At 45.9% G+C, this 144,179-nt stretch overlaps 2 protein-coding genes and 1 non-coding gene across 4 annotated transcripts; 1 reads left to right on the top strand and 2 right to left on the bottom strand.

Annotated features, from left to right (window-relative positions):
- Positions 1-63,520: 63,520 nt before the first annotated feature.
- LOC138246997 (importin subunit alpha-1-like) lies at positions 63,521-84,908 on the bottom strand. Its single transcript, XM_069201745.1, has 9 exons — positions 84,867-84,908; positions 69,822-69,910; positions 67,758-68,026; positions 67,394-67,488; positions 66,391-66,654; positions 65,568-65,801; positions 64,919-65,101; positions 64,575-64,724; positions 63,521-63,797 (listed from the first exon to the last, which is right to left on the bottom strand). The coding sequence occupies exons 1-9, from the start codon at positions 84,906-84,908 to the stop codon at positions 63,705-63,707; spliced, it is 1,419 nt and encodes a 472-aa protein (XP_069057846.1). The 3' UTR covers positions 63,521-63,704.
- Positions 84,909-94,684: 9,776 nt separating this feature from the next.
- On the bottom strand, positions 94,685-124,611 carry LOC138245898 (importin subunit alpha-1-like). Of its 2 annotated transcripts, none has more exons than XM_069199919.1 (11): positions 124,512-124,611; positions 107,501-107,591; positions 107,230-107,370; positions 100,983-101,071; positions 98,919-99,187; positions 98,555-98,649; positions 97,551-97,814; positions 96,732-96,965; positions 96,083-96,265; positions 95,739-95,888; positions 94,685-94,961 (listed from the first exon to the last, which is right to left on the bottom strand). In XM_069199919.1, exons 2-11 carry the CDS (start codon positions 107,567-107,569, stop codon positions 94,869-94,871), a joined length of 1,587 nt encoding a protein of 528 aa, XP_069056020.1. In that variant the 5' UTR covers positions 107,570-107,591; positions 124,512-124,611; the 3' UTR covers positions 94,685-94,868. The 2 variants fall into 2 exon arrangements, with proteins under 2 accessions (XP_069056020.1, XP_069056019.1); XM_069199918.1 differs by lacking the exon at positions 124,512-124,611 and adding an exon at positions 108,517-108,604.
- Positions 124,612-125,442: 831 nt separating this feature from the next.
- Positions 125,443-125,515, top strand: TRNAR-CCG (transfer RNA arginine (anticodon CCG)). Its single transcript has one exon. It is a non-coding gene; the product is annotated as a tRNA-Arg (tRNA).
- Positions 125,516-144,179: the final 18,664 nt, after the last annotated feature.

Genomic DNA, 144,179 nt, shown 5'->3' with positions numbered 1-144,179 from the left:
CACACTACCACAAAATAGAGCATTAGTATTATCTATTTTTACCACTATTTTACCTCTAAGGGGAACCCTTGGACTCTGTGCATGCTATTCCTTACTTTGAAATAGCACATACAGAGCCAACTTCCTACATTGGTGGATCAGCGGTGGGGTACAAGACTTTGCATTTGCTGGACTACTCAGCCAATACCTGATCACACGACAAATTCCAAAATTGTCATTAGAAATTGATTTTTGCAATTTGAAAAGTTTTCTAAATTCTTAAAAGACCTGCTAGGGCCTTGTGTTAGATCCTGTTTAGCATTTCTTTTAGAGTTTAAAAGTTTGTAAAAGTTTGAATTAGATTCTAGAACCAGTTTTAGATTCTTAAAAAGTATTCCAACTTTTAGAAGCAAAATGTCTAGCACAGATGTGACTGTGGTGGAACTCGACACCACACCTTACCTCCATCTTAAGATGAGGGAGCTAAGGTCACTCTGTAAAATAAAGAAAATAACAATGGGCCCCAAACCTACCAAACTACAGCTCCAGGAGCTTTTGGCAGAGTTTGAAAAGGCCAACCCCTCTGAGGGTGGCAACTCAGAGGAAGAGGATAGTGACTTGGAGGACAATTCCCCCCTACCAGTCCTATCTAGGGAGAACAGGGTCCCTCAAACCCTGACTCCAAAAATAATAGTCAGAGATGCTGGTTCCCTCACAGGAGAGACCAACATCTCTGAAATCACTGAGGATAACCCCAGTGAAGAGGACATCCAGTTAGCCAGGATGGCCAAAAGATTGGCTTTGGAAAGACAGATCCTAGCCATAGAGAGGGAAAGACAAGAGATGGGCCTAGGACCCATCAATGGTGGCAGCAACATAAATAGGGTCAGAGATTCTCCTGACATGTTGAAAATCCCTAAAGGGATTGTAACTAAATATGAAGATGGTGATGACATCACCAAATGGTTCACAGCTTTTGAGAGGGCTTGTGTAACCAGAAAAGTGAACAGATCTCACTGGGGTGCCCTCCTTTGGGAAATGTTCACAGGAAAGTGTAGGGATAGACTCCTCACACTCTCTGGACAAGATGCAGAATCTTATGACCTCATGAAGGGTACCCTGATTGAGGGCTTTGGATTCTCCACTGAGGAGTATAGGATTAGATTCAGGGGGGCTCAAAAATCCTCGAGCCAGACCTGGGTTGACTTTGTAGACTACTCAGTGAAAACACTAGATGGTTGGATTCAAGGCAGTGGTGTAAGTAATTATGATGGGCTGTACAATTTATTTGTGAAAGAACACCTGTTAAGTAATTGTTTCAATGATAAACTGCATCAGCATCTGGTAGACCTAGGACCAATTTCTCCCCAAGAATTGGGAAAGAAGGCGGACCATTGGGTCAAGACAAGGGTGTCCAAGACTTCAACAGGGGGTGACCAAAAGAAAGGGGTCACAAAGACTCCCCAGGGGAAGGGTGATGAGACAACCAAAACTAAAAATAGTAAAGAGTCTTCTACAGGCCCCCAAAAACCTGCACAGGAGGGTGGGCCCAGAGCCTCTTCACAAAACAATGGGTACAAGGGTAAAAACTTTGATCCCAAAAAGGCCTGGTGTCATAGCTGTAAACAGCATGGACACCAAACTGGAGACAAGGCCTGTCCCAAGAAAGGTTCCACTCCAAACTCCCATCCAGGTAACACTGGTATGGCTAGTCTCCAAGTGGGATCAACAGTGTGCCCAGAGCAAATCAGGGTCCACACTGAAGCTACTCTAGTTTCTGAGGGTGGGGTGGATTTAGCCACACTAGCTGTCTGGCCGCCTAACATGCAAAAATACAGACAGCAACTCTTAATTAATGGGACTAGAATAGAGGGCCTGAGGGATACAGGTGCCAGTGTCACCATGGTGACAGAGAAACTGGTTTCCCCTGGCCAATACCTGACTGGAAAAACTTACACAGTCACCAACGCTGACAATCAGAGAAAAGTACATCCCATGGCAATGGTTACTTTAGAATGGGGAGGGGTCAATGGCCTGAAACAGGTGGTGGTCTCCTCAAATATCCCAGTGGACTGTCTGCTTGGAAATGACCTGGAGTCCTCAGCATGGGCTGAGGTAGAACTAAAAACCCATGCAGCAATGCTGGGTATCCCTGAACTGGTGTGTGTGAAAACAAGAGCACAATGCAAGGCACAGGGTGAAAAAGTAGAGCTGGAGTCTGGAAAAATGGCCCAGCCTACCAAGAGAACAGGAAAGTCAGTTGGGAAACCAACTGCAACACAGCAAAAGAAAGGGAACCTCTCTTCTCAGGAAGAAGTTCTGCCCTCTGAGGGAACTGAGCCTTTGGAGCTTGAACCTTATCAGGTTGAGCTCTTAGGCCCAGGGGGACCCTCAAGGGAGGAGCTGTGTAAGGGACAAGAAACCTGTCCCTCTCTTGAAGGCCTTAGACAGCAAGCTGCTGAAGAGTCCAAAGGCAAGAAAAATGGAACGCATAGGGTCTATTGGGAAGATGGACTCCTGTACACTGAGGCCAGAGACCCCAAACCTGGTGCCACTAGGAGAGTGGTAGTGCCTCAGCTGTTCAGGAAGTTCATCCTAACATTGGCCCATGACATTCCCCTTGCTGGACATTTGGGACAAACCAAGATGTGGGAGAGGTTAGTCAACCACTTCTACTGGCCCAATATGTCCAACATGGTTAAGGAGTTTTGCCTCTCCTGCCCCACCTGTCAAGCCAGTGGTAAGACAGGTGGGCATCCAAAGGCCCCCCTCATTCCACTTCCAGTGGTGGGGGTTCCCTTTGAAAGAGTGGGTGTGGACATAGTTGGTCCACTGGAACCTCCCACAGCCTCAGGAAATATGTATATCCTGGTAGTAGTGGATCATGCTACCAGGTATCCTGAAGCTATTCCCCTTAGGTCGACTACTGCCCCTGCAGTAGCCAAGGCCCTCATTGGTATCTTTACCAGAGTGGGTTTCCCTAAGGAGGTGGTGTCTGACAGAGGTACCAACTTCATGTCAGCATACCTAAAGCACATGTGGAATGAGTGTGGAGTGACTTATAAATTCACTACACCATACCATCCACAAACTAATGGCTTGGTTGAGAGATTCAACAAGACATTAAAAGGCATGATCATGGGGCTCCCAGAAAAGCTCAAAAGGAGATGGGATGTCCTCTTGCCATGTCTGCTTTTCGCTTACAGAGAGGTGCCACAGAAGGGAGTAGGATTCTCACCCTTTGAACTTCTGTTTGGTCATCCTGTAAGGGGACCACTTGCCCTTGTTAAAGAAGGCTGGGAGAGACCTCTCCATGAGCCTAAACAGGACATAGTGGACTATGTACTTGGCCTTCGCTCTAGAATGGCAGAGTACATGGAAAAGGCAACCAAAAACCTTGAGGCCAGCCAACAGCTCCAGAAGTTTTGGTATGACCAAAAGGCTGCACTGGTTGAGTTCCAACCAGGGCAGAAAGTCTGGGTTCTGGAGCCTGTGGCTCCCAGGGCACTCCAGGACAAATGGAGTGGCCCTTACCCAGTACTAGAAAGGAAGAGTCAGGTCACCTACCTGGTGGACCTGGGCACAAGCAGGAGCCCCAAGAGGGTGATCCATGTGAACCGCCTTAAGCTCTTCCATGACAGGGCTGATGTGAATCTGTTGATGGTAACAGATGAGGATCAGGAGGCAGAGAGTGAACCTCTCCCTGATCTTCTGTCATCAGACCCAAAAGATGGCACAGTAGATGGAGTGATCTACTCAGACACCCTCTCTGGCCAACAGCAAGCTGATTGTAGGAGAGTCCTACAACAGTTTCCTGAACTCTTCTCCTTAACCCCTGGTCAGACACACCTGTGTACCCATGATGTGGACACAGGAGACAGCATGCCTGTCAAAAACAAAATCTTTAGACAGTCTGACCATGTTAAGGAAAGCATCAAGGTGGAAGTCCACAAGATGCTGGAATTGGGAGTAATTGAGCGCTCTGACAGCCCCTGGGCTAGCCCAGTGGTCTTAGTCCCCAAACCTCACACCAAAGATGGAAAGAAAGAGATGAGGTTTTGTGTGGACTACAGAGGGCTCAATTCTGTCACCAAGACAGATGCTCATCCAATTCCAAGAGCTGATGAGCTCATAGACAAATTAGGTGCTGCCAAATTCTTAAGTACCTTTGACTTGACAGCAGGGTACTGGCAAATAAAAATGGCACCTGGAGCAAAAGAGAAAACAGCATTCTCCACACCTGATGGGCATTATCAGTTTACTGTTATGCCCTTTGGTTTAAAGAATGCCCCTGCCACCTTCCAAAGGTTGGTGAATCAAGTCCTTGCTGGCTTGGAGTCCTTTAGCACAGCTTATCTTGATGATATTGCTGTCTTTAGCTCCACCTGGCAGGATCACCTGGTCCACCTGAAGAAGGTTTTGAAGGCTCTGCAATCTGCAGGCCTCTCTATCAAGGCATCCAAATGCCAGATAGGGCAGGGAACTGTGGTTTACTTGGGCCACCTTGTAGGTGGAGGCCAAGTTCAGCCACTCCAACCCAAGATCCAGACTATTCTGGACTGGGTAGCTCCAAAAACCCAGACTCAAGTCAGGGCATTCCTTGGCTTGACTGGGTATTACAGGAGGTTTGTGAAGGGATATGGATCCATTGTGACAGCCCTCACTGAACTCACCTCCAAGAAAATGCCCAAGAAAGTGAACTGGACTGTGGAATGCCAACAGGCCTTTGACACCCTGAAACAAGCAATGTGCTCAGCACCAGTTCTAAAAGCTCCAGATTATTCTAAGCAGTTCATTGTGCAGACTGATGCCTCTGAACATGGGATAGGGGCAGTTTTGTCCCAAACAAATGATGATGGCCTTGACCAGCCTGTTGCTTTCATTAGCAGGAGGTTACTCCCCAGGGAACAGCGTTGGAGTGCCATTGAGAGGGAGGCCTTTGCTGTGGTTTGGTCCCTGAAGAAGCTGAGACCATACCTCTTTGGGACTCACTTCCTAGTTCAAACCGACCACAGACCTCTCAAATGGCTGATGCAAATGAAAGGTGAAAATCCTAAACTGTTGAGGTGGTCCATCTCCCTACAGGGAATGGACTTTATAGTGGAACACAGACCTGGGACTGCCCATGCCAATGCAGATGGCCTTTCCAGGTTCTTCCACTTAGAAAATGAAGACTCTCTTGGGAAAGGTTAGTCTCATCCTCTTTCGTTTGGGGGGGGGTTGTGTAAGGAAATGCCTCCTTGGCATGGTTGCCCCCTGACTTTTTGCCTTTGCTGATGCTATGTTTACAATTGAAAGTGTGCTGAGGCCTGCTAACCAGGCCCCAGCACCAGTGTTCTTTCCCTAACCTGTACTTTTGTATCCACAATTGGCAGACCCTGGCATCCAGATAAGTCCCTTGTAACTGGTACTTCTAGTACCAAGGGCCCTGATGCCAAGGAAGGTCTCTAAGGGCTGCAGCATGTCTTATGCCACCCTGGAGACCTCTCACTCAGCACAGACACACTGCTTGCCAGCTTGTGTGTGCTAGTGAGGACAAAACTAGTAAGTCGACATGGCACTCCCCTCAGGGTGCCATGCCAGCCTCTCACTGCCTATGCAGTATAGGTAAGCCACCCCTCTAGCAGGCCTTACAGCCCTAAGGCAGGGTGCACTATACCATAGGTGAGGGTACCAGTGCATGAGCATGGTACCCCTACAGTGTCTAAACAAAACCTTAGACATTGTAAGTGCAGGGTAGCCATAAGAGTATATGGTCTGGGAGTCTGTCAAACACGAACTCCACAGCACCATAATGGCTACACTGAAAACTGGGAAGTTTGGTATCAAACTTCTCAGCACAATAAATGCACACTGATGCCAGTGTACATTTTATTGTAAAATACACCCCAGAGGGCACCTTAGAGGTGCCCCCTGAAACTTAACCGACTATCTGTGTAGGCTGACTAGTTTTAGCAGCCTGCCACAAACCGAGACATGTTGCTGGCCCCATGGGGAGAGTGCCTTTGTCACTCTGAGGCCAGTAACAAAGCCTGCACTGGGTGGAGATGCTAACACCTCCCCCAGGCAGGAATTGTCACACCTGGCGGTGAGCCTCAAAGGCTCACCTCCTTTGTGCCAACCCAGCAGGACACTCCAGCTAGTGGAGTTGCCCGCCCCCTCCGGCCAGGCCCCACTTTTGGCGGCAAGGCCGGAGAAAATAATGAGAAAAACAAGGAGGAGTCACTGGCCAGTCAGGACAGCCCCTAAGGTGTCCTGAGCTGAAGTGACTCTAACTTTTAGAAATCCTCCATCTTGCAGATGGAGGATTCCCCCAATAGGGTTAGGATTGTGACCCCCTCCCCTTGGGAGGAGGCACAAAGAGGGTGTACCCACCCTCAGGGCTAGTAGCCATTGGCTACTAACCCCCCAGACCTAAACACGCCCTTAAATTTAGTATTTAAGGGCTACCCTGAACCCTAGAAAATTAGATTCCTGCAACTACAAGAAGAAGGACTGCCTAGCTGAAAACCCCTGCAGAGGAAGACCAGAAGACGACAACTGCCTTGGCTCCAGAAACTCACCGGCCTGTCTCCTGCCTTCCAAAGATCCTGCTCCAGCGACGCCTTCCAAAGGGACCAGCGACCTCGACATCCTCTGAGGACTGCCCCTGCTTCGAAAAGACAAGAAACTCCCGAGGACAGCGGACCTGCTCCAAGAAAAGCTGCAACTTTGTTTCCAGCAGCTTTTAAAGAACCCTGCAAGCTCCCCGCAAGAAGCGTGAGACTTGCAACACTGCACCCGGCGACCCCGACTCGGCTGGTGGCGATCCAACACCTCAGGAGGGACCCCAGGACTACTCTGATACTGTGAGTACCAAAACCTGTCCCCCCTGAGCCCACACAGCGCCGCCTGCAGAGGGAATCCCGAGGCTTCCCCTGACCGCGACTCTTTGAATCCCAAGTCCCGACACCTGGGAGAGACCCTGCACCCGCAGCCCCCAGGACCTGAAGGACCGGACTTTCACTGGAGAAGTGACCCCCAGGAGTCCCTCTCCCTTGCCCAAGTGGAGGTTTCCCCGAGGAACCCCCCCCTTGCCTGCCTGCAGCGCTGAAGAGATCCCTAGATCTCCCATTGACTTCCATTACAAACCCGACGCTTGTTTCTACACTGCACCCGGCCGCCCCCGCGCTGCTGAGGGTGAAATTTCTGTGTGGGCTTGTGTCCCCCCCGGTGCCCTACAAAACCCCCCTGGTCTGCCCTCCGAAGACGCGGGTACTTACCTGCAAGCAGACCGGAACCGGGGCACCCCCTTCTCTCCATTCTAGCCTATGTGTTTTGGGCACCACTTTGAACTCTGCACCTGACCGGCCCTGAGCTGCTGGTGTGGTGACTTTGGGGTTGCTCTGAACCCCCAACGGTGGGCTACCTTGGACCAAGAACTAAACCCTGTAAGTGTCTTACTTACCTGGTTAACCTAACAAATACTTACCTCCCCTAGGAACTGTGAAAATTGCACTGTGTCCACTTTTAAAACAGCTATTTGTGAATAACTTGAAAAGTATACATGCAATTTTGATGATTTGAAGTTCCTAAAGTACTTACCTGCAATACCTTTCGAATGAGATATTACATGTAAAATTTGAACCTGTGGTTCTTAAAATAAACTAAGAAAATATATTTTTCTATATAAAAACCTATTGGCTGGATTTGTCTCTGAGTGTGTGTACCTCATTTATTGTCTATGTGTATGTACAACAAATGCTTAACACTACTCCTTGGATAAGCCTATTGCTCGACCACACTACCACAAAATAGAGCATTAGTATTATCTATTTTTACCACTATTTTACCTCTAAGGGGAACCCTTGGACTCTGTGCATGCTATTCCTTACTTTGAAATAGCACATACAGAGCCAACTTCCTACATTGGTGGATCAGCGGTGGGGTACAAGACTTTGCATTTGCTGGACTACTCAGCCAATACCTGATCACACGACAAATTCCAAAATTGTCATTAGAAATAGATTTTTGCAATTTGAAAAGTTTTCTAAATTCTTAAAAGACCTGCTAGGGCCTTGTGTTAGATCCTGTTTAGCATTTCTTTTAGAGTTTAAAAGTTTGTAAAAGTTTGAATTAGATTCTAGAACCAGTTTTAGATTCTTAAAAAGTATTCCAACTTTTAGAAGCAAAATGTCTAGCACAGATGTGACTGTGGTGGAACTCGACACCACACCTTACCTCCATCTTAAGATGAGGGAGCTAAGGTCACTCTGTAAAATAAAGAAAATAACAATGGGCCCCAAACCTACCAAAATACAGCTCCAGGAGCTTTTGGCAGAGTTTGAAAAGGCCAACCCCTCTGAGGGTGGCAACTCAGAGGAAGAGGATAGTGACTTGGAGGACAATTCCCCCCTACCAGTCCTATCTAGGGAGAACAGGGTCCCTCAAACCCTGACTCCAAAAATAATAGTCAGAGATGCTGGTTCCCTCACAGGAGAGACCAACATCTCTGAAATCACTGAGGATAACCCCAGTGAAGAGGACATCCAGTTAGCCAGGATGGCCAAAAGATTGGCTTTGGAAAGACAGATCCTAGCCATAGAGAGGGAAAGACAAGAGATGGGCCTAGGACCCATCAATGGTGGCAGCAACATAAATAGGGTCAGAGATTCTCCTGACATGTTGAAAATCCCTAAAGGGATTGTAACTAAATATGAAGATGGTGATGACATCACCAAATGGTTCACAGCTTTTGAGAGGGCTTGTGTAACCAGAAAAGTGAACAGATCTCACTGGGGTGCCCTCCTTTGGGAAATGTTCACAGGAAAGTGTAGGGATAGACTCCTCACACTCTCTGGACAAGATGCAGAATCTTATGACCTCATGAAGGGTACCCTGATTGAGGGCTTTGGATTCTCCACTGAGGAGTATAGGATTAGATTCAGGGGGGCTCAAAAATCCTCGAGCCAGACCTGGGTTGACTTTGTAGACTACTCAGTGAAAACACTAGATGGTTGGATTCAAGGCAGTGGTGTAAGTAATTATGATGGGCTGTACAATTTATTTGTGAAAGAACACCTGTTAAGTAATTGTTTCAATGATAAACTGCATCAGCATCTGGTAGACCTAGGACCAATTTCTCCCCAAGAATTGGGAAAGAAGGCGGACCATTGGGTCAAGACAAGGGTGTCCAAGACTTCAACAGGGGGTGACCAAAAGAAAGGGGTCACAAAGACTCCCCAGGGGAAGGGTGATGAGACAACCAAAACTAAAAATAGTAAAGAGTCTTCTACAGGCCCCCAAAAACCTGCACAGGAGGGTGGGCCCAGAGCCTCTTCACAAAACAATGGGTACAAGGGTAAAAACTTTGATCCCAAAAAGGCCTGGTGTCATAGCTGTAAACAGCATGGACACCAAACTGGAGACAAGGCCTGTCCCAAGAAAGGTTCCACTCCAAACTCCCATCCAGGTAACACTGGTATGGCTAGTCTCCAAGTGGGATCAACAGTGTGCCCAGAGCAAATCAGGGTCCACACTGAAGCTACTCTAGTTTCTGAGGGTGGGGTGGATTTAGCCACACTAGCTGTCTGGCCGCCTAACATGCAAAAATACAGACAGCAACTCTTAATTAATGGGACTAGAATAGAGGGCCTGAGGGATACAGGTGCCAGTGTCACCATGGTGACAGAGAAACTGGTTTCCCCTGGCCAATACCTGACTGGAAAAACTTACACAGTCACCAACGCTGACAATCAGAGAAAAGTACATCCCATGGCAATTGTTACTTTAGAATGGGGAGGGGTCAATGGCCTGAAACAGGTGGTGGTCTCCTCAAATATCCCAGTGGACTGTCTGCTTGGAAATGACCTGGAGTCCTCAGCATGGGCTGAGGTAGAACTAAAAACCCATGCAGCAATGCTGGGTATCCCTGAACTGGTGTGTGTGAAAACAAGAGCACAATGCAAGGCACAGGGTGAAAAAGTAGAGCTGGAGTCTGGAAAAATGGCCCAGCCTACCAAGAGAACAGGAAAGTCAGTTGGGAAACCAACTGCAACACAGCAAAAGAAAGGGAACCTCTCTTCTCAGGAAGAAGTTCTGCCCTCTGAGGGAACTGAGCCTTTGGAGCTTGAACCTTATCAGGTTGAGCTCTTAGGCCCAGGGGGACCCTCAAGGGAGGAGCTGTGTCAGGGACAAGAAACCTGTCCCTCTCTTGAAGGCCTTAGACAGCAAGCTGCTGAAGAGTCCAAAGGCAAGAAAAATGGAACGCATAGGGTCTATTGGGAAGATGGACTCCTGTACACTGAGGCCAGAGACCCCAAACCTGGTGCCACTAGGAGAGTGGTAGTGCCTCAGCTGTTCAGGAAGTTCATCCTAACATTGGCCCATGACATTCCCCTTGCTGGACATTTGGGACAAACCAAGACGTGGGAGAGGTTAGTCAACCACTTCTACTGGCCCAATATGTCCAACATGGTTAAGGAGTTTTGCCTCTCCTGCCCCACCTGTCAAGCCAGTGGTAAGACAGGTGGGCATCCAAAGGCCCCCCTCATTCCACTTCCAGTGGTGGGGGTTCCCTTTGAAAGAGTGGGTGTGGACATAGTTGGTCCACTGGAACCTCCCACAGCCTCAGGAAATATGTATATCCTGGTAGTAGTGGATCATGCTACCAGGTATCCTGAAGCTATTCCCCTTAGGTCGACTACTGCCCCTGCAGTAGCCAAGGCCCTCATTGGTATCTTTACCAGAGTGGGTTTCCCTAAGGAGGTGGTGTCTGACAGAGGTACCAACTTCATGTCAGCATACCTAAAGCACATGTGGAATGAGTGTGGAGTGACTTATAAATTCACTACACCATACCATCCACAAACTAATGGCTTGGTTGAGAGATTCAACAAGACATTAAAAGGCATGATCATGGGGCTCCCAGAAAAGCTCAAAAGGAGATGGGATGTCCTCTTGCCATGTCTGCTTTTCGCTTACAGAGAGGTGCCACAGAAGGGAGTAGGATTCTCACCCTTTGAACTTCTGTTTGGTCATCCTGTAAGGGGACCACTTGCCCTTGTTAAAGAAGGCTGGGAGAGACCTCTCCATGAGCCTAAACAGGACATAGTGGACTATGTACTTGGCCTTCGCTCTAGAATGGCAGAGTACATGGAAAAGGCAACCAAAAACCTTGAGGCCAGCCAACAGCTCCAGAAGTTTTGGTATGACCAAAAGGCTGCACTGGTTGAGTTCCAACCAGGGCAGAAAGTCTGGGTTCTGGAGCCTGTGGCTCCCAGGGCACTCCAGGACAAATGGAGTGGCCCTTACCCAGTACTAGAAAGGAAGAGTCAGGTCACCTACCTGGTGGACCTGGGCACAAGCAGGAGCCCCAAGAGGGTGATCCATGTGAACCGCCTTAAGCTCTTCCATGACAGGGCTGATGTGAATCTGTTGATGGTAACAGATGAGGATCAGGAGGCAGAGAGTGAACCTCTCCCTGATCTTCTGTCATCAGACCCAAAAGATGGCACAGTAGATGGAGTGATCTACTCAGACACCCTCTCTGGCCAACAGCAAGCTGATTGTAGGAGAGTCCTACAACAGTTTCCTGAACTCTTCTCCTTAACCCCTGGTCAGACACACCTGTGTACCCATGATGTGGACACAGGAGACAGCATGCCTGTCAAAAACAAAATCTTTAGACAGTCTGACCATGTTAAGGAAAGCATCAAGGTGGAAGTCCACAAGATGCTGGAATTGGGAGTAATTGAGCGCTCTGACAGGCCCTGGGCTAGCCCAGTGGTCTTAGTCCCCAAACCTCACACCAAAGATGGAAAGAAAGAGATGAGGTTTTGTGTGGACTACAGAGGGCTCAATTCTGTCACCAAGACAGATGCTCATCCAATTCCAAGAGCTGATGAGCTCATAGACAAATTAGGTGCTGCCAAATTCTTAAGTACCTTTGACTTGACAGCAGGGTACTGGCAAATAAAAATGGCACCTGGAGCAAAAGAGAAAACAGCATTCTCCACACCTGATGGGCATTATCAGTTTACTGTTATGCCCTTTGGTTTAAAGAATGCCCCTGCCACCTTCCAAAGGTTGGTGAATCAAGTCCTTGCTGGCTTGGAGTCCTTTAGCACAGCTTATCTTGATGATATTGCTGTCTTTAGCTCCACCTGGCAGGATCACCTGGTCCACCTGAAGAAGGTTTTGAAGGCTCTGCAATCTGCAGGCCTCTCTATCAAGGCATCCAAATGCCAGATAGGGCAGGGAACTGTGGTTTACTTGGGCCACCTTGTAGGTGGAGGCCAAGTTCAGCCACTCCAACCCAAGATCCAGACTATTCTGGACTGGGTAGCTCCAAAAACCCAGACTCAAGTCAGGGCATTCCTTGGCTTGACTGGGTATTACAGGAGGTTTGTGAAGGGATATGGATCCATTGTGACAGCCCTCACTGAACTCACCTCCAAGAAAATGCCCAAGAAAGTGAACTGGACTGTGGAATGCCAACAGGCCTTTGACACCCTGAAACAAGCAATGTGCTCAGCACCAGTTCTAAAAGCTCCAGATTATTCTAAGCAGTTCATTGTGCAGACTGATGCCTCTGAACATGGGATAGGGGCAGTTTTGTCCCAAACAAATGATGATGGCCTTGACCAGCCTGTTGCTTTCATTAGCAGGAGGTTACTCCCCAGGGAACAGCGTTGGAGTGCCATTGAGAGGGAGGCCTTTGCTGTGGTTTGGTCCCTGAAGAAGCTGAGACCATACCTCTTTGGGACTCACTTCCTAGTTCAAACCGACCACAGACCTCTCAAATGGCTGATGCAAATGAAAGGTGAAAATCCTAAACTGTTGAGGTGGTCCATCTCCCTACAGGGAATGGACTTTATAGTGGAACACAGACCTGGGACTGCCCATGCCAATGCAGATGGCCTTTCCAGGTTCTTCCACTTAGAAAATGAAGACTCTCTTGGGAAAGGTTAGTCTCATCCTCTTTCGTTTGGGGGGGGGTTGTGTAAGGAAATGCCTCCTTGGCATGGTTGCCCCCTGACTTTTTGCCTTTGCTGATGCTATGTTTACAATTGAAAGTGTGCTGAGGCCTGCTAACCAGGCCCCAGCACCAGTGTTCTTTCCCTAACCTGTACTTTTGTATCCACAATTGGCAGACCCTGGCATCCAGATAAGTCCCTTGTAACTGGTACTTCTAGTACCAAGGGCCCTGATGCCAAGGAAGGTCTCTAAGGGCTGCAGCATGTCTTATGCCACCCTGGAGACCTCTCACTCAGCACAGACACACTGCTTGCCAGCTTGTGTGTGCTAGTGAGGACAAAACTAGTAAGTCGACATGGCACTCCCCTCAGGGTGCCATGCCAGCCTCTCACTGCCTATGCAGTATAGGTAAGCCACCCCTCTAGCAGGCCTTACAGCCCTAAGGCAGGGTGCACTATACCATAGGTGAGGGTACCAGTGCATGAGCATGGTACCCCTACAGTGTCTAAACAAAACCTTAGACATTGTAAGTGCAGGGTAGCCATAAGAGTATATGGTCTGGGAGTCTGTCAAACACGAACTCCACAGCACCATAATGGCTACACTGAAAACTGGGAAGTTTGGTATCAAACTTCTCAGCACAATAAATGCACACTGATGCCAGTGTACATTTTATTGTAAAATACACCCCAGAGGGCACCTTAGAGGTGCCCCCTGAAACTTAACCGACTATCTGTGTAGGCTGACTAGTTTTAGCAGCCTGCCACAAACCGAGACATGTTGCTGGCCCCATGGGGAGAGTGCCTTTGTCACTCTGAGGCCAGTAACAAAGCCTGCACTGGGTGGAGATGCTAACACCTCCCCCAGGCAGGAATTGTCACACCTGGCGGTGAGCCTCAAAGGCTCACCTCCTTTGTGCCAACCCAGCAGGACACTCCAGCTAGTGGAGTTGCCCGCCCCCTCCGGCCAGGCCCCACTTTTGGCGGCAAGGCCGGAGAAAATAATGAGAAAAACAAGGAGGAGTCACTGGCCAGTCAGGACAGCCCCTAAGGTGTCCTGAGCTGAAGTGACTCTAACTTTTAGAAATCCTCCATCTTGCAGATGGAGGATTCCCCCAATAGGGTTAGGATTGTGACCCCCTCCCCTTGGGAGGAGGCACAAAGAGGGTGTACCCACCCTCAGGGCTAGTAGCCATTGGCTACTAACCCCCCAGACCTAAACACGCCCTTAAATTTAGTATTTAAGGGCTACCCTGAACCCTAGAAAATTAGATTCCTGCAACTACAAGAAGAAGGACTGCCTAGCTGAAAACCCCTGCAGAGGAAGACCAGAAGACGACAACTGCCTTGGCTCCAGAAACTCACCGGCCTGTCTCCTGCCTTCCAAAGATCCTGCTCCAGCGACGCCTTCCAAAGGGACCAGCGACCTCGACATCCTCTGAGGACTGCCCCTGCTTCGAAAAGACAAGAAACTCCCGAGGACAGCGGACCTGCTCCAAGAAAAGCTGCAACTTTGTTTCCAGCAGCTTTTAAAGAACCCTGCAAGCTCCCCGCAAGAAGCGTGAGACTTGCAACACTGCACCCGGCGACCCCGACTCGGCTGGTGGCGATCCAACACCTCAGGAGGGACCCCAGGACTACTCTGATACTGTGAGTACCAAAACCTGTCCCCCCTGAGCCCACACAGCGCCGCCTGCAGAGGGAATCCCGAGGCTTCCCCTGACCGCGACTCTTTGAATCCCAAGTCCCGACACCTGGGAGAGACCCTGCACCCGCAGCCCCCAGGACCTGAAGGACCGGACTTTCACTGGAGAAGTGACCCCCAGGAGTCCCTCTCCCTTGCCCAAGTGGAGGTTTCCCCGAGGAACCCCCCCCTTGCCTGCCTGCAGCGCTGAAGAGATCCCTAGATCTCCCATTGACTTCCATTACAAACCCGACGCTTGTTTCTACACTGCACCCGGCCGCCCCCGCGCTGCTGAGGGTGAAATTTCTGTGTGGGCTTGTGTCCCCCCCGGTGCCCTACAAAACCCCCCTGGTCTGCCCTCCGAAGACGCGGGTACTTACCTGCAAGCAGACCGGAACCGGGGCACCCCCTTCTCTCCATTCTAGCCTATGTGTTTTGGGCACCACTTTGAACTCTGCACCTGACCGGCCCTGAGCTGCTGGTGTGGTGACTTTGGGGTTGCTCTGAACCCCCAACGGTGGGCTACCTTGGACCAAGAACTAAACCCTGTAAGTGTCTTACTTACCTGGTTAACCTAACAAATACTTACCTCCCCTAGGAACTGTGAAAATTGCACTGTGTCCACTTTTAAAACAGCTATTTGTGAATAACTTGAAAAGTATACATGCAATTTTGATGATTTGAAGTTCCTAAAGTACTTACCTGCAATACCTTTCGAATGAGATATTACATGTAAAATTTGAACCTGTGGTTCTTAAAATAAACTAAGAAAATATATTTTTCTATATAAAAACCTATTGGCTGGATTTGTCTCTGAGTGTGTGTACCTCATTTATTGTCTATGTGTATGTACAACAAATGCTTAACACTACTCCTTGGATAAGCCTATTGCTCGACCACACTACCACAAAATAGAGCATTAGTATTATCTATTTTTACCACTATTTTACCTCTAAGGGGAACCCTTGGACTCTGTGCATGCTATTCCTTACTTTGAAATAGCACATACAGAGCCAACTTCCTACATTGGTGGATCAGCGGTGGGGTACAAGACTTTGCATTTGCTGGACTACTCAGCCAATACCTGATCACACGACAAATTCCAAAATTGTCATTAGAAATTGATTTTTGCAATTTGAAAAGTTTTCTAAATTCTTAAAAGACCTGCTAGGGCCTTGTGTTAGATCCTGTTTAGCATTTCTTTTAGAGTTTAAAAGTTTGTAAAAGTTTGAATTAGATTCTAGAACCAGTTTTAGATTCTTAAAAAGTATTCCAACTTTTAGAAGCAAAATGTCTAGCACAGATGTGACTGTGGTGGAACTCGACACCACACCTTACCTCCATCTTAAGATGAGGGAGCTAAGGTCACTCTGTAAAATAAAGAAAATAACAATGGGCCGCAAACCTACCAAAATACAGCTCCAGGAGCTTTTGGCAGAGTTTGAAAAGGCCAACCCCTCTGAGGGTGGCAACTCAGAGGAAGAGGATAGTGACTTGGAGGACAATTCCCCCCTACCAGTCCTATCTAGGGAGAACAGGGTCCCTCAAACCCTGACTCCAAAAATAATAGTCAGAGATGCTGGTTCCCTCACAGGAGAGACCAACATCTCTGAAATCACTGAGGATAACCCCAGTGAAGAGGACATCCAGTTAGCCAGGATGGCCAAAAGATTGGCTTTGGAAAGACAGATCCTAGCCATAGAGAGGGAAAGACAAGAGATGGGCCTAGGACCCATCAATGGTGGCAGCAACATAAATAGGGTCAGAGATTCTCCTGACATGTTGAAAATCCCTAAAGGGATTGTAACTAAATATGAAGATGGTGATGACATCACCAAATGGTTCACAGCTTTTGAGAGGGCTTGTGTAACCAGAAAAGTGAACAGATCTCACTGGGGTGCCCTCCTTTGGGAAATGTTCACAGGAAAGTGTAGGGATAGACTCCTCACACTCTCTGGACAAGATGCAGAATCTTATGACCTCATGAAGGGTACCCTGATTGAGGGCTTTGGATTCTCCACTGAGGAGTATAGGATTAGATTCAGGGGGGCTCAAAAATCCTCGAGCCAGACCTGGGTTGACTTTGTAGACTACTCAGTGAAAACACTAGATGGTTGGATTCAAGGCAGTGGTGTAAGTAATTATGATGGGCTGTACAATTTATTTGTGAAAGAACACCTGTTAAGTAATTGTTTCAATGATAAACTGCATCAGCATCTGGTAGACCTAGGACCAATTTCTCCCCAAGAATTGGGAAAGAAGGCGGACCATTGGGTCAAGACAAGGGTGTCCAAGACTTCAACAGGGGGTGACCAAAAGAAAGGGGTCACAAAGACTCCCCAGGGGAAGGGTGATGAGACAACCAAAACTAAAAATAGTAAAGAGTCTTCTACAGGCCCCCAAAAACCTGCACAGGAGGGTGGGCCCAGAGCCTCTTCACAAAACAATGGGTACAAGGGTAAAAACTTTGATCCCAAAAAGGCCTGGTGTCATAGCTGTAAACAGCATGGACACCAAACTGGAGACAAGGCCTGTCCCAAGAAAGGTTCCACTCCAAACTCCCATCCAGGTAACACTGGTATGGCTAGTCTCCAAGTGGGATCAACAGTGTGCCCAGAGCAAATCAGGGTCCACACTGAAGCTACTCTAGTTTCTGAGGGTGGGGTGGATTTAGCCACACTAGCTGTCTGGCCGCCTAACATGCAAAAATACAGACAGCAACTCTTAATTAATGGGACTAGAATAGAGGGCCTGAGGGATACAGGTGCCAGTGTCACCATGGTGACAGAGAAACTGGTTTCCCCTGGCCAATACCTGACTGGAAAAACTTACACAGTCACCAACGCTGACAATCAGAGAAAAGTACATCCCATGGCAATGGTTACTTTAGAATGGGGAGGGGTCAATGGCCTGAAACAGGTGGTGGTCTCCTCAAATATCCCAGTGGACTGTCTGCTTGGAAATGACCTGGAGTCCTCAGCATGGGCTGAGGTAGAACTAAAAACCCATGCAGCAATGCTGGGTATCCCTGAACTGGTGTGTGTGAAAACAAGAGCACAATGCAAGGCACAGGGTGAAAAAGTAGAGCTGGAGTCTGGAAAAATGGCCCAGCCTACCAAGAGAACAGGAAAGTCAGTTGGGAAACCAACTGCAACACAGCAAAAGAAAGGGAACCTCTCTTCTCAGGAAGAAGTTCTGCCCTCTGAGGGAACTGAGCCTTTGGAGCTTGAACCTTATCAGGTTGAGCTCTTAGGCCCAGGGGGACCCTCAAGGGAGGAGCTGTGTAAGGGACAAGAAACCTGTCCCTCTCTTGAAGGCCTTAGACAGCAAGCTGCTGAAGAGTCCAAAGGCAAGAAAAATGGAACGCATAGGGTCTATTGGGAAGATGGACTCCTGTACACTGAGGCCAGAGACCCCAAACCTGGTGCCACTAGGAGAGTGGTAGTGCCTCAGCTGTTCAGGAAGTTCATCCTAACATTGGCCCATGACATTCCCCTTGCTGGACATTTGGGACAAACCAAGACGTGGGAGAGGTTAGTCAACCACTTCTACTGGCCCAATATGTCCAACATGGTTAAGGAGTTTTGCCTCTCCTGCCCCACCTGTCAAGCCAGTGGTAAGACAGGTGGGCATCCAAAGGCCCCCCTCATTCCACTTCCAGTGGTGGGGGTTCCCTTTGAAAGAGTGGGTGTGGACATAGTTGGTCCACTGGAACCTCCCACAGCCTCAGGAAATATGTATATCCTGGTAGTAGTGGATCATGCTACCAGGTATCCTGAAGCTATTCCCCTTAGGTCGACTACTGCCCCTGCAGTAGCCAAGGCCCTCATTGGTATCTTTACCAGAGTGGGTTTCCCTAAGGAGGTGGTGTCTGACAGAGGTACCAACTTCATGTCAGCATACCTAAAGCACATGTGGAATGAGTGTGGAGTGACTTATAAATTCACTACACCATACCATCCACAAACTAATGGCTTGGTTGAGAGATTCAACAAGACATTAAAAGGCATGATCATGGGGCTCCCAGAAAAGCTCAAAAGGAGATGGGATGTCCTCTTGCCATGTCTGCTTTTCGCTTACAGAGAGGTGCCACAGAAGGGAGTAGGATTCTCACCCTTTGAACTTCTGTTTGGTCATCCTGTAAGGGGACCACTTGCCCTTGTTAAAGAAGGCTGGGAGAGACCTCTCCATGAGCCTAAACAGGACATAGTGGACTATGTACTTGGCCTTCGCTCTAGAATGGCAGAGTACATGGAAAAGGCAACCAAAAACCTTGAGGCCAGCCAACAGCTCCAGAAGTTTTGGTATGACCAAAAGGCTGCACTGGTTGAGTTCCAACCAGGGCAGAAAGTCTGGGTTCTGGAGCCTGTGGCTCCCAGGGCACTCCAGGACAAATGGAGTGGCCCTTACCCAGTACTAGAAAGGAAGAGTCAGGTCACCTACCTGGTGGACCTGGGCACAAGCAGGAGCCCCAAGAGGGTGATCCATGTGAACCGCCTTAAGCTCTTCCATGACAGGGCTGATGTGAATCTGTTGATGGTAACAGATGAGGATCAGGAGGCAGAGAGTGAACCTCTCCCTGATCTTCTGTCATCAGACCCAAAAGATGGCACAGTAGATGGAGTGATCTACTCAGACACCCTCTCTGGCCAACAGCAAGCTGATTGTAGGAGAGTCCTACAACAGTTTCCTGAACTCTTCTCCTTAACCCCTGGTCAGACACACCTGTGTACCCATGATGTGGACACAGGAGACAGCATGCCTGTCAAAAACAAAATCTTTAGACAGTCTGACCATGTTAAGGAAAGCATCAAGGTGGAAGTCCACAAGATGCTGGAATTGGGAGTAATTGAGCGCTCTGACAGCCCCTGGGCTAGCCCAGTGGTCTTAGTCCCCAAACCTCACACCAAAGATGGAAAGAAAGAGATGAGGTTTTGTGTGGACTACAGAGGGCTCAATTCTGTCACCAAGACAGATGCTCATCCAATTCCAAGAGCTGATGAGCTCATAGACAAATTAGGTGCTGCCAAATTCTTAAGTACCTTTGACTTGACAGCAGGGTACTGGCAAATAAAAATGGCACCTGGAGCAAAAGAGAAAACAGCATTCTCCACACCTGATGGGCATTATCAGTTTACTGTTATGCCCTTTGGTTTAAAGAATGCCCCTGCCACCTTCCAAAGGTTGGTGAATCAAGTCCTTGCTGGCTTGGAGTCCTTTAGCACAGCTTATCTTGATGATATTGCTGTCTTTAGCTCCACCTGGCAGGATCACCTGGTCCACCTGAAGAAGGTTTTGAAGGCTCTGCAATCTGCAGGCCTCTCTATCAAGGCATCCAAATGCCAGATAGGGCAGGGAACTGTGGTTTACTTGGGCCACCTTGTAGGTGGAGGCCAAGTTCAGCCACTCCAACCCAAGATCCAGACTATTCTGGACTGGGTAGCTCCAAAAACCCAGACTCAAGTCAGGGCATTCCTTGGCTTGACTGGGTATTACAGGAGGTTTGTGAAGGGATATGGATCCATTGTGACAGCCCTCACTGAACTCACCTCCAAGAAAATGCCCAAGAAAGTGAACTGGACTGTGGAATGCCAACAGGCCTTTGACACCCTGAAACAAGCAATGTGCTCAGCACCAGTTCTAAAAGCTCCAGATTATTCTAAGCAGTTCATTGTGCAGACTGATGCCTCTGAACATGGGATAGGGGCAGTTTTGTCCCAAACAAATGATGATGGCCTTGACCAGCCTGTTGCTTTCATTAGCAGGAGGTTACTCCCCAGGGAACAGCGTTGGAGTGCCATTGAGAGGGAGGCCTTTGCTGTGGTTTGGTCCCTGAAGAAGCTGAGACCATACCTCTTTGGGACTCACTTCCTAGTTCAAACCGACCACAGACCTCTCAAATGGCTGATGCAAATGAAAGGTGAAAATCCTAAACTGTTGAGGTGGTCCATCTCCCTACAGGGAATGGACTTTATAGTGGAACACAGACCTGGGACTGCCCATGCCAATGCAGATGGCCTTTCCAGGTTCTTCCACTTAGAAAATGAAGACTCTCTTGGGAAAGGTTAGTCTCATCCTCTTTCGTTTGGGGGGGGGTTGTGTAAGGAAATGCCTCCTTGGCATGGTTGCCCCCTGACTTTTTGCCTTTGCTGATGCTATGTTTACAATTGAAAGTGTGCTGAGGCCTGCTAACCAGGCCCCAGCACCAGTGTTCTTTCCCTAACCTGTACTTTTGTATCCACAATTGGCAGACCCTGGCATCCAGATAAGTCCCTTGTAACTGGTACTTCTAGTACCAAGGGCCCTGATGCCAAGGAAGGTCTCTAAGGGCTGCAGCATGTCTTATGCCACCCTGGAGACCTCTCACTCAGCACAGACACACTGCTTGCCAGCTTGTGTGTGCTAGTGAGGACAAAACTAGTAAGTCGACATGGCACTCCCCTCAGGGTGCCATGCCAGCCTCTCACTGCCTATGCAGTATAGGTAAGCCACCCCTCTAGCAGGCCTTACAGCCCTAAGGCAGGGTGCACTATACCATAGGTGAGGGTACCAGTGCATGAGCATGGTACCCCTACAGTGTCTAAACAAAACCTTAGACATTGTAAGTGCAGGGTAGCCATAAGAGTATATGGTCTGGGAGTCTGTCAAACACGAACTCCACAGCACCATAATGGCTACACTGAAAACTGGGAAGTTTGGTATCAAACTTCTCAGCACAATAAATGCACACTGATGCCAGTGTACATTTTATTGTAAAATACACCCCAGAGGGCACCTTAGAGGTGCCCCCTGAAACTTAACCGACTATCTGTGTAGGCTGACTAGTTTTAGCAGCCTGCCACAAACCGAGACATGTTGCTGGCCCCATGGGGAGAGTGCCTTTGTCACTCTGAGGCCAGTAACAAAGCCTGCACTGGGTGGAGATGCTAACACCTCCCCCAGGCAGGAATTGTCACACCTGGCGGTGAGCCTCAAAGGCTCACCTCCTTTGTGCCAACCCAGCAGGACACTCCAGCTAGTGGAGTTGCCCGCCCCCTCCGGCCAGGCCCCACTTTTGGCGGCAAGGCCGGAGAAAATAATGAGAAAAACAAGGAGGAGTCACTGGCCAGTCAGGACAGCCCCTAAGGTGTCCTGAGCTGAAGTGACTCTAACTTTTAGAAATCCTCCATCTTGCAGATGGAGGATTCCCCCAATAGGGTTAGGATTGTGACCCCCTCCCCTTGGGAGGAGGCACAAAGAGGGTGTACCCACCCTCAGGGCTAGTAGCCATTGGCTACTAACCCCCCAGACCTAAACACGCCCTTAAATTTAGTATTTAAGGGCTACCCTGAACCCTAGAAAATTAGATTCCTGCAACTACAAGAAGAAGGACTGCCTAGCTGAAAACCCCTGCAGAGGAAGACCAGAAGACGACAACTGCCTTGGCTCCAGAAACTCACCGGCCTGTCTCCTGCCTTCCAAAGATCCTGCTCCAGCGACGCCTTCCAAAGGGACCAGCGACCTCGACATCCTCTGAGGACTGCCCCTGCTTCGAAAAGACAAGAAACTCCCGAGGACAGCGGACCTGCTCCAAGAAAAGCTGCAACTTTGTTTCCAGCAGCTTTTAAAGAACCCTGCAAGCTCCCCGCAAGAAGCGTGAGACTTGCAACACTGCACCCGGCGACCCCGACTCGGCTGGTGGCGATCCAACACCTCAGGAGGGACCCCAGGACTACTCTGATACTGTGAGTACCAAAACCTGTCCCCCCTGAGCCCACACAGCGCCGCCTGCAGAGGGAATCCCGAGGCTTCCCCTGACCGCGACTCTTTGAATCCCAAGTCCCGACACCTGGGAGAGACCCTGCACCCGCAGCCCCCAGGACCTGAAGGACCGGACTTTCACTGGAGAAGTGACCCCCAGGAGTCCCTCTCCCTTGCCCAAGTGGAGGTTTCCCCGAGGAACCCCCCCCTTGCCTGCCTGCAGCGCTGAAGAGATCCCTAGATCTCCCATTGACTTCCATTACAAACCCGACGCTTGTTTCTACACTGCACCCGGCCGCCCCCGCGCTGCTGAGGGTGAAATTTCTGTGTGGGCTTGTGTCCCCCCCGGTGCCCTACAAAACCCCCCTGGTCTGCCCTCCGAAGACGCGGGTACTTACCTGCAAGCAGACCGGAACCGGGGCACCCCCTTCTCTCCATTCTAGCCTATGTGTTTTGGGCACCACTTTGAACTCTGCACCTGACCGGCCCTGAGCTGCTGGTGTGGTGACTTTGGGGTTGCTCTGAACCCCCAACGGTGGGCTACCTTGGACCAAGAACTAAACCCTGTAAGTGTCTTACTTACCTGGTTAACCTAACAAATACTTACCTCCCCTAGGAACTGTGAAAATTGCACTGTGTCCACTTTTAAAACAGCTATTTGTGAATAACTTGAAAAGTATACATGCAATTTTGATGATTTGAAGTTCCTAAAGTACTTACCTGCAATACCTTTCGAATGAGATATTACATGTAAAATTTGAACCTGTGGTTCTTAAAATAAACTAAGAAAATATATTTTTCTATATAAAAACCTATTGGCTGGATTTGTCTCTGAGTGTGTGTACCTCATTTATTGTCTATGTGTATGTACAACAAATGCTTAACACTACTCCTTGGATAAGCCTATTGCTCGACCACACTACCACAAAATAGAGCATTAGTATTATCTATTTTTACCACTATTTTACCTCTAAGGGGAACCCTTGGACTCTGTGCATGCTATTCCTTACTTTGAAATAGCACATACAGAGCCAACTTCCTACATTGGTGGATCAGCGGTGGGGTACAAGACTTTGCATTTGCTGGACTACTCAGCCAATACCTGATCACACGACAAATTCCAAAATTGTCATTAGAAATTGATTTTTGCAATTTGAAAAGTTTTCTAAATTCTTAAAAGACCTGCTAGGGCCTTGTGTTAGATCCTGTTTAGCATTTCTTTTAGAGTTTAAAAGTTTGTAAAAGTTTGAATTAGATTCTAGAACCAGTTTTAGATTCTTAAAAAGTATTCCAACTTTTAGAAGCAAAATGTCTAGCACAGATGTGACTGTGGTGGAACTCGACACCACACCTTACCTCCATCTTAAGATGAGGGAGCTAAGGTCACTCTGTAAAATAAAGAAAATAACAATGGGCCCCAAACCTACCAAAATACAGCTCCAGGAGCTTTTGGCAGAGTTTGAAAAGGCCAACCCCTCTGAGGGTGGCAACTCAGAGGAAGAGGATAGTGACTTGGAGGACAATTCCCCCCTACCAGTCCTATCTAGGGAGAACAGGGTCCCTCAAACCCTGACTCCAAAAATAATAGTCAGAGATGCTGGTTCCCTCACAGGAGAGACCAACATCTCTGAAATCACTGAGGATAACCCCAGTGAAGAGGACATCCAGTTAGCCAGGATGGCCAAAAGATTGGCTTTGGAAAGACAGATCCTAGCCATAGAGAGGGAAAGACAAGAGATGGGCCTAGGACCCATCAATGGTGGCAGCAACATAAATAGGGTCAGAGATTCTCCTGACATGTTGAAAATCCCTAAAGGGATTGTAACTAAATATGAAGATGGTGATGACATCACCAAATGGTTCACAGCTTTTGAGAGGGCTTGTGTAACCAGAAAAGTGAACAGATCTCACTGGGGTGCCCTCCTTTGGGAAATGTTCACAGGAAAGTGTAGGGATAGACTCCTCACACTCTCTGGACAAGATGCAGAATCTTATGACCTCATGAAGGGTACCCTGATTGAGGGCTTTGGATTCTCCACTGAGGAGTATAGGATTAGATTCAGGGGGGCTCAAAAATCCTCGAGCCAGACCTGGGTTGACTTTGTAGACTACTCAGTGAAAACACTAGATGGTTGGATTCAAGGCAGTGGTGTAAGTAATTATGATGGGCTGTACAATTTATTTGTGAAAGAACACCTGTTAAGTAATTGTTTCAATGATAAACTGCATCAGCATCTGGTAGACCTAGGACCAATTTCTCCCCAAGAATTGGGAAAGAAGGCGGACCATTGGGTCAAGACAAGGGTGTCCAAGACTTCAACAGGGGGTGACCAAAAGAAAGGGGTCACAAAGACTCCCCAGGGGAAGGGTGATGAGACAACCAAAACTAAAAATAGTAAAGAGTCTTCTACAGGCCCCCAAAAACCTGCACAGGAGGGTGGGCCCAGAGCCTCTTCACAAAACAATGGGTACAAGGGTAAAAACTTTGATCCCAAAAAGGCCTGGTGTCATAGCTGTAAACAGCATGGACACCAAACTGGAGACAAGGCCTGTCCCAAGAAAGGTTCCACTCCAAACTCCCATCCAGGTAACACTGGTATGGCTAGTCTCCAAGTGGGATCAACAGTGTGCCCAGAGCAAATCAGGGTCCACACTGAAGCTACTCTAGTTTCTGAGGGTGGGGTGGATTTAGCCACACTAGCTGTCTGGCCGCCTAACATGCAAAAATACAGACAGCAACTCTTAATTAATGGGACTAGAATAGAGGGCCTGAGGGATACAGGTGCCAGTGTCACCATGGTGACAGAGAAACTGGTTTCCCCTGGCCAATACCTGACTGGAAAAACTTACACAGTCACCAACGCTGACAATCAGAGAAAAGTACATCCCATGGCAATGGTTACTTTAGAATGGGGAGGGGTCAATGGCCTGAAACAGGTGGTGGTCTCCTCAAATATCCCAGTGGACTGTCTGCTTGGAAATGACCTGGAGTCCTCAGCATGGGCTGAGGTAGAACTAAAAACCCATGCAGCAATGCTGGGTATCCCTGAACTGGTGTGTGTGAAAACAAGAGCACAATGCAAGGCACAGGGTGAAAAAGTAGAGCTGGAGTCTGGAAAAATGGCCCAGCCTACCAAGAGAACAGGAAAGTCAGTTGGGAAACCAACTGCAACACAGCAAAAGAAAGGGAACCTCTCTTCTCAGGAAGAAGTTCTGCCCTCTGAGGGAACTGAGCCTTTGGAGCTTGAACCTTATCAGGTTGAGCTCTTAGGCCCAGGGGGACCCTCAAGGGAGGAGCTGTGTAAGGGACAAGAAACCTGTCCCTCTCTTGAAGGCCTTAGACAGCAAGCTGCTGAAGAGTCCAAAGGCAAGAAAAATGGAACGCATAGGGTCTATTGGGAAGATGGACTCCTGTACACTGAGGCCAGAGACCCCAAACCTGGTGCCACTAGGAGAGTGGTAGTGCCTCAGCTGTTCAGGAAGTTCATCCTAACATTGGCCCATGACATTCCCCTTGCTGGACATTTGGGACAAACCAAGACGTGGGAGAGGTTAGTCAACCACTTCTACTGGCCCAATATGTCCAACATGGTTAAGGAGTTTTGCCTCTCCTGCCCCACCTGTCAAGCCAGTGGTAAGACAGGTGGGCATCCAAAGGCCCCCCTCATTCCACTTCCAGTGGTGGGGGTTCCCTTTGAAAGAGTGGGTGTGGACATAGTTGGTCCACTGGAACCTCCCACAGCCTCAGGAAATATGTATATCCTGGTAGTAGTGGATCATGCTACCAGGTATCCTGAAGCTATTCCCCTTAGGTCGACTACTGCCCCTGCAGTAGCCAAGGCCCTCATTGGTATCTTTACCAGAGTGGGTTTCCCTAAGGAGGTGGTGTCTGACAGAGGTACCAACTTCATGTCAGCATACCTAAAGCACATGTGGAATGAGTGTGGAGTGACTTATAAATTCACTACACCATACCATCCACAAACTAATGGCTTGGTTGAGAGATTCAACAAGACATTAAAAGGCATGATCATGGGGCTCCCAGAAAAGCTCAAAAGGAGATGGGATGTCCTCTTGCCATGTCTGCTTTTCGCTTACAGAGAGGTGCCACAGAAGGGAGTAGGATTCTCACCCTTTGAACTTCTGTTTGGTCATCCTGTAAGGGGACCACTTGCCCTTGTTAAAGAAGGCTGGGAGAGACCTCTCCATGAGCCTAAACAGGACATAGTGGACTATGTACTTGGCCTTCGCTCTAGAATGGCAGAGTACATGGAAAAGGCAACCAAAAACCTTGAGGCCAGCCAACAGCTCCAGAAGTTTTGGTATGACCAAAAGGCTGCACTGGTTGAGTTCCAACCAGGGCAGAAAGTCTGGGTTCTGGAGCCTGTGGCTCCCAGGGCACTCCAGGACAAATGGAGTGGCCCTTACCCAGTACTAGAAAGGAAGAGTCAGGTCACCTACCTGGTGGACCTGGGCACAAGCAGGAGCCCCAAGAGGGTGATCCATGTGAACCGCCTTAAGCTCTTCCATGACAGGGCTGATGTGAATCTGTTGATGGTAACAGATGAGGATCAGGAGGCAGAGAGTGAACCTCTCCCTGATCTTCTGTCATCAGACCCAAAAGATGGCACAGTAGATGGAGTGATCTACTCAGACACCCTCTCTGGCCAACAGCAAGCTGATTGTAGGAGAGTCCTACAACAGTTTCCTGAACTCTTCTCCTTAACCCCTGGTCAGACACACCTGTGTACCCATGATGTGGACACAGGAGACAGCATGCCTGTCAAAAACAAAATCTTTAGACAGTCTGACCATGTTAAGGAAAGCATCAAGGTGGAAGTCCACAAGATGCTGGAATTGGGAGTAATTGAGCGCTCTGACAGCCCCTGGGCTAGCCCAGTGGTCTTAGTCCCCAAACCTCACACCAAAGATGGAAAGAAAGAGATGAGGTTTTGTGTGGACTACAGAGGGCTCAATTCTGTCACCAAGACAGATGCTCATCCAATTCCAAGAGCTGATGAGCTCATAGACAAATTAGGTGCTGCCAAATTCTTAAGTACCTTTGACTTGACAGCAGGGTACTGGCAAATAAAAATGGCACCTGGAGCAAAAGAGAAAACAGCATTCTCCACACCTGATGGGCATTATCAGTTTACTGTTATGCCCTTTGGTTTAAAGAATGCCCCTGCCACCTTCCAAAGGTTGGTGAATCAAGTCCTTGCTGGCTTGGAGTCCTTTAGCACAGCTTATCTTGATGATATTGCTGTCTTTAGCTCCACCTGGCAGGATCACCTGGTCCACCTGAAGAAGGTTTTGAAGGCTCTGCAATCTGCAGGCCTCTCTATCAAGGCATCCAAATGCCAGATAGGGCAGGGAACTGTGGTTTACTTGGGCCACCTTGTAGGTGGAGGCCAAGTTCAGCCACTCCAACCCAAGATCCAGACTATTCTGGACTGGGTAGCTCCAAAAACCCAGACTCAAGTCAGGGCATTCCTTGGCTTGACTGGGTATTACAGGAGGTTTGTGAAGGGATATGGATCCATTGTGACAGCCCTCACTGAACTCACCTCCAAGAAAATGCCCAAGAAAGTGAACTGGACTGTGGAATGCCAACAGGCCTTTGACACCCTGAAACAAGCAATGTGCTCAGCACCAGTTCTAAAAGCTCCAGATTATTCTAAGCAGTTCATTGTGCAGACTGATGCCTCTGAACATGGGATAGGGGCAGTTTTGTCCCAAACAAATGATGATGGCCTTGACCAGCCTGTTGCTTTCATTAGCAGGAGGTTACTCCCCAGGGAACAGCGTTGGAGTGCCATTGAGAGGGAGGCCTTTGCTGTGGTTTGGTCCCTGAAGAAGCTGAGACCATACCTCTTTGGGACTCACTTCCTAGTTCAAACCGACCACAGACCTCTCAAATGGCTGATGCAAATGAAAGGTGAAAATCCTAAACTGTTGAGGTGGTCCATCTCCCTACAGGGAATGGACTTTATAGTGGAACACAGACCTGGGACTGCCCATGCCAATGCAGATGGCCTTTCCAGGTTCTTCCACTTAGAAAATGAAGACTCTCTTGGGAAAGGTTAGTCTCATCCTCTTTCGTTTGGGGGGGGGTTGTGTAAGGAAATGCCTCCTTGGCATGGTTGCCCCCTGACTTTTTGCCTTTGCTGATGCTATGTTTACAATTGAAAGTGTGCTGAGGCCTGCTAACCAGGCCCCAGCACCAGTGTTCTTTCCCTAACCTGTACTTTTGTATCCACAATTGGCAGACCCTGGCATCCAGATAAGTCCCTTGTAACTGGTACTTCTAGTACCAAGGGCCCTGATGCCAAGGAAGGTCTCTAAGGGCTGCAGCATGTCTTATGCCACCCTGGAGACCTCTCACTCAGCACAGACACACTGCTTGCCAGCTTGTGTGTGCTAGTGAGGACAAAACTAGTAAGTCGACATGGCACTCCCCTCAGGGTGCCATGCCAGCCTCTCACTGCCTATGCAGTATAGGTAAGCCACCCCTCTAGCAGGCCTTACAGCCCTAAGGCAGGGTGCACTATACCATAGGTGAGGGTACCAGTGCATGAGCATGGTACCCCTACAGTGTCTAAACAAAACCTTAGACATTGTAAGTGCAGGGTAGCCATAAGAGTATATGGTCTGGGAGTCTGTCAAACACGAACTCCACAGCACCATAATGGCTACACTGAAAACTGGGAAGTTTGGTATCAAACTTCTCAGCACAATAAATGCACACTGATGCCAGTGTACATTTTATTGTAAAATACACCCCAGAGGGCACCTTAGAGGTGCCCCCTGAAACTTAACCGACTATCTGTGTAGGCTGACTAGTTTTAGCAGCCTGCCACAAACCGAGACATGTTGCTGGCCCCATGGGGAGAGTGCCTTTGTCACTCTGAGGCCAGTAACAAAGCCTGCACTGGGTGGAGATGCTAACACCTCCCCCAGGCAGGAATTGTCACACCTGGCGGTGAGCCTCAAAGGCTCACCTCCTTTGTGCCAACCCAGCAGGACACTCCAGCTAGTGGAGTTGCCCGCCCCCTCCGGCCAGGCCCCACTTTTGGCGGCAAGGCCGGAGAAAATAATGAGAAAAACAAGGAGGAGTCACTGGCCAGTCAGGACAGCCCCTAAGGTGTCCTGAGCTGAAGTGACTCTAACTTTTAGAAATCCTCCATCTTGCAGATGGAGGATTCCCCCAATAGGGTTAGGATTGTGACCCCCTCCCCTTGGGAGGAGGCACAAAGAGGGTGTACCCACCCTCAGGGCTAGTAGCCATTGGCTACTAACCCCCCAGACCTAAACACGCCCTTAAATTTAGTATTTAAGGGCTACCCTGAACCCTAGAAAATTAGATTCCTGCAACTACAAGAAGAAGGACTGCCTAGCTGAAAACCCCTGCAGAGGAAGACCAGAAGACGACAACTGCCTTGGCTCCAGAAACTCACCGGCCTGTCTCCTGCCTTCCAAAGATCCTGCTCCAGCGACGCCTTCCAAAGGGACCAGCGACCTCGACATCCTCTGAGGACTGCCCCTGCTTCGAAAAGACAAGAAACTCCCGAGGACAGCGGACCTGCTCCAAGAAAAGCTGCAACTTTGTTTCCAGCAGCTTTTAAAGAACCCTGCAAGCTCCCCGCAAGAAGCGTGAGACTTGCAACACTGCACCCGGCGACCCCGACTCGGCTGGTGGCGATCCAACACCTCAGGAGGGACCCCAGGACTACTCTGATACTGTGAGTACCAAAACCTGTCCCCCCTGAGCCCACACAGCGCCGCCTGCAGAGGGAATCCCGAGGCTTCCCCTGACCGCGACTCTTTGAATCCCAAGTCCCGACACCTGGGAGAGACCCTGCACCCGCAGCCCCCAGGACCTGAAGGACCGGACTTTCACTGGAGAAGTGACCCCCAGGAGTCCCTCTCCCTTGCCCAAGTGGAGGTTTCCCCGAGGAACCCCCCCCTTGCCTGCCTGCAGCGCTGAAGAGATCCCTAGATCTCCCATTGACTTCCATTACAAACCCGACGCTTGTTTCTACACTGCACCCGGCCGCCCCCGCGCTGCTGAGGGTGAAATTTCTGTGTGGGCTTGTGTCCCCCCCGGTGCCCTACAAAACCCCCCTGGTCTGCCCTCCGAAGACGCGGGTACTTACCTGCAAGCAGACCGGAACCGGGGCACCCCCTTCTCTCCATTCTAGCCTATGTGTTTTGGGCACCACTTTGAACTCTGCACCTGACCGGCCCTGAGCTGCTGGTGTGGTGACTTTGGGGTTGCTCTGAACCCCCAACGGTGGGCTACCTTGGACCAAGAACTAAACCCTGTAAGTGTCTTACTTACCTGGTTAACCTAACAAATACTTACCTCCCCTAGGAACTGTGAAAATTGCACTGTGTCCACTTTTAAAACAGCTATTTGTGAATAACTTGAAAAGTATACATGCAATTTTGATGATTTGAAGTTCCTAAAGTACTTACCTGCAATACCTTTCGAATGAGATATTACATGTAAAATTTGAACCTGTGGTTCTTAAAATAAACTAAGAAAATATATTTTTCTATATAAAAACCTATTGGCTGGATTTGTCTCTGAGTGTGTGTACCTCATTTATTGTCTATGTGTATGTACAACAAATGCTTAACACTACTCCTTGGATAAGCCTATTGCTCGACCACACTACCACAAAATAGAGCATTAGTATTATCTATTTTTACCACTATTTTACCTCTAAGGGGAACCCTTGGACTCTGTGCATGCTATTCCTTACTTTGAAATAGCACATACAGAGCCAACTTCCTACATTGGTGGATCAGCGGTGGGGTACAAGACTTTGCATTTGCTGGACTACTCAGCCAATACCTGATCACACGACAAATTCCAAAATTGTCATTAGAAATAGATTTTTGCAATTTGAAAAGTTTTCTAAATTCTTAAAAGACCTGCTAGGGCCTTGTGTTAGATCCTGTTTAGCATTTCTTTTAGAGTTTAAAAGTTTGTAAAAGTTTGAATTAGATTCTAGAACCAGTTTTAGATTCTTAAAAAGTATTCCAACTTTTAGAAGCAAAATGTCTAGCACAGATGTGACTGTGGTGGAACTCGACACCACACCTTACCTCCATCTTAAGATGAGGGAGCTAAGGTGTAAGGAAATGCCTCCTTGGCATGGTTGCCCCCTGACTTTTTGCCTTTGCTGATGCTATGTTTACAATTGAAAGTGTGCTGAGGCCTGCTAACCAGGCCCCAGCACCAGTGTTCTTTCCCTAACCTGTACTTTTGTATCCACAATTGGCAGACCCTGGCATCCAGATAAGTCCCTTGTAACTGGTACCTCTAGTACCAAGGGCCCTGATGCCAAGGAAGGTCTCTAAGGGCTGCAGCATGTCTTATGCCACCCTGGAGACCTCTCACTCAGCACAGACACACTGCTTACCAGCTTGTGTGTGCTAGTGAGGACAAAACGAGTAAGTCGACATGGCACTCCCCTCAGGGTGCCATGCCAGCCTCTCACTGCCTATGCAGTATAGGTAAGACACCCCTCTAGCAGGCCTTACAGCCCTAAGGCAGGGTGCACTATACCATAGGTGAGGGTACCAGTGCATGAGCATGGTACCCCTACAGTGTCTAAACAAAACCTTAGACATTGTAAGTGCAGGGTAGCCATAAGAGTATATGGTCTGGGAGTCTGTCAAACACGAACTCCACAGCACCATAATGGCTACACTGAAAACTGGGAAGTTTGGTATCAAACTTCTCAGCACAATAAATGGCCACTGATGCCAGTGTACATTTTATTGTAAAATACACCCCAGAGGGCACCTTAGAGGTGCCCCCTGAAACTTAACCGACTATCTGTGTAGGCTGACTAGTTTTAGCAGCCTGCCACAAACCGAGACATGTTGCTGGCCCCATGGGGAGAGTGCCTTTGTCACTCTGAGGCCAGTAACAAAGCCTGCACTGGGTGGAGATGCTAACACCTCCCCCAGGCAGGAATTGTCACACCTGGCGTTGAGCCTCAAAGGCTCACCTCCTTTGTGCCAACCCAGCAGGACACTCCAGCTAGTGGAGTTGCCCGCCCCCTCCGGCCAGGCCCCACTTTTGGCGGCAAGGCCGGAGAAAATAATGAGAAAAACAAGGAGGAGTCACTGGCCAGTCAGGACAGCCCCTAAGGTGTCCTGAGCTGAAGTGACTCTAACTTTTAGAAATCCTCCATCTTGCAGATGGAGGATTCCCCCAATAGGGTTAGGATTGTGACCCCCTCCCCTTGGGAGGAGGCACAAAGAGGGTGTACCCACCCTCAGGGCTAGTAGCCATTGGCTACTAACCCCCCAGACCTAAACACGCCCTTAAATTTAGTATTTAAGGGCTACCCTGAACCCTAGAAAATTAGATTCCTGCAACTACAAGAAGAAGGACTGCCTAGCTGAAAAACCCCTGCAGAGGAAGACCAGAAGACGACAACTGCCTTGGCTCCAGAAACTCACCGGCCTGTCTCCTGCCTTCCAAAGATCCTGCTCCAGCGACGCCTTCCAAAGGGACCAGCGACCTCGACATCCTCTGAGGACTGCCCCGGCTTCGAAAAGACAAGAAACTCCCGAGGACAGCGGACCTGCTCCAAGAAAAGCTGCAACTTTGTTTCCAGCAGCTTTAAAGAACCCTGCAAGCTCCCCGCAAGAAGCGTGAGACTTGCAACACTGCACCCGGCGACCCCGACTCGGCTGGTGGAGATCCGACGCCTCAGGAGGGACCCCAGGACTACTCTGATTCTGTGAGTACCAAAGCCTGTCCCCCCTGAGCCCCCACAGCGCCGCCTGCAGAGGGAATCCCGAGGCTTCCCCTGACCGCGACTCTTTGAATCCTAAGTCCCGACACCTGGGAGAGACCCTGCACCCGCAGCCCCCAGGACCTGAAGGACCGGACTTTCACTGGAGGAGTGACCCCCAGGAGTCCCTCTCCCTTGACCAAGTGGAGGTTTCCCCGAGGAACCCCCCCCTTGCCTGCCTGCAGCGCTGAAGAGATCCCTAGATCTCCCATTGACTTCCATTACAAACCCGACGCTTGTTTCTACACTGCACCCGGCCGCCCCCGCGCTGCTGAGGGTGAAATTTCTGTGTGGACTTGTGTCCCCCCCGGTGCCCTACAAAACCCCCCTGGTCTGCCCTCCGAAGACGCGGGTACTTACCTGCAAGCAGACCGGAACCGGGGCACCCCCTTCTCTCCATTCTAGCCTATGTGTTTTGGGCACCACCTTGAACTCTGCACCTGACCGGCCCTGAGCTGCTGGTGTGGTGACTTTGGGGTTGCTCTGAACCCCCAACGGTGGGCTACCTTGGACCAAGAACTAAGCCCTGTAAGTGTCTTACTTACCTGGTTAACCTAACAAATACTTACCTCCCCTAGGAACTGTGAAAATTGCACTAAGTGTCCACTTTTAAAACAGCTATTTGTGAATAACTTGAAAAGTATACATGCAATTTTGATGATTTGAAGTTCCTAAAGTACTTACCTGCAATACCTTTCGAATGAGATATTACATGTAGAATTTGAACCTGTGGTTCTTAAAATAAACTAAGAAAAGATATTTTTCTATATAAAAACCTATTGGCTGGATTTGTCTCTGAGTGTGTGTACCTCATTTATTGTCTATGTGTATGTACAACAAATGCTTAACACTACTCCTTGGATAAGCCTATTGCTCGACCACACTACCACAAAATAGAGCATTAGTATTATCTATTTTTACCACTATTTTACCTCTAAGGGGAACCCTTGGACTCTGTGCATGCTATTCCTTACTTTGAAATAGCACATACAGAGCCAACTTCCTACATTGGTGGATCAGCGGTGGGGTACAAGACTTTGCATTTGCTGGACTACTCAGCCAATACCTGATCACACGACAAATTCCAAAATTGTCATTAGAAATTGATTTTTGCAATTTGAAAAGTTTTCTAAATTCTTAAAAGACCTGCTAGGGCCTTGTGTTAGATCCTGTTTAGCATTTCTTTTAGAGTTTAAAAGTTTGTAAAAGTTTGAATTAGATTCTAGAACCAGTTTTAGTTTCTTAAAAAGTATTCCAACTTTTAGAAGCATAATGTCTAGCACAGATGTGAATGTGGTGGAACTCGACACCACACCTTACCTCCATCTACAGATGAGAGAGCTAAGGTCACTCTGTAAACTAAAGAAAATAGCAATGGGCCCTAAACCTACCAAAGTACAGCTCCAGGAGCTTTTGGCAGAGTTTGAAAAGGCCAACCCCTCTGAGGATGGCAACTCAGAGGATGAAGATAGTGACTTGGAGGGAAATTCCCCCCCTCCAGTCCTACTTAGGGAGAGCAGGGCTTCTCAAGCCCTGACTCCACAAATAATAGTCAGAGATGCTGGTTCCCTCACAGGAGGGACCAACAACTCTGAAATCACTGAGGATAACTCCAGTGAAGAGGACATCCAGTTAGCCAGGATGGCCAAAAGATTGGCTTTGGAAAGACAGATCCTAGCCATAGAGAGGGAAAGACAAGAGATGGGCCTAGGACCCATCAATGGTGGCAGCAACATAAATAGGGTCAGAGATTCTCCTGACATGTTGAAAATCCCCAAAGGGATTGTAACTAAATATGAAGATGGTGATGACATCACCAAATGGTTCACAGCTTTTGAGAGGGCTTGTGTAACCAGAAAAGTGAACAGATCTCACTGGGGTGCTCTCCTTTGGGAAATGTTCACAGGAAAGTGTAGGGATAGACTCCTCACACTCTCTGGACAAGATGCAGAATCTTATGACCTCATGAAGGGTACCCTGATTGAGGGCTTTGGATTCTCCACTGAGGAGTACAGGATTAGGTTCAGGGGGGCTCAAAAATCCTCGAGCCAGACCTGGGTTGACTTTGTTGACTACTCAGTGAAAACACTAGATGGTTGGATTCAAGGCAGTGGTGTAAGTAATTATGATGGGCTGTACAATTTATTTGTGAAAGAACACCTGTTAAGTAATTGTTTCAATGATAAACTGCATCAGCATCTGGTAGACCTAGGACCAATTTCTCCCCAAGAATTGGGAAAGAAGGCGGACCATTGGGTCAAGACAAGGGTGTCCAAGACTTCAACAGGGGGTGACCAAAAGAAAGGGGTCACAAAGACTCCCCAGCAGAAGGGTGATGAGACAACCAAAACTAAAAATAGTAAAGAGTCTTCTACAGGCCCCCAAAAACCTGCACAGGAGGGTGGGCCCAGAGCCTCTTCACAAAACAATGGGTACAAGGGTAAAAACTTTGATCCCAAAAAGGCCTGGTGTCATAGCTGTAAACAGCATGGACACCAAACTGGAGACAAGGCCTGTCCCAAGAAAGGTTCCACTCCAAACTCCCATCCAGGTAACACTGGTATGGCTAGTCTCCAAGTGGGATCAACAGTGTGCCCAGAGCAAATCAGGGTCCACACTGAAGCTACTCTAGTTTCTGAGGGTGGGGTGGATTTAGCCACACTAGCTGTCTGGCCGCCTAACATGCAAAAATACAGACAGCAACTCTTAATTAATGGGACTAGAATAGAGGGCCTGAGGGATACAGGTGCCAGTGTCACCATGGTGACAGAGAAACTGGTTTCCCCTGGCCAATACCTGACTGGAAAAACTTACACAGTCACCAACGCTGACAATCAGAGAAAAGTACATCCCATGGCAATGGTTACTTTAGAATGGGGAGGGGTCAATGGCCTGAAACAGGTGGTGGTCTCCTCAAATATCCCAGTGGACTGTCTGCTTGGAAATGACCTGGAGTCCTCAGCATGGGCTGAGGTAGAACTAAAAACCCATGCAGCAATGCTGGGTATCCCTGAACTGGTGTGTGTGAAAACCAGAGCACAGTGCAAGGCACAGGGTGAACAAGTAGAGCTGGAGTCTGGAAGAATGGCCCAGCCTACCAAGAGAAAAGGAAAGTCAGTTGGGAAACCAACTGCAACACAGCAAAAGAAAGGGAACCTCTCTTCTCAGGAAGAAGTTCTGCCCTCTGAGGGAACTGAGCCTTTGGAGCTTGAACCTTATCAGGTTGAGCTCTTAGGCCCAGGGGGACCCTCAAGGGAAGAGCTGTGTAAGGGACAAGAAACCTGTCCCTCTCTTGAAGGCCTTAGGCAGCAAGCTGCTGAAGAGTCCAAAGGCAAGAAAAATGGAACACATAGGGTCTATTGGGAAGATGGGCTCCTGTACACTGAGGCCAGAGACCCCAAACCTGGTGCCACTAGGAGAGTGGTAGTGCCTCAGCTGTTCAGAGAGTTCATCCTAACGTTGGCCCATGACATTCCCCTTGCTGGACATTTGGGACAAACCAAGACGTGGGAGAGGTTAGTCAACCACTTCTACTGGCCCAATATGTCCAACATGGTTAAGGAGTTTTGCCTCTCCTGCCCCACCTGTCAAGCCAGTGGTAAGACAGGTGGACATCCAAAGGCCCCCCTCATTCCACTTCCTGTGGTGGGGGTGCCCTTTGAAAGAGTGGGGGTGGACATAGTTGGTCCACTAGAACCTCCCACAGCCTCAGGAAATATGTATATCCTGGTAGTAGTGGATCATGCTACCAGGTATCCTGAAGCTATTCCCCTTAGGTCGACTACTGCCCCTGCAGTAGCCAAGGCCCTCATTGGTATCTTTACCAGAGTGGGTTTCCCTAAGGAGGTGGTGTCTGACAGAGGTACCAACTTCATGTCAGCATACCTAAAGCACATGTGGAATGAGTGTGGAGTGACTTATAAATTCACTACACCATACCATCCACAAACTAATGGCTTGGTTGAGAGATTCAACAAGACATTAAAAGGCATGATCATGGGGCTCCCAGAAAAACTCAAAAGGAGATGGGATGTCCTCCTGCCATGTCTGCTTTTCGCTTACAGGGAGGTACCACAGAAGGGAGTAGGATTCTCACCCTTTGAACTTCTGTTTGGTCATCCTGTAAGGGGACCACTTGCCCTTGTTAAAGAAGGCTGGGAGAGACCTCTCCATGAGCCTAAACAGGACATAGTGGACTATGTACTTGGCCTTCGCTCTAGAATGGCAGAGTACATGGAAAAGGCAACCAAAAACCTTGAGGCCAGCCAACAACTCCAGAAGTTTTGGTATGACCAAAAGGCTGCACTGGTTGAGTTCCAACCAGGGCAGAAAGTCTGGGTTCTGGAGCCTGTGGCTCCCAGGGCACTCCAGGACAAATGGAGTGGCCCTTACCCAGTGCTAGAGAGGAAGAGTCAGGTCACCTACCTGGTGGACCTGGGCACAAGCAGGAGCCCCAAGAGGGTGATCCATGTGAACCGCCTTAAGCTCTTCCATGATAGGGCTGATGTGAATCTGTTAATGGTAACAGATGAGGATCAGGAGGCAGAGAGTGAACCTCTCCCTGATCTTCTGTCATCAGACCCAAAAGATGGCACAGTAGATGGAGTGATCTACTCAGACACCCTCTCTGGCCAACAGCAGGCTGATTGTAGGAGAGTCCTACAACAGTTTCCTGAGCTTTTCTCCCTAACCCCTGGTCAGACACACCTGTGTACCCATGATGTGGACACAGGAGACAGCATGCCTGTCAAGAACAAAATCTTCAGACAGTCTGACCATGTTAAGGAAAGCATCAAGGTGGAAGTCCACAAGATGCTGGAATTGGGAGTAATTGAGCGCTCTGACAGCCCCTGGGCTAGCCCAGTGGTCTTAGTCCCCAAACCTCACACCACAGATGGAAAGAAAGAGATGAGGTTTTGTGTGGACTACAGAGGGCTCAATTCTGTCACCAAGACAGATGCTCATCCAATTCCAAGAGCTGATGAGCTCATTGATAAATTAGGTGCTGCCAAATTCCTAAGTACCTTTGACTTGACAGCAGGGTACTGGCAAATAAAAATGGCACCTGGAGCAAAAGAAAAGACAGCATTCTCCACACCTGATGGGCATTATCAGTTTACTGTTATGCCCTTTGGTTTAAAGAATGCCCCTGCCACCTTCCAAAGGTTGGTGAATCAAGTCCTTGCTGGCTTGGAGTCCTTTAGCACAGCTTATCTTGATGATATTGCTGTCTTTAGCTCCACCTGGCAGGATCACCTGGTCCACCTGAGGAAGGTTTTGAAGGCTCTGCAATCTGCAGGCCTCTCTATCAAGGCATCCAAATGCCAGATAGGGCAGGGAACTGTGGTTTACTTGGGACACCTTGTAGGTGGAGGCCAAGTTCAGCCACTCCAACCCAAGATCCAGACTATTCTGGACTGGGTAGCTCCAAAAACCCAGACTCAAGTCAGGGCATTCCTTGGCTTGACTGGGTACTACAGGAGGTTTGTGAAGGGATATGGATCCATTGTGACAGCCCTCACTGAACTCACCTCCAAGAAAATGCCCAAGAAAGTAAACTGGACTGTGGACTGCCAACAGGCCTTTGACACCCTGAAACAGGCAATGTGCTCAGCACCAGTTCTAAAAGCTCCAGATTATTCTAAGCAGTTCATTGTGCAGACAGATGCCTCTGAACATGGGATAGGGGCAGTTTTGTCCCAAACAAATGATGATGGCCTTGACCAGCCTGTTGCTTTCATTAGCAGGAGGTTACTCCCCAGGGAGCAGCGTTGGAGTGCCATTGAGAGGGAGGCCTTTGCTGTGGTTTGGTCCCTGAAGAAGCTGAGACCATACCTCTTTGGGACTCACTTCCTAGTTCAAACTGACCACAGACCTCTCAAATGGCTGATGCAAATGAAAGGTGAAAATCCTAAACTGTTGAGGTGGTCCATCTCCCTACAGGGAATGGACTTTATAGTGGAACACAGACCTGGGACTGCCCATGCCAATGCAGATGGCCTTTCCAGGTTCTTCCACTTAGAAAATGAAGACTCTCTTGGGAAAGGTTAGTCTCATCCTCTTTCGTTTGGGGGGGGGGTTGTGTAAGGAAATGCCTCCTTGGCATGGTTGCCCCCTGACTTTTTGCCTTTGCTGATGCTATGTTTACAATTGAAAGTGTGCTGAGGCCTGCTAACCAGGCCCCAGCACCAGTGTTCTTTCCCTAACCTGTACTTTTGTATCCACAATTGGCAGACCCTGGCATCCAGATAAGTCCCTTGTAACTGGTACCTCTAGTACCAAGGGCCCTGATGCCAAGGAAGGTCTCTAAGGGCTGCAGCATGTCTTATGCCACCCTGGAGACCTCTCACTCAGCACAGACACACTGCTTACCAGCTTGTGTGTGCTAGTGAGGACAAAACGAGTAAGTCGACATGGCACTCCCCTCAGGGTGCCATGCCAGCCTCTCACTGCCTATGCAGTATAGGTAAGACACCCCTCTAGCAGGCCTTACAGCCCTAAGGCAGGGTGCACTATACCATAGGTGAGGGTACCAGTGCATGAGCATGGTACCCCTACAGTGTCTAAACAAAACCTTAGACATTGTAAGTGCAGGGTAGCCATAAGAGTATATGGTCTGGGAGTCTGTCAAACACGAACTCCACAGCACCATAATGGCTACACTGAAAACTGGGAAGTTTGGTATCAAACTTCTCAGCACAATAAATGGCCACTGATGCCAGTGTACATTTTATTGTAAAATACACCCCAGAGGGCACCTTAGAGGTGCCCCCTGAAACTTAACCGACTATCTGTGTAGGCTGACTAGTTTTAGCAGCCTGCCACAAACCGAGACATGTTGCTGGCCCCATGGGGAGAGTGCCTTTGTCACTCTGAGGCCAGTAACAAAGCCTGCACTGGGTGGAGATGCTAACACCTCCCCCAGGCAGGAATTGTCACACCTGGCGGTGAGCCTCAAAGGCTCACCTCCTTTGTGCCAACCCAGCAGGACACTCCAGCTAGTGGAGTTGCCCGCCCCCTCCGGCCAGGCCCCACTTTTGGCGGCAAGGCCGGAGAAAATAATGAGAAAAACAAGGAGGAGTCACTGGCCAGTCAGGACAGCCCCTAAGGTGTCCTGAGCTGAAGTGACTCTAACTTTTAGAAATCCTCCATCTTGCAGATGGAGGATTCCCCCAATAGGGTTAGGATTGTGACCCCCTCCCCTTGGGAGGAGGCACAAAGAGGGTGTACCCACCCTCAGGGCTAGTAGCCATTGGCTACTAACCCCCCAGACCTAAACACGCCCTTAAATTTAGTATTTAAGGGCTACCCTGAACCCTAGAAAATTAGATTCCTGCAACTACAAGAAGAAGGACTGCCTAGCTGAAAAACCCCTGCAGAGGAAGACCAGAAGACGACAACTGCCTTGGCTCCAGAAACTCACCGGCCTGTCTCCTGCCTTCCAAAGATCCTGCTCCAGCGACGCCTTCCAAAGGGACCAGCGACCTCGACATCCTCTGAGGACTGCCCCGGCTTCGAAAAGACAAGAAACTCCCGAGGACAGCGGACCTGCTCCAAGAAAAGCTGCAACTTTGTTTCCAGCAGCTTTAAAGAACCCTGCAAGCTCCCCGCAAGAAGCGTGAGACTTGCAACACTGCACCCGGCGACCCCGACTCGGCTGGTGGAGATCCGACGCCTCAGGAGGGACCCCAGGACTACTCTGATTCTGTGAGTACCAAAGCCTGTCCCCCCTGAGCCCCCACAGCGCCGCCTGCAGAGGGAATCCCGAGGCTTCCCCTGACCGCGACTCTTTGAATCCTAAGTCCCGACACCTGGGAGAGACCCTGCACCCGCAGCCCCCAGGACCTGAAGGACCGGACTTTCACTGGAGGAGTGACCCCCAGGAGTCCCTCTCCCTTGACCAAGTGGAGGTTTCCCCGAGGAACCCCCCCCTTGCCTGCCTGCAGCGCTGAAGAGATCCCTAGATCTCCCATTGACTTCCATTACAAACCCGACGCTTGTTTCTACACTGCACCCGGCCGCCCCCGCGCTGCTGAGGGTGAAATTTCTGTGTGGACTTGTGTCCCCCCCGGTGCCCTACAAAACCCCCCTGGTCTGCCCTCCGAAGACGCGGGTACTTACCTGCAAGCAGACCGGAACCGGGGCACCCCCTTCTCTCCATTCTAGCCTATGTGTTTTGGGCACCACCTTGAACTCTGCACCTGACCGGCCCTGAGCTGCTGGTGTGGTGACTTTGGGGTTGCTCTGAACCCCCAACGGTGGGCTACCTTGGACCAAGAACTAAGCCCTGTAAGTGTCTTACTTACCTGGTTAACCTAACAAATACTTACCTCCCCTAGGAACTGTGAAAATTGCACTAAGTGTCCACTTTTAAAACAGCTATTTGTGAATAACTTGAAAAGTATACATGCAATTTTGATGATTTGAAGTTCCTAAAGTACTTACCTGCAATACCTTTCGAATGAGATATTACATGTAGAATTTGAACCTGTGGTTCTTAAAATAAACTAAGAAAAGATATTTTTCTATATAAAAACCTATTGGCTGGATTTGTCTCTGAGTGTGTGTACCTCATTTATTGTCTATGTGTATGTACAACAAATGCTTAACACTACTCCTTGGATAAGCCTATTGCTCGACCACACTACCACAAAATAGAGCATTAGTATTATCTATTTTTACCACTATTTTACCTCTAAGGGGAACCCTTGGACTCTGTGCATGCTATTCCTTACTTTGAAATAGCACATACAGAGCCAACTTCCTACATTAGGTCACTCTGTAAAATAAAGAAAATAACAATGGGCCCCAAACCTACCAAAATACAGCTCCAGGAGCTTTTGGCAGAGTTTGAAAAGGCCAACCCCTCTGAGGGTGGCAACTCAGAGGAAGAGGATAGTGACTTGGAGGACAATTCCCCCCTACCAGTCCTATCTAGGGAGAACAGGGTCCCTCAAACCCTGACTCCAAAAATAATAGTCAGAGATGCTGGTTCCCTCACAGGAGAGACCAACATCTCTGAAATCACTGAGGATAACCCCAGTGAAGAGGACATCCAGTTAGCCAGGATGGCCAAAAGATTGGCTTTGGAAAGACAGATCCTAGCCATAGAGAGGGAAAGACAAGAGATGGGCCTAGGACCCATCAATGGTGGCAGCAACATAAATAGGGTCAGAGATTCTCCTGACATGTTGAAAATCCCTAAAGGGATTGTAACTAAATATGAAGATGGTGATGACATCACCAAATGGTTCACAGCTTTTGAGAGGGCTTGTGTAACCAGAAAAGTGAACAGATCTCACTGGGGTGCCCTCCTTTGGGAAATGTTCACAGGAAAGTGTAGGGATAGACTCCTCACACTCTCTGGACAAGATGCAGAATCTTATGACCTCATGAAGGGTACCCTGATTGAGGGCTTTGGATTCTCCACTGAGGAGTATAGGATTAGATTCAGGGGGGCTCAAAAATCCTCGAGCCAGACCTGGGTTGACTTTGTAGACTACTCAGTGAAAACACTAGATGGTTGGATTCAAGGCAGTGGTGTAAGTAATTATGATGGGCTGTACAATTTATTTGTGAAAGAACACCTGTTAAGTAATTGTTTCAATGATAAACTGCATCAGCATCTGGTAGACCTAGGACCAATTTCTCCCCAAGAATTGGGAAAGAAGGCGGACCATTGGGTCAAGACAAGGGTGTCCAAGACTTCAACAGGGGGTGACCAAAAGAAAGGGGTCACAAAGACTCCCCAGGGGAAGGGTGATGAGACAACCAAAACTAAAAATAGTAAAGAGTCTTCTACAGGCCCCCAAAAACCTGCACAGGAGGGTGGGCCCAGAGCCTCTTCACAAAACAATGGGTACAAGGGTAAAAACTTTGATCCCAAAAAGGCCTGGTGTCATAGCTGTAAACAGCATGGACACCAAACTGGAGACAAGGCCTGTCCCAAGAAAGGTTCCACTCCAAACTCCCATCCAGGTAACACTGGTATGGCTAGTCTCCAAGTGGGATCAACAGTGTGCCCAGAGCAAATCAGGGTCCACACTGAAGCTACTCTAGTTTCTGAGGGTGGGGTGGATTTAGCCACACTAGCTGTCTGGCCGCCTAACATGCAAAAATACAGACAGCAACTCTTAATTAATGGGACTAGAATAGAGGGCCTGAGGGATACAGGTGCCAGTGTCACCATGGTGACAGAGAAACTGGTTTCCCCTGGCCAATACCTGACTGGAAAAACTTACACAGTCACCAACGCTGACAATCAGAGAAAAGTACATCCCATGGCAATGGTTACTTTAGAATGGGGAGGGGTCAATGGCCTGAAACAGGTGGTGGTCTCCTCAAATATCCCAGTGGACTGTCTGCTTGGAAATGACCTGGAGTCCTCAGCATGGGCTGAGGTAGAACTAAAAACCCATGCAGCAATGCTGGGTATCCCTGAACTGGTGTGTGTGAAAACAAGAGCACAATGCAAGGCACAGGGTGAAAAAGTAGAGCTGGAGTCTGGAAAAATGGCCCAGCCTACCAAGAGAACAGGAAAGTCAGTTGGGAAACCAACTGCAACACAGCAAAAGAAAGGGAACCTCTCTTCTCAGGAAGAAGTTCTGCCCTCTGAGGGAACTGAGCCTTTGGAGCTTGAACCTTATCAGGTTGAGCTCTTAGGCCCAGGGGGACCCTCAAGGGAGGAGCTGTGTAAGGGACAAGAAACCTGTCCCTCTCTTGAAGGCCTTAGACAGCAAGCTGCTGAAGAGTCCAAAGGCAAGAAAAATGGAACGCATAGGGTCTATTGGGAAGATGGACTCCTGTACACTGAGGCCAGAGACCCCAAACCTGGTGCCACTAGGAGAGTGGTAGTGCCTCAGCTGTTCAGGAAGTTCATCCTAACATTGGCCCATGACATTCCCCTTGCTGGACATTTGGGACAAACCAAGACGTGGGAGAGGTTAGTCAACCACTTCTACTGGCCCAATATGTCCAACATGGTTAAGGAGTTTTGCCTCTCCTGCCCCACCTGTCAAGCCAGTGGTAAGACAGGTGGGCATCCAAAGGCCCCCCTCATTCCACTTCCAGTGGTGGGGGTTCCCTTTGAAAGAGTGGGTGTGGACATAGTTGGTCCACTGGAACCTCCCACAGCCTCAGGAAATATGTATATCCTGGTAGTAGTGGATCATGCTACCAGGTATCCTGAAGCTATTCCCCTTAGGTCGACTACTGCCCCTGCAGTAGCCAAGGCCCTCATTGGTATCTTTACCAGAGTGGGTTTCCCTAAGGAGGTGGTGTCTGACAGAGGTACCAACTTCATGTCAGCATACCTAAAGCACATGTGGAATGAGTGTGGAGTGACTTATAAATTCACTACACCATACCATCCACAAACTAATGGCTTGGTTGAGAGATTCAACAAGACATTAAAAGGCATGATCATGGGGCTCCCAGAAAAGCTCAAAAGGAGATGGGATGTCCTCTTGCCATGTCTGCTTTTCGCTTACAGAGAGGTGCCACAGAAGGGAGTAGGATTCTCACCCTTTGAACTTCTGTTTGGTCATCCTGTAAGGGGACCACTTGCCCTTGTTAAAGAAGGCTGGGAGAGACCTCTCCATGAGCCTAAACAGGACATAGTGGACTATGTACTTGGCCTTCGCTCTAGAATGGCAGAGTACATGGAAAAGGCAACCAAAAACCTTGAGGCCAGCCAACAGCTCCGGAAGTTTTGGTATGACCAAAAGGCTGCACTGGTTGAGTTCCAACCAGGGCAGAAAGTCTGGGTTCTGGAGCCTGTGGCTCCCAGGGCACTCCAGGACAAATGGAGTGGCCCTTACCCAGTACTAGAAAGGAAGAGTCAGGTCACCTACCTGGTGGACCTGGGCACAAGCAGGAGCCCCAAGAGGGTGATCCATGTGAACCGCCTTAAGCTCTTCCATGACAGGGCTGATGTGAATCTGTTGATGGTAACAGATGAGGATCAGGAGGCAGAGAGTGAACCTCTCCCTGATCTTCTGTCATCAGACCCAAAAGATGGCACAGTAGATGGAGTGATCTACTCAGACACCCTCTCTGGCCAACAGCAAGCTGATTGTAGGAGAGTCCTACAACAGTTTCCTGAACTCTTCTCCTTAACCCCTGGTCAGACACACCTGTGTACCCATGATGTGGACACAGGAGACAGCATGCCTGTCAAAAACAAAATCTTTAGACAGTCTGACCATGTTAAGGAAAGCATCAAGGTGGAAGTCCACAAGATGCTGGAATTGGGAGTAATTGAGCGCTCTGACAGCCCCTGGGCTAGCCCAGTGGTCTTAGTCCCCAAACCTCACACCAAAGATGGAAAGAAAGAGATGAGGTTTTGTGTGGACTACAGAGGGCTCAATTCTGTCACCAAGACAGATGCTCATCCAATTCCAAGAGCTGATGAGCTCATAGACAAATTAGGTGCTGCCAAATTCTTAAGTACCTTTGACTTGACAGCAGGGTACTGGCAAATAAAAATGGCACCTGGAGCAAAAGAGAAAACAGCATTCTCCACACCTGATGGGCATTATCAGTTTACTGTTATGCCCTTTGGTTTAAAGAATGCCCCTGCCACCTTCCAAAGGTTGGTGAATCAAGTCCTTGCTGGCTTGGAGTCCTTTAGCACAGCTTATCTTGATGATATTGCTGTCTTTAGCTCCACCTGGCAGGATCACCTGGTCCACCTGAAGAAGGTTTTGAAGGCTCTGCAATCTGCAGGCCTCTCTATCAAGGCATCCAAATGCCAGATAGGGCAGGGAACTGTGGTTTACTTGGGCCACCTTGTAGGTGGAGGCCAAGTTCAGCCACTCCAACCCAAGATCCAGACTATTCTGGACTGGGTAGCTCCAAAAACCCAGACTCAAGTCAGGGCATTCCTTGGCTTGACTGGGTATTACAGGAGGTTTGTGAAGGGATATGGATCCATTGTGACAGCCCTCACTGAACTCACCTCCAAGAAAATGCCCAAGAAAGTGAACTGGACTGTGGAATGCCAACAGGCCTTTGACACCCTGAAACAAGCAATGTGCTCAGCACCAGTTCTAAAAGCTCCAGATTATTCTAAGCAGTTCATTGTGCAGACTGATGCCTCTGAACATGGGATAGGGGCAGTTTTGTCCCAAACAAATGATGATGGCCTTGACCAGCCTGTTGCTTTCATTAGCAGGAGGTTACTCCCCAGGGAACAGCGTTGGAGTGCCATTGAGAGGGAGGCCTTTGCTGTGGTTTGGTCCCTGAAGAAGCTGAGACCATACCTCTTTGGGACTCACTTCCTAGTTCAAACCGACCACAGACCTCTCAAATGGCTGATGCAAATGAAAGGTGAAAATCCTAAACTGTTGAGGTGGTCCATCTCCCTACAGGGAATGGACTTTATAGTGGAACACAGACCTGGGACTGCCCATGCCAATGCAGATGGCCTTTCCAGGTTCTTCCACTTAGAAAATGAAGACTCTCTTGGGAAAGGTTAGTCTCATCCTCTTTCGTTTGGGGGGGGGTTGTGTAAGGAAATGCCTCCTTGGCATGGTTGCCCCCTGACTTTTTGCCTTTGCTGATGCTATGTTTACAATTGAAAGTGTGCTGAGGCCTGCTAACCAGGCCCCAGCACCAGTGTTCTTTCCCTAACCTGTACTTTTGTATCCACAATTGGCAGACCCTGGCATCCAGATAAGTCCCTTGTAACTGGTACTTCTAGTACCAAGGGCCCTGATGCCAAGGAAGGTCTCTAAGGGCTGCAGCATGTCTTATGCCACCCTGGAGACCTCTCACTCAGCACAGACACACTGCTTGCCAGCTTGTGTGTGCTAGTGAGGACAAAACTAGTAAGTCGACATGGCACTCCCCTCAGGGTGCCATGCCAGCCTCTCACTGCCTATGCAGTATAGGTAAGCCACCCCTCTAGCAGGCCTTACAGCCCTAAGGCAGGGTGCACTATACCATAGGTGAGGGTACCAGTGCATGAGCATGGTACCCCTACAGTGTCTAAACAAAACCTTAGACATTGTAAGTGCAGGGTAGCCATAAGAGTATATGGTCTGGGAGTCTGTCAAACACGAACTCCACAGCACCATAATGGCTACACTGAAAACTGGGAAGTTTGGTATCAAACTTCTCAGCACAATAAATGCACACTGATGCCAGTGTACATTTTATTGTAAAATACACCCCAGAGGGCACCTTAGAGGTGCCCCCTGAAACTTAACCGACTATCTGTGTAGGCTGACTAGTTTTAGCAGCCTGCCACAAACCGAGACATGTTGCTGGCCCCATGGGGAGAGTGCCTTTGTCACTCTGAGGCCAGTAACAAAGCCTGCACTGGGTGGAGATGCTAACACCTCCCCCAGGCAGGAATTGTCACACCTGGCGGTGAGCCTCAAAGGCTCACCTCCTTTGTGCCAACCCAGCAGGACACTCCAGCTAGTGGAGTTGCCCGCCCCCTCCGGCCAGGCCCCACTTTTGGCGGCAAGGCCGGAGAAAATAATGAGAAAAACAAGGAGGAGTCACTGGCCAGTCAGGACAGCCCCTAAGGTGTCCTGAGCTGAAGTGACTCTAACTTTTAGAAATCCTCCATCTTGCAGATGGAGGATTCCCCCAATAGGGTTAGGATTGTGACCCCCTCCCCTTGGGAGGAGGCACAAAGAGGGTGTACCCACCCTCAGGCTAGTAGCCATTGGCTACTAACCCCCCAGACCTAAACACGCCCTTAAATTTAGTATTTAAGGGCTACCCTGAACCCTAGAAAATTAGATTCCTGCAACTACAAGAAGAAGGACTGCCTAGCTGAAAACCCCTGCAGAGGAAGACCAGAAGACGACAACTGCCTTGGCTCCAGAAACTCACCGGCCTGTCTCCTGCCTTCCAAAGATCCTGCTCCAGCGACGCCTTCCAAAGGGACCAGCGACCTCGACATCCTCTGAGGACTGCCCCTGCTTCGAAAAGACAAGAAACTCCCGAGGACAGCGGACCTGCTCCAAGAAAAGCTGCAACTTTGTTTCCAGCAGCTTTTAAAGAACCCTGCAAGCTCCCCGCAAGAAGCGTGAGACTTGCAACACTGCACCCGGCGACCCCGACTCGGCTGGTGGCGATCCAACACCTCAGGAGGGACCCCAGGACTACTCTGATACTGTGAGTACCAAAACCTGTCCCCCCTGAGCCCACACAGCGCCGCCTGCAGAGGGAATCCCGAGGCTTCCCCTGACCGCGACTCTTTGAATCCCAAGTCCCGACACCTGGGAGAGACCCTGCACCCGCAGCCCCCAGGACCTGAAGGACCGGACTTTCACTGGAGAAGTGACCCCCAGGAGTCCCTCTCCCTTGCCCAAGTGGAGGTTTCCCCGAGGAACCCCCCCCTTGCCTGCCTGCAGCGCTGAAGAGATCCCTAGATCTCCCATTGACTTCCATTACAAACCCGACGCTTGTTTCTACACTGCACCCGGCCGCCCCCGCGCTGCTGAGGGTGAAATTTCTGTGTGGGCTTGTGTCCCCCCCGGTGCCCTACAAAACCCCCCTGGTCTGCCCTCCGAAGACGCGGGTACTTACCTGCAAGCAGACCGGAACCGGGGCACCCCCTTCTCTCCATTCTAGCCTATGTGTTTTGGGCACCACTTTGAACTCTGCACCTGACCGGCCCTGAGCTGCTGGTGTGGTGACTTTGGGGTTGCTCTGAACCCCCAACGGTGGGCTACCTTGGACCAAGAACTAAACCCTGTAAGTGTCTTACTTACCTGGTTAACCTAACAAATACTTACCTCCCCTAGGAACTGTGAAAATTGCACTGTGTCCACTTTTAAAACAGCTATTTGTGAATAACTTGAAAAGTATACATGCAATTTTGATGATTTGAAGTTCCTAAAGTACTTACCTGCAATACCTTTCGAATGAGATATTACATGTAAAATTTGAACCTGTGGTTCTTAAAATAAACTAAGAAAATATATTTTTCTATATAAAAACCTATTGGCTGGATTTGTCTCTGAGTGTGTGTACCTCATTTATTGTCTATGTGTATGTACAACAAATGCTTAACACTACTCCTTGGATAAGCCTATTGCTCGACCACACTACCACAAAATAGAGCATTAGTATTATCTATTTTTACCACTATTTTACCTCTAAGGGGAACCCTTGGACTCTGTGCATGCTATTCCTTACTTTGAAATAGCACATACAGAGCCAACTTCCTACAGAGTGTAAGAATATAAATGTTCTATAAAAATAGTAAGTAAAAGTAGATTTCCATGCAAATGTAAATGTATATGTACAAGTAATAAAACTGCAACGACTACAGGCTTCCAGGGAGGATGGAAAATGTCACTTACCCAGTGTACATCTGTTCGTGGCATGTTCTGCTGCAGATTCACATGCTATGCACAGGTCCTGTCATCTAGTGTTGGGCTCGGAGTGTTACAAGTTGTTTTTCTTCGAAGAAGTCTTTTCGAGTCATGGGACCGAGTGACTCCTCCTTTTCGGCTCCATCGCGCATGGGCATCGACTCCATCTTAGATTGTTTTCCCGCAGAGGGTAAGGTAGGAGTGATAGAGTGTAAAGAAAGAGATGTCCATGCAATGGAATAGAGATGTATATACAGAGTTTAAATAAAGGTGTGTCCATGCAATGGAATAGAGATGTATATACATATGTACAAATTTTAAATATAACGTAAACGGCTACAGGCTCCCGGGGAGGAGGGAGTGCGCATGTGAATCTGCAGCGGAACATGCCACGAACAGATGTACACTGGGTAAGTGACATTTTCCGTTCGATGGCATGTGTAGCTGCAGATACACATGCTATGCATAGACTACAAAGCAGAAATCCTCCCCTAAGCGGTGGTCAGCCTGTAGGAGTTGAAGTTGTCTGAAATAATGTTCTTAGTACAGCCTGTCCTACTGTGGCTTGTTGTGTTCCTAACACATCTACACAGTAATGCTTGGTAAATGTATGAGGTTTCAAACAAGTGGCTGCCTTTCAAATTTCAGTCATTGGTATGTTTCCTAGAAATGCCACTGTTGCTCCTTTTTTCCTAGTGGAGTGCGCCTTTGGCGTAACTGGCAGTTGTCTTTTAGCTTTTAGGTAACAGGTTTGTATACATTTCACTATCCACCTGGCTATGCCTTGTTTTGATATAGGATTACCAGTATGAGGTTTTTGGAATGCGACAAACAACTGTTTAGTTTTTTCTGCCACTGATTCTGGCCGTGGGAAGAAGCCTGGGAGGTCCACTGTTTGGTTTAAATGAAACGGTGAGATGACTTTTGGTAGAAATTTAGGGTTTGTGCGGAGTACAACCTTATGTTTGTGTACTTGTATAAAGGGTTGTTCAATAGTGAATGCTTCTATCTCACTAACTCTACGTAATGAAGTGATTGCCACTAGAAATGCTACTTTCCAAGTTAGGAATTAAATCTGACAAGAGAGCATGGGTTCAAAAAGTGGACCCATAAGTCGTGTAAGTACAATATTAAGATTCCATGAGGGTACTGGTGGCATTCTTGGAGGTATGATTCGTTATAGACCCCCCAAGAAAGCTTTAATGACTGGTACCCTGAATAGGGATTTGATCTGTTTATTTTGCAAATAAGCAGAAATTGCAGTGAGATATATTTTGATGGATGAAAAAGCTAGATTTGCTTTTTGTAGGTGGAGTAAACAACTTACGATGTCTCTTATGGACGCATCTAAAGGTGTTATGTGTTTTGCTTGACAGTAGAAAACAAATCTTTTCCATTTGTTAGCATAACACTGCCTGCTGGTAGTTTTTCTTGCCTGTTTAATGACTTCCATACACCCTGGTGGAAGATTTAGATACCCAAACTCAAAGATTTCAGGAGCCAGATAGCTAGATTGAGCATCGCTGGATTAGGGTGTCTGATCTGCTGTTTGTTCTGTGTCAGCAGGTCTGGCCTGTTTGGGAGTTTGACGTGTGGTACTATTGACAGGTCTAGCAGTGTGGTGTACCATGGCTGGCGTGCCCACATTGGAGCTATAAGTATTAGTTTGAGTTTGTTTTGACGCAGTTTGTTGACCAAAAATGCAATGAGCGAGAGAGGGGGAAAAGCGTAAGCAAATATCCCTGACCAGTTGATCCATAGAGCATTGCCCTTGGACTGAGGGTGTGGGTACCTGCATGCAAAGTTTTGGCATTTTGTGTTGTGGTTGGTGGCAAACAGATCTGTGTTTGGTTTCCCCCACTGACAAAAGTATTTGTGAAGTACCTGGGGGTGAATTTCCCACTCATGAGTTTGTTGGTGATCTCGACTGAGGTTGTCTGCTAACTGATTGTGAATCCCTGGAATGTATTGAGCTACCAAGTGAATGTTGTGTATTGCCCAATGCCAAATTTTTTGTGTTAGAAGGCAAAGTTGTGATGAGTGGGTTCCTCCTTGTTTGTTTAAGTAGTACATTGTTGACATATTGTCTGTTCTGAAAAGAATGTGTTTGTGAGCAAGAAGCGGTTGAAAGGCTCTTAGTGCTAGGGAGACTGCTAACATTTCTAAATGATTTATATGAAGCTGCTTCAGTTTGTTGTCCTATTGTCCCTGAATATTGTGATTGTTGAGATGTGCGCCCAATCCAATCATTGATGCATCTGTTGTGAGAATGGTGTGAGGCACAGGGTCTTGAAATGGCCGCCCTTTGTTTAAATTTGTGGGATTCCACCACTGAAGCGAAATGTGGGTTTGGCGGTCTATCAACCCTAGATCTTAGAGATGACCCTGTGCCTGCGACCATTGTTTTGCGAGGCATTGTTGTAAGGGCTGCATGTGTAACCTTGCGGTTGGGACAATAGCGATGCATGATGCCATCATACCTAGCAGTTTCATGACAAAACGAACAGTGTAGTGCTGGTTTGGCTGAATTTTTGGCAATATGGTGTTGAACGATTGCACTCTTTGTGGGCTTGGACTTGCAAGTGCCTTTTGAGTGTTCAGTGTAGCTCCTAAGTACTGCTGAATTTGCGATGGTTGCAGGTGAGATTTTTGGTGATTTATTGATAACCCTAGTGTGTGTAGGGTATCTATTACATAACGTGTGTGATCTTGACACTGTTTTTGAGTGTTGTCTTTAATTAGCCAATCGTCGAGATATGGGAATACATGCATATGTTGTCTCCTTATGTATGCTGCTACTACGGCAAGGCATTTTGTAAAGACTCTGGGGGCTGTTGTTATCCCAAAGGGTAATACCTTGAATTGGTAATGTTTTCCTTGTATAACAAACCTGAGGTATTTTCTGTGAGCTGGATGGATGGTTATGTGAAAATACGCATCTTTTAGATCCAGTGTTGTCATAAATTCTCCCTGTTGCAGCAGTGGGACTGCATTTTGTAGTGTTACCATGTGAAAGTGTTCTGATCAGATGTAGAGATTGAGAGTCCTGAGATCTAATATTGGCCTTAACGTTTTGTCTTTCTTGGGAATAAGGAAGTACAGGGAGTAAACCCCTGTTCCTTTTTGATGATGCGGCACTAGTTCTATGGCTTGTTTGAGTAGTAGTGCCTGTACTTCTGTTTGTAACATTGCAAGATGTTGAGATGAAAGTTTGTGCGCTTTTGGGGGAATGTCCGGAGGAAATTGTGTGAACTCCATGCAGTAACCATGTTGGATAATGGATAGTACCCATGCGTCTGTTGTGATGTCTAACCATTGGTCGTGGAACATTTTCAGTCTTCCTCCCACAGGAGAAGTGTGTTGAGGGAAGGTGATGACAAAGTCACTGTTTGTTATTAGTGGCTTGTTTTGAGGATTGGAATTTTCCTCTGGATTTGGGAAACTGTCCTCTGTAGGATCCCCAAAATCCCCCTCTTTGGTATTGTGTCTGGTATGAGGGTTTGGAGTGTGAGGTGGATGGCATGGAGGGCTGTGGCCTGAAGCCTCCCCTATATTGAGGTTTCCGAAATGTTCCTCTGTATTGGGATGAGTAAAGCGCTCCCATTGCTTTGGCAGTGTCGGTGTCTTTTTTCATCTCATCTATGGATGTGTCCACCTGTGTGCCGAATAATTGCTGCTGATTAAAAGGCATGTTGAGGACGGCCTGTTGGATTTCAGGTTTAAAACCTGATGACCTGAGCCATGCATGCCGCCTAATGGTGCCAGCCGTATTTATAGTCTTTGCGGCTGTATGAGCTGAGTCTAGCGCCAATCTTATTTGATTGTAATTGCCTGTTCCTCCTCTACTACCTGCTGGGCTCTCTTTTGGTGTTCCTTGGGGAGATGCGGAATAATGTCCTTCATCTCATCCCAATGAGCCCTGTCATATCTAGCTAGAAGGGCCTACGAATTAGCTAAGCGCCACTGATTGACTGCTTGTGACGCAACCCTTTTCCTTGCAGCATCACATTTTTTGCTTTCCTTATCTGGAGGGGGTGCATCTCTAGAGGACTGTGAGTTAGCCCTTTTCCTCACTGCGCTGACCACTACTGAATCGGGGGGCAGCAGTTGTGTGATATACACTGGGTCTGAGGGTGGTGGTTTGTATTGTTTCTCTACCCTTGGGGTTATAGCACTTACTTTAACCGGTTCTTGGAATATCTGCTGGGCATGTTTGAGCATACCGGGGAGCATGGGTAGGCTTTGGTATGTGGCGTGGGTTGAGGACAATGTATTGAATAAGAAGTTGTCCTCTAGAGGTTCTGTGTGCATGCTCTCATTGTGGAAAGCTGCTGCCCTAGCTAGAACCTGTGTATACAAGGTGCTATCCTCACGTGGCGATGGCTTAGATGGGTAGCACTCTGGGCTATTGTCTGATACTGAGTCATCGTAGAGATCCCATGGATCTATGCCCTGATGTGACTGCATAGTGTGTGTTGGAGACTGTGCAGTGGGTGTAGCAGGTGGGGAGACAGTCCGTTGAGGAGAGTGAGGAGGAGACTGGTGAGGAGAAAACTTGGGAGGCGGAGATTTCTATCTTGGCACTTTAGCTGTTGGCTGTTCAGTGTCCAAACGTCCATGAAATTACAGTTTTCTTTTTATTTTGAGAGGAGGTGCTGTGAGGATCTTGCCAGTGTCCTTGTGGATCTGTATCCTGGCTTGTTGGTCATCAAAATCCTCCATTGGTTGTAGTTCTTCCTCAAATCTATGGCTTTCTTTTAACTGTTTCGTAAGTCCATACTCCTCTGTATAGGAATTTTTTCGGCTCCGAAGCCGTTTTTTTTGCCACCGAAGGACCTGGAGTAATTGTTAAATTGGTTCCGAAAGTGACTTCCGGGGTCTCGATTCGATGGGTCGGTGTTGTATGCTTTCGGAGCCTGTGCCTCGGCTCGAGTCCGAAGTCTTCGTAACAGGCGTGGCCTTTTTCGGTGCCAAAGATGTAACTTGGTCACCAGTCGATTTCTTATGGGTGGAGCCATGGCCTTCCGGCAGTAGCGTCCCCGAGGCCTTATGTTTGGTCTTGGTCTGGGTTGGGGTAAGCGTACTCACATGCTGGCCTGCTGTGAGTGGTCAGTCAATGTCGGACTCTTCGGAATCGGATCCCTGAACGGAGATGGCGGTGTGAATCATCTCCTCCTCTTCTGCGTCAAGGCGTTTGGTGCTTCTGGACGCCATCTGTAACCTTCTCGCTCTTCGGTCTCGTAAGGTCTTTTTCAAACTGATGGATTTACAGGCTTCACAAGTATCCTCTCGATGATCTGGAGACAAACACAGATTACAAACCAGATGTTGATCTGTGTAGGGATACTTGGCGTGGCACCGAGGGCAGAATCTGAACGGGGTCCGGTCCATGAGGCTTCGACAATACTTGTGGTCGGGCCGACCAGGCTCAAGTTGGGCGTGGGTGCCCTGAAGGGCAACCGAAGATGTATATCCACCGGTACCGAGGTGTAGATGCTAGATGGGATGCGATCGAGAACAATACCGACGATTTTCGATGGATTATAAGTTTTTCCGACTCGAACAACCGGAGTGAAGAGGAACACGTCCGAACCCGATGGCGGAAAGAAAACAATCTAAGATGGAGTCGATGTCCATGCGCAATGGAGCCGAAAAGGAGGAGTCACTCGGTCCTGTGACTCGAAAAGACTTCTTCGAAGAAAAACAACTTGTAACACTCCGGGCCCAACACTAGATGGCAGGACATGTGCATAGCATGTGTATCTGCAGCTATATATATATATATATATATATATATGTTCAATGGCATGTGTAGCTGCAGATACACATGCTATGCATTATTCCACCAACTAGGTCATACTGTGCATGGGCATCGACTCCGTTGTTAGATAGTTTTCCCGCAAAAAGTTGTAGGAAGGAGTGATGAGTGTAGTAAAATAAATGTTGTACAGAAATAGTAAGTAAAGATAGATGTCCATGCAAATGTAAATGTATATACATATGTACAAATTATAAAAACTGCAACGACTACGGGCTTACAGGGAGGAGGGACGGTGCATGTGAATCTGCAGCACTACATGCCACGAACGGATGTACACTAGGTAAGTGACATTTTCAGTTCGATGGCATGTGTAGCTGCAGATACACATGCTATGCATAGACTAGAAAGCAGTTACTCTCCCCCCAAAAAATGCAGTGGCTAGGCTGTAGGAGTTGGAGTTGTTTGAAATAATGTTCTTAAGACAACTTGACCTACATTGGCCTGTTGCTCTGAAAATACATCTACACAATAATGCTTTATAAATGTATGTGGTGTAGAGCATGTGGCAGCTTTACATATGTCTGCCATTGGTATGTTTCCTAAAAATGCCATAGAACCACCTTTTTTCCTAGTGGAATGTGCTTTAGGTGTGATTAAAAGTTTTCTTTTTGCCTTAATGTAACATGTTTGTATACATTTAACAATCCATCTTGCTAATCCTTGTTTAGAGATTGCTTTTCAACAACCGCATAAAGGAAATCCTATGAAAAGCTGCTGTGTTTTTCTGAATTCTTTTGTTCTATCCACATAGTACATAAGAGCTCTTTTAAGGTCAAGAGTGCGAAGGGCTCTTTCTGCAGTTGAATCAGGCTGTGGGAAGAAGACTGGCAATTCCACTGTTTGGTTTATGTGAAAAGGTGATACCACCTTTGGCAGTAATTTTGGATTGGTTCTAAGTACAACTTTATGTTTGTGTACTTGGAAAAAGGGTTCTTCAAGAGTGAATTTTTGTATTGTATTTCACTAACTCTTCGTAATGAAGTTATAGCTACTAGAAAAGCAACTTTCCAGGTTAAGAATTGAATCCCACATAAAGGCATGGGTTCAAAAGGTGGGCCCATTAATCTGGTGAGTACAATATTGAGATTCCAGGCAGGAACAGGTGATGTTCTGGGTGGAATAATACGTTTTAGTCCTTCCATGAAGACTTTAATAACTGGGACTCTAAAGAGTGAAGTATGTTGTACAGTTTGTAAAACTGCTGATATAGCAGTAAGATGAATTTTAATGGACGAGAAAGCTAAATTTGATTTCTGTAAATGTAGGTAGCATACAATATCTTGTATTGATGCTGTAAGTGGGTCAGTATTGTTAGATTGACAGTAATAAACAAATATTTTCCATTTGTTAGCATAGCATTGCCTAGTTGTAGGCTTGCATGCTTGTTTGAGAACTTCCATGCATTCTAATGGAAGTTGTAAGTATCCAAATTCTATGACTTCCGGAGCCAAATCGCTAAGTTGTGAGCACTGGGATTTGGATGTCTGATTTGTCCTTTGTTTTGTGTTAACAAATCCGGTATGTTTGGAAGTTTGGAGTGAGGTACTACTGACAGGTCTAGGAGTTTTGTGTACCAATGTTGTTGTGCCCACATTGGGGCTATGAGTATCATGGTGAGAGAAGTATGACGCAGTTTGTTGACAAAAATGGAAGTGAGAGAGGGGTAAAAGGGTAAGCAAATATCCCTGACCAGTTGATCCATAGAACATTGCCCTTGGACAGAGTGTCTGGATGCGAAGTTTTGGCATTTTGCGTTTTCGCTTGTTACGAATAGGTCTATTTCTAGTGTCCCCCCACTTTTGGAAGTACTTGAGAATTAATTTTCCATTCATGTATCTGTTGGTGTGTTCTGCTTAGGAGAACCGCTAGCTGATTGTGGATTCCTGGGATGTATTCTGCTAGTAGATGAATTTGATTGTGAATTGCCCATTTCCATATTGTTTTGGATAGAAGGGACAGTTGAGATGAATGTGTCCCGCCTGGTTTCTTTAGGTAATACATGGTCGTCATATTGTCTGTTTTTATCAAGACAGTCTTGTGTTTGAGAAGCAGCTGAAACGCTTTTAGGGCAAGGAACACAGCTAATAATTCTAAATGGTTTATGTGACAATTTAGCTGTTGCGAATCCCCTTCCCTTTGAATGGTAAGATTGTTGCGATGAGCTCACCAACCTGTCATTGATGCATCCGTTGGTTGTGTGGTCTGAGGCACAGGGTTTTGAAATGACTGCCCCTTTATTAAATTGCTGAGATTCCACCATTGAAGGGACTTGTGGGTTTGTCGGTCTAACACACTAGATCTTGCAATTGACCCTGTGCTTGAGACCATTGCTGTGAGAGGCACTGTTGTAGTGTCCTCATGTTTAGTCTTGCATGTGGTACTATTGCTATGCAGGATGTCATACTTCCTAATAGTTTCATGATAAATCTTACAGTGTATTGTTGATTTGGCTGCATTTGTGGTATGAGATTTTGAAAAGCTTGTACCCTTTGTGTATTTGGATAAGCTAAGTCTTTTTGCGCATTGAGAATAGCACCTAGGTAAGGTTGCACCTGTGCTGGTTGAAGATGGGATTTTTGGTAGTTGAGAGTGAACCCTAGTGTATGTAGCGTTTCTATTGTGTATTGAGTGTTTTTCCGACATTGTAAAAAATTGCTTGATTTTATTAGCCAATCGTCTAGATATGGAAAGACACGCATGTGTTGCCTTCTTAGATAGGCTGCTACTACCGCTAGACAGTTTGTGAATACCCTTAGAGCTGCTGTTATGCCGAACGGTAGAACTTTGAATTGATAATGTTTTCCTGCTATCACACACCTTAGGTACTTTCTGTGAGCTGGTTGGATGGGTATATGGAAAAATGCATCTTTGAGGTCTTTTGTAGTCATGTAATCTTGTTTTTTGTAATAGTGGGATGACGTCCTGCAGAGTTACCATGTGATAGTTTTCTGACAGGATATACAGATTTAGGGATCTGAGGTCTAGGATGGGCCAGAGACTGCCATCCTTTTTGGGAATGAGGAAGCATAGTGAGTATACTCCTGTTCTTTGTTGAGAATGTGGGACCAATTCTATTGCCTGTTTTAGTAGTAGCGATTGTACTTCTTGCTGTAATAGAACATTGTGTTCTGGGGACAGCTTGTGATAACGTGGAGGAATGGAGGGGTAGAAATCAATTCTAGGCAATAACCATTGCGGATAATTGATAATACCCATTGGTTTGTGGTGATATTTTGCCAGTGGGATTGGAATTGCTGCAGTCTGCTGCCCACAGGAGATTTGTGGGGCTGAGGGATGGTAAATAAGTCACTGTTTAGATGGGGTAGTGGCTTGTTTTGAAGTTTGGAACTTGCCTTTGGTTCTAAAGTATTGGCCTCTATAAGACCCTCTAAAACCCCCTCTCTGGTACTACTGTTGCCCTTGTTTCGCCTGGGAGGTAGTAACCTCTGTGGATTGCGGCTTAAATCCTCCTATGAACTGTTGTCTGCAAAGGACCCTCTGTAGGGTGTTGTGTATAAGGCTCCCATTGCTTTGGCAGTGTCCGAGTCTTTTCTCAGTTTTTCTATGGCCGTGTCGACTTCGGGGCCAAACCGGTGCTTTTTATTAAAAGGCATATTCAGCACTGCCTGCTGAATTTCTGAGTTACAACCAGAGGAACGTAGCCAAGCGTGTGTGTGTATAGTGATGGCAGTATTTACGCTTCTAACTGCTGTATCTGGAGCATCAAGGGCAGATCGTATTTGATTGTTGCTTATGGCCTGACCCTCTTCCACAATCTGTTGTGCCCTTTTTTGGTGTTCCTTTGGGAGGTGTTGAAGGAGTTCCTGCATCTCATCCCAGTGGGCTCTTAGTACCTTGCTAACAAGGCTTGCATATTTGCAATTCGCCATTGGTTGGCAGCCCGTGTCGCTACTCTCTTGCTAGAAGCATCAAATTTCCTACTCTTCTTGTCGGGGAGGAGCATCCTCTGATGACTGGTTATTAGCCCTCTTTCTAGCCGCACTTACTACCACTGAGCCCTCTTCTAGGGGTTCAGTGTGCATAAGCATCCCATGGTACACTGCTGCCCTGAAAATAACCTCTGTGTATGCAGTAGTGTCTTCTGGTGGAGAAGGGTATAAGTCCGGGTCATTGTCAGGGATAGGATCCGGATCGTAGAGATCCCAAGGATCAACTGTATCACCATGTGAATGAGTTGGTGAAGGCAAAGGTGGTGGGCTAGTGGCGAAAAAGAAAGTTGTACTGAATGAGGGGAAAATGTATGGGGAGGAAATGGCTCCCCATTAGCCCGTAATGGCTGTGCTATATGTGGTGAGGTTGTTTGCAAGGAAGCAGCAGCCAGGTGATATATGCCCTCATTTATTAGGTGAACCCAGAACTTTTAAGAACACCCAAAGAAATGATGCAATCCTCATTTGTAGGTCCTGTGACTTACCTGGACACACTGCTGGCCAGAATGGCACTCCTACTCCCTTAAATACCTCAAAGGAATATAGGACTTCAAATGGAAATTTCAGAGAATGACAAGATGTGGGGCTAGAATGAATCCTGATTTGCCCTTGCTCCGCCAAAGAACATCTGTTGCGGAAATCAAGGATCCACAGCATTTGCAGATTTTGAAATTATCAGGCATTGAAAACATAAAATTAAAATGCAGCAGTATGTGGACTGTCCTTTCAATTTTGAAGCCTCCAGGCGGTGAAGTGTTCAGAAAGCAGGTCTATGTCCACTTATGTTGGAATTGAAGTTACCTAAAAGTTGTTCCAAGTCGTGCAACTAGGCCTACTGGGCTGATAAATCCTTAAGAGCTAGGAGAGACCGAGTACTACACTTTTTTGCTTGGCTGGGGGTAGTGTTTTCTAGGCAGATGGAGTTCTGCTATTCTCTGCCTGTTGGAAATGGCCCTTTTTGCAGGGTTATCCCCAAACCTTTTGCCTCCGACCTTCTGTTTTTGACTGTGTGCAGTGTTTTACTTTTCCTGGTTTGAGGACTCTGAGCACTTTACCACTGCTGACCAGTGCAAGTGCTCTATGTCTAAATTGTACTGGTGATTGTTCTATCCATGACTGGCATATTTGGTTTACTAGCAAGTCCTTAGTATTGTGCACCATGGCCTGTAAACCAAATGCTACTACGGGGCCTACAGCACAGATTGTGTCACACATAGGAGTAGCCCTGTAAGCATGTCTCAGACTTGCCATTGCAATTTCTGTGTGGGCAGTCTGAAACTGCCATTTCGACCTGGCAAGTGCACCCACTTGCCAGGCCCAAAGCTTCCCCTTCACTACATGCAAGCCACCCCTAAGGTAGGCCCAAGGACAGGGTGCAATGTATTTAAAAGGTAGGGCACGTACTGGCGTGTTTTACATGTCCAGACAGTGAAATACTGCTAAATTTGTTTTTCACTATTGCAAGGCCTATCTCGCCCGTAGATTAGCATGGGAATTGCCTTAAAATATCTTTTAAGTGTAATTTCCTATTGGGAGCAGATGAAGATTTTGAATTCGCGGTCTCTGAACTTAAAAATACAATTCAAAAATCAACTTAATCAAAAGATGTAAGTTTGAAAATGCCACTTTAGAGAGTGGCTATTTTTATTGCTTAACCATTCTGTACCTCTGCCAGTCTGCTGAATACACATCTGGGTAAGGATGACAGTTGGGCTGTTTGTGCATTCAGTCAAGACAGTCACAGAAAGGATGCTGAGGTGTACCCTGCATATCTCGATGGCCTATCACCCTGTGATGGGTCACCCTGAGCTACAGTGATGCGAGGAACCGACACTTGCACCTGAAAAGGGCGGTGTCCGTCCTCACATAAAACAGTCTCCAACTCCCTGGACTGTGGCAGGGGCCAGGGCAAGGAGACAGAGGGTCTTGTGCACTACAAGGACTTCTTTGAAGTTTGCCTACTTCAAAGACATAAATGGTTCTAAGTACTCTACTTCTGACACCACAGTTCGAATCCTTCAAGGCTGAGGACATTCTACCAGGAAGAGGTGGATACTGTATAAGGGACTGCCACTCTGCCTGTTGCTTTGCTGTTCTGGCCTGCTGCTTCTGTCCTGGGAGTGAAGGAACTGGACTTTGCTTTCTACATCCTGCTTCTAAAGGTGCTCCAAGGGCTTGGACTGAACTTGCCACCTATTAAGGAGTCTCAGGGACATCAAACATTTCATCTGCCTGCACCGGGGCTCTCTTGTGGAGAGTCATGACTTGTCAAGTGGTGCCAAATCCAGTTTCTGGGCCCCTGGGAGTGCGTTCTGGTGCAACTAAAAAGAAACTAAGCACAAACTCCAGAGAAACTTCGGAACTGGTGCTGCTATCCAAGTCCGCTGCCTGCATCGGAGAAGTGGTGCCTGCTGACTGCAACGACCAACACAGCACCTCTGAAGTCCCACTGCAGCGCAAGTCCAGAGCATCAGGTCACAGGTGTCTGTAGCACCACACAAACTATGCCACAGCACCTGTGGCCCAGTGGTGCAATTGAGACATCGTGAAGTTGGCACCTCACGTCTTTGCCTGCTGGATTCATCAACCCCACCTTGTTGTAAGGAACCAATGCCATACCACCTCCCCTACAACTGCAAGGAAACACCACCTCACCTGCCTAGCAGTAAGGAACTGCTGCCTCACTTCCCCTGTGGCAGTAATGAACAGACACCAAACTGCGACATCTCACCTCTGACTCCGAGCAACGTCAGTTTCCTCCTAGTCTCCCAAGGTACTGTACCTGGGGTCCGTGTGACCAGCCCACACATCCTTGCAAGTGGTGTTGGACACAACTCAGTCTAAACATTGTGGTAGCCCTAGTTGGAGCTATTGCGTTTTAAGCACTATACTAAGATATAATCTTTGCTTGTGTAAGTTGGATTTTTATGGTTTTGGTCTTGTTTTACTCAGATAAAGGTTAGCTATTTTTCTAAACTGGTGTGTAGTACTTTTGTGGTGTGTTACAGCGTGCGTTACAGAGCACGCTACTGTGTTAGTGTGGGAGGGCAAATACTTTACACATTGCCTCAGAGATAAGCCTGACTACTTGAGCCAAGCTACCAAAGGGACAAGCAGGGGTTTTTAGCTGTGTGACTCCCTTACCCAGACTAGAGTGAGAGTCCCTACTTGGACAGGACAAGAAACACTGCCAACTAGAGACCCCATTTCTAACACCACTAACTGAGCAGCTCTTTGATGTAAATGGGTCACAAAGGTCAAAGTGGACGCGAGTCCCCAACACTCTGCACCAGACGCCCCCTGACCCGTGCCAGAGAAACCAACGCTGCAGCAAGGACCCCCAGGAGACAACCACCCTGTAACCCCAGGGCAACGCCTGCAGAGAGAATCCAGAGGCTCCCCCGGACTGCAACTGCCCAGTAACAAAGAACCCGATGCCTGGAAGAAGCACTGCACCAACTACCAGTGCAGGAGTTACCAGCAGGCAGCCCTCATATTTGCCCAGTCAATGACTGGCCCTGCCTGCATCACCAGAGTGACCCCCTGGGTCCCTCCACTGAAACCAATACAAAACCAGACACCTACTTTGCACACTGCATCCAGCCGCCCCTGTGCCGCTCGGGGTGTATTTTGTGTGCCTGTTGGGGACCACCCACCCCTCCTATCCCCACTGCACCTGACCAGCCCTGTGTTGCTGGGTGGGCTGCCTATTCCCTGAAGACTGAACTGTAAGCGTTTTACTTAAATGCTAAACTAACTTGTACTTACCTCCCCCAGGAACTGTTGAATTTTGCACTGTGTCCACTTTTAAAATAGCTTGCCATTTTCTGCTTAGCTGTGTACATTACTGTTTTACTTCAAAGTTCCATATTTACCTATGCCAAGTACCTTACAATTTATGTACTTAATTTATTTTAGAACCACAAGGTTCACAATTCAAGTAAGAAAATAATTTCTCTATATAAAAGTATATTGGCATGGAGTTAAGTCAGTGTGTGTACTTAGTAATGCCTGTGTGTACAACAAAATCTCAATACTACCCTCTGATAAGCCTACTGCTCGACCACACGATCACAAATAGAGCATTGGTATTATCCATTATTGCCACTATCAACCTCTAAGGGGAACCCCTGGACTCTGCACACACCTCACTTTGATAGTATATACGGAGCCAACTTCCTACAGTATAGTAACTACATTGGCCTATGAAGATCATCACACACCACACTAGTGTGAAGATGATAAACTTAAAAAGAAACTTTATTTACAGTACAAAGTCGTAGACAGATTTACAAATTTCACATTGATATTTTTCCATAACTGTTCAAGTAGGTTTGAGCTGAAGAAAGTGCTAGACGTTCACATTGAAAATGACAAACCAGAAGACGGACAAAGAAACAGAACGACCAAACAATAGCTAGAAGTTGAAAGTCCCAGTACTACTTTCTTCTATCTGGAAAGCATAGCCATCAGTGGTAGTTTCTGGTGCAACACTTGCATCTTCTTCATCCTAGGGCGACAAAACATTAATTTAAACAATAGCATTCGCAGATGTGTTTTTTTTAAATATTATAAACTGAGTTTATGGTGCTGCGCATTACAATCACAGGACAGTTTTAAGTATCAACTCCTAAAGTATGAAATGAAAGCAAATCTGCGTAGTGGAGATATACATTTAAAAAAATAAAAAAAAATCCAACCAAGATAAAAGAGCCTGATTTTAATTGTTAGTCGTAGGTGTTTTAATGGGCGTGAACGTGAGGAGTCTTCCCTGGCCTCCAGAGAGGTAGCTGCCATTTCACAAGCCATTAGTTTTTTATTTAAACAAAGGGAAAGGAGCCCGGTTCTACACAAGCAGCAGAGTTAAACAGGCCACAACCCTCTAAAGACTCACTTAAGTAATCTGTCACATTTGGTTCATCGACTGGGCACGTTATTGCCTGTACTGACCACTAAAACAAGGCCTCTTCCTACAGCAAAAATCCCACTTTCGAGCATCTAGGGCTGGTATTAACATGCGTAGAAAGGGGACACTGGCGGCAGCTACAGAGACATTGCGCTTGCTGGCTAAAGCAGATTAATTCAGCAGATAGCTTTCCCTTTGCTCAAAGCCGGCACTGGCTATATAAAGCCACAGGACATTCCTTTACCCTTATGAAGGCAGCCAGGCACTGAGGTCCCCCAGCTGGGCACCGAGAAGCCATTGTGTAATGCTTCTCTACATGGATAGGCTAGGATTTTGGGACAGAAGCCCACACAGCAAACTAGTACAAATTAGGGCACTCACCTCTGCAGAGAAATATTTTTCTATCAAGTTTGAGGATGCTCTGTACACCATCTCATTCTCATGAGCCTGCAGTGCCTCAATTTTGTCTAGTCCACCACACTCCTCAATAAGGAGGCACAGTTTCTCAATCTCATCAAGTTTCTCAGCAGCCTGAAAGAAATTAAACATGTTAGTTAAGAGCTAATCTACAAGTATGAGGCTAACACCCCAGCCACTATATCCGCACCCCAAAGTTGAAACTTAACTGTTCAAAAGCCTGTTATGCTTGAATGGACTATTTTTTCCTGCTGATCTAGCACTGTAAAGGGCCCAGAAGACTCACTCAAAACAAGCTCTTAACTTACCAAGAAGATGTTTGTGATGGCATCCAGGATAACTTGGACAATCTTGCTGTCCTTGACAGACAGCAGATTGATCAAGGGTTCCAGAACTTGAGCCTGAACAAGGTACACCACCTGATTGATGCTTCCGCCACTTGTGTAGTTAGTTACAGCCCACACAGCTTCTTTTTGAGTTTTGAAGTCAGCCTATGGTAGGATAATTGTATATTAAAACAGACTTGCAACTACATAACAAACTGTGCACTTACAATTCATTAAGGCAACTTTAGAAGACCGGTGTTTAATGACAAGAAAAAGGTCTACTCAGCTACTGTGGCTTCTCTACACTATCTTAGCCCATCTTGCATGAAAGGGTGGTTAAATGAAAAATGTAAAGCGCCTACAAATCATAAGTTATAATACAAAGGTCCACTGAGGTAAAGCCATCCATCCAGATTGTATAGCAAATCATCCCAAAATTAACTAGCTTACTGCAAGTTGCTTGGCATAATTATTAAATGAAATATATGTACCTATTAAAAATAAATAAAAATTGACAAACTCAATTAACACTACCTGCACCACTGCCTTGCTCTTGAACACTCAGACCCCTTCCAAAGCCAACATATGGCCAACCCCACACGTGTATGGGCATTTGCACATGGTAACGCACCTTCATTAAGATTCCCACAAGATATGGAATAATCCCATGATCCACAACTTGTTGTATCTGGTCCTGGCGCCCAGCGGTGATGTTGGATAGAGTCCAGGCAGCCTCTTTTTGAATATTACTTTTGTGATGTGTGAGCAGACTTGGGAATACTGCCAGGGCTCCAGCTTCAATCACTGCTTGTGTCTGGTCATCTGTACCGGTGACTATATTTCCAATAGCTCTTAAGGAAGGCGTCTTAGGAAAAAATTCACAGCAAAAGAATCAGTTCCATTGTAGCACCCTGTATGTGCATAACAAGACCTTACACCTACCACATCAGTTACTGGTAAGACATACACACAATCCAGAGGTGCACTTTTACTGCACGTCAAGGGGTACTTAGATATTCGCAGTTGCAAGCTGTGAACAAACCACAGACCGGACACAGCACTGTTACCCAATCCTTGCTTCAGCTTTTAAAAAAGTATGTAGAATGCAAAACAAATCCAACCATGATAATGCATCCAATTGATCTTGTGCAAACGCAGACTACAGCTTCCCTACAAACGGACTGGCATTAAAACGAGACAAATTCTTATTAAGAACAAGCTTGTGGGCAAGTTCTTTCACGAGCTAAATGCAAACCAGCACTGACATTAGAAACCCGTATACACTGCCATATACTGTGTCCATATGCTACTTGATGACGTATGTGTATGTGTATGTGTATGTGTATGTGTATGTGTATGTGTATGTGTATATATATATATATATATATATATATATATATATATAAATAAAATGTTTAGAGAAGCAGGCACACTCATATTGAAATTAAGCTCACCAGAATAGCAAGTTCTCCACATCCCAGGAGCTTGACCAGCTGAGGCACTAGTCCAGTTCCAACAACTACTTCAATCCGTTCGTTGGGCCCATCCGTAAGGTAAGAGATGGCCCAGCACGTGTCTGCCAGGACCTCCTTGTCGTCATGATGTAGCAACCGAACAAGAGTGGGTAGTATCTGCTGGACAGCTTCCAGCGGCGGTGCTGGGTTCTTGTTACGACACAGGTTTGACAGAGTCCAGGTGAGATTTCGTAAATATCCAGACTGCATTTAAAAGGACAAATGTCAGAAAACTGAAGTATCGTAAAAACAGTAAAAACCTAAAAAGTCGGGCCAGTAACACTAAAGCAGACCTTTAATGGGAGGCTTGGGCCCCTGCAGTAGGCTGTAATACAACACACTAGTTATTGATTGGCCAACGCAGGCCATTTACAGTCGATAATGCAACCTTTTTTATTTCCATAACTTGGAACATGACAAACATTTTGCAGGTAACTGAACCCAGCTATTTAATATTACATTATGGAGTAGCCGTAGGAAGTGCTTGGCCCATGTTGCTGAATGAAGGGCACGAAAGCTAGGTGAGATGCTCGAGGAGACTTCGGTATAGGCTACAGCAACAGTCCAAGCCAGGAGAGGGCCGCTGCAAGCAACAGATCTGAAGAACACTTCAGCAGACTAGAGCCAAATACAGATTTACACTGCAGATGACAGGTCACAGTACTCCGGGGGAGGGGTGTTTTTTTTTTTTGCAGGGGGGGGGGGGGGAGAAGAGAGAGAACTGCCCAGTCGTTCTGACCAGGATAGCGGGAAGGGGCAAGGCTGACAAAAACAGGATTTCAGCTAGTATGAAATAAGATGGTAGGTTAAATACTACCAAATGTTTCAACAATTGTAAGTGGTGGAGGAATGCGAGGAAATATTTAACCTTCGGTCTAATAACGACACTGTTTGTTTTAAAGTTTTATACCTTACACACCTACCAAGGTGGAGAAAGCCTTACCGCAAGCGTTGACAGGTCAGGCACAGCAAGCAAGGCAAGCAGGGGATCAATTGCACCGTACTTAATAACCAAGTCCCTGTAGGAGGAGCCATCACCTAGCACAAAGAGCAGAAACATGTAAATGTGCACTCAATCGTCATTAAGTATTACTATTACTAGCAACAGGGCACTCGTTGCAGTCTTGGGACCGCACCAGTCAACACCTTGCCCAGCAGCCACTCTGGTACTTCAGCAACCAAGGGAAGGCAGTCAACCCATTCAGCGCTCATTCATGATTGTAATAAAACTGAGTGGGTGCTTTTAATCCCCAGACTAGAGCTTAAACATCCCAAAAACAGAATTCTCTCAATCAAGTGCCACATACCTGCAATATTTCCCAAAGCCCACACTGCTTGCTCACTGATGTGAGGATGTGGAGATGCCAAGAGGGCAATAAATGCAGGGATTGCGCCACCCTCCACCACAGCCCGGGTCTGGTCTGATGTGCCGGATGCAATGTTGGTTAGGGCCCAGGATGCCTCAAACTGAATTGGGCTACAGTCTGTACGGCCTAAAAATGCCACAAACTTTGGAATCAAACCAGCGCGGATAATGCTGTCAATAGGAGGCTGTTTCTCTCTGGAAAGGAGTTTCCTGTTGGTATGTGAACAGAACATACATTCAGAAGATTGGAATGGGTATAAGTGAAACATCGAGCTTCTTGTATTTACATAGATGATATTAAGTGTTTCAATATTTCAGTCAACAAAAAGAGAAGGCAGTGTCACAAGCACATTTTAAGAAAATGGCCGTGAGATGGGCAAGTACCTATCCACGGCACTGGAGGGATCCCAGACCAGGAAGTTTCTGGGACCCAGTCACCTTCAGATGCACTAAGGAGTGAGGAGACCTTTGTTTAAAACAATCTGAATGTATGACTAAAAACATTCCCCCGTTCCTCCACCCTAGCCAAGCCTCTTTTTGTGCACACACAATACCGCATCAAAAAGGACAAAGGCAAAGCAAGACTGATTTTGAAGAAAAAAAAAAAACAACCACACGCATAATTTAGTACTGCATGTTCCAAAGTAACTACTTTAACACATAAGGTTTTGGTGGACAACCCGTGAGTGGGGAATGGTCTACTCATGCTTTCAAGTTAACATTCAAATACAATGTCTCAAGGAAAGGACGACCCTACCCAAGAATGTGACCATTGCGAGCGCTGACAGTTCCATAAATTAGTGTTTGTTTCCAGCACATTGAGAAAAAGTGGTAAAACTAAGATAAGATGGTAAGCCTTGTGGTGGTGTCTGCCTATGTGAGTGAACTGCCCGTCTTGCTATGGGTCTTGCCCTGGTATTGGTTAGTAGTACCGGTTACCTTATTGGGGGAAGCATCACCCACAACGCGTCAATGCAACGCTATTCATTTAGCGCACTGCCATTACCGCGCATATGCGTCTCACATGCATGCCTTTCCCACGCATTAGCGTGGTGACAGCAGAGAGCATCTAACAGTCCAGAAGGAACAGGAAGGAGCAAGAAAGAGGTAAGCGGGACTGAGGCAGTTTTTAGGACGGGGTAGTTTTTTTTTTTTTTTTTTTTTTTTAGGACTGGTGTGGTCAGGTCAGTTTTATGGACAGAGCAGGTATGTTTTAGGTTTCAGGGGGTAGATCTGGGGCGAATTTACCATGCATGCTACTTTACAAAACATGCTTTAACAAAATACAAAAAAAAACAAATTAAAAAAAACATTGTGGTACAGGCATGCATGGTAAAGACAGTCGTTGAGACCACGTGATAAGTCACATGCATTGTACGTCCCCTGCAGCATTGTCAAATAGGAGGGGGCAGAAATATTGAGACCTTTTCAATACGACCCAGCACAACAGGTTGTGTTCCGGTTCTTATGCATCCCTGGTTACCAGTGGCCGAGATTAATTCAAGCATTCCAGCCATCACTTTTCGGTATACTTCCAGTGGTTACTGTGCAGTATCCATGATGGGTACTGATTTTTACCATGAGCGTTTCAGGCATTACGACCATTTCATTATATTAGGATTCATTATATTAGGATGACATTTATTAATTTTGTAAACCTGTAGCACCAGAGCTGCAATATTTGTTAAGGCATTTATTCAGGATGTGATAAAGGGGTTGGAACTCCAGACTACAGCACACTAAGCAGACTCCATAAGCACAATATCCGCCCGAGGAGCACAGTCATGAAGTTAAATTTCAACAATGAGTTCTGTGATGCTTATTCACTCCTTGTTCTCAGGTGTTGCTTTCACAAAATGATTACAGAAAGTTGGCAAAACTAGCTATGACTTCTCATTGTCTAGACCTTCATCTGAAATTACAATTTTTCCAGGGAAATGCTTTTCAAAACACAACAACAAACAAGAAGTAAAGAAAAAAAACTAAATAGCTTCCTGCACTTTACCTTGCGGCTTGAGTAGCTTGAAGTTGGATATCCAAGTTTGCACCATTTATTCCTTTTACGATTTCATCAACCGACCAAGGAACTGCCACCTACGAACAGATATAGCAGTGTGAACACTACAAAACCAACCACTGGTACACATTTTTAAATTGTGTAACTCAAAGATTCTTAAATGAAGCAGTTTTGGCCCTCCAAAACTACATAGAAGATAATAGTTTCTAAAGCACCAGAAAAGATGGATCCTAATACCAAGAATCTGTGTGGATATAGCAACTTGCATTATGCAGTGTATAAAAAGGCAGTGTGTGATAATGGACTGTAAGGAAATGCCTCCTTGGCATGGTTGCCCCCTGACTTTTTGCCTTTGCTGATGCTATGTTTACAATTGAAAGTGTGCTGAGGCCTGCTAACCAGGCCCCAGCACCAGTGTTCTTTCCCTAACCTGTACTTTTGTATCCACAATTGGCAGACCCTGGCATCCAGATAAGTCCCTTGTAACTGGTACTTCTAGTACCAAGGGCCCTGATGCCAAGGAAGGTCTCTAAGGGCTGCAGCATGTCTAATGCCACCCTGGAGACCCCTCACTCAGCACAGACACACTGCTTGCCAGCTTGTGTGTGCTAGTGAGGACAAAACTAGTAAGTCGACATGGCACTCCCCTCAGGGTGCCATGCCAGCCTCTCACTGCCTATGCAGTATAGGTAAGCCACCCCTCTAGCAGGCCTTACAGCCCTAAGGCAGGGTGCACTATACCATAGGTGAGGGTACCAGTGCATGAGCATGGTACCCCTACAGTGTCTAAACAAAACCTTAGACATTGTAAGTGCAGGGTAGCCATAAGAGTATATGGTCTGGGAGTCTGTCAAGCACGAACTCCACAGCACCATAATGGCTACACTGAAAACTGGGAAGTTTGGTATCAAACTTCCCAGCACAATAAATGCACACTGATGCCAGTGTACATTTTATTGTAAGATACACCCCAGAGGGCACCTTAGAGGTGCCCCCTGAAACTTAACCGACTATCTGTGTAGGCTGACTAGTTTTAGCAGCCTGCCACAAACCGAGACATGTTGCTGGCCCCATGGGGAGAGTGCCTTTGTCACTCTGAGGCCAGTAACAAAGCCTGCACTGGGTGGAGATGCTAACACCTCCCCCAGGCAGGAATTGTCACACCTGGCGGTGGGCCTCAAAGGCTCACCTCCTTTGTGCCAACCCAGCAGGACACTCCAGCTAGTGGAGTTGCCCGCCCCCTCCGGCCAGGCCCCACTTTTGGCGGCAAGGCCGGAGAAAATAATGAGAAAAACAAGGAGGAGTCACTGGCCAGTCAGGACAGCCCCTAAGGTGTCCTGAGCTGAAGTGACTCTAACTTTTAGAAATCCTCCATCTTGCAGATGGAGGATTCCCCCAATAGGGTTAGGATTGTGACCCCCTCCCCTTGGGAGGAGGCACAAAGAGGGTGTACCCACCCTCAGGGCTAGTAGCCATTGGCTACTAACCCCCCAGACCTAAACACGCCCTTAAATTTAGTATTTAAGGGCTACCCTGAACCCTAGAAAATTAGATTCCTGCAACTACAAGAAGAAGGACTGCCTAGCTGAAAAACCCCTGCAGAGGAAGACCAGAAGACGACAACTGCCTTGGCTCCAGAAACTCACCGGCCTGTCTCCTGCCTTCCAAAGATCCTGCTCCAGCGACGCCTGCTTCGAAAAGACAAGAAACTCCCGAGGACAGCGGACCTGCTCCAAGAAAAGCTGCAACTTTGTTTCCAGCAGCTTTAAAGATCCCTGCAAGCTCCCCGCAAGAAGCGTGAGACTTGCAACACTGCACCCGGCGACCCCGACTCGGCTGGTGGAGATCCGACACCTCAGGAGGGACCCCAGGACTACTCTGATACTGTGAGTACCAAAACCTGTCCCCCCCTGAGCCCCCACAGCGCCGCCTGCAGAGGGAATCCCGAGGCTTCCCCTGACCGCGACTCTTTGAACCTAAAGTCCCGACGCCTGGGAGAGACCCTGCACCCGCAGCCCCCAGGACCTGAAGGACCGGACTTTCACGGGAGAAGTGACCCCCAGGAGTCCCTCTCCCTTGCCCAAGTGGAGGTTTCCCCGAGGAATCCCCCCCTTGCCTGCCTGCAGCGCTGAAGAGATCCCGAGATCTCTCATAGACTAACATTGCGAACCCGACGCTTGTTTCTACACTGCACCCGGCCGCCCCCGCGCCGCTGAGGGTGAAATTTCGGTGTAGGTTTGTGTCCCCCCCGGTGCCCTACAAAACCCCCCCTGGTCTGTCCTCCGAAGACGCGGGTACTTACCTGCAAGCAGACCGGAACCGGGGCACCCCCTTCTCTCCATTCTAGCCTATGTGTTTTGGGCACCACTTTGGACTCTGCACCTGACCGGCCCTGAGCTGCTGGTGTGGTGACTTTGGGGTTGCTCTGAACCCCCAACGGTGGGCTACCTTGGACCAAGAACTAAGCCCTGTAAGTGTCTTACTTACCTGGTTAACCTAACAAATACTTACCTCCCCTAGGAACTGTGAAAATTGCACTAAGTGTCCACTTTTAAAACAGCTATTTGTGAATAACTTGAAAAGTATACATGCAATTTTGATGATTTGAAGTTCCTAAAGTACTTACCTGCAATACCTTTCGAATGAGATATTACATGTAAAATTTGAACCTGTGGTTCTTAAAATAAACTAAGAAAAGATATTTTTCTATATAAAAACCTATTGGCTGGATTTGTCTCTGAGTGTGTGTACCTCATTTATTGTCTATGTGTATGTACAACAAATGCTTAACACTACTCCTTGGATAAGCCTACTGCTCGACCACACTACCACAAAATAGAGCATTAGTATTATCTATTTTTACCACTATTTTACCTCTAAGGGGAACCCTTGGACTCTGTGCATGCTATTCCTTACTTTGAAATAGCACATACAGAGCCAACTTCCTACATTGGTGGATCAGCGGTGGGGTACAAGACTTTGCATTTGCTGGACTACTCAGCCAATACCTGATCACACGACAAATTCCAAAATTGTCATTAGAAATTGATTTTTGCAATTTGAAAAGTTTTCTAAATTCTTAAAAGACCTGCTAGGGCCTTGTGTTAGATCCTGTTTAGCATTTCTTTTAGAGTTTAAAAGTTTGTAAAAGTTTGAATTAGATTCTAGAACCAGTTGTAGATTCTTAAAAAGTATTCCAACTTTTAGAAGCAAAATGTCTAGCACAGATGTGACTGTGGTGGAACTCGACACCACACCTTACCTCCATCTTAAGATGAGGGAGCTAAGGTCACTCTGTAAAATAAAGAAAATAACAATGGGCCCCAAACCTACCAAAATACAGCTCCAGGAGCTTTTGGCAGAGTTTGAAAAGGCCAACCCCTCTGAGGGTGGCAACTCAGAGGAAGAGGATAGTGACTTGGAGGACAATTCCCCCCTACCAGTCCTATCTAGGGAGAACAGGGTCCCTCAAACCCTGACTCCAAAAATAATAGTCAGAGATGCTGGTTCCCTCACAGGAGAGACCAACACCTCTGAAATCACTGAGGATAGCCCCAGTGAAGAGGACATCCAGTTAGCCAGGATGGCCAAAAGATTGGCTTTGGAAAGACAGATCCTAGCCATAGAGAGGGAAAGACAAGAGATGGGCCTAGGACCCATCAATGGTGGCAGCAACATAAATAGGGTCAGAGATTCTCCTGACATGTTGAAAATCCCTAAAGGGATTGTAACTAAATATGAAGATGGTGATGACATCACCAAATGGTTCACAGCTTTTGAGAGGGCTTGTGTAACCAGAAAAGTGAACAGATCTCACTGGGGTGCTCTCCTTTGGGAAATGTTTACAGGAAAGTGTAGGGATAGACTCCTCACACTCTCTGGACAAGATGCAGAATCTTATGACCTCATGAAGGGTACCCTGATTGAGGGCTTTGGATTCTCCACTGAGGAGTATAGGTTTAGATTCAGGGGGGCTCAAAAATCCTCGAGCCAGACCTGGGTTGACTTTGTAGACTACTCAGTGAAAACACTAGATGGTTGGATTCAAGGCAGTGGTGTAAGTAATTATGATGGGCTGTACAATTTATTTGTGAAAGAACACCTGTTAAGTAATTGTTTCAATGATAAACTGCATCAGCATCTGGTAGACCTAGGACCAATTTCTCGCCAAGAATTGGGAAAGAAGGCGGACCATTGGGTCAAGACAAGGGTGTCCAAGACTTCAACAGGGGGTGACCAAAAGAAAGGGGTCACAAAGACTCCCCAGGGGAAGGGTGATGAGACAACCAAAACTAAAAATAGTAAAGAGTCTTCTACAGGCCCCCAAAAACCTGCACAGGAGGGTGGGCCCAGAGCCTCTTCACAAAACAATGGGTACAAGGGTAAAAACTTTGATCCCAAAAAGGCCTGGTGTCATAGCTGTAAACAGCATGGACACCAAACTGGAGACAAGGCCTGTCCCAAGAAAGGTTCCACTCCAAACTCCCATCCAGGTAACACTGGTATGGCTAGTCTCCAAGTGGGATCAACAGTGTGCCCAGAGCAAATCAGGGTCCACACTGAAGCTACTCTAGTTTCTGAGGGTGGGGTGGATTTAGCCACACTAGCTGTCTGGCCGCCTAACATGCAAAAATACAGACAGCAACTCTTAATTAATGGGACTAGAATAGAGGGCCTGAGGGATACAGGTGCCAGTGTCACCATGGTGACAGAGAAACTGGTTTCCCCTGGCCAATACCTGACTGGAAAAACTTACACAGTCACCAACGCTGACAATCAGAGAAAAGTACATCCCATGGCAATGGTTACTTTAGAATGGGGAGGGGTCAATGGCCTGAAACAGGTGGTGGTCTCCTCAAATATCCCAGTGGACTGTCTGCTTGGAAATGACCTGGAGTCCTCAGCATGGGCTGAGGTAGAACTAAAAACCCATGCAGCAATGCTGGGTATCCCTGAACTGGTGTGTGTGAAAACAAGAGCACAATGCAAGGCACAGGGTGAAAAAGTAGAGCTGGAGTCTGGAAAAATGGCCCAGCCTACCAAGAGAACAGGAAAGTCAGTTGGGAAACCAACTGCAACACAGCAAAAGAAAGGGAACCTCTCTTCTCAGGAAGAAGTTCTGCCCTCTGAGGGAACTGAGCCTTTGGAGCTTGAACCTTATCAGGTTGAGCTCTTAGGCCCAGGGGGACCCTCAAGGGAGGAGCTGTGTAAGGGACAAGAAACCTGTCCCTCTCTTGAAGGCCTTAGACAGCAAGCTGCTGAAGAGTCCAAAGGCAAGAAAAATGGAACGCATAGGGTCTATTGGGAAGATGGACTCCTGTACACTGAGGCCAGAGACCCCAAACCTGGTGCCACTAGGAGAGTGGTAGTGCCTCAGCTGTTCAGGAAGTTCATCCTAACATTGGCCCATGACATTCCCCTTGCTGGACATTTGGGACAAACCAAGACGTGGGAGAGGTTAGTCAACCACTTCTACTGGCCCAATATGTCCAACATGGTTAAGGAGTTTTGCCTCTCCTGCCCCACCTGTCAAGCCAGTGGTAAGACAGGTGGGCATCCAAAGGCCCCCCTCATTCCACTTCCAGTGGTGGGGGTTCCCTTTGAAAGAGTGGGTGTGGACATAGTTGGTCCACTGGAACCTCCCACAGCCTCAGGAAATATGTATATCCTGGTAGTAGTGGATCATGCTACCAGGTATCCTGAAGCTATTCCCCTTAGGTCGACTACTGCCCCTGCAGTAGCCAAGGCCCTCATTGGTATCTTTACCAGAGTGGGTTTCCCTAAGGAGGTGGTGTCTGACAGAGGTACCAACTTCATGTCAGCATACCTAAAGCACATGTGGAATGAGTGTGGAGTGACTTATAAATTCACTACACCATACCATCCACAAACTAATGGCTTGGTTGAGAGATTCAACAAGACATTAAAAGGCATGATCATGGGGCTCCCAGAAAAGCTCAAAAGGAGATGGGATGTCCTCTTGCCATGTCTGCTTTTCGCTTACAGAGAGGTGCCACAGAAGGGAGTAGGATTCTCACCCTTTGAACTTCTGTTTGGTCATCCTGTAAGGGGACCACTTGCCCTTGTTAAAGAAGGCTGGGAGAGACCTCTCCATGAGCCTAAACAGGACATAGTGGACTATGTACTTGGCCTTCGCTCTAGAATGGCAGAGTACATGGAAAAGGCAACCAAAAACCTTGAGGCCAGCCAACAGCTCCAGAAGTTTTGGTATGACCAAAAGGCTGCACTGGTTGAGTTCCAACCAGGGCAGAAAGTCTGGGTTCTGGAGCCTGTGGCTCCCAGGGCACTCCAGGACAAATGGAGTGGCCCTTACCCAGTACTAGAAAGGAAGAGTCAGGTCACCTACCTGGTGGACCTGGGCACAAGCAGGAGCCCCAAGAGGGTGATCCATGTGAACCGCCTTAAGCTCTTCCATGACAGGGCTGATGTGAATCTGTTGATGGTAACAGATGAGGATCAGGAGGCAGAGAGTGAACCTCTCCCTGATCTTCTGTCATCAGACCCAAAAGATGGCACAGTAGATGGAGTGATCTACTCAGACACCCTCTCTGGCCAACAGCAAGCTGATTGTAGGAGAGTCCTACAACAGTTTCCTGAACTCTTCTCCTTAACCCCTGGTCAGACACACCTGTGTACCCATGATGTGGACACAGGAGACAGCATGCCTGTCAAAAACAAAATCTTTAGACAGTCTGACCATGTTAAGGAAAGCATCAAGGTGGAAGTCCACAAGATGCTGGAATTGGGAGTAATTGAGCGCTCTGACAGCCCCTGGGCTAGCCCAGTGGTCTTAGTCCCCAAACCTCACACCAAAGATGGAAAGAAAGAGATGAGGTTTTGTGTGGACTACAGAGGGCTCAATTCTGTCACCAAGACAGATGCTCATCCAATTCCAAGAGCTGATGAGCTCATAGACAAATTAGGTGCTGCCAAATTCTTAAGTACCTTTGACTTGACAGCAGGGTACTGGCAAATAAAAATGGCACCTGGAGCAAAAGAGAAAACAGCATTCTCCACACCTGATGGGCATTATCAGTTTACTGTTATGCCCTTTGGTTTAAAGAATGCCCCTGCCACCTTCCAAAGGTTGGTGAATCAAGTCCTTGCTGGCTTGGAGTCCTTTAGCACAGCTTATCTTGATGATATTGCTGTCTTTAGCTCCACCTGGCAGGATCACCTGGTCCACCTGAAGAAGGTTTTGAAGGCTCTGCAATCTGCAGGCCTCTCTATCAAGGCATCCAAATGCCAGATAGGGCAGGGAACTGTGGTTTACTTGGGCCACCTTGTAGGTGGAGGCCAAGTTCAGCCACTCCAACCCAAGATCCAGACTATTCTGGACTGGGTAGCTCCAAAAACCCAGACTCAAGTCAGGGCATTCCTTGGCTTGACTGGGTATTACAGGAGGTTTGTGAAGGGATATGGATCCATTGTGACAGCCCTCACTGAACTCACCTCCAAGAAAATGCCCAAGAAAGTGAACTGGACTGTGGAATGCCAACAGGCCTTTGACACCCTGAAACAAGCAATGTGCTCAGCACCAGTTCTAAAAGCTCCAGATTATTCTAAGCAGTTCATTGTGCAGACTGATGCCTCTGAACATGGGATAGGGGCAGTTTTGTCCCAAACAAATGATGATGGCCTTGACCAGCCTGTTGCTTTCATTAGCAGGAGGTTACTCCCCAGGGAACAGCGTTGGAGTGCCATTGAGAGGGAGGCCTTTGCTGTGGTTTGGTCCCTGAAGAAGCTGAGACCATACCTCTTTGGGACTCACTTCCTAGTTCAAACCGACCACAGACCTCTCAAATGGCTGATGCAAATGAAAGGTGAAAATCCTAAACTGTTGAGGTGGTCCATCTCCCTACAGGGAATGGACTTTATAGTGGAACACAGACCTGGGACTGCCCATGCCAATGCAGATGGCCTTTCCAGGTTCTTCCACTTAGAAAATGAAGACTCTCTTGGGAAAGGTTAGTCTCATCCTCTTTCGTTTGGGGGGGGGGTTGTGTAAGGAAATGCCTCCTTGGCATGGTTGCCCCCTGACTTTTTGCCTTTGCTGATGCTATGTTTACAATTGAAAGTGTGCTGAGGCCTGCTAACCAGGCCCCAGCACCAGTGTTCTTTCCCTAACCTGTACTTTTGTATCCACAATTGGCAGACCCTGGCATCCAGATAAGTCCCTTGTAACTGGTACTTCTAGTACCAAGGGCCCTGATGCCAAGGAAGGTCTCTAAGGGCTGCAGCATGTCTTATGCCACCCTGGAGACCTCTCACTCAGCACAGACACACTGCTTGCCAGCTTGTGTGTGCTAGTGAGGACAAAACTAGTAAGTCGACATGGCACTCCCCTCAGGGTGCCATGCCAGCCTCTCACTGCCTATGCAGTATAGGTAAGCCACCCCTCTAGCAGGCCTTACAGCCCTAAGGCAGGGTGCACTATACCATAGGTGAGGGTACCAGTGCATGAGCATGGTACCCCTACAGTGTCTAAACAAAACCTTAGACATTGTAAGTGCAGGGTAGCCATAAGAGTATATGGTCTGGGAGTCTGTCAAACACGAACTCCACAGCACCATAATGGCTACACTGAAAACTGGGAAGTTTGGTATCAAACTTCTCAGCACAATAAATGCACACTGATGCCAGTGTACATTTTATTGTAAAATACACCCCAGAGGGCACCTTAGAGGTGCCCCCTGAAACTTAACCGACTATCTGTGTAGGCTGACTAGTTTTAGCAGCCTGCCACAAACCGAGACATGTTGCTGGCCCCATGGGGAGAGTGCCTTTGTCACTCTGAGGCCAGTAACAAAGCCTGCACTGGGTGGAGATGCTAACACCTCCCCCAGGCAGGAATTGTCACACCTGGCGGTGAGCCTCAAAGGCTCACCTCCTTTGTGCCAACCCAGCAGGACACTCCAGCTAGTGGAGTTGCCCGCCCCCTCCGGCCAGGCCCCACTTTTGGCGGCAAGGCCGGAGAAAATAATGAGAAAAACAAGGAGGAGTCACTGGCCAGTCAGGACAGCCCCTAAGGTGTCCTGAGCTGAAGTGACTCTAACTTTTAGAAATCCTCCATCTTGCAGATGGAGGATTCCCCCAATAGGGTTAGGATTGTGACCCCCTCCCTTTGGGAGGAGGCACAAAGAGGGTGTACCCACCCTCAGGGCTAGTAGCCATTGGCTACTAACCCCCCAGACCTAAACACGCCCTTAAATTTAGTATTTAAGGGCTACCCTGAACCCTAGAAAATTAGATTCCTGCAACTACAAGAAGAAGGACTGCCTAGCTGAAAACCCCTGCAGAGGAAGACCAGAAGACGACAACTGCCTTGGCTCCAGAAACTCACCGGCCTGTCTCCTGCCTTCCAAAGATCCTGCTCCAGCGACGCCTTCCAAAGGGACCAGCGACCTCGACATCCTCTGAGGACTGCCCCTGCTTCGAAAAGACAAGAAACTCCCGAGGACAGCGGACCTGCTCCAAGAAAAGCTGCAACTTTGTTTCCAGCAGCTTTTAAAGAACCCTGCAAGCTCCCCGCAAGAAGCGTGAGACTTGCAACACTGCACCCGGCGACCCCGACTCGGCTGGTGGCGATCCAACACCTCAGGAGGGACCCCAGGACTACTCTGATACTGTGAGTACCAAAACCTGTCCCCCCTGAGCCCACACAGCGCCGCCTGCAGAGGGAATCCCGAGGCTTCCCCTGACCGCGACTCTTTGAATCCCAAGTCCCGACACCTGGGAGAGACCCTGCACCCGCAGCCCCCAGGACCTGAAGGACCGGACTTTCACTGGAGAAGTGACCCCCAGGAGTCCCTCTCCCTTGCCCAAGTGGAGGTTTCCCCGAGGAACCCCCCCCTTGCCTGCCTGCAGCGCTGAAGAGATCCCTAGATCTCCCATTGACTTCCATTACAAACCCGACGCTTGTTTCTACACTGCACCCGGCCGCCCCCGCGCTGCTGAGGGTGAAATTTCTGTGTGGGCTTGTGTCCCCCCCGGTGCCCTACAAAACCCCCCTGGTCTGCCCTCCGAAGACGCGGGTACTTACCTGCAAGCAGACCGGAACCGGGGCACCCCCTTCTCTCCATTCTAGCCTATGTGTTTTGGGCACCACTTTGAACTCTGCACCTGACCGGCCCTGAGCTGCTGGTGTGGTGACTTTGGGGTTGCTCTGAACCCCCAACGGTGGGCTACCTTGGACCAAGAACTAAACCCTGTAAGTGTCTTACTTACCTGGTTAACCTAACAAATACTTACCTCCCCTAGGAACTGTGAAAATTGCACTGTGTCCACTTTTAAAACAGCTATTTGTGAATAACTTGAAAAGTATACATGCAATTTTGATGATTTGAAGTTCCTAAAGTACTTACCTGCAATACCTTTCGAATGAGATATTACATGTAAAATTTGAACCTGTGGTTCTTAAAATAAACTAAGAAAATATATTTTTCTATATAAAAACCTATTGGCTGGATTTGTCTCTGAGTGTGTGTACCTCATTTATTGTCTATGTGTATGTACAACAAATGCTTAACACTACTCCTTGGATAAGCCTATTGCTCGACCACACTACCACAAAATAGAGCATTAGTATTATCTATTTTTACCACTATTTTACCTCTAAGGGGAACCCTTGGACTCTGTGCATGCTATTCCTTACTTTGAAATAGCACATACAGAGCCAACTTCCTACAGAGTGTAAGAATATAAATGTTCTATAAAAATAGTAAGTAAAAGTAGATTTCCATGCAAATGTAAATGTATATGTACAAGTAATAAAACTGCAACGACTACAGGCTTCCAGGGAGGATGGAAAATGTCACTTACCCAGTGTACATCTGTTCGTGGCATGTTCTGCTGCAGATTCACATGCTATGCACAGGTCCTGTCATCTAGTGTTGGGCTCGGAGTGTTACAAGTTGTTTTTCTTCGAAGAAGTCTTTTCGAGTCATGGGACCGAGTGACTCCTCCTTTTCGGCTCCATCGCGCATGGGCATCGACTCCATCTTAGATTGTTTTCCCGCAGAGGGTAAGGTAGGAGTGATAGAGTGTAAAGAAAGAGATGTCCATGCAATGGAATAGAGATGTATATACAGAGTTTAAATAAAGGTGTGTCCATGCAATGGAATAGAGATGTATATACATATGTACAAATTTTAAATATAACGTAAACGGCTACAGGCTCCCGGGGAGGAGGGAGTGCGCATGTGAATCTGCAGCGGAACATGCCACGAACAGATGTACACTGGGTAAGTGACATTTTCCGTTCGATGGCATGTGTAGCTGCAGATACACATGCTATGCATAGACTACAAAGCAGAAATCCTCCCCTAAGCGGTGGTCAGCCTGTAGGAGTTGAAGTTGTCTGAAATAATGTTCTTAGTACAGCCTGTCCTACTGTGGCTTGTTGTGTTCCTAACACATCTACACAGTAATGCTTGGTAAATGTATGAGGTTTCAAACAAGTGGCTGCCTTTCAAATTTCAGTCATTGGTATGTTTCCTAGAAATGCCACTGTTGCTCCTTTTTTCCTAGTGGAGTGCGCCTTTGGCGTAACTGGCAGTTGTCTTTTAGCTTTTAGGTAACAGGTTTGTATACATTTCACTATCCACCTGGCTATGCCTTGTTTTGATATAGGATTACCAGTATGAGGTTTTTGGAATGCGACAAACAACTGTTTAGTTTTTTCTGCCACTGATTCTGGCCGTGGGAAGAAGCCTGGGAGGTCCACTGTTTGGTTTAAATGAAACGGTGAGATGACTTTTGGTAGAAATTTAGGGTTTGTGCGGAGTACAACCTTATGTTTGTGTACTTGTATAAAGGGTTGTTCAATAGTGAATGCTTCTATCTCACTAACTCTACGTAATGAAGTGATTGCCACTAGAAATGCTACTTTCCAAGTTAGGAATTAAATCTGACAAGAGAGCATGGGTTCAAAAAGTGGACCCATAAGTCGTGTAAGTACAATATTAAGATTCCATGAGGGTACTGGTGGCATTCTTGGAGGTATGATTCGTTATAGACCCCCCAAGAAAGCTTTAATGACTGGTACCCTGAATAGGGATTTGATCTGTTTATTTTGCAAATAAGCAGAAATTGCAGTGAGATATATTTTGATGGATGAAAAAGCTAGATTTGCTTTTTGTAGGTGGAGTAAACAACTTACGATGTCTCTTATGGACGCATCTAAAGGTGTTATGTGTTTTGCTTGACAGTAGAAAACAAATCTTTTCCATTTGTTAGCATAACACTGCCTGCTGGTAGTTTTTCTTGCCTGTTTAATGACTTCCATACACCCTGGTGGAAGATTTAGATACCCAAACTCAAAGATTTCAGGAGCCAGATAGCTAGATTGAGCATCGCTGGATTAGGGTGTCTGATCTGCTGTTTGTTCTGTGTCAGCAGGTCTGGCCTGTTTGGGAGTTTGACGTGTGGTACTATTGACAGGTCTAGCAGTGTGGTGTACCATGGCTGGCGTGCCCACATTGGAGCTATAAGTATTAGTTTGAGTTTGTTTTGACGCAGTTTGTTGACCAAAAATGCAATGAGCGGGAGAGGGGGAAAAGCGTAAGCAAATATCCCTGACCAGTTGATCCATAGAGCATTGCCCTTGGACTGAGGGTGTGGGTACCTGCATGCAAAGTTTTGGCATTTTGTGTTGTGGTTGGTGGCAAACAGATCTGTGTTTGGTTTCCCCCACTGACAAAAGTATTTGTGAAGTACCTGGGGGTGAATTTCCCACTCATGAGTTTGTTGGTGATCTCGACTGAGGTTGTCTGCTAACTGATTGTGAATCCCTGGAATGTATTGAGCTACCAAGTGAATGTTGTGTATTGCCCAATGCCAAATTTTTTGTGTTAGAAGGCAAAGTTGTGATGAGTGGGTTCCTCCTTGTTTGTTTAAGTAGTACATTGTTGACATATTGTCTGTTCTGACAAGAATGTGTTTGTGAGCAAGAAGCGGTTGAAAGGCTCTTAGTGCTAGGGAGACTGCTAACATTTCTAAATGATTTATATGAAGCTGCTTCAGTTTGTTGTCCTATTGTCCCTGAATATTGTGATTGTTGAGATGTGCGCCCAATCCAATCATTGATGCATCTGTTGTGAGAATGGTGTGAGGCACAGGGTCTTGAAATGGCCGCCCTTTGTTTAAATTTGTGGGATTCCACTACTGAAGCGAAATGTGGGTTTGGCGGTCTATCAACCCTAGATCTTAGAGATGACCCTGTGCCTGCGACCATTGTTTTGCGAGGCATTGTTGTAAGGGCTGCATGTGTAACCTTGCGGTTGGGACAATAGCGATGCATGATGCCATCATACCTAGCAGTTTCATGACAAAACGAACAGTGTAGTGCTGGTTTGGCTGAATTTTTGGCAATATGGTGTTGAACGATTGCACTCTTTGTGGGCTTGGACTTGCAAGTGCCTTTTGAGTGTTCAGTGTAGCTCCTAAGTACTGCTGAATTTGCGATGGTTGCAGGTGAGATTTTTGGTGATTTATTGATAACCCTAGTGTGTGTAGGGTATCTATTACATAACGTGTGTGATCTTGACACTGTTTTTGAGTGTTGTCTTTAATTAGCCAATCGTCGAGATATGGGAATACATGCATATGTTGTCTCCTTATGTATGCTGCTACTACGGCAAGGCATTTTGTAAAGACTCTGGGGGCTGTTGTTATCCCAAAGGGTAATACCTTGAATTGGTAATGTTTTCCTTGTATAACAAACCTGAGGTATTTTCTGTGAGCTGGATGGATGGTTATGTGAAAATACGCATCTTTTAGATCCAGTGTTGTCATAAATTCTCCCTGTTGCAGCAGTGGGACTGCATTTTGTAGTGTTACCATGTGAAAGTGTTCTGATCAGATGTAGAGATTGAGAGTCCTGAGATCTAATATTGGCCTTAACGTTTTGTCTTTCTTGGGAATAAGGAAGTACAGGGAGTAAACCCCTGTTCCTTTTTGATGATGTGGCACTAGTTCTATGGCTTGTTTGAGTAGTAGTGCCTGTACTTCTGTTTGTAACATTGCAAGATGTTGAGATGAAAGTTTGTGCGCTTTTGGGGGAATGTCCGGAGGAAATTGTGTGAACTCCATGCAGTAACCATGTTGGATAATGGATAGTACCCATGCGTCTGTTGTGATGTCTAACCATTGGTCGTGGAACATTTTCAGTCTTCCTCCCACAGGAGAAGTGTGTTGAGGGAAGGTGATGACAAAGTCACTGTTTGTTATTAGTGGCTTGTTTTGAGGATTGGAATTTTCCTCTGGATTTGGGAAACTGTCCTCTGTAGGATCCCCAAAATCCCCCTCTTTGGTATTGTGTCTGGTATGAGGGTTTGGAGTGTGAGGTGGATGGCATGGAGGGCTGTGGCCTGAAGCCTCCCCTATATTGAGGTTTCCGAAATGTTCCTCTGTATTGGGATGAGTAAAGCGCTCCCATTGCTTTGGCAGTGTCGGTGTCTTTTTTCATCTCATCTATGGATGTGTCCACCTGTGTGCCGAATAATTGCTGCTGATTAAAAGGCATGTTGAGGACGGCCTGTTGGATTTCAGGTTTAAAACCTGATGACCTGAGCCATGCATGCCGCCTAATGGTGCCAGCCGTATTTATAGTCTTTGCGGCTGTATGAGCTGAGTCTAGCGCCAATCTTATTTGATTGTAATTGCCTGTTCCTCCTCTACTACCTGCTGGGCTCTCTTTTGGTGTTCCTTGGGGAGATGCGGAATAATGTCCTTCATCTCATCCCAATGAGCCCTGTCATATCTAGCTAGAAGGGCCTACGAATTAGCTAAGCGCCACTGATTGACTGCTTGTGACGCAACCCTTTTCCTTGCAGCATCACATTTTTTGCTTTCCTTATCTGGAGGGGGTGCATCTCTAGAGGACTGTGAGTTAGCCCTTTTCCTCACTGCGCTGACCACTACTGAATCGGGGGGCAGCAGTTGTGTGATATACACTGGGTCTGAGGGTGGTGGTTTGTATTGTTTCTCTACCCTTGGGGTTATAGCACTTACTTTAACCGGTTCTTGGAATATCTGCTGGGCATGTTTGAGCATACCGGGGAGCATGGGTAGGCTTTGGTATGTGGCGTGGGTTGAGGACAATGTATTGAATAAGAAGTTGTCCTCTAGAGGTTCTGTGTGCATGCTCTCATTGTGGAAAGCTGCTGCCCTAGCTAGAACCTGTGTATACAAGGTGCTATCCTCACGTGGCGATGGCTTAGATGGGTAGCACTCTGGGCTATTGTCTGATACTGAGTCATCGTAGAGATCCCATGGATCTATGCCCTGATGTGACTGCATAGTATGTGTTGGAGACTGTGCAGTGGGTGTAGCAGGTGGGGAGACAGTCCGTTGAGGAGAGTGAGGAGGAGACTGGTGAGGAGAAAACTTGGGAGGCGGAGATTTCTATCTTGGCACTTTAGCTGTTGGCTGTTCAGTGTCCAAACGTCCATGAAATTACAGTTTTCTTTTTATTTTGAGAGGAGGTGCTGTGAGGATCTTGCCAGTGTCCTTGTGGATCTGTATCCTGGCTTGTTGGTCATCAAAATCCTCCATTGGTTGTAGTTCTTCCTCAAATCTATGGCTTTCTTTTAACTGTTTCGTAAGTCCATACTCCTCTGTATAGGAATTTTTTCGGCTCCGAAGCCGTTTTTTTTTGCCACCGAAGGACCTGGAGTAATTGTTAAATTGGTTCCGAAAGTGACTTCCGGGGTCTCGATTCGATGGGTCGGTGTTGTATGCTTTCGGAGCCTGTGCCTCGGCTCGAGTCCGAAGTCTTCGTAACAGGCGTGGCCTTTTTCGGTGCCAAAGATGTAACTTGGTCACCAGTCGATTTCTTATGGGTGGAGCCATGGCCTTCCGGCAGTAGCGTCCCCGAGGCCTTATGTTTGGTCTTGGTCTGGGTTGGGGTAAGCGTACTCACATGCTGGCCTGCTGTGAGTGGTCAGTCAATGTCGGACTCTTCGGAATCGGATCCCTGAACGGAGATGGCGGTGTGAATCATCTCCTCCTCTTCTGCGTCAAGGCGTTTGGTGCTTCTGGACGCCATCTGTAACCTTCTCGCTCTTCGGTCTCGTAAGGTCTTTTTCAAACTGATGGATTTACAGGCTTCACAAGTATCCTCTCGATGATCTGGAGACAAACACAGATTACAAACCAGATGTTGATCTGTGTAGGGATACTTGGCGTGGCACCGAGGGCAGAATCTGAACGGGGTCCGGTCCATGAGGCTTCGACAATACTTGTGGTCGGGCCGACCAGGCTCAAGTTGGGCGTGGGTGCCCTGAAGGGCAACCGAAGATGTATATCCACCGGTACCGAGGTGTAGATGCTAGATGGGATGCGATCGAGAACAATACCGACGATTTTCGATGGATTATAAGTTTTTCCGACTCGAACAACCGGAGTGAAGAGGAACACGTCCGAACCCGATGGCGGAAAGAAAACAATCTAAGATGGAGTCGATGTCCATGCGCAATGGAGCCGAAAAGGAGGAGTCACTCGGTCCTGTGACTCGAAAAGACTTCTTCGAAGAAAAACAACTTGTAACACTCCGGGCCCAACACTAGATGGCAGGACATGTGCATAGCATGTGTATCTGCAGCTATATATATATATATATATGTTCAATGGCATGTGTAGCTGCAGATACACATGCTATGCATTATTCCACCAACTAGGTCATACTGTGCATGGGCATCGACTCCGTTGTTAGATAGTTTTCCCGCAAAAAGTTGTAGGAAGGAGTGATGAGTGTAGTAAAATAAATGTTGTACAGAAATAGTAAGTAAAGATAGATGTCCATGCAAATGTAAATGTATATACATATGTACAAATTATAAAAACTGCAACGACTACGGGCTTACAGGGAGGAGGGACGGTGCATGTGAATCTGCAGCACTACATGCCACGAACGGATGTACACTAGGTAAGTGACATTTTCAGTTCGATGGCATGTGTAGCTGCAGATACACATGCTATGCATAGACTAGAAAGCAGTTACTCTCCCCCCAAAAAATGCAGTGGCTAGGCTGTAGGAGTTGGAGTTGTTTGAAATAATGTTCTTAAGACAACTTGACCTACATTGGCCTGTTGCTCTGAAAATACATCTACACAATAATGCTTTATAAATGTATGTGGTGTAGAGCATGTGGCAGCTTTACATATGTCTGCCATTGGTATGTTTCCTAAAAATGCCATAGAACCACCTTTTTTCCTAGTGGAATGTGCTTTAGGTGTGATTAAAAGTTTTCTTTTTGCCTTAATGTAACATGTTTGTATACATTTAACAATCCATCTTGCTAATCCTTGTTTAGAGATTGCTTTTCAACAACCGCATAAAGGAAATCCTATGAAAAGCTGCTGTGTTTTTCTGAATTCTTTTGTTCTATCCACATAGTACATAAGAGCTCTTTTAAGGTCAAGAGTGCGAAGGGCTCTTTCTGCAGTTGAATCAGGCTGTGGGAAGAAGACTGGCAATTCCACTGTTTGGTTTATGTGAAAAGGTGATACCACCTTTGGCAGTAATTTTGGATTGGTTCTAAGTACAACTTTATGTTTGTGTACTTGGAAAAAGGGTTCTTCAAGAGTGAATTTTTGTATTGTATTTCACTAACTCTTCGTAATGAAGTTATAGCTACTAGAAAAGCAACTTTCCAGGTTAAGAATTGAATCCCACATAAAGGCATGGGTTCAAAAGGTGGGCCCATTAATCTGGTGAGTACAATATTGAGATTCCAGGCAGGAACAGGTGATGTTCTGGGTGGAATAATACGTTTTAGTCCTTCCATGAAGACTTTAATAACTGGGACTCTAAAGAGTGAAGTATGTTGTACAGTTTGTAAAACTGCTGATATAGCAGTAAGATGAAGTTTAATGGACGAGAAAGCTAAATTTGATTTCTGTAAATGTAGGTAGCATACAATATCTTGTATTGATGCTGTAAGTGGGTCAGTATTGTTAGATTGACAGTAATAAACAAATATTTTCCATTTGTTAGCATAGCATTGCCTAGTTGTAGGCTTGCATGCTTGTTTGAGAACTTCCATGCATTCTAATGGAAGTTGTAAGTATCCAAATTCTATGACTTCCGGAGCCAAATCGCTAAGTTGTGAGCACTGGGATTTGGATGTCTGATTTGTCCTTTGTTTTGTGTTAACAAATCCGGTATGTTTGGAAGTTTGGAGTGAGGTACTACTGACAGGTCTAGGAGTTTTGTGTACCAATGTTGTTGTGCCCACATTGGGGCTATGAGTATCATGGTGAGAGAAGTATGACGCAGTTTGTTGACAAAAATGGAAGTGAGAGAGGGGTAAAAGGGTAAGCAAATATCCCTGACCAGTTGATCCATAGAACATTGCCCTTGGACAGAGTGTCTGGATGCGAAGTTTTGGCATTTTGCGTTTTCGCTTGTTACGAATAGGTCTATTTCTAGTGTCCCCCCACTTTTGGAAGTACTTGAGAATTAATTTTCCATTCATGTATCTGTTGGTGTGTTCTGCTTAGGAGAACCGCTAGCTGATTGTGGATTCCTGGGATGTATTCTGCTAGTAGATGAATTTGATTGTGAATTGCCCATTTCCATATTGTTTTGGATAGAAGGGACAGTTGAGATGAATGTGTCCCGCCTGGTTTCTTTAGGTAATACATGGTCGTCATATTGTCTGTTTTTATCAAGACAGTCTTGTGTTTGAGAAGCAGCTGAAACGCTTTTAGGGCAAGGAACACAGCTAATAATTCTAAATGGTTTATGTGACAATTTAGCTGTTGCGAATCCCCTTCCCTTTGAATGGTAAGATTGTTGCGATGAGCTCAACAACCTGTCATTGATGCATCCGTTGGTTGTGTGGTCTGAGGCACAGGGTTTTGAAATGACTGCCCCTTTATTAAATTGCTGAGATTCCACCATTGAAGGGACTTGTGGGTTTGTCGGTCTAACACACTAGATCTTGCAATTGACCCTGTGCTTGAGACCATTGCTGTGAGAGGCACTGTTGTAGTGTCCTCATGTTTAGTCTTGCATGTGGTACTATTGCTATGCAGGATGTCATACTTCCTAATAGTTTCATGATAAATCTTACAGTGTATTGTTGATTTGGCTGCATTTGTGGTATGAGATTTTGAAAAGCTTGTACCCTTTGTGTATTTGGATAAGCTAAGTCTTTTTGCGCATTGAGAATAGCACCTAGGTAAGGTTGCACCTGTGCTGGTTGAAGATGGGATTTTTGGTAGTTGAGAGTGAACCCTAGTGTATGTAGCGTTTCTATTGTGTATTGAGTGTTTTTCCGACATTGTAAAAAATTGCTTGATTTTATTAGCCAATCGTCTAGATATGGAAAGACACGCATGTGTTGCCTTCTTAGATAGGCTGCTACTACCGCTAGACAGTTTGTGAATACCCTTAGAGCTGCTGTTATGCCGAACGGTAGAACTTTGAATTGATAATGTTTTCCTGCTATCACACACCTTAGGTACTTTCTGTGAGCTGGTTGGATGGGTATATGGAAAAATGCATCTTTGAGGTCTTTTGTAGTCATGTAATCTTGTTTTTTGTAATAGTGGGATGACGTCCTGCAGAGTTACCATGTGATAGTTTTCTGACAGGATATACAGATTTAGGGATCTGAGGTCTAGGATGGGCCAGAGACTGCCATCCTTTTTGGGAATGAGGAAGCATAGTGAGTATACTCCTGTTCTTTGTTGAGAATGTGGGACCAATTCTATTGCCTGTTTTAGTAGTAGCGATTGTACTTCTTGCTGTAATAGAACATTGTGTTCTGGGGACAGCTTGTGATAACGTGGAGGAATGGAGGGGTAGAAATCAATTCTAGGCAATAACCATTGCGGATAATTGATAATACCCATTGGTTTGTGGTGATATTTTGCCAGTGGGATTGGAATTGCTGCAGTCTGCTGCCCACAGGAGATTTGTGGGGCTGAGGGATGGTAAATAAGTCACTGTTTAGATGGGGTAGTGGCTTGTTTTGAAGTTTGGAACTTGCCTTTGGTTCTAAAGTATTGGCCTCTATAAGACCCTCTAAAACCCCCTCTCTGGTACTACTGTTGCCCTTGTTTCGCCTGGGAGGTAGTAACCTCTGTGGATTGCGGCTTAAATCCTCCTATGAACTGTTGTCTGCAAAGGACCCTCTGTAGGGTGTTGTGTATAAGGCTCCCATTGCTTTGGCAGTGTCCGAGTCTTTTCTCAGTTTTTCTATGGCCGTGTCGACTTCGGGGCCAAACCGGTGCTTTTTATTAAAAGGCATATTCAGCACTGCCTGCTGAATTTCTGAGTTACAACCAGAGGAACGTAGCCAAGCGTGTGTGTGTATAGTGATGGCAGTATTTACGCTTCTAACTGCTGTATCTGGAGCATCAAGGGCAGATCGTATTTGATTGTTGCTTATGGCCTGACCCTCTTCCACAATCTGTTGTGCCCTTTTTTGGTGTTCCTTTGGGAGGTGTTGAAGGAGTTCCTGCATCTCATCCCAGTGGGCTCTTAGTACCTTGCTAACAAGGCTTGCATATTTGCAATTCGCCATTGGTTGGCAGCCCGTGTCGCTACTCTCTTGCTAGAAGCATCAAATTTCCTACTCTTCTTGTCGGGGAGGAGCATCCTCTGATGACTGGTTATTAGCCCTCTTTCTAGCCGCACTTACTACCACTGAGCCCTCTTCTAGGGGTTCAGTGTGCATAAGCATCCCATGGTACACTGCTGCCCTGAAAATAACCTCTGTGTATGCAGTAGTGTCTTCTGGTGGAGAAGGGTATAAGTCCGGGTCATTGTCAGGGATAGGATCCGGATCGTAGAGATCCCAAGGATCAACTGTATCACCATGTGAATGAGTTGGTGAAGGCAAAGGTGGTGGGCTAGTGGCGAAAAAGAAAGTTGTACTGAATGAGGGGAAAATGTATGGGGAGGAAATGGCTCCCCATTAGCCCGTAATGGCTGTGCTATATGTGGTGAGGTTGTTTGCAAGGAAGCAGCAGCCAGGTGATATATGCCCTCATTTATTAGGTGAACCCAGAACTTTTAAGAACACCCAAAGAAATGATGCAATCCTCATTTGTAGGTCCTGTGACTTACCTGGACACACTGCTGGCCAGAATGGCACTCCTACTCCCTTAAATACCTCAAAGGAATATAGGACTTCAAATGGAAATTTCAGAGAATGACAAGATGTGGGGCTAGAATGAATCCTGATTTGCCCTTGCTCCGCCAAAGAACATCTGTTGCGGAAATCAAGGATCCACAGCATTTGCAGATTTTGAAATTATCAGGCATTGAAAACATAAAATTAAAATGCAGCAGTATGTGGACTGTCCTTTCAATTTTGAAGCCTCCAGGCGGTGAAGTGTTCAGAAAGCAGGTCTATGTCCACTTATGTTGGAATTGAAGTTACCTAAAAGTTGTTCCAAGTCGTGCAACTAGGCCTACTGGGCTGATAAATCCTTAAGAGCTAGGAGAGACCGAGTACTACACTTTTTTGCTTGGCTGGGGGTAGTGTTTTCTAGGCAGATGGAGTTCTGCTATTCTCTGCCTGTTGGAAATGGCCCTTTTTGCAGGGTTATCCCCAAACCTTTTGCCTCCGACCTTCTGGTTTTGACTGTGTGCAGTGTTTTACTTTTCCTGGTTTGAGGACTCTGAGCACTTTACCACTGCTGACCAGTGCAAGTGCTCTATGTCTAAATTGTACTGGTGATTGTTCTATCCATGACTGGCATATTTGGTTTACTAGCAAGTCCTTAGTATTGTGCACCATGGCCTGTAAACCAAATGCTACTACGGGGCCTACAGCACAGATTGTGTCACACATAGGAGTAGCCCTGTAAGCATGTCTCAGACTTGCCATTGCAATTTCTGTGTGGGCAGTCTGAAACTGCCATTTCGACCTGGCAAGTGCACCCACTTGCCAGGCCCAAAGCTTCCCCTTCACTACATGCAAGCCACCCCTAAGGTAGGCCCAAGGACAGGGTGCAATGTATTTAAAAGGTAGGGCACGTACTGGCGTGTTTTACATGTCCAGACAGTGAAATACTGCTAAATTTGTTTTTCACTATTGCAAGGCCTATCTCGCCCGTAGATTAGCATGGGAATTGCCTTAAAATATCTTTTAAGTGTAATTTCCTATTGGGAGCAGATGAAGATTTTGAATTCGCGGTCTCTGAACTTAAAAATACAATTCAAAAATCAACTTAATCAAAAGATGTAAGTTTGAAAATGCCACTTTAGAGAGTGGCTATTTTTATTGCTTAACCATTCTGTACCTCTGCCAGTCTGCTGAATACACATCTGGGTAAGGATGACAGTTGGGCTGTTTGTGCATTCAGTCAAGACAGTCACAGAAAGGATGCTGAGGTGTACCCTGCATATCTCGATGGCCTATCACCCTGTGATGGGTCACCCTGAGCTACAGTGATGCGAGGAACCGACACTTGCACCTGAAAAGGGCGGTGTCCGTCCTCACATAAAACAGTCTCCAACTCCCTGGACTGTGGCAGGGGCCAGGGCAAGGAGACAGAGGGTCTTGTGCACTACAAGGACTTCTTTGAAGTTTGCCTACTTCAAAGACATAAATGGTTCTAAGTACTCTACTTCTGACACCACAGTTCGAATCCTTCAAGGCTGAGGACATTCTACCAGGAAGAGGTGGATACTGTATAAGGGACTGCCACTCTGCCTGTTGCTTTGCTGTTCTGGCCTGCTGCTTCTGTCCTGGGAGTGAAGGAACTGGACTTTGCTTTCTACATCCTGCTTCTAAAGGTGCTCCAAGGGCTTGGACTGAACTTGCCACCTATTAAGGAGTCTCAGGGACATCAAACATTTCATCTGCCTGCACCGGGGCTCTCTTGTGGAGAGTCATGACTTGTCAAGTGGTGCCAAATCCAGTTTCTGGGCCCCTGGGAGTGCGTTCTGGTGCAACTAAAAAGAAACTAAGCACAAACTCCAGAGAAACTTCGGAACTGGTGCTGCTATCCAAGTCCGCTGCCTGCATCGGAGAAGTGGTGCCTGCTGACTGCAACGACCAACACAGCACCTCTGAAGTCCCACTGCAGCGCAAGTCCAGAGCATCAGGTCACAGGTGTCTGTAGCACCACACAAACTATGCCACAGCACCTGTGGCCCAGTGGTGCAATTGAGACATCGTGAAGTTGGCACCTCACGTCTTTGCCTGCTGGATTCATCAACCCCACCTTGTTGTAAGGAACCAATGCCATACCACCTCCCCTACAACTGCAAGGAAACACCACCTCACCTGCCTAGCAGTAAGGAACTGCTGCCTCACTTCCCCTGTGGCAGTAATGAACAGACACCAAACTGCGACATCTCACCTCTGACTCCGAGCAACGTCAGTTTCCTCCTAGTCTCCCAAGGTACTGTACCTGGGGTCCGTGTGACCAGCCCACACATCCTTGCAAGTGGTGTTGGACACAACTCAGTCTAAACATTGTGGTAGCCCTAGTTGGAGCTATTGCGTTTTAAGCACTATACTAAGATATAATCTTTGCTTGTGTAAGTTGGATTTTTATGGTTTTGGTCTTGTTTTACTCAGATAAAGGTTAGCTATTTTTCTAAACTGGTGTGTAGTACTTTTGTGGTGTGTTACAGCGTGCGTTACAGAGCACGCTACTGTGTTAGTGTGGGAGGGCAAATACTTTACACATTGCCTCAGAGATAAGCCTGACTACTTGAGCCAAGCTACCAAAGGGACAAGCAGGGGTTTTTAGCTGTGTGACTCCCTTACCCAGACTAGAGTGAGAGTCCCTACTTGGACAGGACAAGAAACACTGCCAACTAGAGACCCCATTTCTAACACCACTAACTGAGCAGCTCTTTGATGTAAATGGGTCACAAAGGTCAAAGTGGACGCGAGTCCCCAACACTCTGCACCAGACGCCCCCTGACCCGTGCCAGAGAAACCAACGCTGCAGCAAGGACCCCCAGGAGACAACCACCCTGTAACCCCAGGGCAACGCCTGCAGAGAGAATCCAGAGGCTCCCCCGGACTGCAACTGCCCAGTAACAAAGAACCCGATGCCTGGAAGAAGCACTGCACCAACTACCAGTGCAGGAGTTACCAGCAGGCAGCCCTCATATTTGCCCAGTCAATGACTGGCCCTGCCTGCATCACCAGAGTGACCCCCTGGGTCCCTCCACTGAAACCAATACAAAACCAGACACCTACTTTGCACACTGCATCCAGCCGCCCCTGTGCCGCTCGGGGTGTATTTTGTGTGCCTGTTGGGGACCACCCACCCCTCCTATCCCCACTGCACCTGACCAGCCCTGTGTTGCTGGGTGGGCTGCCTATTCCCTGAAGACTGAACTGTAAGCGTTTTACTTAAATGCTAAACTAACTTGTACTTACCTCCCCCAGGAACTGTTGAATTTTGCACTGTGTCCACTTTTAAAATAGCTTGCCATTTTCTGCTTAGCTGTGTACATTACTGTTTTACTTCAAAGTTCCATATTTACCTATGCCAAGTACCTTACAATTTATGTACTTAATTTATTTTAGAACCACAAGGTTCACAATTCAAGTAAGAAAATAATTTCTCTATATAAAAGTATATTGGCATGGAGTTAAGTCAGTGTGTGTACTTAGTAATGCCTGTGTGTACAACAAAATCTCAATACTACCCTCTGATAAGCCTACTGCTCGACCACACGATCACAAATAGAGCATTGGTATTATCCATTATTGCCACTATCAACCTCTAAGGGGAACCCCTGGACTCTGCACACACCTCACTTTGATAGTATATACGGAGCCAACTTCCTACAGTATAGTAACTACATTGGCCTATGAAGATCATCACACACCACACTAGTGTGAAGATGATAAACTTAAAAAGAAACTTTATTTACAGTACAAAGTCGTAGACAGATTTACAAATTTCACATTGATATTTTTCCATAACTGTTCAAGTAGGTTTGAGCTGAAGAAAGTGCTAGACGTTCACATTGAAAATGACAAACCAGAAGACGGACAAAGAAACAGAACGACCAAACAATAGCTAGAAGTTGAAAGTCCCAGTACTACTTTCTTCTATCTGGAAAGCATAGCCATCAGTGGTAGTTTCTGGTGCAACACTTGCATCTTCTTCATCCTAGGGCGACAAAACATTAATTTAAACAATAGCATTCGCAGATGTGTTTTTTTTAAATATTATAAACTGAGTTTATGGTGCTGCGCATTACAATCACAGGACAGTTTTAAGTATCAACTCCTAAAGTATGAAATGAAAGCAAATCTGCGTAGTGGAGATATACATTTAAAAAAATAAAAAAAAATCCAACCAAGATAAAAGAGCCTGATTTTAATTGTTAGTCGTAGGTGTTTTAATGGGCGTGAACGTGAGGAGTCTTCCCTGGCCTCCAGAGAGGTAGCTGCCATTTCACAAGCCATTAGTTTTTTATTTAAACAAAGGGAAAGGAGCCCGGTTCTACACAAGCAGCAGAGTTAAACAGGCCACAACCCTCTAAAGACTCACTTAAGTAATCTGTCACATTTGGTTCATCGACTGGGCACGTTATTGCCTGTACTGACCACTAAAACAAGGCCTCTTCCTACAGCAAAAATCCCACTTTCGAGCATCTAGGGCTGGTATTAACATGCGTAGAAAGGGGACACTGGCGGCAGCTACAGAGACATTGCGCTTGCTGGCTAAAGCAGATTAATTCAGCAGATAGCTTTCCCTTTGCTCAAAGCCGGCACTGGCTATATAAAGCCACAGGACATTCCTTTACCCTTATGAAGGCAGCCAGGCACTGAGGTCCCCCAGCTGGGCACCGAGAAGCCATTGTGTAATGCTTCTCTACATGGATAGGCTAGGATTTTGGGACAGAAGCCCACACAGCAAACTAGTACAAATTAGGGCACTCACCTCTGCAGAGAAATATTTTTCTATCAAGTTTGAGGATGCTCTGTACACCATCTCATTCTCATGAGCCTGCAGTGCCTCAATTTTGTCTAGTCCACCACACTCCTCAATAAGGAGGCACAGTTTCTCAATCTCATCAAGTTTCTCAGCAGCCTGAAAGAAATTAAACATGTTAGTTAAGAGCTAATCTACAAGTATGAGGCTAACACCCCAGCCACTATATCCGCACCCCAAAGTTGAAACTTAACTGTTCAAAAGCCTGTTATGCTTGAATGGACTATTTTTTCCTGCTGATCTAGCACTGTAAAGGGCCCAGAAGACTCACTCAAAACAAGCTCTTAACTTACCAAGAAGATGTTTGTGATGGCATCCAGGATAACTTGGACAATCTTGCTGTCCTTGACAGACAGCAGATTGATCAAGGGTTCCAGAACTTGAGCCTGAACAAGGTACACCACCTGATTGATGCTTCCGCCACTTGTGTAGTTAGTTACAGCCCACACAGCTTCTTTTTGAGTTTTGAAGTCAGCCTATGGTAGGATAATTGTATATTAAAACAGACTTGCAACTACATAACAAACTGTGCACTTACAATTCATTAAGGCAACTTTAGAAGACCGGTGTTTAATGACAAGAAAAAGGTCTACTCAGCTACTGTGGCTTCTCTACACTATCTTAGCCCATCTTGCATGAAAGGGTGGTTAAATGAAAAATGTAAAGCGCCTACAAATCATAAGTTATAATACAAAGGTCCACTGAGGTAAAGCCATCCATCCAGATTGTATAGCAAATCATCCCAAAATTAACTAGCTTACTGCAAGTTGCTTGGCATAATTATTAAATGAAATATATGTACCTATTAAAAATAAATAAAAATTGACAAACTCAATTAACACTACCTGCACCACTGCCTTGCTCTTGAACACTCAGACCCCTTCCAAAGCCAACATATGGCCAACCCCACACGTGTATGGGCATTTGCACATGGTAACGCACCTTCATTAAGATTCCCACAAGATATGGAATAATCCCATGATCCACAACTTGTTGTATCTGGTCCTGGCGCCCAGCGGTGATGTTGGATAGAGTCCAGGCAGCCTCTTTTTGAATATTACTTTTGTGATGTGTGAGCAGACTTGGGAATACTGCCAGGGCTCCAGCTTCAATCACTGCTTGTGTCTGGTCATCTGTACCGGTGACTATATTTCCAATAGCTCTTAAGGAAGGCGTCTTAGGAAAAAATTCACAGCAAAAGAATCAGTTCCATTGTAGCACCCTGTATGTGCATAACAAGACCTTACACCTACCACATCAGTTACTGGTAAGACATACACACAATCCAGAGGTGCACTTTTACTGCACGTCAAGGGGTACTTAGATATTCGCAGTTGCAAGCTGTGAACAAACCACAGACCGGACACAGCACTGTTACCCAATCCTTGCTTCAGCTTTTAAAAAAGTATGTAGAATGCAAAACAAATCCAACCATGATAATGCATCCAATTGATCTTGTGCAAACGCAGACTACAGCTTCCCTACAAACGGACTGGCATTAAAACGAGACAAATTCTTATTAAGAACAAGCTTGTGGGCAAGTTCTTTCACGAGCTAAATGCAAACCAGCACTGACATTAGAAACCCGTATACACTGCCATATACTGTGTCCATATGCTACTTGATGACGTATGTGTATGTGTATGTGTATGTGTATGTGTATGTGTATGTGTATGTGTATATATATATATATATATATATATATATATATAAATAAAATGTTTAGAGAAGCAGGCACACTCATATTGAAATTAAGCTCACCAGAATAGCAAGTTCTCCACATCCCAGGAGCTTGACCAGCTGAGGCACTAGTCCAGTTCCAACAACTACTTCAATCCGTTCGTTGGGCCCATCCGTAAGGTAAGAGATGGCCCAGCACGTGTCTGCCAGGACCTCCTTGTCGTCATGATGTAGCAACCGAACAAGAGTGGGTAGTATCTGCTGGACAGCTTCCAGCGGCGGTGCTGGGTTCTTGTTACGACACAGGTTTGACAGAGTCCAGGTGAGATTTCGTAAATATCCAGACTGCATTTAAAAGGACAAATGTCAGAAAACTGAAGTATCGTAAAAACAGTAAAAACCTAAAAAGTCGGGCCAGTAACACTAAAGCAGACCTTTAATGGGAGGCTTGGGCCCCTGCAGTAGGCTGTAATACAACACACTAGTTATTGATTGGCCAACGCAGGCCATTTACAGTCGATAATGCAACCTTTTTTATTTCCATAACTTGGAACATGACAAACATTTTGCAGGTAACTGAACCCAGCTATTTAATATTACATTATGGAGTAGCCGTAGGAAGTGCTTGGCCCATGTTGCTGAATGAAGGGCACGAAAGCTAGGTGAGATGCTCGAGGAGACTTCGGTATAGGCTACAGCAACAGTCCAAGCCAGGAGAGGGCCGCTGCAAGCAACAGATCTGAAGAACACTTCAGCAGACTAGAGCCAAATACAGATTTACACTGCAGATGACAGGTCACAGTACTCCGGGGGAGGGGTGTTTTTTTTTTTTGCAGGGGGGGGGGGGGGGAGAAGAGAGAGAACTGCCCAGTCGTTCTGACCAGGATAGCGGGAAGGGGCAAGGCTGACAAAAACAGGATTTCAGCTAGTATGAAATAAGATGGTAGGTTAAATACTACCAAATGTTTCAACAATTGTAAGTGGTGGAGGAATGCGAGGAAATATTTAACCTTCGGTCTAATAACGACACTGTTTGTTTTAAAGTTTTATACCTTACACACCTACCAAGGTGGAGAAAGCCTTACCGCAAGCGTTGACAGGTCAGGCACAGCAAGCAAGGCAAGCAGGGGATCAATTGCACCGTACTTAATAACCAAGTCCCTGTAGGAGGAGCCATCACCTAGCACAAAGAGCAGAAACATGTAAATGTGCACTCAATCGTCATTAAGTATTACTATTACTAGCAACAGGGCACTCGTTGCAGTCTTGGGACCGCACCAGTCAACACCTTGCCCAGCAGCCACTCTGGTACTTCAGCAACCAAGGGAAGGCAGTCAACCCATTCAGCGCTCATTCATGATTGTAATAAAACTGAGTGGGTGCTTTTAATCCCCAGACTAGAGCTTAAACATCCCAAAAACAGAATTCTCTCAATCAAGTGCCACATACCTGCAATATTTCCCAAAGCCCACACTGCTTGCTCACTGATGTGAGGATGTGGAGATGCCAAGAGGGCAATAAATGCAGGGATTGCGCCACCCTCCACCACAGCCCGGGTCTGGTCTGATGTGCCGGATGCAATGTTGGTTAGGGCCCAGGATGCCTCAAACTGAATTGGGCTACAGTCTGTACGGCCTAAAAATGCCACAAACTTTGGAATCAAACCAGCGCGGATAATGCTGTCAATAGGAGGCTGTTTCTCTCTGGAAAGGAGTTTCCTGTTGGTATGTGAACAGAACATACATTCAGAAGATTGGAATGGGTATAAGTGAAACATCGAGCTTCTTGTATTTACATAGATGATATTAAGTGTTTCAATATTTCAGTCAACAAAAAGAGAAGGCAGTGTCACAAGCACATTTTAAGAAAATGGCCGTGAGATGGGCAAGTACCTATCCACGGCACTGGAGGGATCCCAGACCAGGAAGTTTCTGGGACCCAGTCACCTTCAGATGCACTAAGGAGTGAGGAGACCTTTGTTTAAAACAATCTGAATGTATGACTAAAAACATTCCCCCGTTCCTCCACCCTAGCCAAGCCTCTTTTTGTGCACACACAATACCGCATCAAAAAGGACAAAGGCAAAGCAAGACTGATTTTGAAGAAAAAAAAAAAACAACCACACGCATAATTTAGTACTGCATGTTCCAAAGTAACTACTTTAACACATAAGGTTTTGGTGGACAACCCGTGAGTGGGGAATGGTCTACTCATGCTTTCAAGTTAACATTCAAATACAATGTCTCAAGGAAAGGACGACCCTACCCAAGAATGTGACCATTGCGAGCGCTGACAGTTCCATAAATTAGTGTTTGTTTCCAGCACATTGAGAAAAAGTGGTAAAACTAAGATAAGATGGTAAGCCTTGTGGTGGTGTCTGCCTATGTGAGTGAACTGCCCGTCTTGCTATGGGTCTTGCCCTGGTATTGGTTAGTAGTACCGGTTACCTTATTGGGGGAAGCATCACCCACAACGCGTCAATGCAACGCTATTCATTTAGCGCACTGCCATTACCGCGCATATGCGTCTCACATGCATGCCTTTCCCACGCATTAGCGTGGTGACAGCAGAGAGCATCTAACAGTCCAGAAGGAACAGGAAGGAGCAAGAAAGAGGTAAGCGGGACTGAGGCAGTTTTTAGGACGGGGTAGTTTTTTTTTTTTTTTTTTTTTTTTAGGACTGGTGTGGTCAGGTCAGTTTTATGGACAGAGCAGGTATGTTTTAGGTTTCAGGGGGTAGATCTGGGGCGAATTTACCATGCATGCTACTTTACAAAACATGCTTTAACAAAATACAAAAAAAAACAAATTAAAAAAAACATTGTGGTACAGGCATGCATGGTAAAGACAGTCGTTGAGACCACGTGATAAGTCACATGCATTGTACGTCCCCTGCAGCATTGTCAAATAGGAGGGGGCAGAAATATTGAGACCTTTTCAATACGACCCAGCACAACAGGTTGTGTTCCGGTTCTTATGCATCCCTGGTTACCAGTGGCCGAGATTAATTCAAGCATTCCAGCCATCACTTTTCGGTATACTTCCAGTGGTTACTGTGCAGTATCCATGATGGGTACTGATTTTTACCATGAGCGTTTCAGGCATTACGACCATTTCATTATATTAGGATTCATTATATTAGGATGACATTTATTAATTTTGTAAACCTGTAGCACCAGAGCTGCAATATTTGTTAAGGCATTTATTCAGGATGTGATAAAGGGGTTGGAACTCCAGACTACAGCACACTAAGCAGACTCCATAAGCACAATATCCGCCCGAGGAGCACAGTCATGAAGTTAAATTTCAACAATGAGTTCTGTGATGCTTATTCACTCCTTGTTCTCAGGTGTTGCTTTCACAAAATGATTACAGAAAGTTGGCAAAACTAGCTATGACTTCTCATTGTCTAGACCTTCATCTGAAATTACAATTTTTCCAGGGAAATGCTTTTCAAAACACAACAACAAACAAGAAGTAAAGAAAAAAAACTAAATAGCTTCCTGCACTTTACCTTGCGGCTTGAGTAGCTTGAAGTTGGATATCCAAGTTTGCACCATTTATTCCTTTTACGATTTCATCAACCGACCAAGGAACTGCCACCTACGAACAGATATAGCAGTGTGAACACTACAAAACCAACCACTGGTACACATTTTTAAATTGTGTAACTCAAAGATTCTTAAATGAAGCAGTTTTGGCCCTCCAAAACTACATAGAAGATAATAGTTTCTAAAGCACCAGAAAAGATGGATCCTAATACCAAGAATCTGTGTGGATATAGCAACTTGCATTATGCAGTGTATAAAAAGGCAGTGTGTGATAATGGACTGTAAGGAAATGCCTCCTTGGCATGGTTGCCCCCTGACTTTTTGCCTTTGCTGATGCTATGTTTACAATTGAAAGTGTGCTGAGGCCTGCTAACCAGGCCCCAGCACCAGTGTTCTTTCCCTAACCTGTACTTTTGTATCCACAATTGGCAGACCCTGGCATCCAGATAAGTCCCTTGTAACTGGTACTTCTAGTACCAAGGGCCCTGATGCCAAGGAAGGTCTCTAAGGGCTGCAGCATGTCTAATGCCACCCTGGAGACCCCTCACTCAGCACAGACACACTGCTTGCCAGCTTGTGTGTGCTAGTGAGGACAAAACTAGTAAGTCGACATGGCACTCCCCTCAGGGTGCCATGCCAGCCTCTCACTGCCTATGCAGTATAGGTAAGCCACCCCTCTAGCAGGCCTTACAGCCCTAAGGCAGGGTGCACTATACCATAGGTGAGGGTACCAGTGCATGAGCATGGTACCCCTACAGTGTCTAAACAAAACCTTAGACATTGTAAGTGCAGGGTAGCCATAAGAGTATATGGTCTGGGAGTCTGTCAAGCACGAACTCCACAGCACCATAATGGCTACACTGAAAACTGGGAAGTTTGGTATCAAACTTCCCAGCACAATAAATGCACACTGATGCCAGTGTACATTTTATTGTAAGATACACCCCAGAGGGCACCTTAGAGGTGCCCCCTGAAACTTAACCGACTATCTGTGTAGGCTGACTAGTTTTAGCAGCCTGCCACAAACCGAGACATGTTGCTGGCCCCATGGGGAGAGTGCCTTTGTCACTCTGAGGCCAGTAACAAAGCCTGCACTGGGTGGAGATGCTAACACCTCCCCCAGGCAGGAATTGTCACACCTGGCGGTGGGCCTCAAAGGCTCACCTCCTTTGTGCCAACCCAGCAGGACACTCCAGCTAGTGGAGTTGCCCGCCCCCTCCGGCCAGGCCCCACTTTTGGCGGCAAGGCCGGAGAAAATAATGAGAAAAACAAGGAGGAGTCACTGGCCAGTCAGGACAGCCCCTAAGGTGTCCTGAGCTGAAGTGACTCTAACTTTTAGAAATCCTCCATCTTGCAGATGGAGGATTCCCCCAATAGGGTTAGGATTGTGACCCCCTCCCCTTGGGAGGAGGCACAAAGAGGGTGTACCCACCCTCAGGGCTAGTAGCCATTGGCTACTAACCCCCCAGACCTAAACACGCCCTTAAATTTAGTATTTAAGGGCTACCCTGAACCCTAGAAAATTAGATTCCTGCAACTACAAGAAGAAGGACTGCCTAGCTGAAAAACCCCTGCAGAGGAAGACCAGAAGACGACAACTGCCTTGGCTCCAGAAACTCACCGGCCTGTCTCCTGCCTTCCAAAGATCCTGCTCCAGCGACGCCTTCCGAAGGGACCAGCGACCTCGACATCCTCTGAGGACTGTCCCTGCTTCGAAAAGACAAGAAACTCCAGAGGACAGCGGACCTGCTCCAAGAAAAGCTGCAACTTTGTTTCCAGCAGCTTTAAAGATCCCTGCAAGCTCCCCGCAAGAAGCGTGAGACTTGCAACACTGCACCCGGCGACCCCGACTCGGCTGGTGGAGATCCGACACCTCAGGAGGGACCCCAGGACTACTCTGATACTGTGAGTACCAAAACCTGTCCCCCCCTGAGCCCCCACAGCGCCGCCTGCAGAGGGAATCCCGAGGCTTCCCCTGACCGCGACTCTTTGAACCTAAAGTCCCGACGCCTGGGAGAGACCCTGCACCCGCAGCCCCCAGGACCTGAAGGACCGGACTTTCACGGGAGAAGTGACCCCCAGGAGTCCCTCTCCCTTGCCCAAGTGGAGGTTTCCCCGAGGAATCCCCCCCTTGCCTGCCTGCAGCGCTGAAGAGATCCCGAGATCTCTCATAGACTAACATTGCGAACCCGACGCTTGTTTCTACACTGCACCCGGCCGCCCCCGCGCCGCTGAGGGTGAAATTTCGGTGTAGGTTTGTGTCCCCCCCGGTGCCCTACAAAACCCCCCCTGGTCTGTCCTCCGAAGACGCGGGTACTTACCTGCAAGCAGACCGGAACCGGGGCACCCCCTTCTCTCTATTCTAGCCTATGTGTTTTGGGCACCACTTTGGACTCTGCACCTGACCGGCCCTGAGCTGCTGGTGTGGTGACTTTGGGGTTGCTCTGAACCCCCAACGGTGGGCTACCTTGGACCAAGAACTAAGCCCTGTAAGTGTCTTACTTACCTGGTTAACCTAACAAATACTTACCTCCCCTAGGAACTGTGAAAATTGCACTAAGTGTCCACTTTTAAAACAGCTATTTGTGAATAACTTGAAAAGTATACATGCAATTTTGATGATTTGAAGTTCCTAAAGTACTTACCTGCAATACCTTTCGAATGAGATATTACATGTAGAATTTGAACCTGTGGTTCTTAAAATAAACTAAGAAAAGATATTTTTCTATATAAAAACCTATTGGCTGGATTTGTCTCTGAGTGTGTGTACCTCATTTATTGTCTATGTGTATGTACAACAAATGCTTAACACTACTCCTTGGATAAGCCTACTGCTCGACCACACTACCACAAAATAGAGCATTAGTATTATCTATTTTTACCACTATTTTACCTCTAAGGGGAACCCTTGGACTCTGTGCATGCTATTCCTTACTTTGAAATAGCACATACAGAGCCAACTTCCTACATGGACCATTCCAGTCAGATTGGCGATAGGGTGTGTGCTTCCTGTATCAGTCCATAACAACCAAGGAAATACCACCCCCACCAAAGAAAGTCTTATTCTCCTTCCGGAGAAAGGGGTCCACTAAAACCCCAGAACCATGGTAAGAAACGCCTTCTCTATGGCAGCAAACACGAAGAAAACAATAGTTGTAGGTAGAATGTTTTAATTAATCTGAGTTGCTATAACTGTTAGGGCTCTACTCCATCCACTTTTAAGCACTAAGTGGCAGACAGCAGAGACAGTTAAGATGCTCAGTGGTGTAGCCTCCAAATAAGTAGATGTGGGCTTCCCCTAGGCATACAGTGGAACTCTCCTGATGCCCCAGTAGTCCACTCTGCCCAACCATCTCCTTTACAAGACTGGATTCTCATATTACAGGTTCACTCCTAAGAAAAGGATGGATTGAAGCGCCAATTTTTAACTGTATAGGCGGTATACAGCTACCCTGAGTATTTACTACCTGCTAAAACAAAACGAAGCTGAGGTAGCTTTTACTTCCTGGACAACAGTAAGTGGAATAAAGGTGCACTTTAACCACCGAGTATGGAGCACAGGATTTATGAATGTTTGAGGAACGAATGGGAGCATGCTGCTGCGTAAAAAAACATTATGCCAACCTAAGGAACATTTAATTATAGGAGGAAGCAGGGTTAACAACCAAGAAAATATACGTTTAGCCAAGGGAAGGTGGAGCATGTAGGCCATAAAATTGAGTTTGGGAATTTCGCCTATTTAGAACACTGTGAAAGCAATTGTGTGCCACTTACATCAGATTCTGGAGGAGTGGTGCGGGTTGAAGGTTCATAGCAATTCTGTGGTGGCCTAGCTGGATTTACCAACAACTATTCTACCAAGGTATAAGTTTTACAAAGGGGGGAGTGGGGGGCTGCCAGTATCATCAAAATCACGAGTAGCATCATCCAGGTTGCAGCTGAACCCTTAACCTGTAGAATATGTACCTGAAAAGTTAAATGGACAACTTCGGAGTGTGGGGAGCTTCCCTCCTCTATTGCTGCCACCAAAAATTTGGCAGCCATCTTCGATAACTGTCTGTTTTAAGCCTCAAGTAAACACCATGGTCAAAGCAAGCTATTGGATGTTAAAAACATTGAGAAAAATCCTCCCTTTTTTGCAGCAGGAGGAGAGAGTTACGGTCATTCCGGCATTGGTAATGTCCAGATTGGACTACTGCAACTCTGTTGGAACTGGATAAAGTGTCATTGAGAGAGCTCCAACTGATTCAAAATAATGTGGTTCGCTCGGCATCTGCCAGCAATAGCTTAAAACGATTGCACTGGCTTCCAGTAGCCAAGTGGATCATATTTAAAACTCAAGGTGGTACACGGAGGAGCAAACTACATAGCTGCTAGACTACAGTGGTACAATCCACGTTGGCAACTTAAATCTAAAAACGCCCATCTGATTCAAAAAGACCGCACTCGAAGGGCGAAATGGGGAGATAAAGCGTTCACAGTGGCGGCTGTTAAGCACTGGAACTTGCTCCCTTGGGAGATTAGTAAGGAGGACAACTTCCTGACTTTCAGTGGGTTGGTGAAACCCTGGCTGTTTCCTCGTTAACTGGCTGTTTCTGCATCTGGCCCTCTTTTTTGGACTCGCACTGCACCTACTCCAACGATTCGTTGCTAAGGTCGGAATGCGCTTTAGAAAATATTTAAATACATATGGGTTATTCAAATTGCAGATGCAAGAGTAGGATATTAACCATGAACGTGATGCAGGGGTCCCATTTTGAGAATGTGGAGAAGAGCTGTGTGCTACACAGTGGTGTCTTTCCAGACGAGTAGGTGATGTGACAGGACAGTGTTGGTAAAACAGCTTCCAGGTGAGTGGTCGATCTTGTGACTGTTTTGGGGGGGGGGGGGGGGGGGGGGGGGGGGGAGAAGAATTGTACTGTATTTGAGAAAGTTAACAGGATAATATGTATTCGAAGAAAATTAGTTGACAATGGTATACAAGTTGGTGCATCCTTCCTGGACTGTATAAGAAATAAGGTTAAATCAGCATGCGGGACATTAACATTTCTGGACCCAAGAGAGAACATTTCTGGTAGCTGGGTATGTATGTGCATTTAACAAACAGATAATTCAGCTTGTGCATTACTAACTACAGTTTACATAGTTGACTCACCGGACTGATCTTGGAGACAGATGGCTGCGGATATAATGGGCTCTTTTATGGCTTCGCCTCAAAGTCTTTTGAATTGGCTTTGGTCAATTATTTTTATTGTCATTGAGTTTTGGGAAGGTTTTCTTTGCAGACAAGGTACTTTTGGAGAGGTTATAGGCAACGGCTCTTAATTTTCATCCAAAATGATTAAAACTTATCTGGTGGGATCAAATATACCAGGGTAGCCTTGTATCACCCATAGGTGAAAAGCCTGGTGGGTCACTACAATAGCATGGTAAAAGAAGCAGTTCAATTGGCTCAGAAGTCAAGGTTGCGCTGGAGGAAAACATTGCAATCTACATTGTTATTGTACAGGTAACTCAGTGCAGTTACTGGCAAGTCACCATTTGAGCTGCTTATGAGGACAAAGACCAATGCCAAATTGGTACAATGGTTGTTAATTTGACATAACCAGACTAAGTCAAAGTTTGGCAGTGTTATGGAAATTAAAGACTAAATAGGTATCAAGAAAGACTGGAAGTCTAGGGTGGCCAGCACTAGGTGGTAGAAGGACTGGCCTGGTGTGTGTCACTGGGTCCCAATCACAAACCAGGATTAATGGAGGACGGAGTGCTTAATAATGGAGATTATACGAATTTGTGCAGGTTGAATTTAGAATATATGATGTATATGCTAGAACGTGGAAGGGCGAGTTTCAAGTGGGCAGTTTGAAGAGAAGGATCTATGCTTGTGAGATACACCCATGTTCAAAACTTAACCAGAATTAGTGAACATGCGACATCCAGCTGTGCTACAGACAGTTACAAAGCATTCCAAAACCTGGCACAGGACGACAGATTTGCTTATGATTCCATAACGTGACTAGGCAAAATATATTTCTAGTCTCAAATGGCACACAAAGTAAATTATCACAGCCGGGTCCTCGAAAGGAAAAACCGAATCCTCCCCACTTCAATCCTGCATTCCAGGACTAGTGACCAACGGGGGGGGGGGGGGGGGGGGGGGGGGGGGAGGAAAAAGAGAGAGGAGGGGGGTTTAGCCCCGCCCGTGCTCACCTGTCCGTTCTGGTTCTTCTCCTGCAGGGGCGAGAGTGGCTCATCGGGGAAGGTGCTTACATTCCTCCTCTTCAGCATCTGATCATCTTTTTTGGCCTTCCTGATCTCCACGTTCACCTCAATCCTTCTCCGCCTCATTTCCTACAGGGAGTGGCATGCAAAGTCGGGGTTTTAACAGAGCTCGAACACCAACGTTCAAATCATTTCTGACCCTGCCAGTTTGGTAGACCGGGCTCGCCCTTCTCACCCAGCCATACAATAATATACTCACTGAAGAGTCCTTGCCCTTGTTCTTAAAGCGGTTCAGGCGCACAGTGCTGGAGTTCTCGTTAGTAGACATGTTGGTAGGTGAGGTGTCAGAACTGAAACAGACATGAAATGCAAACGACAAGTTTACAATGGACGTATACCCGTGTCAGGTACTGCTAGCCTGATGATACAGCTCAGAAAACAGCCAGTAGGGCACCGGAGGACAACTTCTTAGTCACGGTGGAATTATTGTTCACAACAGTCCACAGAAAAAGCTAGTGATATGCAGTCAGTCAATGTTGAAAACACTGCGTACATTTCTAATTAACTCAGCTTCACAACCGCAGCCTTGTGCATTACAAAGCCCCACCCGCTTTGGGGTGGGGGCATGAAAGCCCATTCATCGTCACATACGGTTACAGAGAAGGCACATTTTTTAGACCTCTAGCCTAATGAAGAGTTCACTGGTGCAGCTCACAGAAAGGAGCACGGGCTCTCGCTGCTCCCTGTAGTGATTCGTCGGAAGGGCTTCTACTCATACAGACTATGAAATACACATTAAAAGGTCCCGGCACGGAGCACATCACGTCATATCCAGCTCCACCACGTCCCAGGGTGGCCCACAGTCACCACGAACAGCCTAGGTATCTCACATACTCGATACAACCAGTTTTTTTTTTTTTAGGAACATGTGTTCGCTGTTTAAACGACGAACTCGAAACCTCCTTCTACGAACACTTAACTCTATAAAATATAACTTCAGTACGGAATTCAAAAGATACCATAAGCTTAAACACACGGCTTTACTATACACGTGGCAAGCATAAAAGAGCTTCGCAAAAACGAAATAGAAGCAGTAGCTGCTAAGAGATTAACACTGTCGAGCGTTCATTTAAAAGCTACAAATTTATGACTCAAAGAACGTAATCCTCAATTAAAATGAACAACTAACAATAGACGAAAATAATTACCTGAGACCTATATACATACAATAAACTATGTTTTATCCTATGTAAACTACATACTACGAGACGGTACCTGTGCGTGTCCTTCCTTCTGCAGTCCAAGAGCAGCTCTGCCCAGCCAGCTTCCCGTGCAATTTAAATCACCCGCCACACTGTCCTACCATTGGTCAGTTCGAGCGAAAGCAAGGCTGCCATTGGTTCTTTTGAAACATGACCAGGATGCGGCGAGACAGACTCATCCCCTTTAAACCCAGCCCGCCCCCTTTTACTCTCGTCAGCTACGTCGAAAAGTTTAAAGAGGCCCAGGGCGGGGCCAATGGAAGAACAAAATAGGCACGCGACAGTCAGCTTCGTAAGAGTGCCGGCCACCTTCAAATGGAGCCTCCTCTATACTGAAGGAAAGGACCGCCGACAGGAAACTAAAATGCTCCCGATCCTTTCTTAAGTATAAATAACAGGTCTATCTTTTCCCAAAGGCGGCTTACATAATACTTCTTGCGTCTAATTAAAATGTGGATTTCAGTAAAAAATATATCGGCTGTGGAGCAGATGCGAGACGACAAACAGCAACAATTCCCACAGAAGGACTAACGTGGTTTTCAATTACTAAAATGACAGTTATCAAATAAAGCCACCCCTTTCTTTACTTTATTTGAAAATGATAGAATAAGTGGCAGTCAGTCTAGTCCTCCTTTCCTTGATGGCCATATCACGTCAGTGTATACCCGGAAGTGAGAACTTTTCAAATTCAAAGCCAATTCCATAAGTCTAGACAACAAGACGTGGAGCCCAGTACCTTAAAGAATGAGCATGCAATGCCCAGCAGATCACCTTTTAGGGAACGCTGTGAAGGCCAGGGGAACGGGCAAAGCAATATGGTGATATTCAACTGGCTACTGACAGTGCAGGCAGTGCCTGTGAAATGATCCCTTTCTGAACAAAAAACCGGCGTATAACATAGTGGGCCATTTTAGGTCTTTTAATGCCTCATCACTGTGCATACTGGAACTTGTAAAATTATTTTATGTCATGTCTACTTCTATTTAGTTAAGCAGCCGTCAAGATAAACTACAATACCCATGAAAACTTGAGAAAAGAACTACCATATGTCGTACCAAAACTAACAACCAATCAGCAATACCCTAGAAACCAATAACCAATATGCTACCGGATACACTGGAAACAGATTACCAATCAGCTACCGAATACCCTGCAAAACCGACTGACTAGGAGCGGCAAGTTCACTTTTCTTGCTGCTCGCTAAACACGCCCTGTATTGGTAAACAGCTGCGAAATCTGGGTCAAGGCACCCAATCTTCTGGATTGTCTTCAGCACAGACACTTAGCTGATCTGTAGACAAAATCCAGAAAACTAGATCTTCATCTTCAGTTGCCAAGATAAGCGTTAAAGGAGAGTACTATCGATCCAATTAAAAAAAAAAACGATACAGTGTTATATCTGTCCACACATCTAAGCTGTACCTTATTAGTTAGACTGTCTTGTTGCTCGGCTATCAGTATTTTTTTATTCTATATCCTATATATATATTTATTCTATATAACTGAAATTAGTACCACAATGGTTCCCTCACAGCCATCAATGTATTTTATCTTTCAAAAAACATAGCTGTATGCAGATTGCAGATAAAAAGAAAAGGAACACCGTACGAATGAATATTCTCAAACAAGCAGTGTCACCGAATAGCTATACACAGCCGTCCGTTCCAACATGGAACAGTGAAACTTTATATCACACTTAGAAACGAATCCCGATCGTCTTAGTCACCTTAGACTAGTTACTAAGGAATGACACATTACTTCTTATATCTACTCCGTTTTTAGTTCTAATTGAAAATGGATGTAGGCCAGATATTTGAGTATGGAGTTAGAATGTCCTCTGAGAGAAACCTAAATGCTCCAATTTTATCTTTCGCATAATGTAAGGCAGGTAAGCTTAATAACCCTACTGCACATAAGGTAATCAAAACTGGCACACACTGTGTGCAAACCCATCTTTCCCGTTGTTCTGCACAGAGACATATGATGGTACAATTCATGAAAGAATGCCACATAAGCAAGGCCACTACTGACAGGCAATTCCATATCGCCAAACATACCTTGTTGAAAAAGCAGACATTTTATCTGGCCAGAGATAGTGGTGATAAATGACATCCTTTCAAAACAAAAACTTAAAATGAAGTTCTTAGATTACCCATAATTTGTACCTTTCTATATTTTACTACACGTCTCTGTGAAATACAACTGTAAAATATTAGTGCTTGCTGAATCTAGGAATCATATCAGTTTTGTAAGGTAGTCCTGGCTACCGTGATGCCTTCCAAGGTCCTTCGTATAAACGTTCATACGTTTCACTAAGCGCTTGACACACATAAAAGAGTTTCATAGTAACTAAGTACAACATGCATTGGCAAAGCCGATAGGTCTCCCCTATATAAGAGCTATTGGCTTTGGCACTGTGTTTCGCCATGTTGTTGTACACCAGTGTGGTTTCTATTCAGCATGCATAAAAGTTAGTGGTATGGAGTGTCCGAGCGGAGTAGAGTATTATAGAGTGTATTTTTTGGAATGTCGCAGAGTGGAGTAGGACAAGTACAGTGTCGTTGAGTAGAGGGGTGTAGAGTTCAGTAGAAGAAAGGGTTGCGAAGAAGAGTGAAGTAGAATAGGGTGGCATGGGCTGGAATGGATTGAGGTAGTGGGTTGGAGAGAACTGGGATAGTGGATTTGGATAGGGTGGGCTGAAATGGGGTGAGGCGGATGTGATGGGGTGGATTTGAGTGCAGTGGATTAGATTGGGGAGGGTGAATTGGGGTGGACTGAATATGGGTGAATTGGATTGGGGTGTGGTGGGCTGCAGTGGGATGGGGTGGATTTGAGTCGGGTAGACTGGATGGACTGGCGTGTGGTGGACTGGGATGGGGTAAATTGGGGTGGATTGAAATGGGGTGGGTCGAATGGAGGTGTACTGGATAGGGTGGATTGGGATGGCTTGCACTGAGGTGAGGTAGACTGGAGGGGCCTGGGGTGAATTGGACTGGAGTGTGGTGGACAGCAGTGGGGTGGATTGGATTGCAGTGTATCAGATTGGGCTGGAATGGAGTTGATTTGAGTAAAGTGGATTTATTTAGTGTGGTGGATTAGCGTGGGGTGGATTGGTGTGGGATGGGTTGTTTTAGTAGGGTGTACTGGATTGAGGTGGGATAGATTAAGGTGGTTTGGACTAAAGTAGGATGATTTCATGTGGACTGGATTAGACTGAAATGGGGTGGATTAAAGTGGATATTATTGTAGCGAGGTGGATTAAACTTGAGTAGAGTAGAATGGACTGGGGCAGGGTAGATTGGGTTGGGTTGGTGTGGGGTGGACTGGATTGTGGTGGATTGGAGTGGGGTGCATTGGGATGGAGTGGGGCAGATTGTTTTGGATTGGACTAGGGCAGTCGGTGTTAGATTAAAGTGGGGGCAGACTGAAACAGAATAGAGTGGGGCATGTTGTTTTGGATTGGAGTGGGGCGGGCTGGCATGGGGCATATTGTTTTGGATTGGAGTGGGACAGAATGTTTTGGATTGGAGTGAGGCAGACTTTTGGATTGGAGTGGGGCGGACTGGAGTGGGGCAGATTGGTTTGGATTGGAGTGCATCTGATTGTATCAGGGTGGATTGGAGTGGGGAGAATTGGGTTCGTGTGGATTGGATTGGATGGGAGTGGAGTGAATTGAGATGGAGTTGGGTGGATTGGATTGAGGTGAAGTGGACTGGAGTGGGGCATACTGTTTTGGATTGGAGTGGAACAGATTGTTTCGGATTAGAGTGGGAAGACTGGTGTGGGGAGGATTGGAGTGAGGCAATTGTTTTGGATTGAAGTGGGGCATATTGGAGTGAGACGGATTGTTTGGATTGAAGTGGGGCAGATTATTTTGGATTAAAGTGGGGCAGACTGGAGTGAGGTGGAGTGGGGCAGATTGTTTTGTATTAATGTGGGGCAGATTTGTTTGGATTGGAGTGTGGCTGTCTGAGTAGGACAGATGTGAGTGGAGCATATTGTTTTGTATTGGAGCGGGGCAGATTGTTTTTGATCAAGGTGGGGTGAATTGGAGTAGGACCAATTATATTGTGGTGGTTTGGGAAGATTGGAGTGGATTGGATTGGGATGAGTGGTTTGGACTGGAGTGGGGTGATTAGTGTGGGGTGAAGTGTGGCAGACTGGAGTGGGTGGGTTGGGAAATGATAAAGAAACAATGTTGCTTGAACAAGCTGTCATCTTTTGAGAAGAGCACCCACAAGCAAACAAGAAAACATGAGCGAAAAGTGAGAAATGATAACTTGGCAAAATTAAAGAAATGTAGCTTTAAAAAAAAAAAAAAAAAAAAACTTTTCAGTTTGTTCTGCGGGCATGTTTTTGCCTGTCACAAACCTTGTGTTTCCATGGCACTAGAAGTTAGAAAGAACAAAATAGTAACACAATCACGTTGGGAGCAGTGGACGGGCACTAAGAAACAATGTCGCTCGAACAAGTTGTCACCTTTTGAGAAGAGCGCCCAGGAGCAAAAACAGAAGAAAATATGAGTGGAAGTAAGAAAAGATGACATGGCAAAATAAAAGAAAGTTAGCTTTAAAAAAATTAAGCTTTGCAATTTTGTTTGTCCTGCTGGTCACGCTTTTGCCAGTCACAAGCCTTCTGTGTGCAGGGCACTAGAAGTTAAAAATAACAAAATAGTACCTCAATCACAGCGGGAGCAGCGGATGGGCACTAATTAAGTTGAATCAACCAGTGCTTGGTCCCTGCCCCACACGAGGTATGGAAATGATGCCAGGCCTGCCTTGACATATTACGAAGCTGTAAAGAAGAGTGCCACGCAAACCATCAAATGGTGAGCAACAGGCGGGCTCTAAGCCCTTAACTTTACACAACCGAGACTCACTAGCATGCGCACTTGCAGGCTCGACCCTAAAAGCAGCAGTTTTTAAAAAACACCAATACAATCAGGTGCATTTGTTTCCATGGGTTCATCTTTCAATTAACTTGTCACATTGCTCCACTATTTTCCAGAATTTTTTTTGCCAATCTCAGGGTGAGAAAAATACAAAAATCACCATCAATGTAAATTTGAATGTGATCTTTCATGCATGGAGGCCGCTCACTTTGCTGCTAAGGCATGGAATTAACTTATGTTCTCACTGTCTTGCACTGCAAAGAAAAACCATGCCTTATCAACAAAGTGAGTGAGTGATCGGCCTCCATGCATGAAAAATCACATTAAAATTTCAGCCCACCCAGCTGAAGATTTGTTGATAGCACAGACAAGACTACTACAATTTAGTCTACATTGAGCACCCAAAATAGTCACCTTAACAAAAACGTGTGATTACACAACACTAGCTTTGAAGTATGTCCACTAGCTTCCAGTGGAGGGAAGACACATTCAATGGCCTGTGTACCATGTGACATTTACACAATCACATTATAAGTGTAGTAGAAGGCTTACTATATATTTTTTTATGTGCTTCTTTACAAGCTAAGGGCCCATTTAGTCGGCAATTGACCATAATTTTGGGGAAGGACACATGGAAGGCTGCATAGCATAAGTGGTCCTTGAAGCAGATAGAACTATGACTTTCACCCACCTGAGGATGGATGCCAGGCCAAAATCAGTTCTCTGAGGGAGCAGCTCCCAGAGAACAGAAGGGTCATGCCTCTGATCTACTTTCACAGTAAGTCTGTGTAGGCCAAGCAGAGTCAATGGAGCCAGTGGCAGTTGATGAGAACTGAGATGTGGGAACTGGACAAGAACAGCAATGTTTTACCAGAACAGAGCCAGCTCTGCTACGAAGTTCTTTCTACATGCAAGGCGAAACTATTGTACAACAGAGTTCATGTTCCGTTCATGCTGCTAACACTTTAATTCAGGAGGTTTTATAGTGAGTACATGCCTATGCAGTGCCCAAAAACACTAAGTATACAACAAACAAAAGAATATGTTTAATTTTTCCAACCCTCCCTTAGACTGACAATCGTAACATATTCAACAAGCACTGGCAAAGACAATAGGTGTGACATTGGATGAATACCTACTGGCTTTGTCAATGGTTGTTTTGTCATTGTTTTTTTAGAAATCTCTATTGTTGAGAGAACTGCTGGGTCCTCGCCAAAATAATCAAATTGCTAAAACCAAAATTATTTTTTTTGTCTCGAAAAGTACACTTTGCAATAGAGTCCCTGGCATGGAAGAGAACTACACTGTGTGTGGGCGTGCTTGTTGTGAAAGAGCAGAATCCGGTCATTCACAGTAAAGTTAGACAGTGGCTGAAGTGGGCTGAACCACTGTTCCATGCTGCATGTGAAAAATGTGAATAACACGACAGCAGTACAACGGATGATGAGGACATGCCAAAACAAAGCCCCAATAAGAAAATATATTTAATGTACATAATTTTAGTAAAATCATAAGGTCTTGGCTAACACTAGCCATAAACAAGTATTGGCACAGCCAATAGCAGTCACCTTTGGCGTCTGTGGGCATTGCCAATGCATTTGGCGATGCTGGAATGCATCTGTAAAAAGACAAATTATTTTTGCCAATGCTGTGCTCGGGGCATGCACGTTCGAGTCATGAAGCTACTAGCACCTGCATCATAAATTAGGCACAAGCATGCATGATGACAAATACATGTGCCTGCATCACCATGCAAGTGCGCACCTACTGAATGATGGGAGACACTTTACTCATTTTTTAATTTACTGATCCAAGATGGCAAATGCAACTTTGTATGGTAAATAAAGATTTTCAATTTCTCTAAAGTGCATTTCTGTGAGCAAATAAAAGCTGCAGGACCCACTATGAAATGTAAAAATACATTTAAAATAAATATTAAAAGAACGCAAGGGTCGGGCGAGCAACAAAGGTGTGGAGTGCGGGTAGATAAAATTAAAAATAAAGCTGGGTGGGGTGCAAAGGATAAAGAAGGAGGGGGAAAAAGTACAGCACATGAGAGAACGTAATCCAGAGAGGGTAGAGTTAGTGGGGGAGAAGCATAAACGAGAGAAAGCAGCACACGAGGGAGAGAGGAATATGAAGCTCGGGAGTGGGTATTTGGTAAGGGTATAGCTCATGAAGGAGAGAAATGGAAAACCCATGTACTCTTTTAAGGACAAGAAACAAATAGTTCTCTGAACGTGAGTAGTGGAGGGATACAAGTCATCCAATTAAAAGGATAGTTAAGAAGCTATGCTTCATGGGAAGAAGAAACGCGCGAAGAGGAAGGGAAGCCTCAAAAGAGCAACGTCCAATCTAACCATTGGTAAGCAGCAGGTGTGTTCAAGGTACAAAGGGTCATGCCTCTAGTCTAAAATGACGATGCCTAAACAGAACAGCACACGTCTTGCTACATCCAAGCAGAAGTCACCTGGGGCAAAGGATGAAGGCTGTGGTTCCACAGCCTATTGTGCAACCAAGTTCATGTTCCGTTCACCTGTTCCGTTTGGTATGGTCAACAAGGGACTTTCACCTACAGACAGCTGCAGGCCGTGTGTTAGGTGAGACGTAAAAAGGATCCGCTAGGAAATCAAGAAATTCCTCAAATGACGAGAATCAAGTTGGGTTTAATCAAGTAGCCTGCCCTACTGGCCTGGTGAAGAAAACATATTGCATAAGGAAGGCTATTCGAAAATCCACCACCACTATACCAAAACTAAGGTAGCTACAAAACACTAGGGATGTGTACGGAAATATAATTCGTGTTTATATATATGCCAAATACAAAGATAAGTAGACAGTGTCCTTTGGATTAACTATTGTGAGGAATAACTGAGTCCAATGTGTGTCCTTTATGGATGCTAAGTTTATATGGAACTGCCTTTTACTGTGCCTCAAAGTGACTGATTCTTAATAAAGATACAAACATAAACCTTCGATAAATGAGCCACACAAGTAAAGGAGAACAAGCATTGGCAAAGGCAATAGGCCTCAGCAATGGGCGACTTATTGCCTTTGGCAATGGGGCGGGGTTGATGAATGGGAGGGCGGTGAGGGTGGTGAACGGGAGGGCGGAACAAGAAGAGACGGAAAGCCATCGCCTAAAAGCATGCAAATGATAGTGACAAAAAAAAAAAAAAAGTAAACGATTGGTTAGCAATTTGCACACTCAAAGCTTAATGTACGTTTTTGGTGTGGTCCACCAGACGCATTCACTTACAGATATCTAAAAGGTGGCCGGGAGACGAGACATAAAAACTTTACTGATAATATCATCCAAGCTCAAGGCTGAAACCGACTCACACGTCCATGACGTCAACAACAGGTGCTTCGCCAAAGCAGAAGTCCATGACGACCCCAGGAACATCTGGTGACAGTGAGCTGATCCAATCATGTTGGATGAGTCCCTTGAGCACGTGCTGAAAGAGACCTCACAGGGGGTTGGCTCACGAGTGACACATGGTCTTGTTTGTGAAACTGCTCTTAAACTCTTGTCTCCATACTTTCATGGCTGACCACAATGTACTGACTCCTAAAAGCATTCCTGGTTCTATTATTTGTTTTGTAAATCGTTTATATGTGTTGGTGGTCAGTGTGGTGTAATGAAAAGTTCCCATCTGACCAGAGATGCATTATCAGGCAGCATGACACTACAGTTCTTCGTGGCTCACTTCAGGTGTTTCTGAGCGCTGCAAGTAAAGGATAATATAATTATCCGGTTTTATGATTCTCAATTTACAAGCCTCAGAGAGATGTAAGAACAAGTGGGCCCAGCCATGATCCAGGCTCATTAACTACAGGTCACTGAACTGCCACTGAGAAAGTTATTTTAGAAGTAGATTCAATAACACTCGGTTATAAAAAAAACTTGATACTTATATATTATTCTCGAGCTTGTAAATCTTGAATGTTCCTTTGTGTTGTCTGATTAATGTGGAATACATATTCAATCATCGTATACCGTAGTGGCCAGTATGTTCTTTTTATAAAAAGAAAAAAAGGCAAAAACCACATGTAAAAAGCCTCGGAAATATGACAAAGGTTTTTATTCTACGTTTGTATGCGCTATTTGAGTTTCAACATTTAGGCCTTGATCACGATTATATCGTTGATTTGCCATCCCTGCGTAAACTACAAGAAATTTGCACCTCTGACTTTTGCCTGTTTTCTTTCAGCAAATAAGAAGCACAGAAAATGAATGGTTGAAAATCACACAGTAAATACCCAAATATGCAGATTTAGGTTCGGAAAGCTTCATAATCCACAAGTTATTTTCTATAATTGGGAGGAGAACTTGTACTTGGTGCAGTTTGCCATAACTGCTAAATCCTTGGGGCACAGAATGTTATCGGATGCTCAAAACAGTACACCAGCCCGGGGCACTCGCAGTCGAGAAGTCTAACCTTACACAGTCCCCACCTAACTGTGCAAGAAATTTTTGTGTCTTTGTTTTGTGCTAGCCCTTTGAGTCTGTCGCCGCCATCCCACCCCTATCATGATGAGTCTTTGGGCCTACACCGAGAAATTCTTGGCGCTACACCAAGAACCTGTTACGATACAACTGCACAAACTGTAGGCGTGCGCAGTACTTGTTTAGCGCTAGTTATACAGTGAAGGGAGAACTATTGCTTCCAAAAGTGCACACAAGTGCGAGTTAAAGTACAAACCTCCTAACAACCAAGCATTGGCAAAGCCAATCGGTCCCAGCATTGTGTGAGCTATTGGCTTTGTCAATGGCAATGTTCTTCGTATAAATCAATGTTTCACGCACCTGGCCCCAGTTACACACTGGAGCGCAGTGTGCTTCAGTTGTTTTTGCAGTGGATGGGGCGCAGTTGAGGCAGAGTGCAAGGTCTTATGGGGCAACAGAAATGTAATATGAACGTCTGGCATGAGCTCTGCTACAATGAATTACTCTGCAAGCCACTCTCAGCTCGATACGCCTACTCAATAAAAAAAACTTGAAGGAGACTACCGACGCTGTGCTTGCCTCTGCATATAAGGTAACCACATTTCAAATTTACTTGGGAGTTTTCGCCTGTTTTGAAGGTTGCTGCTCCACTGCAACAGCCTGTGGCTTTAACACATATGGTATGTCACTGAAAACTAACAAAGTAGTCCCCAAAGTTTTTTTTTTAAATGGCTGCTGTGTATGCTAACAGTAGTTGGCTGGTGCTCTCGGGGTGGGATAAACACTAGAAAAGGCATGACGTACACATGCCCTTGACAAATAGGGAGAATACAAAATGGAGCTACAATACTGCAAGCAAATGGGAAGCGATGGGCCGGCTGTTAACCCACAAAGTAGATACAGCATTTCTCTGTTCGAGACAGCGCATGTGCGCCGATTAGAGCCGAGACCTAAAAACAAAGCGCGACTATTTTCTCACTGCATACTGAAAGGGAACAAATATTTAGATGACAGTAGCAGAAATGTTCAATATTCTGCACTGTACTAAACCAGGCTTTCACAAAAACATTTTTCAACTCCACATTGTCCTACACAAACAGCATGTACCAGCCTGGAGGAATGACTCACTTTCTTGAAGGGAAAGAAAAGGACATATCTACAACTCTGCTTGGGAACCAATCTGGAGTGCCTCTGAGAAGGTAAAATGGAGGATTCATTACAATGATAAGTCATTCATCATTGCCACATCTCTGGGATGCAGTAGGCATCTACATAACAGGGGCTAGCGCAAGTAGTCCAATAACAAAGACTTAGCAGATAGTGCCTCATTGGGCTGATAAAACTCATGGGATGATGTAAGCCTTGTCCAAAAATAATGGCAATGGGACGCCTTAAAGCTATGCCGAAAAGAAAGATGTCAGGTTATGTTAATCAATCTGTAGAATGTGCTAGAAATGTAGAAATGAATGCAGATTTTAATCTAAGCAAGGCTAACTAGGTCTTTCATCATTCCAACACCATTAAGATTAGGACCACTGAGCAGAGTCATAGTAACATTCCTTATCTACACCGCTACTAAATTGCAAAATGTACACTCATTATATAAAATCCCAATAAAATACTACCACAGATTATTCTAAGCGATAGCAAAAAACGGCAAAGGAAGTGTAAAAATCAACTGTCATTATTATCATCTACCTATAATGTGCCCTTCTCTTCTAAGCACTACAGATCTGTCCAATCATGAATGCATTTCTCATTTTCAGCTCTCATGCTCCTCTACCTTTAAAACTTCCAAGTATTTGTTTGTGATTCCAAAATTTATGAAAAGCATTCAATAGTAAAAATTTTCTTTATTCTAATTATTCCCTATACCAGCACATAAAAGTTGTAAGGTAGAGCTACAAGAAGATTCGATGGGCAGTCTTCCGGTTGAAGTTTTCCACGCAGCCACTAGGCCACCCATTGCTCCCCCTCCCTATGGTGAACTTGTAGTCAGTATAGGCAATAATGGTGTAATTTCGTTGGTTTGTTGAGAATTTCATGAAATATTAATTCAAAATTAGTGTCAGGGAGATTGGTAGCCTGAAATAGTCTTCAATGTTCGGTTTCTACTGAGATCTGTGCTAGCTAAATTTCCACTTCTATATTTTTCACTTTAATTCAAGGGCTCTGAACACAGGGTGAATAATAAATATTAAACCATATAGCACAATTAGCTAAATATTTTTGTGTGTCTGAATTTCCATGTGAACCCAGGGCTTTAAGTGGGCTGGATCTCTCCAGGTCTCAGACCCGGTAGTATTTTAGAATGGGCATTGAAATGGGTCCATATTGTGCCCTATATTAATGGCCTTAACTTTACTGGAAAAACACTGCAGATCTCTGAACAATTAATGTAATAATGTTCTGGTAACCCATGTCAGTGAGATAGTTCCTGTTTATATTTCACATGTTTTACTGAATTTAGCACTCCATTAGAGTTTTAGGGTATTCCTTTATGAGTTGCCAAAAAAGGACACTTGCAGTGTACACCATTCTTCAAAATTTTAGACTGATTTGCATTCCTATGGGAGTGCCATGGGAGGTGTCTTTGCCAAAAGTGAAGAGTCAATGAAATGACAAAGGTCTGGATACTCGAAGATATTGCACTTAAAAAAAACGGTCATCTTTGTAAATTTAAACTTGCAGAACTCCAAATGCCACGTTTTCCATGGGTCTATGGAATGGTATGGGTTAATATGAAAAATGTAACTAATCTTCTGTGCTTGGATAATCTGATCTTTATACTTTAGGGCTGACAAGCTAGAACAAGTATTGGCAAACCCAAAAGGTATCGCCTATGCAGGAGCTATTGGTTTTGTCGATGTGTTTTAGCCATGTTGTACACCAGCTTGGCTGCTGTGCGGCATTACTAAAAGTTAGTGGTGTAGAGGAGAGTGGTGTGGGAAGATGTAGAGTGGAATGGACAAAAGCAGAATATTGTAGTACAGAGCAGTGGCATAGAGTGTTGTGACATAGTGAAGTTGTGCAGAGTGGACTGGTGCAGAGTACATTGGCATAGAGTGTTGCAGAGTACAGTGGTGTTGAATGCAGCAGCGTTCAATGCAGCATTGTAGAATGCAGTGAAAGATTAAAAATGTGCATAGTAGAGTGTAGTGGTGTAGAGTGCAGAGTGCACTGGTATAGAATGCAGTAATGCAGAGTAAAGTAGGGTAGGGTAGAGTTCAGTGGTGTAAAGGGCAGTTTGGCAGAGTAGTGTCAGAGTGCAGTGGTGTAGTGTGGCACAAAGTGCACTGGGGTAGCTTGCAGTGGCACAGAGTTGAGTAAAGTTGCATAGAGTGCAGTGGTATTGAGTAAAGCAGTGCAGAGTAGAGTAAAAAGGTGTAGCGTGCAGTGGCATAGAGTAGAATGGTGTAGAGTACAGAGGCGCACAGCAGAGAGGAGTGGCATAGACAAGTGTGGACTGATATGGACTACATTAGTGTACAGTGTTGCATAGTATAGTCGTGAAGAATGATATGGCGTACAGTGCAGTGGCATAGAAGCCAGCGGTATGCAATGAGCATCGTAGAATGCAGGAGCGTAGATTACAATGATGCATAGTAGAGTGCAGTTGCGTAGAATGCAGTGGTGCAGAAAAAGTGGCATAGAGTGCAGTGGTGTAGAGTACAGCGGCATAGAGTCCAGTGGCATAGAGTGGTGCAGAGCAGTGTGGCATGAAGTGCAGTGGTGTAGAGTGGTGCAAAGTAGATTTTAGTGGCCTAGAGTGGAGAGGCAGACAGTGCAGTGCTGCACGGTAGGATGTCTGAGTGCAGTGGTGTAGAGTGACGTATGGTTCAGAGGTATTGAGTGGAGTAGCATAGAGAGCAGTGGCCTAGACTACAGTGGTATAGAGTGTAGTGTTGTAGAGTATGTTGGTGTAGAATGCTGTGGTATAGTGTGTTAGTGCAGAGTAGATTGTTTCAGAGTAAAGTGAAGTGGCACAGAATTGAGTGGTCCAGGGTAGAGTGCAAACATGTAGAGCAATGGTGTAAAGTGGTGTGGAGTGAAGTGGTGCAGAGTAGATTAGAGTGCCATATGTTGAATTAGAATAAATTACAGAGGTTAAGAGTGGGGTGGTACAGAGTAAAGTGTATTGGCGTAGAGCAGGTGTCTTCAAACTGGGGGGTTGTTTCTCACACTTGGATACCCATGAATACAACCCAAATCTGCCTCTGAAGCATTAAAAGTTGAGTTGTCCACACTGGGGTTTAATTATGTGACCTGAAAGCATCTCAGCAGTCACTTAAACTGTTAAACTATTGTGTTAACTAACATAACCAGGGGGGCCTCAAGTTATCCAAGGAGGTGGGGGGCAGGCACTGAGCAAAAGTAGCATTATGCTGATAACAGGGCTGTTTTAAGCTGAAATAAATGGGCAGCAGTAAACTGCACTGTAATGGGCCATCACTAACATGTTTTGTCATTTACATAAAAGCTGGGAGTATGGGTCAAGAAAAGGGACTCCAAATACACTTCAAATCCCCCCCCCCCCCTACTAATAATCACACTGTGAATACTATTACATATTAGGAAGGCCTGCTTGACCAGAATAGTATGTTTGGCATCATGTATTTAATTGCATTATTAAAACAGTAACAGAACTTAACTGCAGCATTTAAAATTGCCAATTTAATAGAATAATTGCAAAAAATTCATAGGAGGACCCCAATACTTTTTTTTCCACAGGGGACGGCATTAAAAAGTTTGATGACCACTGGCATAGTGTATTAGCATAGAGTGCAGTGTTATAGAGTGATATACAGGGGACTGCAGTACAGCAGAGTTGTGCAGAGTAGTGTGGAGTGGCCTAAACTGGAGTGGCGTAGAGTGAGTTATGCAAAGCAGAGTGGAATGGTGCAGGGTAGAGTGGTGTAGAGTGCATTGGTGCAGAGTAGAGAGGAGTAGAATGAAGTGGCACAGACTGCAGGGGTATGAAGTGGAATGGTGCAGAGTAGAGTAAAGTGGAGTGACGAAGAGCGCTGTGGTGTAAAGTGGAGTGGTGCAGAGAAGAGTACAGTGGCATGGAGTGGTGAGGAGCTGAGTGGAGTATGCATGGTGTGGTAGCACACTACCATTACAGACAATACATTGCCAATTGAAATGACCATTACATTTGCACAGACCTACAGTTTTACTAATAAAACTATACAGCACACACATGATAGTGTGTGGAAATGGTATGACCTAGTGTATTGATTTATTTTGATCATATTAAAGTATTTGTTTCCAACACACTTCAGAATTATCAAAAAATGTCATTCATTTGTGCTTTTCTAACTCTGATATAGTCTGAAATACATACACAGTTCATATTAGTTATGTTGTGTGCTGGAAAGAAACCTTTCCTCTACCCCTCTCCCTCCCTCCCCCCACACACACACCCATATCCAGCAAGATTGGAACATAAATCCTCTCCCTTTGATGTTCGAGAAAGAAAAGTAAACACTGAGTTCCCTCAGAAGGCAGCCCGGCATTTGACCTCTGTCTTTGAATGCACAGCAAATGAGACAAGATAAGAACAAGATTTACAGGCAAGTTTACAGAAAGAGCAGTTGTGGAAGAATACATGGAGAAGTAGTGTGAAAAGGCTTTGCTAACTGGAAGGGACAAACTGAACCTGGACAGCCTAAAACAAATAAAGTCAGAAAAACGAAAGTCAGAAAATGTGAGTTACAAACCACAAAGCCAATGGTAAGCAATGGGTAGAATGCATTCTCAGGAAAGGTTTCCAAATGTCCCCAAGATGACTTTAGAATACCAGACAGATGTATTGTGTGGTGGGCTTCTACCTAAAATGGTTAATAGCCACAGTTTTCCAGTAACACACAGTTTGTTTTGAGATTTCCTCATGATATAGCAAATCAACACAAATCTTAGGAACATGACCATGTCAGCAAGGATTTACTGTTCCTTGCTGAATTTGTCCCACGACTGCCAACACTGTGGGTTTTTATTAAAGCCCAAAAATGAATTGTTTCTCACACTTGGGTACCTATGAATACAACCCAAATCTGCCTGTGAAGAATTAAAAGCTGACTTGTCCACACTGGGATTTATTTATATATGTGACCTGAAAGCCTCTCAGCAGTCACTTAAACTGTTAAAACTATTGTGTTAACTAACATGCCATTGATTTACATTCTCAGCTATTTTCCTTTAATATTATCTAGTTGTGTGGATATGCAGCGATGGGAATGTGTGGGGAACTTGTAAGAGATTATTAGACGACTTATGACAACAGATCTTCTAAATAGGACCAAATCTGTCCTGCTTCTTCACGTGACAAACATATAGACCGACTCCAAGATGAGGGCTACGGCTCAGAGTCGCTGGAATCCTAAAAGAATGGTGTGATTTCTGCTCGCTGCAAAGTATTACAAACATTTGGAAAGTGAACACTGACATTCGGAAAGTGAACATGCCCATGATATTAATTTCGAAGTAGGGCAATGAATGCGAGCAACAAGGAAGTACATAAAATGTTGTTCTAAGGATGCACCTCCTAGATCGGTATAATACACAAGGAAAATAACTGTTCAAATATAACTATTTTCTTTTGAAAATGTTAACTAACGGCCTGAGCCTTGAACACAGCGGCGCGGGATTTATGGAAGTAACTTACAGCTGGGAAAGAAGTTTTAGCGGGCACGCGTCCTGAGCAAAAAAGAGAGAAAGAGAGACCAATATACATCCTTTATTTCAAGCACCGCCTGGTTTCTAAAGGGCGGAGCTTCCGAGTCGACAACGCTAGTGTGTAAAGACCCCGATGAAGCTTGGGAAAGAGGCCGCCATTGGAGACTAGTAGGCGTTCCGTATCCCTGCTGCAGAAACCAGTGTCAAAACCAGTAATTCCTCACATCTAGCATATTTCTAACTAACCTGACGCATCTAATATGAACTATTTACAGTTCACAAACATAAAAGGAGAAGAATAATTATATGTAGCCGGCATATACGCTGATTAATTCGATGAGTAATATAATTTGAAAAGTCCTATCTCAAGGGACCGCGAAACATGACGCTTTCTTAAATCAACGTGAGCAGCGTATTTATTTTTGATGCCCTTCATGTTTATGAATGCCAACGGCACTGCTCCCTTCTGTTGTTACCTTAATCCTGTGAAGGACATGCAAATAATTCCCAATTTAATTTTTACGGGCTTCCTTTAGGATTATGCATGATGCCCGTTTTCATATTAATTTTATTGTAGCACTTAAAGTAATTCATCATAGTTTTCTGAAAACCGTCGCCGCAAAGTAGTATTGCTCTTGTTCAAAATGGCCACGAGGTTGGTGGCGCTGCGAGCCGGCAAGCAGTTAGCTGCTCTGACTGGGTGAGTGTTTGATCTGTTTCAGTGTTGACTGGCTGTATCTCGATGCAGAGACCTCGTGCCAAGAAAGCGGGGCTTGAAACAACCGTTTTAGTAGAAGCTTAGGGTACATTATGGACACACGGACAGTCTTTCACCTTCCATACAAGAAAAAGAATAGGCGCTCTGGCAGGCAGCCTGCATACTAGATAACAAGTGTTAACGCGTCTATCATTTGTGTGTTGACCCAGTGGCCTAATGGATAAGGCATCAGCCTCCGGAGCTGGGGATTGTGGGTTCGAGTCCCATCTGGGTCGTATGTGCATGTTTTGTATCATGAGAGGAATTTCTAAAATATGCTACGAACTGTACCATACCATTTCGTCATAGCGCTCTTATGCGGAAGATATAATTAATAAAGCAATGGTTGCAAGATATCATCTTTTATTTGGTGTGCATGTTGAGAAACACATTTCATGAATCTTGCATTTACATAAAATAAAGTCACCTTATTTGTAAACGTATTCCAAATGCAGAAAGCAACATTTTTATGTGTGCGGAGTCAGTAGCCTGGGGTACAGGGACATCGCTTCAATTTTTGTTAATTTTTCAGTCAAAGCAGAGATGTATCCCCTGTGTTTTATAAGAATATACATATATGTATACAATATACGTAGTATTACTTAAAACCAAAACAAAAATGTACATCTACTTGCCACTGAGTCCAAAGTCTACATTTAAAGCTTTATTCATGTATTTATAAACATTTAATCATTTGTTTAGCCTGTAATAATGGACAGATGTATATCGGTGATGTTCTAATAAATATAAACAAGATAAATAAGAGAACTGATTAGGACGCTCTGCGCCCTTAATGTCCTTTATATTTGTAAAAAAATGTGTCATAGTGCATGAGGTTTGTGATTATGTGTTTTTTTTTTATCAAAGCGCCAAAGCAGCCTCCTTACTGCTTGCACATTTTACCCAAACCTCAATTTAGTGTAGTCACACACAAATGTGAAAACAATATTTCTATTTTTTTATTTCAATTTTTTTTTTTATAAATGGCATATTTTTTCCACATACTCGTGTGCAACCGATCTTGGAAATGTCTGAAAAGGAAAGCATTGGTAAATGGAGATTTTCTTAGCTTTAGTGAAAGAAAGTCTTGATTTTATTAAACACACGGAGGCGAGTATTATGCTATCTTCTCTTGCTTTATTTTGAATAGCAGCCAAGATAAAAACTACAAATCCCAGTAAACCTAGCTGGGAAACTACAGAAATATGTCATACAGAGAATAACCAATCAGGATAACAGGTGAGTATAAACATCGTGACTGAGAGCAACAAGTCCTCTTTTCTTGCAGAGCAGTTAATTCACTCTGAATAAAGGAACAATGAGAAGTAAAATAACACATGCCAACAGAAGCGAAAGTAAGGCTTCAAGACGATAAACAATATTAATAGTCTTTTTGTCGAGGTCTGGATGGAAAAGGGAAAGATGGATGTCCTGAAGTAGATTCTTCTTTATAGCAGAGAATATGCCAGCCGGAGCATCGTGGTGTGCTGAAGGAAAGACCTTAGGACATCTGGTTGGTAGAGGTAGATGTTCCTGCTGAGACAAAGGGAGGGTTATACACAGGAATAAAAGTGGTGGGATAATACTCGCCTCCGTGTGTTTAATAAAATCAAGACTTTCTTTCACTAAAGCTAAGAAAATCTCAATTTTATTACAAACACAGAGGCTCCTATTATGCTAGTTCAAAGTATGGAAATTACTGAATTAGCCACATGAGAAACAGGCTTACAATAAAAAGTTCTAAAAGTTGAGACATTTGACCAATCTGCCGATTTGAGAATGTCGACCAAACTCAATCCTGCCCAAAAGGCCTTGGAAGCCATAGCTCCCCTAGTGGAATGGGCCCCAAAAAGGGAAATATCAATACCAGCCAAGTTCATAATCCATTTCACCCAACGGGCCAAAGTAGTGGACGAGACAGGATTGTGAGGGGACCTGAAGGAGACGAGGAGTTGAGTTTCGGAAGGCCTTCTCAAATCTTGTGTTCTTGATATATATTCTTTCAAACAAGTTCCTACGCATAAATTAGCATGACCAGGAAAGTATGGGTAAAAAAACTGACATTAGATTAGTCTTTGTCCTTCTTCGAACCTGGAAGAAAACACCTTGAGGAGTATATTGTACAGAAGTTACATCCAAGGCTCTAACATCAGAAATGCGCTTGAGGGAAACCAGACAGAGGATAATGGTAAGTTTAGCAGAAAGAAATTTTAGAGATAGAAGAGAATTAGATTGTTGAGAAAGAAGAAACTGTAAGATCACATTGACATCCCACATAGAATTATACTTGGGTAAAGGGGGTTTGGCGAAACGTACTCCCTTTAACAGTCAGCAAATTAGAGGATGTTCACCAACTGGCTTGTTGTTTATTCGGTCATGTTCTGCGGAAATCGCAGACCTGTACATATTAACCGTTCTATATGCTTTGCCCTGGGCTGCCAGGGAGGCTAAGAAATTAACGATAAGAACTACATCCGCTGAAGAGGGATCGGCACCCCTGACCAGACACCAACTATTCCAGACTGACCAGGCTGACTTGTAAGCTTTAGTTGTGCCGGGAGCCCAGGCCTGACGTATGAAGCTAGCAGCTTCCTGCGAAATTCCTGGGGTTCTCCAGGCAGACCCGAAACCATCCAAGCGATTAACTGGAGTGAATGGTTGAGTATCAGATCGTGAGGTTGTCCTAGGGGATTCAACAAAAGAGAGGGGAAGAGAGGAAGAAGAATGGGGAAGTCTGTCAGTAATTCGAGAGCCGAGGGGAACCAAGGCTGTCCCTGCCAAAGGGGGGTAATCAACAAGATTCTGGTGGATTGACGGCGAACTTGCGGCAAGACTCTGGAGATCATAATGAAAGGAGGGAAAGCATAATTCGTTTGGTTGGACCAATCTTGTTGGAAAGCGTTGGTAGCCAAAGCTTGAGGGTCTGGTCGCCAACTGTAAAATTGAGGGATTTGAGAGTTTAAACGAGAGGCAAAGAGATCGACAGAGAAGGGACCGAATCTGGAAGAAAGATTCTTGAAGATAGAAGGGTGAAGATGCCAATCGCTGGAGTGGCTATTAAGCAGAATGGAAACAAACGAATAGAATTATGCTTAGAAGCGCATAGACAGTACTGAAAGAAGGAATAATGATGTAATAAAAGGCAATAACCATATAAAATCTTATGAATAACATGCACAATAAAGATAGTACTTATCTTGACTGCGAGCAGCAAGAAAAGAGGGCTTGTTGCTCTCAGTCACGATGTTTATACTCACCTGTTATCCTGATTGGTTATTCTCTGTATGACATATTTCTGTAGTTTCCCAGCTAGGTTTACTGGGATTTGTAGTTTTTATCTTGGCTGCTATTCAAAATAAAGCAAGAGAAGATAGCATAATAGGAGCCTCCGTGTTTGTAATAAAATCGTGATGCGAAGCTTGATAATTACACTTTTAACTGATTTTATAGAGTACATAAAATGTGCTGGGAGTATTCTTTTAAAGAGTTAACTGTTTTCTGATAATGCTTTTTTCTGTATTTACACTTTGTCAAGTGACGAAAGGGCTATTAGAATATAGTCAAGAGATTCAAGTGGGCCATTCCCACAAATCAAGAGGATGTCGCATTTGGGATAGAGGGTTCAAAACAATCAGAAACATATTACAAGTGCATCTGTTGTCACATAGTATCCGCAAATTCAAGCAGGTGCGATGTTTGGGTACAAAGTTGCACTAAGAACAGCTCTCATCTGCCAACAACCTTGAGCAAAGGGGATCAGGCTTCCGCTCTCAGAACATTGTGGGTGTCTCTGTACACCTCCATCCACCCCTGTCTTGAACCCTGGACAAATAGTGTTTTTTCGTAACCTGGATTATATTGAGTTTTGAAAATGACCATAAACGCAAGGACCTTATCTATCGTTAAATAAAACATGTGAAATGATGTTACACCTTTGATAACGGTTTGCGAAAGAGCATCATAGAACATATAGGGGGTCATTCCGACCCCGGCGGGCGGCAGAAGCCGCCCGCCTGGCAGGAACCGCCAAAAGACCGTACCGCGGTCAAATGCCCGCAGCGGTCATTCTGACTTTCCCGCAGGGCCGGCGGGCGACCGCCAGAAGGCCGCCCGCCGTCCCAGCGGGAAAGCCCCTTCAACAATGAAGCCGGCTCCGAATGGAGCCGGCGGAGTTGAAGGGGTGCGACGGGTGCAGTGGCACCCGTCGCGATTTTCAGTGTCTGCTTTGCAGACACTGAAAATTATTATGGGGCCCTGTGAGGGGGCCCCTGCACTGCCCATGCCAGTGGCATGGGCAGTGTAGGGGCCCCCAGGGGCCCCATGACACCCGTTCCCGCCATCCGGTTCCTGGCGGTAGTTACCGCCAGGACCAGGATGGCGGGAAGGGGGTCGGAATCCCCATGGCGGTGCTGCAAGCAGCGCCGCCATGGCGGATTCCTTGGGCCAGGGGTAAACCGGCGGGAAACCGCCGGTTGCCCTTTTCTGACCGCGGCTTTACCGCCGTGGTCAGAATGGCCCAGGAAGCACCGCCAGCCTGTTGGCGGTGCTTCCGCGGTCCCCCAGGGTCGGAATGACCCCCATAATGCCAGTCTGTCTCACCACCTGGTGCCTTGTGTTCGACATGAAGGTGTTAGAGCACTTGGAATGCAACTATCGGGCCCTTAGCTTTCCAGCGATCATTCCACGTTTTTATTCCACTGACTGATAAAACAACAGGCTCCAGTAACGCTACTGAGATGCATACATCAAGCAACAGGAGAAGAATGAAGGATCAGGAGCTGTTTGAGTCCATTGTCAATTCAATAAATTACACGATAGCCAAGTCTTCATTTCAGACTTTTGCCACTATGTGACCACCAGCAAAGTTTGAAACTTATTTTATACATTTCTGACAATACATCTGAACAATTATCCAAACGAATTGTTCATCACTCGACCCCCGACTTGACCATCATCCCTCATTGAAAAGACCGAAGACATGCAAAGGAATAGCTACTTACAGCTTTAAAATGTAATGATAAGAGAAGCATTTATAGATAGTAAAGTACCACGAATTGCTGAACAGTAAAACAATGCCATCCTAATGTTGCAAACGGCAGGATCTCAGGAAGGCTGCCAACTTGAAGGATGCACACACCTTCCGGCACATCATCGCCCTAGCAGAAGACATCAGTAAGCAAATCCTGAAGCCTTCACCCCCGAGGATTGCTGGTTAGCTCATTTCACAGGGTTCTATTTAGATTGTTCAGCACCCTCAGAGAATGGGACAGACTCCGGAGTTGTGGGACGATTCATGAAATCTGAACCCTTAATTCTAAATTACATTTTGACTGCTATCAGTACATAAAACAGGGCCAAGTCTCAGGGTTTTGACAAAGTTCTATTTGATCTTCACAAATCGGACCCATTTTATGGGGGCCGCAATACATTCGTTTATTTGATGTCATATTGAGAGGGACACCAGTACCGCCATCCTGGCTAGGCGCTGAAATAATAGCAATATTTAAGAAGGGTAATAGATATGATCCTCCTAAATACAGCCCGATCAGTCTTCTTGAACATTTACAAAAATAATTCTTCTGTAGTACTGTCCAGGCCCAAGGGATGATTTACTCTAACTCAATCTGGGTTCAACATAAAGATAAACACCATTGACCAGGTCTTCAAGTTGCACTTAATTTTGGGAAAAAAATTGTAAACTGAAGAGTTCCTTCATATGTTGTGTTCATAGACCTTCAACCCACTTTTGGAGGCACCTATTATGGAACTCGTTTCAGAAGATAGGTATTCCCCTCTAACTATTAAAATTCTTGACTCGTTTGCAGGACAGGAAAGCTACTGTTAGATGGGTAACTGCAAGGGAAAATACACAATTCTTCTGGCTGAGCAAAAACGTCCTCATAGGCTGCCCCATGGCCTCCCTTATCCTTACCTTGAGTATTAACCAGGTGGTAGAGGAGTTAGCCAGTGCATTAATGATGGTCAGGCCTTGGTGGAACAAAGACTGTTACACTATTATTTGCAAATGATACCCTTTTGGTTTCTAAATCTCATATGGGTGTACAGTACGTTTTAAATAACTGTGCTGATTTTTGTAACAAAGGGGTAAATAATTACAGTGGAAAAGACAAAAATAATGATGTTTAGACTACACAAAAGTGTGAGAAAACGTTTTACCCTGAATAATTCCAGGTTTGAAAAGGTGGATGTGTTCCCCTAATTAGGGATCAATCTGTCATCTTGGATTTCCTGGAAGCCACAGGCGTCCAGGTTGAGGAAAGTTCTGACACAAAGAGCAGGAACCATTGCCTGGAGGACCAGTGTCGGAACTCCTCTTTTTATTGTGCCAAACTTTGGGGCAACTGTAACTTGGAAGATCAGTTTAGATGCAATAAAGTTATGAAAAAGGGACTGCAGCTATTGAGCCTCGTTTACTAACAAAGGGCATGGCAATGTGCCAAATTTGGCAGCGCCGCGCAGCGTCACTTCAGAATTGCAGGGATGCGCCGCATTTAATACAATACAGCTCACCTTGTGTTTTCCCTAGCTCTGGCGCTAAGATTAGCTGCCTAGCGCCAATGCAGGCACCCTTTCACCATAATGCAAGGGTGTCTACGTTACAGGGAATGATTGTTTATGTGCAGGAAGGTGTCCCTTCCTGCACATAATCAATAATGGTGATTTGCTAGCCCTATGTGTGCTGCACAATGCAGCACACATAGGAGTAGCAAATTGTCATTTTTAATGATTGTTTATGTGCAGGAAGGGACACCTTCCAGCACATAAACAATCAGTAACCTATCTTAGAACTGTACTTGTCAATATAGTGGGTCTCCCAGACAGCACAACTTTGGGATAGTTGAGGTATGTCGGTAGTATGCTGGGGCAAATTGATATTCCACATTTGTGGAACCACTCCAACACAATCATGCGTAACAGTGCGTCAGACGTAAAGACAGCTCACAAATTGTCTTCTGAGGGAAGGCAGCTGTCTAATGCCTATTATGGCAGCCTGACAAAGGTTTTTTTTATTGGACAAATGTGTGCATAAGTTTGAATTCTTTTTAGATGACATACCCCCGGTCTTGGTCAAAACTCAGTATTTTTAATTCAGATGGACATTTTGGCACTGAATCTTTTTATATCCAAATGGAGCAGGTCTTCACGTCATCTTCCTACTGCCCATTTTCCACCGGTGCTCTTGAGGACTATATGCATCCAAGTAACCTGATATCAGAGTGAATGAAAAGAGGAGCGCAGAATGATGAGAGGACAAGGATAGGACAGTTAGCTATAGTGGAGATTAAATGATAGAGAAAAAGAGTAAAATCTGTTAGACTACTGAGAGTTGGTGATGTTACCTTTGCAGGCACCTGGAGGAACAGCAGTGTTGACTGGCAAAATGAAGTCTACAGTGGTGTTCTGTACAGTGGTGTTCATCGGATGCATTACACTTGCACTTCAATATTTCGGTTAGGATTATGGGTTGGTGAGTCTCTCGGTAGACCTTTCAAAGCATCCCGAGTGACAGAAGCTCTTAAGCACGAGTCGGATCAGCTATGGGAGAAAGGGAGAGATTTCACTTCCGTGTTGAGTTGAAAAGTGTTGGTGCTCCTTTCTGCATTTCAAAAACTGTAACTGTTGTTGTAAGTCACTTCACTTAATTTCACAGTAAAACGTTTTTTTGCCAATACCCCTTGCTTGCTCTTAACCTTACTGGAGTATTGACATCTCTGTCATCCAGTTTTCAGTTGTCTGTGAAGTGATATTAATCTGGTCGCATTCTCTAGGATTTCTAATTCTCTTCATATTACAGTTAACAATAAAAAAAAACAAAAAAAAAACACTTACGTATAGTACACGGCTGCTTCAAAAGCATCCCAGCACTCAACTAGAATCCTAACATGGTGGTAGAAAACAGAAACCTTATTGAAAAGGAAAATTTTTCAATTTCTTCCTAAACCCAGATATTGTCTGAGTCTTCCTCAGAGCTAAATGAAGGCTATTCCGCAGCTTTGCAGTTAGGAAAGCAAAAGATCAGCCTCCTAGTCGAGCTTTATGTATTCATGGATCTTGTAAATGCAGATGGCTATTAGATCTGAGTGATCTAAACTGATAATGGGGCTTAACTCTATTCTTATATAAGGCACGCCAGTTTGATAAAAAGACAGCTGCATTGGCTTCCATTTTAGAAAACTAGACACCTAGGGGAATCCAGAATGGGGTGACTTGCGTGGCTCTCACCAGCTGTGGGTTTTGGGCACTAGCTCAGCCTGCGCCTAGGGAAACCTAGCAAACCTGCACATTTTAGAAAACTAGGCAGCTACCAACTTTGCAAAAAAAAAAGGTTAGCTGTGCGTGGAATAATTTGATGTACCATGTTGCGTTTTGAGCAGTTTAGGAGGACTCCTGTTTAGTGCATGCTGTGGATTGAGTTGCTTCTTAATGTCTGAGTGAGTTCAGATTGTGGGTGAGAGTTTATTACAGAGTACGATTCAGAACACTAATTTTGAGACTGAAGGCAATACAATTTACTCATAGTGCCTCTCAGGGGGTCAGACAAGTGTTTAGACTACATGCTCATCCAATCTGTGGCTTCTCTGCAGAGAGCACACAGCAATGGTCACATATGTGTCAATGGTATTTAACGCTTTCATGAAAGCAGTGGCGGCCAGCAGCTTTAGGAGGGAGGGGGCCGGACGGGAAGCACACACACACACACTCATTCTTTCACACACAGACACGCATGCACGCACATCCATTAACAACACTCATAATATTCAAACATGCACGCACACACCAAACATTCATTAAAAAAGTTCACACACACTCACTCTTTCACACACACATGCACACACATCCATTAACAACACTCATAACATTCAAACATGCACGCATGCACCAAACATTCATTTTAAAACATCACACACTCATTCTTTCATACACGCATGCATGCACATCATTTAACACTCATAACATTCAAACATGCACGCACCAAACATTCATTTTAAAACATTACACACACACACACTTACCTTCAGCCTCGAGGTCCCAGGAGGGTTGGGACTGCTGCCTTCCCTCATTGGCTAACCTTAGGTCAGCCAATGAGGGAAGGCAGCAGCCCCAGCCTCGTCACAGAGTGGGGTGGGGTCAGCGGTCACACTGACCCCATCCCACTCTGTGACGAGGCTGGGGCTGCTGCCTTCCCTCATTGGCTGACCTAAGGTTACACTGACCCCATCCCACTCTGTGACGAAGTGTCACTGATTGACACTCGCCCTGTGCGCTTCAGGGCTTAAACCTGAAGCGCCCAGATTGAAGTCAATGGGTGACGCTTTCCTCGTCACCCAGGGGAGGGCCTTGAGGCACCTTTGCTGAGCCGAGGAGGTCACGCCCATAGGAGCTGTGACCTCCTCAGCCCAGCAAAGTTCAGCTCAGGCAGCCAGGAGTCTGCGCAAATCGCACATGTCTCAATACTGGCTGTCTCAGCTGAAAATGAAGAGTGTCTGTCAGGCTGACCTTTGTTCAGCCTGACAGACACTCTTCATGAGGGGCAAAAGGTGGGGTGGCATGGCCCCCCCGGTCTAAAGCATGGGCCGCGCCTGCATGAAAGTATGTGAAAAAGGTATACGCAGCTGTTGACCGTCAAAGGAAATTAAAATGTTGTGTTTACAGGTGATGAGAGAGTGTGCATGTGTGTGTGTGTACATGCGTGTGTTTGTGTGTATGCAAAGGACAAAAAAAGGCAACGTGAGAGAGAGAGGATGTGGCGATCAGAAATTGCAAGCCAAAGGCAACTGTGAACAGAGAGTGATGAAGACGACAACTATATGTGGGATAAGCAGATGGAGGATTTCAGAAAGATGTTGGGAGAAAAAGGGCAAGGGTCTAACAGAGCAAATGGTGTGAACAGGAAAACAAACACTATGAAAACACTCCAAAGACCACTACCTCTTCCATAGACCTTGATAATGTTTGATCTGCAGTCTCATATTTTCAGAATTTAAACATTTGTTAAATTAATTATTTAAAAAAAATGTTATTCATTTATCTTATAGTTCCAGGAAGCAATGGGAAAGTCAATAAGTTTGTTGTGTGATATGCCTCGATTCAGTACAGAAAACCTACAGAGAGGCATCCAAATAGTGGTCAGAGGGCCCTTAAGTTCCTGTGTTATACGCCACGCCTATAAAAATAAATTCTAGCTATGCTTTTTTTCAAGTTCCTTTTAAAGACTCCCACTGAAAGCACTGTCAGTGGCAGCATATGCAATACGAGAAGACAAGACGAGGAAGACATTAAGGAGCCCTGGGACATGTCACAGGTGATATCAGTAGTGTTGGTAAGGTACAAGCCAATTTTCACTTACTTCTTTCTTCCACCAAGGAAGGATTTGAACAATGACACAGACAGCCCCATAACTTCTTCCACACAACAGAGAAGATTAACCACCACATCCAAATGAGCAAAGAGGCCTAGAAAGACTAGCAATCCTAGTCCTCCCACATTTATAATCTAGGGTCACTTTAGACGGTTGCTACACGACGGCCATATTGGTAGTGAAAATGGGCGCTGACCATTGTAACAGTTTTATTCATGTTTCTTTTTCCCAGTCTTTACAATAAGAACACTCAAAGGGAATCACTTCTTATAAAATAAAAATGGAACATTATATGATGGCATGGAACCCCTTGGGATACAATTCCACAGGACTCCTGACAAGACCACCTCATACTGGTTAACAAGAGTGAGTCTGGGGAGGACTGGCTGTATCTCCACTGAGATAGGTAACCCTGCCTAGCAATAGGCCATACTATATGGCTGGACACCCACATCTGACTGTATCCTGGCCTGCAATCCTAACTACATACAGGAGCTGCCTCAAAAAAAAACAACACATCTGTAATGTGTAACGTATAACGTAGCAAATTGTAACATAACTAAAGTGCTTATGTATTGTAATGTGCACGTAAAATACTGACATTCTTTGGGTCTAGTTTGTGCTATATAAAACTCCAAAATGAAAAAAAGGTTCTTCCTATTGGAATGTTTAGGAGCATTCATAGCAAATAGCGCACTTGAAAGCACACTGGAACAGTAACATTGGTCAAAACCTAATAGGATTTTAGAGATCACTTTAAAAGTGATTTTTTTGTTTTCTCTCAAGGAAACGCTTACAAAATGAGATCATAATTATGCATGTGGATGCATGTGGAGCCTGTCAGTCAATCAATTCAGGAGCATTTGCAACACGTTTTCAGACAGTACTCATCCATGGTCAGTTGGTGAGAAAATAGCTAAGATCAACACATTACTGATCAGGCCCACAGGGATCAAACCCAATCTGAATTGCTTGTGTTTCTTCCTGGAGGGAACCTGGCTTTGATGTTCGCACTGGATCAGGACAATGTCAAATTAATAACTAGTGCTTAAGATTAATTCAAGTAATTAACTCTATGCTTTTTTGTTTTAAAAAAAGGTCTGATTTGAACTATATTTTGTGCGGGGCTTCTTTTGGCTTTTTCCCATGGTGCAGGGGCCTCGTAATGATTGAAATGTTTGCCTCTTCTGGGCTGTAAATTTCAGAACTGATGCGTTGGTTTTAAATTTCGAGAATGTCTTCAAAGTAGTCTTTGTGTTCATGTTATGAGTGCATATGAAACCTTTTTGTGTAATACATTGTATTTTTAATATGATTGTCTTGTGGATGAGGATGTATTCAAATGACATAAATAAAAATATGACGCATATCACATGGTGATCACTGATTAATTCATGTGGTCCTGATTAGTAATAATTAACTTTTGAACAGTTGGTCAGTACTGGCATTCAGTGGCGGGTCCTCCGTTTGGGCGGGCATCATCACCACCTTCCCCCCGCCAGCAGCGGCAGCTGCAAAACCTTTTAAGAAAACAATAATAACTATGTTTATTATCGTTTTCTTTAAAAGGGACGGGCCACGGGGGTGACGTGCATTGAGGGGGAGTGCTCAAGCAGGCCTTAAAGCCCTAAGGCAGGCTGCACTATGCCACACATGAGGGCAGAGCTTCATGAGCAATATATCCCTATAGTGTCCAAGTCCATTCTTAGACATTGTAAGTGCAGTGTTGCCATATTAAGTATATGGTCTGGGAGTTTGTCATTACGAACTCCACAGCACCATAATGGTTTCACTGAATACTGGGAAGTTTGGTATCAAACTTCTCAGCACAATAAACCCACACTGATGCCAGTGTGTGATTTATTGAAAAATGCACACAGAGGGCATCTTAGAGATGCCCCTTGTATGTTAGCCCAACTGCTAGTGTAGGACTGACCGGTCTGTGCCAGCCTGTCACTTCCAGACAAGTTTCTGACCACATGGGGTGAGTGCCTTTGTGCACTCTGTGGTCAGAAATAAAGCCTGTCCTTGGTAGAGGTGCTTCACACCTCCCCCTGCAGGAACTGTTCACCTGGCTGTGAGCCCCAAAGGCTTAAGCCTCAGATTACAGTGCCCGAGGGCACTCCAGCTAGTAGAGATGCCTATCCCCCCGACAAAGCCCCACTTTTGGCGGCAAGTTCAGCTGGAAAATTAGGGAAAACAGGGAGAAGTGACCACCCCAGCCAGCACCACCCTTAAGGTGTCCAGAGCTGAGTTGACCCCCTCCCTGCAGAATCATCCATCTTGGTTTGGAGGACAGGGACCAATAGGGATAGGAATGTGCCCCCCTCTCCAAAGGGAGTGGGCACAAGGAGGGTGTAGCCACCCTCAGGGACAGTATCCATTGGCTACTGCCCTCTGACCCCTAACATGCCCCTAAATCTAGGATTTAAGGGCCTCCCTGAACTTAGCTCACCAGATTCCTGACGACCTACAAAGAGAAGAAGGATTGCTAAGCTGAAAACCCTAGCAGAAAAGAAGGAAGACAACAACTGATTTGGCCCCAGCCCTACCGGCCTGTCTCCTACTTCAAAGAACCTGCAAGAAGAACAGCGAAAAATACAGCCGGCCCAGCAACAGAGGACTGCCCTGCACCCCAAAGGACCAAGAACTCCCTAGGACAGCGGCTCTGTCCAAAAGAAACTTTCAACCAAGGACAACCACCTCATTCCTGATGCGCGAGTCCTGACCCCTGTGCCCGTGTCTAGGTGGTCCACCCAACAAGAAAGGGTCCCCAGGCAATTGGGAGCAAGAGCCTACCCTGGGTCGACCCCTCCAAACCTCCATGACAACACCTGCAGAGAGAATCCAGAGGACCCCCTTGACCGCGACCGCCGGACGAAGATATCCGATGCCTAAAGGACCCACTGACCCGCAGCCCCCAGGCTTTGGAGAACCTGACCCCCGTGCAGCATCGACCAGCAGGCAGCCCTCTTACCTGTCCGACCAGTGGTGTGCTCAAGACACCTCCACGGACCTCACTTGCACCCTCTGAGTGACTCAGGGGGTCCCCTCATAGAGTTGCATTGGAAACCCGACACCCTGTTTGCACCTTGCACCCGGCTGCCCTGGTGCCGCTGAGGGTGTGTGTTCGGTGCCTATACAGAGCCAGCTTCCTATACACAGGCAGTGGTTGGTGGGCATGGCACCATGAGAGGGATGCCATGTCGACATTACCTTTTTTTCCCCACCAGCACACACAATCTGCAATGGCACATGCTTAGTGAGGGGCCCCTTAGGGTGGCACAATACATGCTGCAGCTCTTAGGGACCCTCCCTGGTCACAGAGCCCTTGGTACTACTGGTACCTTTTACAAGGGACTTAGCTGTGTGCCAGGGGTGTGCCAATTGTGTGAACAATGGTACAGTTTTAGGGAAGAACACTGGTGCTGGGGCCTGGTTAGCAGGATCCCAGCACACTCTCAGTCAAGTCAGCATTAATATCACGCAAATAGTGTGGTGGTGGTGGGTCACCATGTTAAAAGGGGCACTTTCCTACACATCCTTTTACTTACATGGCACCCTGCCCTCTGGGCTACCTAGGGTCTATTTTAGGGTGACGTATATGCAAGAAAAGGTGAGTTTAAAGCTTGGCAAGAGGTTTTGAATGCCAAGTTAGGGTGGCAGTGAGACTGCACACACAGGCTGCAGTAAAAGACCTGAGACATGTTTACAGGGTTACCTAAGTGGGTGACACCACCAGTGCTGCAGGCCCACTAGCAGCATTTAGTTTACAGGCCCTGGGTATTTGGTATACCACTTTACAAGGGACTTACATGTAAATTAAATGCCCCAGTTGTGGATATGTTTAGGGGAGAAGCACATGCACTTTAGCAATAGTTAGGACTGGTAAAGAGCCCAGAGTCCTAAGGCCAAGCAAAAGATACAGCAACAAAACAGGAGGTAAAAGGGAAAAAAGTCAGAGATAAGACCACCATAACGATGCCAGGTCTAACAATCTTCATATTGTCACATACAAGTTGCTCATTATTAGAAAAGGCAGAATAGTCAGTTGTGTCAGTGATGTTACTCTTGTGATACATACACGTATATTTTCAATCCTCTCTTCGCTTTGCCTAGTCAAATTTGGTCTGAATTGAACTCTTACCAAGTTTTTAAACCTAGCTCAACAGTTCCAAATTAAAGATAAGAAATGTAGAATGTACAGCTGAAGTGTCACAACATATCCGCAAACAAAAAAACATACTGTAGTACAAAAATGACTGCTGTTTCATAACCTTAGCCGTCTGTTAAATTAGATGTCACACACAATTGTAATGTGAATTAAATACATTCCCGAATACAGATTTCTTACTTATTGTCTACAAAAAATCTAACTTCAAAACAAAGATTGAGAATTGTGGGCTATTTATAGCAGGTGTTGTGTTGTCTATACCGGTAATACTAATCTAAAAGTTGATATAGCAATATGTCAGATGAGGATGTTGCCTTGATCCATACTTTGTCTCTTACAGTTTATCCACAGGAATGTAAGTAATACACATTTTTTGCAAAACCATTCGAGGCCTTCTCGGGACAAAATATGTTCATAAACTACATACATTTAAAAAGGAAGCGGTGATTTAGCTACACTTACACAAATATGAAATCAGAGTTGAAAAGAAACTTCAGTGATACTTTGAATATGTGTAGTTAATATATAAATCTTTTTTGCTAGACAATATTCACTTAAATGCCAATACTGTCCAGTAGATGGCAGCGGGCATACACTGATTGGTAAAGAAAGCCACGAGCAGCCCTCAAGTGTTAAGTACCAATCTTAAAAAAATATCGAATCCAGTATATCGACCACCCATATACCGTGAAGAAAAGTATATACAGGTACGGATACGTTTACTATTCTTAACTCCAGGCTATGTACCTGGAAATATGTATGTTGTCAAAATTCCTTGACAATACATCTCTATCTTCCTAATTAGACAAATATTACTTACCTTTCTTTCTCCTTAATTTTCATCTTATACTTTTATTTTCAGTTTCCAACTTTTCCTTTTCCATCTTCGTAAACTTCTTTTCCGACCCTTCCTGCCTTCTTCCTCTTTGTTTTCATCTTTCTGTTTGATCTTTACTTTCTTCCTATTTTTCTTTCCGTATTGCATATTTGCTTCCACTTTTCCTTCCATCTTCCTTTCTTCCCTTTTCTTTTTATCTTTATTTGCACATTTCCTTCTTTTTTCTCTTTTACCATTTCTTTCTTCTTTTGTCCATTTTTCTTTTTTAATTCCGATCGTTCGTTGAACATCATTTCCATATTGGCTTATTTTTCTAACATTTCTTTTATTTGCTTCTTTCTTTTTCATCTTCTATAGATTTTCTTTATTTTTTCCTTCTTCTATTCCAATATTTCTCTCTTAGCACATTTAGTTTCTATATTCCTCTCATTGTTTCTATGGGCCATATGTACGAACACTTTTTCCCATAGACACAGAATGGGTAAAAACCTTTGCTACATCTGGCCCTATCTTTACTTCCATAGTATTTCCTTCTTGACACACCATTTCTTTTTATACAACTGTATTTTGTTTTTCCTTGTTTTCTACTTTGTATTACATCTTTATCTTCTCTCTATCTTTCACTTTTTATTTTTTTTCCTTATTATTCCCTATTATTCCCATTATTTGCTCCATTTCGTACCCTTATTTCTTTCCTTTCTTTTTTTAAATCTGTGCAGCCTTCTCTTTTTTATCTTTATTTCCCTCTTCCCCTCGACTTTTTCTGTCTTTCTCTCTTTCCATATTTACATTCTTTCAAGCTTCCTTTCTACATTTTTTGTTCTTTTCACCTTTCTTTATCTTCCCTGTTTCCATTATACATTCAATTTCTTTCTTTCTTTTCCTAACTTTTTTAATGAAATGCAAATAACTTATGTTGGGGAAAGAACCACAATAAATAGGATGATAGTATATTTTCTTATCAAACCTGTCCAGAGCTCGGACTTGGCTGATTCAGACATTTTTCTTGAATGTTGACTTATCCAAGGTTTGGCACATTTTCAGTCAAGTGTCATCCCTGCACCGCCAAAAACTGGCAATGTGTCAGTTCACAAAACCTTGGGGTCCAGTAATGAGAGCTTCTAAAGGCCCAATAGACGCTGTCCACAACTGGATAGCGTTCCCATGGAGACTAGCTGAAGTAGTTGAGATCTTAATGTGTCAGTACAGGTACAACTCACCGTAAGTGGATTATTGCCGCTGAAGCTGAGTTAACACCGAAAGCGTGTAACACGGTGATGCCAGTCTGCATATATTTCTGAACTGGCTGGTTGAAGCCAGGATTTTCAGTGGGCACTGGCACATACAGGATTATAGTTAGGGCCCAACCAACCCTCAAATACTGATGTCTCTGTCTGTGTAAAGACCAGAGAGGTATTCCTTATTATATTGTTTGAATAACCATGCACTAGAGTAGATAGTGGTACACAATGCAACTGTTTAGCAATGCATGTCATACAATCATCAAACAAAACTTGATCCGACAATCATTTTTTTTATTTTTAAAGTAACAGAAAGAAAGAGAACCTAAACACAGCGTTAGTCATCTAGGTATTCATACATGATGTCCTCATTCACTGTCCTGCCTTATGTAGCATGATATGCAGCCAACCGTGGGACACAACCACACAATTTGATCAAAAAGAGATCTAACACCACTGCTAACAATGTACTCTAATTGCTCCTGCCAAAAAACAATAAATATGGCATGTGGTGTCAAGGGCAGATGACGGATCAGATTTAAGAAAACTAATGATCAAACCCCGAAAGTCGAGTAGTGGTACCTCTTTAATAGCCAGTTAAACAATGATATGAGAGTAAACCATAAATTAAGCACTTAGAAAATTCAGTTGGGAAGCCATCCTGGCCCATGGCTTGTCATTAGAGAGTCGAGTAGTTGCTACAATAACGCCCTTATGCTGGAAAGGTTCACACAGCGGACAGACACTATTATCTTCGACTTTAGCGACTTGTAGTTGGCCCAAATGTGACTCATCTCATGACATAACTTATGAGTGAAGACAAGGGTTTTCTCAACCCTCAGTTGTATAATTTCAGCATAGCGTAAATGCAGTACCCTGTTAACCCCATGTCTGAGCTGTTTTTTGGAATTGTGAGAAATTGAGTTGTTGGTTGAAGGGGTTTGGGAGCCCTTCTCAAGAAACAGCCACGGTCCTTGTTAGGGTGAACCACAAACAGTCACTAAATTAACCCTCACCTAACCCTCTGAGAGCTAGATACAAGAGCAGTGAGGTTTAACTTAGAGGCAATGTGTAAATTGTGTATGCAGCAAACAAACAGTAATAAAGTGAAAAACACCACACAGTAAAAATCCACACCAATTTAGAAAAATAGAGTAAAATGTAATAAATTATTTGACACCAAAATGACAAACATCCAATCAGTAGAACCAGAGAAATGCAGTTTCAAAATTTAAGGTAAGTATAGCGCATAAAAGCACAAAGTGCCACTTGCCGTTATCTGATTGGGCGAGACTGGGTGAAAGTGACATCTTCAGGCTGCCCGTGATGGAGCGTGGGCCCGGATACAGAGACCAGGTTAGAAAAATGTACATTCTAAAGTCAGTGAGAAGAGTTCCTTTCGCAGTGGAGGAGGCCGTGAGGAGCAAAGAGAGTGTTGTGGATGGTCGTTCCCTAAAGCATGAAGCACAGGCTGGGCATCACGGATGGTCTTCACTGTAGCACGAATCTCCTGCCAGGCGTGGCGGACAGTCATTGCTGGAGCTTCACGTTAGTGGTCACCATGGGCTGTCAATGCTGTGGCACAAAGTATAGATGTTGCGTTGCCGGTCATTGTTGGTAGTTGCTGTAGCTCAAAGAGTCAGATTCACTGAAGCTTTGTGATGGAGTTTGGAGCAGTAGGTAAGCCCTTGGCACAAAGAGGTCCGCTTGCGTTGGCGAACAGCCCAAAACTTCAGAATTTCTCCTTTTCTTCAAAGACGAGCTCACTGATGCCACACCAAGGGTCCAGGCCCTGGGAGGTACCACTTTGAGACCAGGATCTCACTCCAGCAAAAGGCACTAAGGCTCAGGCAGGTCAGGTGCAACAGAACAGCTGGGCTGTTGCAGAGAGGCCTCTGGAGCATGGTGTGTCACTACATCTCAGAACAGGAGGTCATTCAGCTGACCCTTGAAGTCACCTCAGCCTGGGATGAAAGGGACAGATCCAGTCTTCCTTCTTAGCAGGACAGGACTCAAGCAGCAGAGTAGTCTTCTGGCAGCAGGGCAGTCATTCTTCTGTACTATTGACAGTGTACTGACAAGTCATTCTGGGGGTCCCATTTGTAAATCGGAAATGGAAGAAACTTCTGGAGTTTTCCCCCCCACAGGAATGTCTGCCTTCTTTCCTGGTCCCAGTCTGTCTGGGGGCACAACAGGCTACTGTAAAGTCCTTTGTGTGTGAGCTGGGCCAGTACCTTTGAAGTGCAAGTGTGGTAGGTGACAGTTC

Source organism: Pleurodeles waltl, chromosome 7 (assembly GCF_031143425.1).
Source record: "Pleurodeles waltl isolate 20211129_DDA chromosome 7, aPleWal1.hap1.20221129, whole genome shotgun sequence".
Classification (NCBI taxonomy): Eukaryota; Metazoa; Chordata; class Amphibia; order Caudata; family Salamandridae; genus Pleurodeles; species Pleurodeles waltl.
This window is presented reverse-complemented; position numbering and strand designations above follow the sequence as displayed.

Bases quoted from the DNA above. Each gene is read 5' to 3' on its own strand.
- LOC138246997 (XM_069201745.1), bottom strand. From the start codon at position 84,908: ATGCTCAAACATGCCCAGCAGATATTCCAAGAACCGGTTAAA. The intron at 69,911-84,866 runs GTAAGTGCTATA...ATCTGTTCGTAG, and splicing joins TATTCCAAGAACCGGTTAAA to GTGGCAGTTCCTTGGTCGGT. The intron at 66,655-67,393 runs GTAAGGCTTTCT...TTTTAAATGCAG, and splicing joins CTGACCTGTCAACGCTTGCG to TCTGGATATTTACGAAATCT.
- LOC138245898 (XM_069199919.1), bottom strand. From the start codon at position 107,569: ATGTCTACTAACGAGAACTCCAGCACTGTGCGCCTGAACCGCTTTAAG. The intron at 101,072-107,229 runs GTGAGCACGGGC...ATCTGTTCGTAG, and splicing joins AGAAGAACCAGAACGGACAG to GTGGCAGTTCCTTGGTCGGT. The intron at 94,962-95,738 runs GTGAGTGCCCTA...TTGTCGCCCTAG, and splicing joins AAAAATATTTCTCTGCAGAG to GATGAAGAAGATGCAAGTGT.